This window comes from Lissotriton vulgaris, chromosome 12, assembly GCF_964263255.1.
Source record: "Lissotriton vulgaris chromosome 12, aLisVul1.2, whole genome shotgun sequence".
Taxonomy (NCBI): domain Eukaryota; kingdom Metazoa; phylum Chordata; class Amphibia; order Caudata; family Salamandridae; genus Lissotriton; species Lissotriton vulgaris.
In genome coordinates, this window is record NC_141700.1 from 800,345,927 (window position 1) to 800,490,105 (window position 144,179).

Consider the following 144,179-nt stretch of genomic DNA (forward strand, 5'->3'; position numbering starts at 1 on the left):
GGATGTCGATATTTTTGCCCTCGATATTGTTGACTCGATATTCTTGTAGGTCGATATTTTTGTAGTCGATATTCTGTCATAGATCCCTAAAAAACGTATGTATGTTTTAATTATGATGAATGATGTTCAGCTACCCCCAGTTACATGCAGCTGTAAATGCCAAGCCGTCAGCATCCCATGAAATATAATATGGTTTCCCTCTAATGCCGTGCAATAAAGGTGCAGTCCATGCATTACAGCTATTATACCAAGGGCCACTGGAATTATGTGATTGTGCGGCCGCAGCGATTCAGCCTAATTAAAGAGTTGCCGCATTTGCCACACAATCCATTCAGTGCCACATAATCTGCTGATTTTAACAAAAAAAATGATTTATTCAAAAGGTTGAAAAGTGACTAAAAAGCAGCGACAGGTGTTGCCACTCAGTCGAAGGCCCTTTGTAAAGCTGCACTGGTCGCCTTTTTGTTGCTTATCTTTATATTTAGGTGATAAACTGGTTCTAATGAGGTGCAGCCACTGATTGACTATTTCTCTGGACAACATTTATGGTTGTCAATGATAAGGAGTACTAGATTCTACAGACTTTTGTCAGGAGGGGGTCCTTATCCCTAAATTATTTTGATGGGGGTCTCGGCATCAAAAAGTTTGAAGACCACTGGGATAGAAGGATTGGCCCATCTGTCCCGTTTTGAAGTGGTTTGCCGCGTTCCTTCACACCAGAGCTCAAAGAATCACGGTCAATCAAGCCTTTTCGGGCATTACTCGTGTCTTGACTGGAGTACGCACGGATCCGCGATTGCACCCACGTTATTCAACTTGTTCATGGAACCCCTTACTGAAATTCGGAAGCACTCAAACATGCATTACCTCATGCACGCTGACGATACACACTTGTACCTGAAAATCTCCATACCGAAGATTTAAAAACTCTCAACTACACCCTACTGGAAACCCAAAAATGGCACACCCACAATCACCTTATGCTCAACGACTCAAAACAGAATTCCTCCTGATTGCCCAAAGATTCACTCTGTCCCCCTAGAAGAATGGCTCAAACAACTCCGATCGCCCCTGGCGCCGCGGTAGCCGCGGTAGCTAGATCTGGAGGAGACGCGAGGAGAGGACGGCCGCGGGCAAAATGGCGGCCGGAGCGCCGATGACCTCAACTATCTATGAGAGGTACGCTGACGGGCTGACGGGCGAAATCTGAGGAACGCAGGGGCTGCCTCTATCTGAAGATAGCCTCCGGGGGCCTCTGTAGCGGCAAAACACCGGGGGTGGCCACGGCTAGAATCTGCCTTCCCCCGCCTGCCTGACCCTAAAATGGCGGCCCGGTGTGACTCCCAGCTAACGATCGGCGCCTTTGCTTGCTTTGCCTGACTATCTGGCCCCAGCGTTTGCTGCCTCTCCCAGGGGCGACTCCGCAGGCTCTCTCTGTGGCTCTTGCCTGCGGGGGTGAGCCCTCTTCATGGATCCCTTGGCGGTGACCCTCGCCTGCATCTGCGATCCGCCGGACGTTTGATCTGCCACCCGACGACAACATCCCGGGAGGTAGGATCGCTGGCTGCTCGCTGTTTCCTAGCGGTGCCTCCCGCCAACATAGTGCTGCAGAGGCTCCCCCTCGCACCACCCTCCCTGCAACTCGCCTGGACCTTGGATGGCGGCCGCCAGTGACCGCAGAGCGAGGATGACCACCACTGCTCTTAACATGGTTAATGACCACCAATGCATGGTTAATGACCACCAATGCTCTTAACATCTTAACTCTTAAACTGGTTCCCTGTTATTTCCACGCATAAGAATTAAGATGGAAATATTGTGCTGTGGGAATTTATGACCTTGAGAAAAACTTTCAAAACAACGAGGTTTCCTGAAGTCTGTCATGTGACATGACCAGTGCGAGCCGCCTAAATCCAAAATACTAGACTATCACCAAGCGCGGAGAGAAACTTGGAGACAGAGAGCTCACTTGATTGCTGCTGGGTTGGAGATTTCCGTCATGACTTCAAACAAATTAGTTGTAAACGGGCAGCTGAAATTCCAGGAGCCTAGTCCCGACAGCTCGACGATTTCGGAGGGCTGGAAGAGGTCCCCCGCTACACGGCGGAGGAGGGCACTGGACATCGAATGCTGTCTTATGTAAAGCGCTTTGATAACCTAATTGGTTCAAGATCCTGAAATGTGCAACGTAACTGATTCTATGTAAACTGCTGTGATAACATGTAACGGTACTAGTGCTATGTAAAGCGCTCTGATAACCTAATCGGTTCAAGTTCGCGCTATAGAAAACTCTAAAAATAAATAAATAAATAAACTTACGGCGCTCAACTGCACTCCCCACGTCATTGACTCCACTGGATCACTAGGTTTAATGTCGGATAAACACCTGAATATGCAAGATCATATCAGCACAGCCACCAGGGAAGCCGATTACCAACTGAACACGCTAAGGAACATCCAACCCTTCCTGCCCCGCGATGACTTTCAGTTATCAGTCCAGTCCCTGCTCTTCACCTGCTCAGATTACGGGGGTGCTCGTCTTGCAGGCTTACCTGAAGTAATGCGGGCTCCAATAAGGGCCTCGTTGACCTCAGCTGCGAGGCTCATCATGGGATGCAGAAGATCCGACCACATTACACCTGACCTGATACATCTAAAATGGCGATGTGACAGCATCGCAAGTTGGCTAGCTGCTCCTAAGACCCCTAGCAGCAGGGCCTCTTACGTGTGAGTTAAATGCTCACTGCTGACATCTGAGTGTGGCGGTCAGATCTAGTATGTCACCAACAGATGTCAGCAGGGAGCGTTTAACTTCCAGTTAATGTCAGACAGCACATGTACTGCTCGCTGCTCCTAAGACCCGTAGCAGCAGGGCCTCTTACGTGTGAGTTAAATGCTCACTGCTGACATCTGAGTGTGGCGGTCAGATCTAGTATGTCACCAACAGATGTCAGCAGGGAGCGTTTAACTTCCAGTTAATGTCAGACAGCACATGTACTGTAATTCGATGAGTGCCCGCCTAATCTCACCCATCATAACAAATAATGCATTCTGTCTTCCTGCTTAGAGCACGGACATTGAAGAGCAGAGAGCAGAGCATTCCAAGCGGTGCGAGTGCTCAGCCAATCTCTGCATTCCGCAAAGGTGTAAATTAAATGGCGTATTTATGAATGTGTTGCATCGCCCTTGTGCCACGCAATGTGGCACAAGGGTGACGCAACTACTAAATAAGATTTATCCCGCCACGGAAGGCCACCTTGCGTGGTTGTGCATGGCTTCGTAAATCCAGAGTAATGCAACGCAGTGGAAATCGCTGCGTTTCTCTGCCCCGGGGAGGCGTTGCCTGGGTGGAGCGCGGGTGTTCCCACGCATCCACATGTGGATTTGGCAGACTCTCAGATTAACTATCACTGGTTGACCTGGGAATGTGTCCAAATGCGGCGTCCCCCCAGGTGAGGCGTAATGAAATATCTTTATTTCACCTCATCACTTCTTCTTTCCATTTGTGCTGCAGCAGCACGCACGGAAAGAGGAAAACGCCTCTCACAATTGTTTTTGTTTTTGTGCAGGAAGGAGGACCTTCCTGCAGAAAAACACTCCCGCCTGTAACGCAGGCAGCCTGGCACCAAGGCGCAAGGGTGCCTGTGTTGGCGTTAGGCAGCAGTTTGTGCACTGGATAAGGATAGGAATGCGCCATAGAATGTTAAATACGATGCAGTCCTGCCCTTTCGAAGCTTGTGCGATGGGTGAAAATTGGATAAATGTGGCTCTAAGTCTCCCCCGCCCGCCCCATTGCTAACGGCTGTAAGTGAGGTAAACACTCATCCCATTCCTGCTGGAGGACACCCTCGCCTTAGCGGCAATTCAGAGTGTGGCCTGCGGGGGGCAGTGCAGGCGTGTGGAACATCTAACCTCCACAGCACCCAGGACGAGACACCTGGGTCTCTTCAGAGCACTCAAAGAATGAACGATAAAAAGAGAAGGGGTCGGAGTCCAACCAGTTTTGACACGTGTCCAGGGACCAGCACCCCGCACTCTCTTCAAGGCATATTTACAATGGCTTTATCTCTGCTTTTTTGGCTTAAAAAGCCCAAAAAAAGTGGCGATAATACTATCACCCTATTTACAAGAGGGTGCTAACATGCATAATCGCATGTTAGCACCCATTTTCCCAACGCCTCCCTTTGCATCTCTAATGAGATGCTTAGTGGGCGTCACTGGGCGAACCCCGGATGGACTACCTTGCAAATATCGCTGAAGTTCACATCGCAATATTTACAAGGCTGCCCCAGCATTTTAGCACATGTTAGTTTTTGGAGAAAACTGCTGTTTTCTCCAAAAACTAATGTCTGCTAAAGTGCAGACTTACCCATCCCTGACATAGGGGGTGGATTATGCTGATACAACCCTGTGGGGCGTATCAGCAAGGTTATCACCGTTTTGCAGGGAACATCGCTGGAAAACCAGCAATGTTCCCTGCAAAAGGACGATAACCTCGCTATCTCTGGAATGATTATAGCCCTGGAGAAACGCGCTTTTAATAACGCGCTACCAGGGCGATAAATTCCAGAAATAGCCTGCGATAATAAAATGATCGCTATCGCTGGCCGTTGATAATATGCCCTTTCCTTCGGTGACTTGTTTGTTTAGAGGAGAGGATGTACCCTTATGGCTAGAGCGCAACATCCTGTGATCCTGGGCAAATCACTGAATCTCCCCGCGCCCAACAAGAAATGAGTGTGTCCTTGTGTAAGGTAACTGGTGCTCATCTAAAGCGCTCCAATACCTTCAGGTCGAGTTTGCGCTATATAAATCTGCAAGAAAATGTAAAGCAAAAGCTCTGCTGAATACTTAGTAAAAAAAAAAAAATACTTAGGGGTTTATTTACAAGTGCCTTGTGCGACCAGTAAGTCACTTTTTCCCATTTCAAAAGTGACGCACCGGTGGCGCAAGGACCTTGTAAATAAGCCCCTTAGTTTTCTGAATTGAAGGTGATTTGTAATGGCAGGATGCAGAGGGATTTAATGTATTTGGGATTCCACCGGAAGCCAGTGATGGCCCGCCTGTGCTCATGTGGTATTTTAGGGGCACGCGACATTATGGCGACCAGGTCCTGTAATCTCTGTAGCCCGGTGAGGAGGAGTCAGTCAGATGACATCACAGGAGCTGGTCTCATCTCTGGTCCATGATCTGTCCAGAGGAGGTGAGACCAGGAAACTTTCCCCGGGAGAGACCACAGCATCGACCAGAGCCTGAGGGGTGACAAGGAGACGAGTTCCAATGAATCCCCAAGTTTCTTCCTTGCTGTGGGGGTGCAGGGGCAAGGCATAGCTTCGCAGGTCGTTGGAAAGAGATAGATTGATTGGGGCCACCACCACCTCTAGGACAAAACCTTCTGTTTTCACTCTGTTTAGAGAAAATAAAATCTATCATCCAATTGTGAGTGTGACTGAGAGACTCTGTTAATTGAACCACCTTCGCCAGGCTGAATTTTTTACCGGAGTTTTATATAGCGCAAACTTGACCCGAAGGTATCCGGTATTAGAGCGCTTTACATGAGCACCAGTTGTGTTTCAGGACACATTCATTTTTGTTAGGCACGGGGAGATTAAGTGATTTGCCCAGAATCGCAGGATGTTCAGCGTCCTTGCCGAGACTCAAACCCGTTTCCCCAATTTCGAGGTCGACCGCTCTAGTCGTTGGGCCAACTCCTCTCCCCAATTTTTGAGATTTCCCAACAAGCAACGCAGTGTACCCAACTGGAGAAGAATGGGTGGGCTGGGGACCCCGGGCACGCTCATGGACTGACTTAGAGGTGCTAGCTTTTAGTAATTTAGAAAAATAAGGCCATCGGCGAAGGGCCTCAGTGACATGATCTGGACAGCGTTCTCCACCCTAAAGCAGTTCTCCTCACAGCAATGTCAGGCAGACAGAAGAAGAAGAGCTGACATAGTAGTAGCCGAGACCCACCAGCAGACCACGTTTGGAAGACGAGAGAAATCATGGAGAGCAGACGAGGTGAGCGCAGAGAAATAATACAAAAAGCTGCAGAATACCAAGCAGCGGAATGACACAAGGCACCTACAACTCCATGAAAGGAACGTTTGAAACTATATAAAGCAAAATAAATCTTGTACACTGTGAGAAATTGAGTTGTTGGTTGAGGGAGTTGGGAACCCTTCTCAAGCAACAACCATACGCTTTGTCAAGGTAAACCACAAAAGACAATAAGTTAACTTGTGTTTAACCCCCTGGTAGCTTGGCACAAAAGCAGTCAGGCTTAACTTAGTAAAATGGTCACAACAGGACCAGTGGATAGTGGTAATTTAACCTGACCACTTGCTCAGAAGGGTAGCTTTCCTTCACCCCTGGATCATCAGGAGGGAGGGTTAGTACCCTTGGGATCATATTATTGTGAGTCCTGATGAAAGCCGAGGTATTACATTTTGCCAGCTGAAACATGTCGACGGTTTTGCAGAGTGGAGGGGTTGGTGTCTCATTATAAGTTCCCCATACCACCATCCACTGGTCCCGTTGTGACCATTTTACTCTGGACAGGGTACCCAATATTAAAATTGTAATAGGGACTCCCTGGTACCAGTTTTAATCACTGTATCTGCACATATGATCACCTGTGTTGTTTTGTCTCCCCCCTCCCTATTGCTTCACCTCCTTCATTGGTCTGGGCTGAGGTGTATTGGTGTGTTACACAATTTCCGTATATATTTACTAATTAATTAATTAAAATTAATGAACAACTAATTATTCATCCATCAAAAATAAATTACTTTCCACCCTTTACACATACAAACACCACAACACACACCTAAAATTAATTACACAATTAGCACAATTAATTACCAATTAACCAATTAAGATGAATTAATAACCAATGATTAATTAATAATAAATTACTTTACCCATTTAACACTATAACATCTCAATTAATCAAATAACACATAAAAAATATTCAATACATTTTATATAAATAAATTATTTCCCACCCTATTCCCCTCTAAACCCACAACCCGCTATGGAACTAAAAACGCAAAATTATGATAAAAAAATATTAAAAACTACTAAAAAGAATTAATTAATTTAATATAATGAAATTACTTCCCACACTATTCCCCTACAAACCAATAACCCGCTACGGAACTAAAAACGCAAAAATCAATTAAAAATGAATTACTACAAAAAATGTAACACATATTACAAATACAAACAAATCTTATACAAAAAAACATACATCACATATATGTAAAATATATACTAAAATACATACCATTAATAAAAAATCGATATTTTTAACAACTATATTTTTGCTAACAATATTATACACTTTTTTAACATTGATATTACTTACCTACATTCGATATTCTTGATCACGAGAATTTCTATGTCTATATTTCTGACCCACAATATTTTTTACTCGATATTAGTGTAATTCGATATTTTTGATTCAATATTTTGTCTCTGCACCGTCTTGGAGAAAAGCGTCTGTGATCAATGGGTTCCGCCTCCAACTGAAGAACTGTTCTAGTTGAGAATACAGCTTGGAGGCGAAAATATTAACTTTGCAAGGGACGATAACCAATTTAGTCAGTGAAACACTTGTGGGTGCGGCTTCCAATTGCTGCTGTCTCTCAGGTATCTGGAATTCCAAAAGACTACCATATTTTGCTGGCGCAGACTGTATTTTGCCACCATTGAGCTATGATGCTGCGGGCAATATTGCCAAAATCCTTCTGCTCTCTTCGCTAGCAACCAAGATCTCATCCAGGGGCTTGTTGATATAACAGCTGCTGGGACTTTGTCCATTCTCAACAAAAGACAACAGCTCGCTTTCTCTGGAGATAAGGCCCGATGGGCAAACAGGTCCACCAGGAGTTCCAGGCAGTTCATATGTAGGATGAACTTCTGAGTCAACCATCTGCCCCCGGTCGATTTCTGACTGCAACTGGCTCCCCAGATGCTGGCATCTGATTCTATCACCAAGTACAGCTGTACAAATCCGTCAATTGACTGGCCAGTCTGGACGTAAAGAAAGCGATTGTGTAAGCTCTTAGTATGTGTTGAATATCACTCGCATCCATCACGAACCTGGCGTCCTATCCGCTATGACAGTGCTCTAGCCTGGGGAGTACTCTTCTATCAGTGAGTGCAAGAAATCCTTGGCGTATTCTGTATCTGGTTCCGCTCAACTTGTTGATGTCGGTGACTGGAGATATATTGTCTATTCACAATAGAATACAGCAGTTGTGCTTTTTGGTTGATAAGGTCTTTATTGCAAACGACCCAGCTGGCAGCTCTAGGCAATCGATGTAAAGATCCAACTTGCCTCGTGTCCAACGCCCTCCCGTGGAGACATTTCCGCATCTGGCACCCCAGCCCCCTCTGCTGACATCGGATTTGATTACAGCCTCAGGTTATGACCAGAATACGGCCTTTTCAGTCCGAGCATCCATATGCTTCAGCCACCAATTCAGCTCCACTCTGGTGTTCCCTGAAAGGGGAATCGAATCAGTGTAGGTCGATCACTTCATTAGGTGTCAGATCTTCAGGCATGGTAGGGCCCTGTAGTGTAGAGGGCCCAGAAAAATCACTTGAATCAAGAATGCCAGGAGGCCAGCAATCCTGGCAACTACTCTCGACGGCTCATCGATAAGGACTGTTTACTCAAAGCAGATTTCAATTCATTTCTCGATGTCCCTTATCTTCTGGCTGGGTAAATGCAGCTAGGCTTTGATTGACTCAATCTGGAACCCCAAGAACTCTTTTGATCGAGTCGGTGTCAATATCAATTTCTTATGGTTTATAATGAAACCTAGATCCTATAGTAACTGAACAGTCCAAGAAAGATGCTGTATCGTCAGAGTCTGAGTTTATAATTATCATATCATCCCAGCAGACAATCAAATGCACCCCTTTCGCTCTCAGGGGCTCGACCGTGGACTTCATTAGCTGACGATAGGCTGAACGGGTAGGACAGGAATTCGTACCAGTGGTCTCTCTACTGAGACTGCAGGAATCGTCTGCGAGAGGCAAAATTGGAGCTGTTCAATAAGCATCTTTGAGGTCCAAGAGGACCATTAAGGGCCTTCTTCTCAAGGAAGTGGCGGTGAGAGCTGTTAACCTCCTGTCCCTTCCTGCACATAAACAACCCTAAAATGCCAGTTTGTAGCTTACGTGTGTGCTGCTTCATGCAGCACACATGTAAGTTACAAAACGGCATTTTAAAAAAAGGTTTGTTTATGTACAGGAAGGGACACCTTCCTGTACATAAACAAACCATGGCTTTTTTTGCACAAGGCAGCACACATGGAAAAAGCAAAAATGAGGAGAAATAAAGCATTTCTCCTCGTTTCACCATCTTAAGACCAGATTTTTCCTGGTTTTAATTTTGGCGCTGCCTCCTATTTACGCTACGCTTGTGACTAGGAGGTGGCTTCAAACTCAATGGGTGCTGCGGTGGAACGCCCACCACAACGCCCACTGCACGCCCCTTTCACCCTAAACATATCCCGTAAAATATGGGTTTCCTCCATCTTGAAGTGGCGGTAAATTATCCTCTGTGTCTGACATTTGGACCAGTCTGTGACACCCACCCTTCCTCTGCACTAAGAGGATGATACTGCAAACCCCCCAGTGATGAAGGAAGGAGGGGGGGAAACAGTCGCTTGCTTTTATAGCATCTCTTGAGTCTCTGCAGCTATGAAATTCGATTCTTGTTCAGAAAAAAGCTGAAGAGGAGCAAACCTTGGATTGGGGGTACCGGTGACCTCCATCTGAAACCTTGCACAGTATCCAACACCGAGCATCGTGTGTTATAGACACCCATTTGTGAAAAAAGGACTGCATTCTGCCCCAAAAATGAAATCACTTATTATAGAGGAATAAACTTACCGGTAAATGTTGCGCTTGTGGCGGGCTTCAAGGAGCCTCGCTAGGCCATTGTGTGAAATCTGCCTCTGGAGAAGCGCAGCCTGGTGGTAAAGCCAACCTCCTTGTGTGGGGGTACCAATGCCTCGTTGGGGACCCTGATGGGGCAGACGGCCTGGCGAATGACCTCAACTTCTCTCTGTCCTGGCAAAAAGGTTAGACTGAAATATCTTGTAATTAGCAACGGTATCTCCAAACTTACGTCCCGCTTCGGCTGATATGCAGTCCACCCGATTGGGATCGATTCGCATCACAACGGACTGCTTCCTTCGTTCTGTTGAGATCACACAATTAGCGCTCCCCCACAAACACAGGGCTCGCTGGCACCAGCCCACGAGGACCCCGGGGTCGATCTCCATGGCGGTTCTTTCGCCTCCCAGGCCATTTCCAAGATTCACACGTACACAACAGTGTCAGGAGCGTCCGACCAAAGGTACCTGCGGCTGAGCGCTATATTATCCTGTACGCAGTGCCAGGATCGTCCAGCCTAAGGCACCTGGGTCTGGGCGCTACCTTATAATGCAAGCAACAGTGCTGGGAGCTTCCGACCTGAGGCCCCTGCAACTGGGCCCTATATTACAGCCTTATAGCCCGCCGTAGTGGGCTATCCCGGCTATTAAAGTCCTGTTCCCGCGTTAAAGGCCTGAGCCAAAGGCGAGGAATTTTAACAAGGGATTGGGACTTTAATAGACCGTATAGGGGGAACAGTGTTTACAACGCAACTTTTACCACGCAGTACCTTTACCATGCAACTTTTACAACGCAAGTAGTTACAATGACGTGCGCTGGGGGCGCTGTAGGATAGGGAATAGTTTAATTTACTATCCAAAACCTTCCCTACTATCCACAGGGACTGGATTTGGAATAGTAAATTAAACTATTCACTATCCAACGCCCCCCAACGCAAGTCGTTGTAACGACTTGCGTTGTAAAACCTGCGTGGTAAAGGTATGCATTGCAAAAGCATGCGTAGAAACGACATACATCCCCCTTTAGCCCTGCTACGAAGGGCTATAAGGCTATTAGAACATTCTGCCACTAGAGGGCAGAATGTTCTAACAAATAAAACAAAGGCCTCTCGAAGCTCGAGCTCCAAGAGGCCTTTGTAAAATATTGGAATGTTGCTCTGCGGGCCCTTGTCTACAATGGAGTTCCCAACATTCCAATGTTCTAATATAATGTAAACAACAGTCCTGGGAGCTTCTAACCTGAGGCACCTGCGTCTGAGCGCTATATTATAATGTAAACAGCAGTGCTGGTAGCTTCCGACCGGAGTCACCTGCGTCTGAGCGCTATATTATAATGTAAACAACAGTGCCAGGAACTTCCGACCTAGGGCACCTGCATCTAGGCGCTATATTATAATTAAGGCTCCCGGTTTTCCGTTTAAACGGATTTTTGCATATAAATAAATCTTTTTTTTCGTCTGTATTTATAAATAGAAACGGAAAAATGCCAATAAACCTTTGCTGCTGTGTGCCAGGAGAAGACAAGCCTGTCCCAGTGCAGGACGGGGAGAGGCCTTATCAAATTTCAGTTGAGCCCATAACAAAGGTGGACATTAAGGGGCCACCAGGTCCCCTTTTGTTTAAGTATCCTGGCTGGAAGCTATTGGGGTTGGGGACCAGTGAGGAGGAAGACGCAGCCCTAGAAGCAATTGAGGGAAAACAAATGCGCACAGCTTGTCACTCCAAAGGCACTTAAGAGAGCCCTGCATTTGACTTAGTTCAGTCACTGGAGCAAAGAGATATAAACGCATTGTATGAATGTTAGATGTGTTGGTTTATCCCAGTATTTAAACTAATAACAATTTAAAATCTGCTATTGGATTTATTTCTTTTACAGCGCTATAGCCCTACTCGCCATAATGCAAGGTCTCAGAGCTCTTGACAATTAATCATATGTGTGTAAATAAAATGCATATGATGTGTTGCATAAGACAGTAAGGGTTACATTAGGAGGGCTGCAATTAACAAAAGGATATTTGTTAAAAGCAGTAACCCATTTACCATCTACATAAATCTATCTAAACCTATAACAACCAAGCGCACATTGCCCAGTAAAATAAATGTGGAAAAACACTAGCTGCATCTTTTGTTTTTACTTGCGGCAAAATAAAATGTGGATAAATACAGAAAAAACGATCAAAAAATAAATATGGATAAATACAGACGAAAATGTTAAAAAAATAAATACCATAAAACCGGGAGCCCTAATTATAATGTAAACAAGAGTGCTGGCAGCTTCCGACCAGAGGCACCTGCGTCTGGGAGCTATATGATAATGTAAACAGCGCCAGGAGCTTCCGACCTGAGGCACCTGCGTCTGGGCGCTATATTATAATGTAAACAAAAGTGCTAGTAGCTTCTGACCTGAGGCACCTGTGTCTGAGCGCTCTATTATAAAGTAAACAACAGTGCCAGGAGCTTCCGACCTGAGGCACCTGCATCTAGGCGCTATATTATAAAGTAAACAACAGTGATAAGAACGTCCGACCTGAGGCACCTGTGTCTGGGCGCTATATTATAATATAAACAGTTCCAGGAGCTTCTGACCTAAGGCACCTGTGTCTGAGCTCTATATTATAATGTAAACAACACTACCAGGAGCTTCAGACCTGAGGCACCTGCGTCTGGGCGATATATTATAAAGTAAACAACAGTGCCTGGAATGTCCGACCTGATGCACCTGCGTCTGAGCTCTATATTATAGCCTTATAGCCCGCCGTAGCGGGCTGTACCGCCTATTAAAGGCCAGCTCCAGTGTTAAAGGCAGAAGCTGAATGCGAGGGACTTTAACAAGGGACCGGGACTTTAATAGCCTGTATAGCCCTGCTACGAAGGGCTAAAAGGCTATTAGAACATTCTGCCACTAGAGGGCAGAATGTTCTAACAAATAAAACAAAGGCCTCTCGAAGCTCGAGGGGATTAAATCCCCTCGAGCTCCGAGAGGCCTTTGTAAAATATTGGAATGTTGCTCTGCGGGCCTTTACAGCCCCGTAGAAGCACGTAGAACCCCATTGTCTGCAATGGAACTCCCAACATTCCAATGTTCTAATATAATGTAAACAACAGTCCTGGGAGCTTCTTACCTGAGGCACCTGCGTCTGGGCATTATATTCTTATGTAAACAGTGCCAGGAGCTTCCGGCCAGAGGCACCTGCGTCTGGACGCTATATTCTTATGTAAACAGTGCCAGGAGCTTCCGACCTGAGGCATCTGAGTCAGGGCATTATATTATAATGTAAACAGTGCCAGGGGCTTCAAACTGTGGGTCAGAAATATAGACATAGAAATTCTCGTGATCAAGATTATAAAATGTAGGTAAGTAATATCAATGTTAAAAATATCAAAGTGTAAATTATCGTTTGCAAAAATATAGTTGTTAAAAATATAGATTTTTTTTATTAATGGTATGTATTTTAGTATATATTTTACATGTATGTGACTTATGTTTTTTGTATAAGATTTGTTTGTATTTGTAATATATGTGTTACATTTTTAGTAGTTATTAATTTTTTTATTTGAGTTTTGCATTTTTAGTTCCGTAGCGGGTTGTGGGTTTATAGGGGAATAGTGTGGAAACTAATTTCATGATATTAAATTAATGCATTATTTTTAGTCGTGTTTAATATTTTTTTATTATAATTTTGCTATTTTAAATCTGTAGCGGGTTGTGGGTTTATAGGGGAATAGGGTGGGAAATAATTTAATTATATTACATTTTATTTATTACTTGTTTAATTGGGATGTTATAGTGTTAAATGAGTAAAGTAATTTATTTTTTATTAATTAATCATTGGTTGTTAATGAATTTTAATTGGTAATTAATTGTGGTAATTGTGAAATCAATGTTGGGTGTATGTTGTGGTGTTTATAGGTGTAAAGGGTGGGAAGGGAAGGAAGTAATTTATTTTTGATGGCTGAATTAATAATTCGAGAGGCCTTTGTTTTATTTGTTAGAGAATTCTGCCCTCTAGTGTCAGAAGGTTCTTATATCCTTATAGCCCTTCCTAGCAGGGCTACACCGGCTATTAAAGTCCCGGTCCCTTGTTAAAGTCCCTCGCCTTTGGCTCGAGCCTTTAAATCGGGAGCAGGCCTTTAATAGCCGGTATAGGCTGCTACGGCTGGCTATAAGGCTATAATAAAGCGCTCAGACGCAGGTGCCTCAGGTCGGAAGTTCCTGGCACTGTTGTTTACATTATAATATAGCGCCCAGATGCAGGAGCTTCCGACCAGAGGCACCTACGTCTGGGCGCTATATTATAATGTAAACAACAGTGCCAGGAGCGTCTGACCTGAGGCACCTGCGTCTGGGCGCTATATTATAATGTAAACAGCAGTGCCAGGAGCGTTTGACCTGAGGCACCTGCGTCTGGGCGCTATATTATAATGTAAACAACAGTGCCAGGAGCGTCTGACCTGAGGCACCTGCGTCTGGGTGCTATATAATAATGTAAACAGCAGTCCCAGGTGTGGCCGCCCAGAGGTCTCTGCGTCTCAGCGCTATTGAAGGATGTAAACACTTGTCCCGGGACGGCTGGACACTCATGGACTCCAAGGCCACGGAGTGTGTAAACAGCAGCCCAGGGGTGGGGGCAGAGCGTTACCACCCCCCCCCCCCCCCCTCCTTCCCGGAGGACGCCTCCCTATCGATCGCTGTCACTAGGGCTTATCTCTGTCTGACTCAGCGCCTCTTGTCCAAGGCCCGGAGTCCAGGCGCTCCCCCGGCGCTGATCCCAGGCTCCGGCTCAGTCCCGGGTGCGAGGCCGGCGGAGGCGATGCCCTGCGCCACCATGAGCTTCCAGCGCCTCTATAAGGTCTTCTTCCCGCTCACCCTGGTGCTCGTGGTGCTGTACATCACCAGCGTGCGGCTCCGTGAGTACCGGGGGCTGGGGGAGGGGAGGGGCAGGGTGGAGGGGCCTCAGGCAGGGTGGAGAAGCCTCAGCCAGGGTGGAGGGGCCTCAGCCAGGGTAGGGGGGCCTCAGCCAGGGTAGGGGGGCCTCAGCCAGGGTGAAGGGGCCTCAGCCAGGGTGGAGAGGCGGTGGAGAGGCCTCAGCCAGGGTGGAGGGGCCTCAGCCAGGGTGGAGGGGCCTCAGCCAGGGTGGAGAGGCCTCAGCCAGGGTGGAGGGGCCTCAGCCAGGGTGGAGGGGCCTCGGCCAGGGTGGAGAGGCGGTGGAGGGGCCTCAGCCAGGGTGGAGGGGCCTCAGCCTCAGCCAGGGTGGAGGGGCCTCAGCCAGGGGCAGGGTGGAGGGGCCTCAGCCAGGGTGGAGGGGCTTCAGCCAGGGTGGAGGGGCCTCAGCCAGGGGCAGGGTGGAGGGGCCTCAGCCAGGGTGGAGGGGCCTCAGCCTCAGCCAGGGTGGAGGGGCCTCAGCCAGGGTGGAGGGGCCTCAGCCAGGGTGGAGGGGCCTCAGCCCGGGGCAGGGTGGAGGGGCCTCAGCCAGGGTGGAGGGGCCTCAGCCAGGGTGGAGGGGCCTCAGCCAGGGTGGAGGGGCCTCAGCCAGGGTGGAGGGGCCTCAGCCCGGGGCAGGGTGGAGGGGCCTCAGCCAGGGTGGAGGGGCCTCAGCCAGGGTGGAGGGGCCTCAAGCAGGAGTCAGGGTGGAGGGGCCTCAGCCAGGGTGGAGGGGCCTCAAGCAGGAGTCAGGGTGGAGGAGCCTCAGCCAGGGTGGAGGGGCCTCAGCCAGGGTGGAGGGGCCTCAAGCAGGAGTCAGGGTGGACTGGCTTCAGCCAGGGGGCGGGTTCGACTGGCTTCAGTCAGGGTGCACAGGCCTATGGGAAAATTAGGGATGTATACACGGCAGGAGGGGCTGGGCAAGGCCAGTCGCCTGCTAGGCTTCTGTCCAAAGAGTGACTGTCTTTGCCCCAGCCCCACCAGCCTTCAAGAACCATTGGGGGCCTGTGCTTGACATGTGATTAACTCTGCCCCTGGCCTACCTGTGTACAGAGGCATATTTCCGGGGTTACTAAAAATTTCGGGGGGTGTGGGGGGGATTCTTCCAGCAGTAGACAGTGTGGATTTGAAGGGGTGAAAAAACAACAAAGCCCCGTTAACAAGTGCATGGTCTTTTTAAGACTTGTGAAGCACTCGGTGCGACTGAGAAAAGCTGACACACGGGTGGAGGGGGGGGGGCTGTCGCCCTTTGAGCCCGATGGGCGTTGCGCGCCTGGTGTTTATCGACAAGTTACTTCCTGCATCCGAGCTCAGGAGGGTTAAAGGTCTGTTTGTCTGGCATGTAATAACCTCTGCCTTACGTTTAGTGGCGCTGACGTGTGTTCTTCCGGTGAGTGACTCTTCCCCAGCCCTACCGACAGCTACAGCTCTCTGCTGTGCTCGGGTTTTCTAGGCGCTGACGTGTTCTCCTCTGATGCGTGACTCTGCCGACAGCTAAAGCTCTCTGCTATGCTCGGGGTTTCGAGGCGCTGACGTCTGATGCGTGACTCTGCCCCAGCCCTACCAGCAGCTAAGAGCTTCCGGCCAGTGCCTGGCTGGGTCACACGAGGCTACGCCGCCTCTGTGAGGCGCTTCTCGTTGAACGTGGTGGTGGAACAGGAGCTGTGAGCACATGTATGTACATGTTATTGCGTGCTACGTTATTGCAGGGGATTTCACCCTGCGTCATTGTGTGCTATCGTGTGTACTTTGCGTGAAGGCTCTTGTAAATGTGCGTGTTCTGCCGTTGTGTGTTCGTTGCGGGACACTTTTGTATGCTCCTGTCATTCTACGCTGTTGTATGTGATGGCGCTGTATGTTGTGAAAGGCATTGCATGTGATACCGAGAGATGTCACATGTGTATGGTATTTTGTTACACTATTGGTCACTATCTCACCATTGTGCACGCGATAATGTGCCCAAGATCAACCGCACTGGAGAGGAGCTGGGACGGCGGCGCTCGTCATCATGTCTGACACATGTATGCACGGCGGGACACGGCCCTGCCGCCCCCCAGCTTCACTCTGCCAAGCCAGGGGCTCTGCCCGCCTGTGAGGCCCTGTGTCAGGAGGGCACGTCCACCCACCTGCGGGGTGGCACCATGCCAGCATCTGTCCCGGGGGTGTCTCTCTCCAGGACCCGTTCACTGCTGCTCCCACGAGCCCTGGCTTCTAAGGTGTTAAAGTCCTGCCTGGGGGCGGGGTTTGCAGAGGCCAAAGTCCCTGCCTAAGCTCTGGGTCACCCCGCCCTCGAGACAGCTTAACTGACATCAGGTGACTGTCTCTGCTTCAAACCAGTCCCCTCAGAAAGTTGTGGCGAGCCCCAGGCCTACTGTGTTATTGGAACTGGCTGTATGTAGGCTGACTATGCCACAGGCCTTCTGGCCTATCAGTCGAAGGGGACTGAGATAGGACGACCCTGCCCCAGCCCTACCGTCTTTTCATGGACACCGTCCAGATATGTGATTCACATTTGCCCATCCCTTCCAGCCACAGACTTGACATGTGGCAGACTCAGCCCCAGCCCTTCCAGCCTCTGAGAGCCACAGACCTGACATGTGACAGCCTCAGCCCCAGCCCTTCCAGCCTTTGAGAGCCACAGACCTGACATGTGACAGCCTCAGCCCCAGCCCTTCCAGCCTCTGAGAGCCACAGACCTGACAAGTGACAGCCTCAGCTCCAGCCCTTCCAGCCTCTGAGAGCCACAGACCTGACATGTGACAGCCTCAGCCCCAGCCCTTCCAGCCTTTGAGAGCCACAGACCTGACATGTGACAGCCTCAGCCCCAGCCCTTCCAGCCTCTGAGAGCCACAGACCTGACATGTGACAGCCTCATCCCCAGCCCTTCCAGCCTTTGAGAGCCACAGACCTGGCATGTGACAGCCTCAGCCCCAGCCCTTCCAGCCTTTGAGAGCCACAGACCTGACCAGTGACAGCCTCAGCCCCAGCCCTTCCAGCCTTTGAGAGCCACAGACCTGGCATGTGACAGCCTCAGCCCCAGCCCTTCCAGCCTTTGAGAGCCACAGACCTGGCATGTGACAGCCTCAGCCCCAGCCCTTCCAGCCTCTGAGAGCCACAGACCTGAAATGTGACAGCCTCAGCCCCAGCCCTTCCAGCCTTTGAGAGCCACAGACCTAACACGTGACAACCTCAGCCCCAGCCCTTCCAGCCTTTGAGAGCCACAGACCTGGCATGTGACAGCCTCAGCCCCAGCCCTTCCAGCCTTTGAGAGCCACAGACCTAACATGTGACAACCTCAGCCCCAGCCCTTCCAGCCTTTGAGAGTCACAGACCTGACCAGTGACAGCCTCAGCCCCAGCCCTTCCAGCCCTTGAGAGTCACAGACCTGACACGTGACAGCCTCAGCCCCAGCCCTTCCAGCCTTTGAGAGCCATAGAACTGACCAGTGACAGCCTCAGCCCCAGCCCTTCCAGCCCTTGAGAGTCACAGACCTGACATGTGACAGCCTCAGCCCCAGCCCTTCCAGCCTTTGAGAGCCACAGACCTGGCATGTGACAGCCTCAGCCCCAGCCCTTCCAGCCTTTGAGAGCCACAGACCTGACCAGTGACAGCCTCAGCCCCAGCCCTTCCAGCCTTTGAGAGCCACAGACCTGGCATGTGACAGCCTCAGCCCCAGCCCTTCCAGCCTTTGAGAGCCACAGACCTGGCATGTGACAGCCTCAGCCCCAGCCCTTCCAGCCTTTGAGAGCCACAGACCTGGCATGTGACAGCCTCAGCCCCAGCCCTTCCAGCCTTTGAGAGCCATTGACCTGGCATGTGACAGCCTCAGCCCCAGCCCTTCCAGCATTTGAGAGCCACAGACCTGGCATGTGACAGCCTCAGCCCCAGCCCTTCCAGCCTTTGAGAGCCACAGACCTGACATGTGACAGCCTCAGCCCCAGCCCTTCCAGCCTTTGAGAGCCACAGACCTGGCATGTGATAGACACAGCCCCAGCCCTTCCAGCCTCTGAGAGCCACAGACCTGACAAGTGACAGCCTCAGCCCCAGCCCTTCCAGCCTTTGAGAGCCACAGACCTGGCATGTGACAGCCTCAGCCCCAGCCCTTCCAGCCTTTGAGAGCCACAGACCTGACATGTGACAGCCTCAGCCCCAGCCCTTCCAGCCTTTGAGAGCCACAGACCTGACATGTGACAGCCTCAGCCCCAGCCCTTCCAGCCTTTGAGAGCCACAGACCTGGCATGTGACAGCCTCAGCCCCAGCCCTTCCAGCCTTTGAGAGCCACAGACCTGACATGTGACAGCCTCAGCCCCAGCCCTTCCAGCCTTTGAGAGCCACAGACCTGGCATGTGACAGCCTCAGCCCCAGCCCTTCCAGCCTTTGAGAGCCACAGACCTGACATGTGACAGCCTCAGCCCCAGCCCTTCCAGCCTTTGAGAGTCACAGACCTGACATGTGACAGCCTCAGCCCCAGCCCTTCCAGCCTTTGAGAGCCACAGACCTGACATGTGACAGCCTCAGCCCCAGCCTTTGAGAGCCACAGACCTGACATGTGACAGCCTCAGCCCCAGCCCTTCCAGCCTTTGAGAGCCACAGACCTGACATGTGACAGCCTCAGCCCCAGCCTTTGAGAGCCACAGACCTGACATGTGACAGCCTCAGCCCCAGCCCTTCCAGCCTTTGAGAGCCACAGACCTGGCATGTGACAGCCTCAGCCCCAGCCCTTCCAGCCTTTGAGAGGCACAGACCTAACATGTGATAGACACAGCCCCAGCCCTTCCAGCCTTTGAGAGCCACAGACCTGGCATGTAACAGCCTAACCCCCAGCCCTTCCAGCCTTTGAGAGTCACAGACCTGACATGTGACAGCCTCAGCCCCAGCCCTTCCAGCCTTTGAGAGCCACAGACCTGACATGTGACAGCCTCAGCCCCAGCCCTTCCAGCCTTTGAGAGCCACAGACCTGGCATGTGACAGCCTCAGCCCCAGCCCTTCCAGCCTTTGAGAGTCACAGACCTGACATGTGACAGCCTCAGCCCCAGCACTTCCAGCCTTTGAGAGTCACAGACCTGACATGTGACAGCCTCAGCCCCAGCCCTTCCAGCCTTTGAGAGCCACAGACCTGACATGTGACAGCCTCAGCCCCAGCCCTTCCAGCCTTTGAGAGCCATAGACCTGACATGTGATAGACACAGCACCAGCCCTTCCAGCCTTTGAGAGCCACAGACCTGGCATGTGATAGACTCAGCCCTTCCAGCCTTTGAGAGCCACAGACCTGGCATGTGACAGCCTCAGCCCCAGCCCTTCCAGCCTTTGAGAGCCACAGACCTGGCATGTGACAGCCTCAGCCCCAGCCCTTCCAGCCTTTGAGAGCCACAGACCTGGCATGTGACAGCCTCAGCCCCAGCCCTTCCAGCCTCTGAGAGCCACAGACCTGACAAGTGACAGCCTCAGCCCCAGCCCTTCCAGCCTTTGAGAGCCACAGACCTGGCATGTGACAGCCTCAGCCCCAGCCCTTCCAGCCTTTGAGAGCCATAGACCTGACATGTGATAGACACAGCCCCAGCCCTTCCAGCCTTTGGGAGCCACAGACCTGGCATGTGACAGCCTCAGCCCCAGCCCTTCCAGCCTTTGAGAGGCACAGACCTAACATGTGATAGACACAGCCCCAGCCCTTCCAGCCTTTGAGAGCCACAGACCTGGCATGTGACAGCCTCAGCCCCAGCCCTTCCAGCCCTTGAGAGTCACAGACCTGACATGTGACAGCCTCAGCCCCAGCCCTTCCAGCCTTTGAGAGCCACAGACCTGACATGTGACAGCCTCAGCCCCAGCCCTTCCAGCCTTTGAGAGCCACAGACCTGGCATGTGACAGCCTCAGCCCCAGCCCTTCCAGCCTTTGAGAGTCACAGACCTGACATGTGACAGCCTCAGCCCCAGCCCTTCCAGCCTTTGAGAGTCACAGACCTGACATGTGACAGCCTCAGCCCCAGCCCTTCCAGCCTTTGAGAGCCACAGACCTGACATGTGACAGCCTCAGCCCCAGCCCTTCCAGCCTTTGAGAGCCACAGACCTGACATGTGATAGACACAGCCCCAGCCCTTCCAGCCTTTGAGAGCCACAGACCTGGCATGTGATAGACACAGCCCCAGCCCTTCCAGCCTTTGAGAGCCACAGACCTGGCATGTGATAGACACAGCCCCAGCCCTTCCAGCCTTTGAGAGCCACATCCCTGACATGTGACAGCCTCAGCCCCAGCCCTTCCAGCCTTTGAGAGCCACAGACCTGACATGTGATAGAAACAGCCCCAGCCCTTCCAGCCTTTGAGAGCCACAGACCTGACATGTGACAGCCTCAGCCCCAGCCCTTCCAGCCTTTGAGAGCCATAGACCTGACATGTGATAGACACAGCCCCAGCCCTTCCAGCCTTTGAGAGCCACAGACCTGACATGTGACAGCCTCAGCCCCAGCCCTTCCAGCATTTGAGAGCCACAGACCTGGCATGTGACAGCCTCAGCCCCAGCCCTTCCAGCCTTTGAGAGCCACAGACCTGACATGTGACAGCCTCAGCCCCAGCCCTTCCAGCCTCTGAGAGCCACAGACCTGACAAGTGACAGCCTCAGCCCCAGCCCTTCCAGCCTTTGAGAGCCACAGACCTGGCATGTGACAGCCTCAGCCCCAGCCCTTCCAGCCTTTGAGAGCCACAGACCTGACATGTGACAGCCTCAGCCCCAGCCCTTCCAGCCTTTGAGAGCCACAGACCTGGCATGTGACAGCCTCAGCCCCAGCCCTTCCAGCCTTTGAGAGCCACAGACCTGACATGTGACAGCCTCAGCCCCAGCCCTTCCAGCCTTTGAGAGCCACAGACCTGGCATGTGACAGCCTCAGCCCCAGCCCTTCCAGCCTTTGAGAGCCACAGACCTGACATGTGACAGCCTCAGCCCCAGCCCTTCCAGCCTTTGAGAGTCACAGACCTGACATGTGACAGCCTCAGCCCCAGCCCTTCCAGCCTTTGAGAGCCACAGACCTGACATGTGACAGCCTCAGCCCCAGCCTTTGAGAGCCACAGACCTGACATGTGACAGCCTCAGCCCCAGCCCTTCCAGCCTTTGAGAGCCACAGACCTGACATGTGACAGCCTCAGCCCCAACCTTTGAGAGCCACAGACCTGACATGTGACAGCCTCAGCCCCAGCCCTTCCAGCCTTTGAGAGCCACAGACCTGGCATGTGACAGCCTCAGCCCCAGCCCTTCCAGCCTTTGAGAGGCACAGACCTAACATGTGATAGACACAGCCCCAGCCCTTCCAGCCTTTGAGAGCCACAGACCTGGCATGTAACAGCCTCAGCCCCAGCCCTTCCAGCCTTTGAGAGTCACAGACCTGACATGTGACAGCCTCAGACCCAGCCCTTCCAGCCTTTGAGAGCCACAGACCTGACATGTGACAGCCTCAGCCCCAGCCCTTCCAGCCTTTGAGAGCCACAGACCTGGCATGTGACAGCCTCAGCCCCAGCCCTTCCAGCCTTTGAGAGTCACAGACCTGACATGTGACAGCCTCAGCCCCAGCACTTCCAGCCTTTGAGAGTCACAGACCTGACATGTGACAGCCTCAGCCCCAGCCCTTCCAGCCTTTGAGAGCCACAGACCTGACATGTGACAGCCTCAGCCCCAGCCCTTCCAGCCTTTGAGAGCCACAGACCTGGCATGTGATAGACTCAGCCCTTCCAGCCTTTGAGAGCCACAGACCTGGCATGTGACAGCCTCAGCCCCAGCCCTTCCAGCCTTTGAGAGCCACAGACCTGGCATGTGACAGCCTCAGCCCCAGCCCTTCCAGCCTTTGTGAGCCACAGACCTGGCATGTGACAGCCTCAGCCCCAACCCTTCCAGCCTCTGAGAGCCACAGACCTGACAAGTGACAGCCTCAGCCCCAGCCCTTCCAGCCTTTGAGAGCCACAGACCTGGCATGTGACAGCCTCAGCCCCAGCCCTTCCAGCCTTTGAGAGCCATAGACCTGACATGTGATAGACACAGCCCCAGCCCTTCCAGCCTTTGGGAGCCACAGACCTGGCATGTGACAGCCTCAGCCCCAGCCCTTCCAGCCTTTGAGAGGCACAGACCTAACATGTGATAGACACAGCCCCAGCCCTTCCAGCCTTTGAGAGCCACAGACCTGGCATGTGACAGCCTCAGCCCCAGCCCTTCCAGCCCTTGAGAGTCACAGACCTGACATGTGACAGCCTCAGCCCCAGCCCTTCCAGCCTTTGAGAGCCACAGACCTGACATGTGACAGCCTCAGCCCCAGCCCTTCCAGCCTTTGAGAGCCACAGACCTGGCATGTGACAGCCTCATCCCCAGCCCTTCCAGCCTTTGAGAGTCACAGACCTGACATGTGACAGCCTCAGCCCCAGCCCTTCCAGCCTTTGAGAGTCACAGACCTGACATGTGACAGCCTCAGCCCCAGCCCTTCCAGCCTTTGAGAGCCACAGACCTGACATGTGACAGCCTCAGCCCCAGCCCTTCCAGCCTTTGAGAGCCACAGACCTGACATGTGATAGACACAGCCCCAGCCCTTCCAGCCTTTGAGAGCCACAGACCTGGCATGTGATAGACACAGCCCCAGCCCTTCCAGCCTTTGAGAGCCACAGACCTGGCATGTGATAGACACAGCCCCAGCCCTTCCAGCCTTTGAGAGCCACAGCCCTGACATGTGACAGCCTCAGCCCCAGCCCTTACAGCCTTTGAGAGCCACAGACCTGACATGTGATAGACACAGCCCCAGCCCTTCCAGCCTTTGAGAGCCACAGACCTGACATGTGACAGCCTCAGCCCCAGCCCTTCCAGCCTTTGAGAGCCATAGACCTGACATGTGATAGACACAGCCCCAGCCCTTCCAGCCTTTGAGAGCCACATACCTGACATGTGACAGCCTCAGCCCCAGCCCTTCCAGCATTTGAGAGCCACAGACCTGGCATGTGACAGCCTCAGCCCCAGCCCTTCCAGCCTTTGAGAGCCACAGACCTGACATGTGACAGCCTCAGCCCCAGCCCTTCCAGCCTCTGAGAGCCACAGACCTGACAAGTGACAGCCTCAGCCCCAGCCCTTCCAGCCTTTGAGAGCCACAGACCTGGCATGTGACAGCCTCAGCCCCAGCCCTTCCAGCCTTTGAGAGCCACAGACCTGGCATGTGACAGCCTCAGCCCCAGCCCTTCCAGCCTTTGAGAGTCACAGACCTGACATGTGACAGCCTCAGCCCCAGCCCTTCCAGCCTTTGAGAGTCACAGACCTGACATGTGACAGCCTCAGCCCCAGCCCTTCCAGCCTTTGAGAGCCACAGACCTGACATGTGACAGCCTCAGCCCCAGCCCTTCCAGCCTTTGAGAGCCACAGACCTGACATGTGATAGACACAGCCCCAGCCCTTCCAGCCTTTGAGAGCCACAGACCTGGCATGTGATAGACACAGCCCCAGCCCTTCCAGCCTTTGAGAGCCACAGACCTGGCATGTGATAGACACAGCCCCAGCCCTTCCAGCCTTTGAGAGCCACAGCCCTGACATGTGACAGCCTCAGCCCCAGCCCTTCCAGCCTTTGAGAGCAACAGACCTGACATGTGATAGACACAGCCCCAGCCCTTCCAGCCTTTGAGAGCCACAGACCTGACATGTGACAGCCTCAGCCCCAGCCCTTCCAGCCTTTGAGAGCCATTGACCTGACATGTGATAGACACAGCCCCAGCCCTTCCAGCCTTTGAGAGCCACAGACCTGACATGTGACAGCCTCAGCCCCAGCCCTTCCAGCATTTGAGAGCCACAGACCTGGCATGTGACAGCCTCAGCCCCAGCCCTTCCAGCCTTTGAGAGCCACAGACCTGACATGTGACAGCCTCAGCCCCAGCCCTTCCAGCCTCTGAGAGCCACAGACCTGACAAGTGACAGCCTCAGCCCCAGCCCTTCCAGCCTTTGAGAGCCACAGACCTGGCATGTGACAGCCTCAGCCCCAGCCCTTCCAGCCTTTGAGAGCCACAGACCTGGCATGTGACAGCCTCAGCCCCAGCCCTTCCAGCCTTTGAGAGTCACAGACCTGACATGTGACAGCCTCAGCCCCAGCCCTTCCAGCCTTTGAGAGTCACAGACCTGACATGTGACAGCCTCAGCCCCAGCCCCAGCCCTTCCAGCCTTTGAGAGCCACAGACCTGACATGTGACAGCCTCAGCCCCAGCCCTTCCAGCCTTTGAGAGCCACAGACCTGACATGTGATAGACACAGCCCCAGCCCTTCCAGCCTTTGAGAGCCACAGACCTGGCATGTGATAGACACAGCCCCAGCCCTTCCAGCCTTTGAGAGCCACAGACCTGACATGTGACAGCCTCAGCCCCAGCCCTTCCAGCATTTGAGAGCCACAGACCTGGCATGTGACAGCCTCAGCCCCAGCCCTTCCAGCCTTTGAGAGCCACAGACCTGACATGTGACAGCCTCAGCCCCAGCCCTTCCAGCCTCTGAGAGCCACAGACCTGACAAGTGACAGCCTCAGCCCCAGCCCTTCCAGCCTTTGAGAGCCACAGACCTGGCATGTGACAGCCTCAGCCCCAGCCCTTCCAGCCTTTGAGAGCCACAGACCTGACATGTGACAGCCTCAGCCCCAGCCCTTCCAGCCTTTGAGAGCCACAGACCTGGCATGTGACAGCCTCAGCCCCAGCCCTTCCAGCCTTTGAGAGCCACAGACCTGGCATGTGACAGCCTCAGCCCCAGCCCTTCCAGCCTTTGAGAGCCACAGACCTGGCATGTGACAGCCTCAGCCCCAGCCCTTCCAGCCTCTGAGAGCCACAGACCTGACATGTGACAGCCTCAGCCCCAGCCCTTCCAGCCTTTGAGAGCCACAGACCTGGCATGTGACAGCCTCAGCCCCAGCCCTTCTAGCCTTTGAGAGCCACAGACCTGGCATGTGACAGCCTCAGCCCCAGCCCTTCCAGCCTCTGAGAGCCACAGACCTGACAAGTGACAGCCTCAGCCCCAGCCCTTCCAGCCTTTGAGAGCCACAGACCTGGCATGTGACAGCCTCAGCCCCAGCCCTTCCAGCCTTTGAGAGCCATAGACCTGACATGTGATAGACACAGCCCCAGCCCTTCCAGCCTTTGGGAGCTACAGACCTGGCATGTGACAGCCTCAGCCCCAGCCCTTCCAGCCTTTGAGAGGCACAGACCTAACATGTGATAGACACAGCCCCAGCCCTTCCAGCCTTTGAGAGCCACAGACCTGGCATGTGACAGCCTCAGCCCCAGCCCTTCCAGCCCTTGAGAGTCACAGACCTGACATGTGACAGCCTCAGCCCCAGCCCTTCCAGCCTTTGGGAGCCACAGACCTGACATGTGACAGCCTCAGCCCCAGCCCTTCCAGCCTTTGAGAGCCACAGACCTGGCATGTGACAGCCTCAGCCCCAGCCCTTCCAGCCTTTGAGAGTCACAGACCTGACATGTGACAGCCTCAGCCCCAGCCCTTCCAGCCTTTGAGAGTCACAGACCTGACATGTGACAGCCTCAGCCCCAGCCCTTCCAGCCTTTGAGAGCCACAGACCTGACATGTGACAGCCTCAGCCCCAGCCCTTCCAGCCTTTGAGAGCCACAGACCTGACATGTGATAGACACAGCCCCAGCCCTTCCAGCCTTTGAGAGCCACAGACCTGGCATGTGATAGACACAGCCCCAGCCCTTCCAGCCTTTGAGAGCCACAGACCTGGCATGTGATAGACACAGCCCCAGCCCTTCCAGCCTTTGAGAGCCACAGCCCTGACATGTGACAGCCTCAGCCCCAGCCCTTACAGCCTTTGAGAGCCACAGACCTGACATGTGATAGACACAGCCCCAGCCCTTCCAGCCTTTGAGAGCCACAGACCTGACATGTGACAGCCTCAGCCCCAGCCCTTCCAGCCTTTGAGAGCCATAGACCTGACATGTGATAGACACAGCCCCAGCCCTTCCAGCCTTTGAGAGCCACAGACCTGACATGTGACAGCCTCAGCCCCAGCCCTTCCAGCATTTGAGAGCCACAGACCTGGCATGTGACAGCCTCAGCCCCAGCCCTTCCAGCCTTTGAGAGCCACAGACCTGACATGTGACAGCCTCAGCCCCAGCCCTTCCAGCCTCTGAGAGCCACAGACCTGACAAGTGACAGCCTCAGCACCAGCCCTTCCAGCCTTTGAGAGCCACAGACCTGGCATGTGACAGCCTCAGCCCCAGCCCTTCCAGCCTTTGAGAGCCACAGACCTGACATGTGATAGCCTCAGCCCCAGCCCTTCCAGCCTTTGAGAGCCACAGACCTGGCATGTGACAGCCTCAGCCCCAGCCCTTCCAGCCTTTGAGAGCCACAGACCTGACATGTGACAGCCTCAGCCCCAGCCCTTCCAGCCTTTGAGAGCCACAGACCTGGCATGTGACAGCCTCAGCCCCAGCCCTTCCAGCCTTTGAGAGCCACAGACCTGACATGTGACAGCCTCAGACCCAGCCCTTCCAGCCTTTGAGAGTCACAGACCTGACATGTGACAGCCTCAGCCCCAGCCCTTCCAGCCTTTGAGAGCCACAGACCTGACATGTGACAGCCTCAGCCCCAGCCTTTGAGAGCCACAGACCTGACATGTGACAGCCTCAGCCCCAGCCCTTCCAGCCTTTGAGAGCCACAGACCTGACATGTGACAGCCTCAGCCCCAGCCTTTGAGAGCCACAGACCTGACATGTGACAGCCTCAGCCCCAGCCCTTCCAGCCTTTGAGAGCCACAGACCTGACATGTGACAGCCTCAGCCCCAGCCCTTCCAGCCTTTGAGAGCCACAGACCTCACATTTGACAGCCTCAGCCCCAGCCCTTCCAGCCTTTGAGAGCCATAGACCTGACATGTGATAGACACAGCACCAGCCCTTCCAGCCTTTGAGAGCCACAGACCTGGCATGTGATAGACTCAGCCCTTCCAGCCTTTGAGAGCCACAGACCTGGCATGTGACAGCCTCAGCCCCAGCCCTTCCAGCCTTTGAGAGCCACAGACCTGGCATGTGACAGCCTCAGCCCCAGCCCTTCCAGCCTTTGAGAGCCACAGACCTGGCATGTGACAGCCTCAGCCCCAGCCCTTCCAGCCTCTGAGAGCCACAGACCTGACAAGTGACAGCCTCAGCCCCAGCCCTTCCAGCCTTTGAGAGCCACAGACCTGGCATGTGACAGCCTCAGCCCCAGCCCTTCCAGCCTTTGAGAGCCATAGACCTGACATGTGATAGACACAGCCCCAGCCCTTCCAGCCTTTGGGAGCCACAGACCTGGCATGTGACAGCCTCAGCCCCAGCCCTTCCAGCCTTTGAGAGGCACAGACCTAACATGTAATAGACACAGCCCCAGCCCTTCCAGCCTTTGAGAGCCACAGACCTGGCATGTGACAGCCTCAGCCCCAGCCCTTCCAGCCCTTGAGAGTCACAGACCTGACATGTGACAGCCTCAGCCCCAGCCCTTCCAGCCTTTGAGAGCCACAGACCTGACATGTGACAGCCTCAGCCCCAGCCCTTCCAGCCTTTGAGAGCCACAGACCTGGCATGTGACAGCCTCAGCCCCAGCCCTTCCAGCCTTTGAGAGCCACAGACCTGACATGTGACAGCCTCAGCCCCAGCCTTTGAGAGCCACAGACCTGACATGTGACAGCCTCAGCCCCAGCCCTTCCAGCCTTTGAGAGCCACAGACCTGACATGTGACAGCCTCAGCCCCAGCCCTTCCAGCCTTTGAGAGCCACAGACCTGACATGTGATAGACACAGCCCCAGCCCTTCCAGCCTTTGAGAGCCACAGACCTGGCATGTGACAGCCTCAGCCCCAGCCCTTCCAGCCTCTGAGAGCCACAGACCTGACATGTGACAGCCTCATCCCCAGCCCTTCCAGCCTTTGAGAGCCACAGACCTGGCATGTGACAGCCTCAGCCCCAGCCCTTCCAGCCTCTGAGAGCCACAGACCTGACATGTGACAGCCTCATCCCCAGCCCTTCCAGCCTTTGAGAGCCACAGACCTGACATGTGACAGCCTAAGCCCCAGCCCTTCCAGCCTTTGAGAGTCACAGACCTGACATGTGACAGCCTCAGCCCCAGCCCTTCCAGCCTTTGAGAGTCACAGACCTGACATGTGACAGCCTCAGCCCCAGCCCTTCCAGCCTTTGAGAGCCACAGACCTGACATGTGACAGCCTCAGCCCCAGCCCTTCCAGCCTTTGAGAGCCACAGACCTGACATGTGATAGACACAGCCCCAGCCCTTCCAGCCTTTGAGAGCCACAGACCTGGCATGTGATAGACACAGCCCCAGCCCTTCCAGCCTTTGAGAGCCACAGACCTGGCATGTGATAGACACAGCCCCAGCCCTTCCAGCCTTTGAGAGCCACAGCCCTGACATGTGACAGCCTCAGCCCCAGCCCTTCCAGCCTTTGAGAGCCACAGACCTGACATGTGATAGACACAGCCCCAGCCCTTCCAGCCTTTGAGAGCCACAGACCTGACATGTGACAGCCTCAGCCCCAGCCCTTCCAGCCTTTGAGAGCCATAGACCTGACATGTGATAGACACAGCCCCAGCCCTTCCAGCCTTTGAGAGCCACAGACCTGACATGTGACAGCCTCAGCCCCAGCCCTTCCAGCCTTTGAGAGCCACAGACCTGGCATGTGACAGCCTCAGCCCCAGCCCTTCCAGCCTTTGAGAGCCACAGACCTGACATGTGACAGCCTCAGCCCCAGCCCTTCCAGCCTTTGAGAGCCACAGACCTGGCATGTGACAGCCTCAGCCCCAGCCCTTCCAGCCTTTGAGAGCCACAGACCTAACACGTGACAACCTCAGCCCCAGCCCTTCCAGCCTTTGAGAGCCACAGACCTGGCATGTGACAGCCTCAGCCCCAGCCCTTCCAGCCTTTGAGAGCCACAGACCTAACATGTGACAACCTCAGCCCCAGCCCTTCCAGCCTTTGAGAGCCACAGACCTGACATGTGACAGCCTCAGCCCCAGCCCTTCCAGCCTTTGAGAGCCACAGACCTGGCATGTGACAGCCTCAGCCCCAGCCCTTCCAGCCTTTGAGAGCCACAGACCTGACATGTGACAGCCTCACCCCCAGCCCTTCCAGCCTTTGAGAGCCACAGACCTGGCATGTGACAGCCTCAGCCCCAGCCCTTCCAGCCTTTGAGAGCCACAGACCTGGCATGTGACAACCTCAGCCCCAGCCCTTCCAGCCTTTGAGAGCCACAGACCTGGCATGTGATAGACTCAGCCCCAGCCCTTCCAGCCTTTGAGAGCCACAGACCTGACATGTGACAGACTCAGCCCCAGCCCTTCCAGCCTTTGATTGCCACCGACCTGGCATGTGACAGCCTCAGCCCCAGCCCTTCCAGCCTTTGAGAGCCATAGACCTGACATGTGACAGCCTCAGCCCCAGCCCTTCCAGCCTTTGAGAGCCACAGACCTGACATGTGACAGCCTCAGCCCCAGCCCTTCCAGCCTTTGAGAGCCACAGACCTGGCATGTGACAGCCTCAGCCCCAGCCCTTCCAGCCTTTGAGAGCCATAGACCTGACATATGATAGACACAGCCCCAGCCCTTCCAGCCTTTGGGAGCCACAGACCTGGCATGTGACAGCCTCAGCCCCAGCCCTTCCAGCCTTTGAGAGGCACAGACCTAACATGTGATAGACACAGCCCCAGCCCTTCCAGCCTTTGAGAGCCACAGACCTGGCATGTGACAGCCTCAGCCCCAGCCCTTCCAGCCCTTGAGAGTCACAGACCTGACATGTGACAGCCTCAGCCCCAGCCCTTCCAGCCTTTGAGAGCCACAGACCTGACATGTGACAGCCTCAGCCCCAGCCCTTCCAGCCTTTGAGAGCCACAGACCTGGCATGTGACAGCCTCAGCCCCAGCCCTTCCAGCCTCTGAGAGTCACAGACCTGACATGTGACAGCCTCAGCCCCAGCCCTTCCAGCCTTTGAGAGCCACAGACCTGGCATGTGACAGCCTCAGCCCCAGCCCTTCCAGCCTCTGAGAGCCACAGACCTGACATGTGACAGCCTCAGCCCCAGCCCTTCCAGCCTTTGAGAGCCACAGACCTGACATGTGACAGCCTCATCCCCAGCCCTTCCAGCCTTTGAGAGCCACAGACCTGACATGTGACAGCCTCAGCCCCAGCCCTTCCAGCCTTTGAGAGCCACAGACCTGGCATGTGACAGACGCAGCCCCAGCCCTTCCAGCCTTTGAGAGCCACAGACCTGGCATGTGACAGACGCAGCCCCAGCCCTTCCAGCCTTTGAGAGCCACAGACCTGGCATGTGACAGCCTCAGCCCCAGCCCTTCCAGCCTTTGAGAGCCACAGACCTGACATGTGACAGCCTCAGCCCCAGCCCTTCCAGCCTTTGAGAGCCACAGACCTGACATGTGACAGCCTCAGCCCCAGCCCTTCCAGCCTTTGAGAGCCACAGACCTGACATGTGATAGACACAGCCCCAGCCCTTCCAGCCTTTGAGAGCCACAGACCTGGCATGTGATAGACACAGCCCCAGCCCTTCCAGCCTTTGAGAGCCACAGACCTGGCATGTGATAGACACAGCCCCAGCCCTTCCAGCCTTTGAGAGCCACAGCCCTGACATGTGACAGCCTCAGCCCCAGCCCTTCCAGCCTTTGAGAGCCACAGACCTGACATGTGATAGACACAGCCCCAGCCCTTCCAGCCTTTGAGAGCCACAGCCCTGACATGTGACAGCCTCAGCCCCAGCCCTTCCAGCCTCTGAGAGCCACAGACCTGACATGTGACAGCCTCAGCCCCAGCCCTTCCAGCCTTTGAGAGCCACAGACCTGGCATGTGACAGCCTCAGCCCCAGCCCTTCCAGCCTTTGAGAGCCACAGACCTGGCATGTGACAGCCTCAGCCCCAGCCCTTCCAGCCTTTGAGAGTCACAGACCTGACCAGTGACAGCCTCAGCCCCAGCCCTTCCAGGCTTTGAGAGCCACAGACCTGGCATGTGACAGCCTCAGCCCCAGCCCTTCCAGCCTTTGATTGCCACAGACCTGACAAGTGACAGACTCAGCCCCAGCCCTTCCAGCCTTTGATTGCCACAGACCTGACAAGTGACAGACTCAGCCCCAGCCCTTCCAGCCTTTGAGAGCCACAGACCTGGCATGTGACAGCCTCAGCCCCAGCCCTTCCAGCCTCTGAGAGCCACAGACCTGACATGTGACAGCCTCAGCCCCAGCCCTTCCAGCCTTTGAGAGCCACAGACCTGACATGTGACAGCCTCGTCCCCAGCCCTTCCAGCCTTTGAGAGCCACAGACCTGACATGTGACAGCCTCAGCCCCAGCCCTTCCAGCCTTTGAGAGCCACAGACCTGGCATGTGACAGACGCAGCCCCAGCCCTTCCAGCCTTTGAGAGCCACAGACCTGGCATGTGACAGACGCAGCCCCAGCCCTTCCAGCCTTTGAGAGCCACAGACCTGGCATGTGACAGCCTCAGCCCCAGCCCTTCCAGCCTTTGAGAGCCACAGACCTGACATGTGACAGCCTCAGCCCCAGCCCTTCCAGCCTTTGAGAGCCACAGACCTGACATGTGACAGCCTCAGCCCCAGCCCTTCCAGCCTTTGAGAGCCACAGACCTGACATGTGATAGACACAGCCCCAGCCCTTCCAGCCTTTGAGAGCCACAGACCTGGCATGTGATAGACACAGCCCCAGCCCTTCCAGCCTTTGAGAGCCACAGACCTGGCATGTGATAGACACAGCCCCAGCCCTTCCAGCCTTTGAGAGCCACAGCCCTGACATGTGACAGCCTCAGCCCCAGCCCTTCCAGCCTTTCAGAGCCACAGACCTGACATGTGATAGACACAGCCCCAGCCCTTCCAGCCTTTGAGAGCCACAGCCCTGACATGTGACAGCCTCAGCCCCAGCCCTTCCAGCCTCTGAGAGCCACAGACCTGACATGTGACAGCCTCAGCCCCAGCCCTTCCAGCCTTTGAGAGCCACAGACCTGGCATGTGACAGCCTCAGCCCCAGCCCTTCCAGCCTTTGAGAGTCACAGACCTGACCAGTGACAGCCTCAGCCCCAGCCCTTCCAGGCTTTGAGAGCCACAGACCTGGCATGTGACAGCCTCAGCCCCAGCCCTTCCAGCCTTTGATTGCCACAGACCTGACAAGTGACAGACTCAGCCCCAGCCCTTCCAGCCTTTGATTGCCACAGACCTGACAAGTGACAGACTCAGCCCCAGCCCTTCCAGCCTTTGATTGCCACAGACCTGACAAGTGACAGACTCAGCCCCAGCCCTTCCAGCCTTTGATTGCCACAGACCTGACATGTGATAGACTCAGCCCCAGCCCTTTCAGCCTTTGAGAGCCACAGCCCTGACATGTGACAGCCTCAGCCCCAGCCCTTCCAGCCTCTGAGAGCCACAGACCTGACATGTGACAGCCTCAGCCCCAGCCCTTCCAGCCTTTGAGAGCCACAGACCTGGCATGTGACAGCCTCAGCCCCAGCCCTTCCAGCCTTTGAGAGTCACAGACCTGACCAGTGACAGCCTCAGCCCCAGCCCTTCCAGGCTTTGAGAGCCACAGACCTGGCATGTGACAGCCTCAGCCCCAGCCCTTCCAGCCTTTGATTGCCACAGACCTGACAAGTGACAGACTCAGCCCCAGCCCTTCCAGCCTTTGATTGCCACAGACCTGACAAGTGACAGACTCAGCCCCAGCCCTTCCAGCCTTTGATTGCCACAGACCTGACATGTGATAGACTCAGCCCCAGCCCTTTCAGCCTTTGAGAGCCACAGACTTGACATGTGGCAGACTCAGAAGTAAACACAGATATGGTGCTCTGCTATCCCTAGCAGGCCTCTTTCCCTGTGTTCTTGCCCATTCCCAATGGGTCGCATATTGTGACTTGCCTCATGATTATTGATGACTCAGGTCATTTGCGACCCTATTGGGAATCGCAAAATAGGTCTAAGACACATTAGTACATTCCGTTTTGCAAGTCGCAAATTACGATTCACAAAAAATCAAAATTTACAACCCGCAAAATGGAATGGTCGTATATCTGGCCTCACTTATAGTGGCCTATTTATGCAAAACCTCTCTCAACTCACTGAGCCGCTCCGGGTACTGACCAACACATCTACCTCCTGGTGGTGGGGAGTGGAAGAAAAGAAGGTGTTCCAGCCACCAAGGAAGCGCTTTCAGAAGGGATCACCCTTGCATAGTCCCACCCTGCCATGGACACGGAGCTGTCAGTGGACGCCTGTCCGACGGGACTTGTAGTGGTCCTGTCACAGAAACGGTCATGCAGAGAGTGGGCCCCGGTCCCCTATGCCAGCAGAGCACTGACCACAATAGAACAACGGTACTTCCACATCGAGAAAGAGGTCATTGCAATTCACTGGGGGTGTGACACTTCCACATTTACCTGTATGGCCACCCGTTCACTGTACCCACGGATCGCAAATCGCTTCTACTCTTTCAAGGGTCAGCAGCAAAGACACCACAGTGGATCGAGAAGTGTATCCTACAGCTTCAAGAGTACAACTTCTCGATCAAGTCCAGACCAGGGACGCACGACCAGTCCAACTACCTATCCCGTCACCCGCAACAGTTGACGCCACAAGAGGCTGCCAACACACTGGAGTACATCCAAGTGGTCTTTAAGAGGTCACACCCTCTTCCCATCTGCCCATCTGCCTCCAAGACATTATCAAAGCCACTGAAATGGACGACTGCCTCCAGTTGGAGATCACTGCTACCCAATCTGGAAGGTGGGACTTCGTCATAAACGACCTCAACAAAAAGACAACTGGGGCCAGTTATATTTTGACATCCTTACACAATGTTAAAAACAAAATGGCCATCACATCCGAAGGATGCTTGCTACAAGGGCCTGGCTAGTGATACCCACCTGCCTCACCCAACCGATGGTAGCCCACAGGTCCGATCAAGGGATTGTCAAGATCAAGACCCGACTACAAGGTCTGGTTCTTAGGGTTGGACAACTTGGTGGAGCAAACCATTCAGCGGTGCGACCTCTGGCAAGCAACTGGGGCTCGGCCTGACGCGCCCAGCTTCATGGAACTGATTCCAGAAGTGCCTTGGCATCGCGCAAGCATAGATTTTGGCTACTTCCCTGATGGGTGACATCTCCTGACGGTCATTGACGACTACTCTAAATACCCAGTGATGGAGATTGTAAGAACCATATTAGCAGAGGACACAATACCCAAATTAGAGAAAGCATGGCCACCCATGGCCTCATTAGAGGGTTACGCAAGGATAATTGGTCCCTGTTCAATGCCATGAGTTAGCCAGTTACCCAGCAACCAAGACAGTCAAGGACTGGAGACCACTCCCCACCCGCTCGAGCTAACAGGGAGGTGGAACGGTTCATATGAATTATCAACAAGACCATACGCAGGGCTCAGGCCGAACAAAGGTGCGTTGAGATAGCTCTAATTCTTTACCGCCTGGACTACGGGAATGCCCTCTATCTGGGACCTCCCTGTGCAACCATCGCAAAGCTACGGATTGTGCAAAACTGTGCAGCGCGCATGCTCCTCCAGATTCCCAACCGCCAATCCGTCAAACCAGCACTCAAAAGCCTTCACGGGCTTCCCATGATGGAGAGAATTAAATGTAAGTCTCTCTGTATTGCTCACAAGTCTTTAGAAGGGAAGGGCCGCCTATCATCGGCTCCATCATCTCGCCCCCTATCGTCCTAACAGGTGCCTGCGCTCGGATAACCTCCGCCTGGCCTTAGTTCACAGAATAAAAAAAGCGGGAAGCAGTCTCCGTTTGTTTTCCTATAACACTGTCAGGCTGTGGAATGCCCTTCCCCCTCACATTTGTCATGAGTTCAACCATTTAGCCTCCCGGAAACTTCTCAATAAATAGTTTTTCCTTAATCTCACTCAGTAATTTGCCATCGGCTGTGCACAGCTGCTATTAGCGCTGGGATGCCCTCGGGTAGCTACGAGTCCACTGCATCGTTCTCACGTACAAGCCTTTACTCCTGTTGGGGTGGGAAGCCTTCTGCATGTCTCTGAAGAGAGTGCTTTCTCTGCCTTATGCTGATCTCCAGGGAAGTCACTTGAAAGTTACTGTATGGTTCCTGGATCCCTACCTCAGTGAGCATGACAATCATACAGTGGCTACATGACTAGTGGGATGCCAGTAAACTGTGCCAAGACAGCAGGCACCTATGAACAGATCCCTGATGCCACTTTTAGCGGTGTCCACACTAAGGACTGGAGGGCACTACTGTCGCTGTGGGTGGCGGGTTATGAGGCTAGTCAAAAACCTTTGACTTCACATCATAAACTGAAACTATATATTCTCAATACAAGAATTGATATCAAAGCTCTAGTGAATGGAAGCACCCCTTTGCAACATGCTCTTTAATATACCATGCTAATTTTGTGTCTACATGTTAACTGTGTTTTTATAGTGCTTAGCATCTATGCGCTATAATACTGTTTATGGTCAGATCTCTGCCCTGGAGGGTTGTAGATTCATCTGGTTTTCACTGTTTACCCTACTTTTACATGTAATATCATTCTCTTGTGTTTATTAAAGCACTTTTCCTTTATAAAAAGTAAAGCACTGACTGGGCATTTATTTTATCAGCAGATTGTACGGTGGGCACTGTATTCTGAATGTCCAACCTCACCTCACCTCCTTGAGTAAGCCTTGGAATGCTCTGTCTTGCTATATTGAGAGAGTCGAGTGCTGGAGAGAAGTGCTTGGTTATCCAGTTTTGACTCCACCAGTACTGCAGCCCCAGGACACCAGTGGGGAACACTCCAGTTGATGCGATTGGAGCGCGGTAATGCCTGAGTGCCCTGGTGCCCAAGAAACCAGGTCTAACATTGGTGGCAGCGGTGGGATCACTAGACTTCAGGTGCAGTGCACACTGAGGTCTGTTAATAAATTCAGTACATACCAATCAGCTATATGTAAAATGGCAGATAACATTGAAGAGGAATTTGTATTGCAGAACTTCACCGTAGAGGAATTAAAGCGAATTTGTGCTGACGGGGTGGAAAGTCCCAAGGTCTAAGGACAGGGAACACTTGATTAGCCACATGACAAAATGCTTTGAGGGAGAGGTCACCATAGTGCAAGAGGTGGAGAGCACTGTTATCTCAAGCCTGCCAGGTCCATCACTATCGGCTTCCCCTACTCGAGCCCCTAGGCTTCCCCTAAGTTTGCCCCTGGACCTGCCCCTAGGCTTTCACCTCCCCTATCTCTAGAGCTAACTTTTCTACTGCCCCAGTATTTGCCTCCTTAGGAGATACTGACCTTGCCAAGACCCTAAAACTCCAGCTGAAACTCCCGAAAACTAAAGATTTAGTGGAGGAGAAAGCAAAGGATTTTCAGAGGGAGGCGTTAAGGGTCGTCTGCCAGGCAGAAGAGGAGCAGAGAAGGGTCAACCAGGAAGAGTGGGCTTGGAAGGAGAAGGAGAGGGAGAGGAAGGAGAAAAAGAAGGATAGGGAATTGGAGAAAGAGCGGATAGCCCTGGAGAAAGAGAAGCTCAAGTTAGCAGCTGATAGAGGGCCAGGCTCTGTGGATGGTGAGTCCACTTCAAAGGCCTAGGGCAAGGAAAACACCACCAAGGTACCAATGGAATTGATACACACGTATGTCCCCGGCACTGATATTATCTGTTGGATGCGTTTCTCTAATGTCGCATCTAAGACTCAAGGTCTTAGTGGTCAGTTCAGAGCAGTGACTCTGAGTCGCCTCCCTTGGGAAGGGACTGAAGTCATTTAAAGGATGCCTGAGAAAGACAGTTTGACATATGAGTGCATGAAGGACGCTTTCATTAGGCGATTTGGGTTGAAACCTGCCCAGTACTTGCAGAGGTTCTGTGAGAACGAGAAGGCAGAGGGAGTTTCTTTTGAGAATTGGGTCCATGACATAGTGAGAGACTGGAATGAGTGGGTGAGAGGGATGGAAGCAAAGGATTACCAGCCCTACATTAGGTGACATTAGCAGAGCATCTCCGTGAGGTGTGCTCGATTCCACTCAGACAGTATTTGTCTGACCTTCCTGAGAGGGATCCTTGGAACCCAGCAGTGCTGGCAGATAAGTGGCTTGCCAACAGAGTGAACAGGGGTCATGGCAACCCAGTTCCAAGACCAAGGGGGAGATGAACTCCCAGCAGGCGGGCCCTAAACCAGCGGGGAGGGGCAAGAACAGATCACAAGGCTCTCACTCAGGGCAGGAGTCTGAGGGCAACAGGGCTTCACCAGGACGAGGAAGAAGGGAAGGGTCTTTTCACTCCCAAGGTGACAAAATATGTGTCATCAAAAAGGACACGTAAGGCCAGACTGCCCAGTGAAGGGCATGGTGCCAGTGGCACCCGTGATAGCAAGTGTGCTTTCAGTGGGGGCAGAAATGAAGGGAGGCTCAACTGAGTTTCACTCAGTCACCAGGGACATCTGGGAGCTAAACCCAGAAGCCTTTAATCATGTTCACCCTAACTCAACGGGGTGTGGCAAGTATCAATGGAAGGAAGGTTCCTGCCATGAGGGAGACTGGTGCCCACAGGACTATGGTTGAATGCATATATCTCAAACCCGAAGAGATCATCCCTGGTTCCAAGGGGTATGGGCTTGTAACTAGCGGTGATGACATGGAGTACCCGCTTGCCAGAGTGGAGGTAGAAGTGAATGGCAAGAAGGCAATGATCAACGTGGGGGTGCGAGAGAAACAGGGTGCTGGGTGAGTTTTGGGGACCAATCTGGTTGATCTGGGTTAAACCAGGCCCTGAGGTGTATATGGCCTGGATTTCATCAGCTGTGCTCAGTATGGCAGAGTCTGTAAAACTACTTCCTAGTGAGGTGGGGCCCACTATAGCGAAAGAGAGACTAGACGGGAATAGGCTAGAACAAGCACCAAGGGCAGATTCTGAGAAGGCACCTGTCCTGGTGTCTACACCTCCTGGTCCCGCTGGAGAGGAGGAGGAGCATCCCGGGGTGGATATGGTGGTGGAGTCTGCGTCCCTGCCAGAGCTGCAGGAAATGCTATTGACAGAAGGACCCTACCGTGAGGAGTTTTGTGAGGCACTGTCTGAGTGTCCTACACTTATTGGCCTACGGAAGGCTGCTCAGGAACTCATCTCTACTGCAATTGTCGGAAAGCACAAGGCGGCTTGGGAAGACGGACTCCTTTACAGTGAGCCCACTGACCCAGAGCCAGGAGCCAGCAAAAGGTTGGTGGTTCCTCAGGTGCACCGGAATGTCCTGTTGCTGCTAGCCCACGAAGTACCCCTAGCTGGTCACATGGGCATCAAAAAGACAAAGGTCAGTTGAGCACCTCTGGTTTACTGGCCAGGAGTTGGTCAGGATGTGAAGAGGTTTCGCCATACCTGTCTGGTCTTGTAGGTCAGTGGAAAGTCTGGTGGGCAGACGAAGGCACCCTTGGTGCCCCTACCTGTTGGGGGTACCCTTGGAGAGGGTGGCATGTCTTCAAAGGGATGACACCGTTTCTATTTATAAGAGCTGAAGAAGTGGAAGAGGAGAGTGAGCCCCTCCCTGACTTATTGCAAGGTGTTGAGAAGGATGGCTCAGTTCAGGGAGTTAAACTTGCCTCTGAACTGACACCTGAACAGCAGGTGGAGTCTGATGCCCACCCTATTCCCCGAGCTGACGAGCTGGTGGATAGGTTGGGTGCCACAAAGTGCCTTAGTACTTTTGATCTAACCAGCGGTTACTGGCAGATTGCATTAACCCCTGGTGCCAAGGAGAAAACATAATTTCAACCCCAGGGGGCCTCTACCAATTTAAAGTTCTGCCTTTCGAGTTGAAGAATGCTCCTGCCACTTTCCAGCACCCAGTCAACCATGTGTTGTCAAGCCTGGAAGAGTTCTGCATGGCGTACCTGTCTTCAGCACCTCCTGGGAGGACCACATGGAACACCTGGAGCAGGTGTTGGTGAGGATGCAGAGGGACAAACTGACTATCAAGGCTAACAAGTGTCAAGTTGGGCAGTCCTCTTTTGTTTACCTTGGGCATCAGGTGAGTAAAGGGAAGGTTCGCCCCTGGAGGTTAAAGTCCAGGCCGTGCTGGACTGGGAGATTCCCACTGCCCAGTCCCAGGTAAGGGTATTTTAGGGCCTGACTGGTTACTATCGGAACTTTGTGGTGCACTATGGGTCCATAGTTGCTCCATTGACAGACCTAACCTCTAAGTAGCAGCCCAGGAAGGTGATCTAGACAGAAGAGTGTCAGAAGTCCTTTGTTGAATTGAAGGCCACACTATGCAATTCACCTGTGCTGAAGGCCCCTGATTACAGTCAGACCTTCATTGTGCAGACAGATGCCCCAGACAAGGGAGTTGGGGCAGTTCTTGTCCAGCTCAATGAGAAGGGAAGGGAGCGTGACTACTCTCCAGGGAGCAGAACGGGTCTGCCGTTGAAAAAAAATGCTTTGACATAGTGTGGGCCCTTCGAAGATTCGGGCCTTACTTGTTTGGTGCAAAGTTTGTGGTTCAGACAGATCACAAGCCCCTCAAGTGGCTCACGGCAATGAAGGGGAGAACCCAAAGTTGCTCCGGTGGTCAATAACTCTGCAGGACTAGATTTCACTGTGGTACATAGAGCAGGCTTACAGCACGGTAATGCAGATGGACTTTCCCGCCACAATTGGTCTTCTCCCACTGGGGAGTAAGTCCCGGCCATTGTGCTCTGGGGGGACTATGTTGGGACGGACGTCTTCTGCATGTCTCTGGAGAGAGTGCTTCCCCTGCCTTATGCTGATCTCCAGGCAGGTCACTCAAAAGTTACTGTATGGTTTATAGATCCCTACCTCAGTGAGCATGACAATCATACATGTGCACTGAGGGTCTCCCTGTTTACATAGATTGAGACCCGAGAGCTGGGCTCTGAGGTTGAGGGGGCATGCCTAGTGCACTCCTATGTCACAGAGTGTGGCTGCAGCCCTCTCCACACAGTCTGTATTCATGCATAGTCAGATATTCATGTATTCTTACAAGGGTGGATGAGTAGCCACCCTTCTGATCGAGTCTGTGCAGTCTTCCTTGCCTGGAGTCCTGCTGCCTTTGTCTACCTGACTTGTGTGTGGGAGCCCGTGGTTGTACTGCGGAAGGATGGTGAGTGGAGCCAGTGTGTGTAATGTGTGTAATGTGAGCTCTTCTAGTTTCCCTGTGCCCATCCCAATTTCTTCTACAGGCTTGGTGGACGGGGTGTAGACACTTGCTCTTATCTGTGTTTATCTGCACTGACCCTGGCTGGAGGGGTCCTTTCTGTTGGGAGATGGTCAGGCCCCCCTGGTCTGGGGTCAATTAAATTTCTCTCTGGGGAAAGATTAGATGCGCAAGATGGCGGCCGTGATTCACGGCTGAGATGCAGCGCTAAGCAGTGAGGGCTCAGATATGGTTTGCCACGGAACTACCCCTGTGTAATCGCTAATGCCTGAAGCTCACTATGTGGGGGGGGGGCTTCTCTCGGTTCCACACGTCAAGATAATCCAATAGTTTTCGAGTGAAACTGAGCTCAAGAGGGGCCGTGAGGGCCGCAAGAGGAGAAAGGAGAAAGAAAAAAACAAAAAGAGAGAATAAACTAGCTCCGTAAATGCTTGGTATTAACACTGCGGAGTTGGATGCCGCTGATTGCATCCTACCGAAAGGCGCTCTCACCTGGACTCTGAGGGCCGCCGCTGCACTGCTCCTGAGGATCGGGTTGGCCGGCAGAGACTCCTGCAGAGCCCGCGGAGTTCACGGAGTCAGGGGGCGGTCCGTCACTGGTCAGGCGGAGCCGAGCAGGATCAGAGGCAGCGGTAGCAGCAACACGATAGCCAAGAGGTCTGGAGGCAGCCGACAGAATAACCGGGAGAGCAGTGCAAAGCGGCAGTCACCCCCGCGGATGGCTCCGAAGATCAATATCGGAGGTAAGCCGACGTCTAAGAAGAGAAATGCTAATGTAGCCACGAACATCTGTGAACTAGACAAATCTATGAGCACCACAAGCGCTACAACCGCCGCCACAGATGCTGTCATAGACTGTGTTGAAAACGCTGCAGAATCAATTGAGTCCGAGACTCCGATAAGACAACTGGCACCAGTGCAGGGCACCCCTAAAGGGATGAGGCCCCCAACTGTTAGAACTAGGCAAGCCACTGCCACAGCCGCCGCCACTGCTACTGTAAGTGTAGTGGAATTAATGAACCGAAGAGAAAGGGCAAAAAAACTCAAAAACATTGAAATGGCCCCAGTCACGGGAGTAACACCCCCACCAACGGCTGTTGAGGAGGATGGGGGGCTTGAGCCAGAGTCTCGTCCGGACCTGGTAGCTGAGGATGCTGACAACAGGGCTCAAGAGGAGACGGATCTCTCGACGGATCTCTCGACGGATCTCTCGACGGATCTCTCGACACAATCTATCCCTATGGCAGGGGGAGCTGATAAAGTTGTAGGCAATGCGATCAAAACACCTGTGTTAGTCAGTGATATGACAGCTATGTCCTCAGCTGGTGTAATGGAGCAGCCAGTTGAAATCCTCTCCCAAGCTGCAAATATCAACTATGCGAGTGTTCAAGAGCTCCAAGTGGGGTCTAAAGATTCTGCTCCCTCGGTCGCAGGCGAGTCAGTGGAGGAGAATGCTGCGGGCTCTCCCCCGGGTGAGCAAAGACAAGGACAAATACCAGTGAATAACATGCAGAGAGGCACGACCGAAGGGGAGAAGGAGAAGGAGAAGACCCCCAGCGAGTGTTTTTTCTCTGTTACTGAGGAGGCCGACTGGTCAGTGGATGAGGATGAGGAGCTGCATAGCTCTGATATCGATGGCAGCAATCTGGAATCAGAAAGTGATCCCGAGGGGGGGTACCATCAACGGTCGTGAAAACAATGTTTTCTCAAAAAGGTCAAGCCGATCTAACATGGGATCACTCCCCTACTACTTCGCTACAAGGGAATTTAAATCAGGCGGCGGGCTCTGTACAGAATCAGGAAGCCTTACAGGTTACACAAGAGACTACACAATTCTCAATGTTGTCAATGATGACAATGATGGAATCAATTCATCAAGGAATTACAGCACATCGTGAAGAGACAAGATCAGACAGTCTTAAGGCCCAAGCCGCAATGAGAAAAATGAAAGGAGTGGTTAGAAAGCTCTCAAAAGCCTGTGAGAATGTAGGAGACAGGGTCTCAAATCTGGAAGAGAGGATAGTCGCTACTGAAGCGGAGGCGGCAACAGCAACAAGTAAAGTTGAATCTCTCGGTACACAAGCACAGGATGTCCAGTGGAAACTGGAGGACTTAGAAAATAGGCTAAGAAGGAACAACCTCAGAGTCCTTGGGATTCCGGAAGGATGTGAAGGGCAAGATGTCAAAGCCTTCATCGTCAAAATCTTCGAGAAAGCCTTTCCAGACGTCGCTGGGTGGAACTGGACTACCGAAATCCAGAGAGCACATCGAATACCATTCAAGCTGAGGCAGAATGCCAGAGCAGATGATAAGCCCAGAGCAATCTTGATCTACATAGGGAACTTCCCGTTGCGTCAATCTATTGCAGAAAAAGCGAGACCAGACTCTAAAAGGGCATTCGAGGGGGGGCTATTCTTTGTAAGACCGGACTTCTGCCACACCACTGTCGAACGGCGTTGGAGACTAAGACAGTTAATCAAACCTTTTCAGGACAAAAAAATACAGGTGTACCTTATCAATCCTGCCCAGCTTAAAGTGATCCATCAGGGCAAGACTATATATTTCTCCTCAGAAATCAAAGCTCGGGATTATTTAAATTCAGTATAGAATTGGTCTATGTTCAAAAAAGCAACCTTTAATTCGACAAGTTAAGGGGAGATGGAACAGGGGTTGTTAAGGGTTACTGAGGGTAATGTACAATTTCTAAAGGTTTGGGTTTCTGGTTTTTCCCATGGACTTCACAGCTCTTGACCAGATGGTTCTTGTTTGTTTCTTGTTTATCCCGGGGATGGGGATCCTTAACTAATTTTTTTTCATTTATATAACGAGCCCACTGCTACGCTGCATCCATCACACGCACAGACTTAGTCTGCGCGCTCCATCAGGGTGGGGGTCGAGGTTGGGGTTGGGGTTGGGTTCAGGGGGGGGTGTTGTAGGGTGGGAGTGGGGGGGAAAGCAAAAGAAAAGAAAGTTCATGCAGTTAAAGTGTATACTGGTACAATTGAAATACTGACAAAGGAGTTCTATTCGCATGATTTGTCCAGGAGAATAATTGATCGATTAGACCAATGGCTATGTTTTCTACAGGATTATGTCTAAGCTAAAGGTAGTAAGCCTTAACATAGGCGGTTTGAATAACTGGAAAAAGCGGGGCAGGTTGGAGGAGTACATCAAAATAATAGGGGCTGACATTCTATGCCTACAGGAAACTCACCTACCCTGGAAAAAGAGACATTGGCTAAATTTAAAGGGGTATGAAATTCTATCTTGCTCCTCACAGACATCAATGATAAAGGGGGTAGCAATTATCGGCAGGGTAGGGCTGGGAGGGGTCAAAAGATGTAAGGCTGATATATCTGGAAGATGGGCTATATGCGAAATGAACATAGGCATCACTATATGTTCAATATATGGTTCCAATCTGGATGACCCAGCAGTGATGGACCAAATAGAGCAGGAATTAACCAACTGGCCTGCACCAATAGTAATCTGTGGAGATTTAAATATCTCAGCAGATTTTACAAATGGGCTCGTATTTACAGGTCGCAAGCCACGTGTATTTAGAGCAGTGTCTTCTGTCATTCAATCTCATGGGCTGAGGGATGTCTGGGGTAGTTTAAAAAAGGACGACCCTGGGTTTACATATTTTTGACATCCATTCAATAAGCATACCAAACTGGACTATTTCATGATATCAGCTAATTATCTCTCTAATGTGGAAATAGCAAAGCTACCTAGGTTAATATCGGATCACAACCCCCTTGTCCTAACAATGGCTATTAACATACAAGGGAAAAAAGCTAGACCTTGGACTTTCGATAGGAAGCTCTTAGTGGATACTAACTACATAAAGCACCTAAAGGATTGGTCCCAGTCATTCTTTGACGCTAATAGATATAGCGCCTCCCGCTTTGCTGTGTGGGACAGTTTTAAAGCAGGCCTGCGAGGGGAGATAATTAGTTATACAGGCCGAATGTGTAAAAGAACCAAGGCAGAGAGAGAACGCTTGTTGGGTAAACTGGCTGAGGCAGAGGAACAACACAGAAGAGATAAACTTACTCTTAGTGAGAGAGAAACTTTGGAACAAAGCATCACTACAGACGAATTATACGAGGCATTACAAGATTTAGCAGCTGGTAAGGCAGCAGGCCCCGATGCCATACCCCTGGAGGTCTATAAATGCTTGAAGGAAGAAATATCACCTCTGCTATTGGATTTATTTAATGGGGTTATGAACACCGGGGTTATACCGGAATCTTGGACCGAAACAAATATTGTGGTCTTTCACAAGAAGGGGAAACCTAAAGCAAGCCCCGGCTCCTACAGGCCAATATCGCTAATAAATAGCGACAATAAACTATATGCTAAAATTATGGCGACGCGGCTGGGTAGGATCATCGGGACCCTGGTCTCTCCCTGGCAGCACGGTTTTGTTCCTGGTAGGGGTACGACTGACCATATAAGAAGAGCCATCACACTGTTTGACATACACGCTGCCGGGGGGGGGGGTCGCGATGACCCTCCTTGACGCGGAAAAAGCTTTCGACAGCGTTAGGTGGCGCTTTCTGTCGAGAGTGATGGGAGATAGAGGTTTCGGTCCCAGATTCCTGCAGGCAATTCAGGCTATGTACTCCAATCCAACTGCTAGTATCCATCTCATGGGCGAGCGTTCTGGGCAGATCCACATATCAAGAGGCACGAGTCAAGGGTGCCCGTGCTCGCCCATCCTTTTTGCACTATATATAGACCCCTTAATAACTCTTTTAATGAATAGTAAAATTAAGCCAGTTGTTACCAACGGATTCCATACTAAGGTTCTCGCCTACGCGGATGATTTAGCTATAACAACTACGGATCCCGATAGTGCCTTGAGGGAAATAGTTAGAATCACTTCTGAATTTGGGAGATTATCCGGATATCGCTTAAACGCAGCTAAGACGCAGGTATTATGCTCTAGTAATATAGCTAAAATGGACAATAGATATGTGGACTCAGTAGTATACTTAGGCATTACAATCACTGCTCAGCCAAGGGATATCATCAAAGATAACTTTGAGCCGTTATTGGTAAAGATCAAACAGGACCTAAGAAGAATAGACAAGCTCCACTTATCAATTATAGGAAGGGTCAATGTTATAAAAATGTCGATCTTCCCCAAGATCCTATACAAATTCAGGTCCATCCCCTTTAGATTAGAAGACACACTGATTAAGGAAATGGAGTCTATCTTCATGAACTTTGTCTGGCAATACAGCAAGGTCAGGAGATCTAATAAACTTATGTCTCTTCCCCAGGAAAAGGGCGGGCTGGGAATACCAAATCTCAGGTTCTACAACTGGGCTTGTCTCCTCACAGAAATGACTATACTCTTTTTCCCAGAGGACACTAGGCACAGTCAGGGAGACATCCCCTCTATCTATCAGCTGGCACTTGGGAGGGAAGTATATGGGATATTGCTGAGGAAATATGACAAGCGCTTCTTCAAGGCATCAGGATTCAAAATTTTGGAAGACATCTGGGGGGTATGGTCCTCTGTACAAAAAAATCAGAGTATCCCAAGATATAACCAACATACTCTACTATGGAACTCAGATTTATTTCCGCATCTAAGTGATGATGGTCCATGGAAACACTGGGAAAGACAGGGTATCACTACATTAGGCCAAGTAATGATAAAAGATGTATGTAGGCCCCTTGAACTGTTGAAGACACGGCATTCATTACTAGGCGGTCAAGAGTTTAAGTATATGCAGCTGGTTAATATAATTAAATCAAAAAGACAGCGCTTAAATATATCCAAAGGATGTGCATTATTAGATTATATGAAAGGTGGTGGTCGTAGAATCAGGGAAATTTATGGGTTATTTCTGGAAAGTCTCCCCGATGATCTGATCAAGACAGAGGAAGGATGGGCCACTAAATTGGATGATCCAGACATCGATCTGGATAGAGCAATAGTAATGGATAAAAGGTTTTTACGATCATCAAACCTAAGAGCACAGCATTTTAAGACCCTTTTTAACTTATATTATACACTGGCTAAATTGTTCAATTGGGGTAAGAGGACGGACTATAACTGTCCTAGGTGTGGTAGCGGGCCAGCAGATTTATTGCATATGTTTTGTGGTTGTGAAAAGTTGGGCCCCATTAAAAAGGAAATTGAAAAGTTTTTAGAGGGGTTGCTAGCTGTCAGAATAGACCTATCCCCTACTCTTTTAATACTTGGTTGTGATGCAAAGCTGGGTTTCAAATGTGGATCTGTAGGATAGGGATCCATAACATTGAGTCAGAATTGTATGCCCTAAAGGGAATTAAATCTAGGGAAATGGGGCTACGGATATGGGCACCCGTGGCTATGTGGAGGATGTCCAGGTGTGGGGTCTCTTAGATCATGTCGATGGCCGGATTTGTTTATGACCTCTATTTTCTCTTCTCTCTCGCCATAGTAATTTTCTTCCATTTTAAATATTCCCACATGCTATCAGCTGTCTCCATTTTTTTTGTATCATGAGTATTTATATATATATATATATATATTTATTTATTACTTACTGCTGTCTCTAATGTACTATATTGCTATGAACTTTCAATAAAAAATAAAAAAAAAAATTTTTAAATTTCTCTCTGGGGAAAGCCCAAGCTGGTACGAGGGAAGACAGTAAGTCATGCTTTGGACATGCAGTGGACGTGCTATTAAACTTGCCTTTTGATTGGAGCGGCACCCAGGACTCACAAGTAGCAGACCCTCAGATTGGATCAGCCTGTCAATAAGAGATGATAAACGTTGGACCTTAGCAGTCAGCTGTTGTTCAAGACTGGTCTATGATCCTGAAGAGGCAGCTCACACCAGGTCTGTCCAGGGAAGCCAGCTGCGATCCACGGTCAGATAAGAAGCTTTGTTACCGCATCTTGAACTTGAGGGAGATATCACTGATGACTTCTGCTGCAAAGGAACGTGCCAGTTCGACGAGGAGCAAGAGCATAGGTCAGCAGCATCAGTCGGAGAACCAGCTGTTCCTGTGAGGCTTGCAGAGCTGGTGCTTTGAACAAGGAGATTGCAGACACCTGCTCAAGATAAGGAAGCTTGCAGCACATCAACCGAGACCGAGGGAGATGGAGAAGCTTGATCTCTGTCCTTGAAGGTGCGATCGCTTTGCCCAGACCCCTCTCCTGTGCTGCCGGAGCCTGTGTCGTACTTCCAGTTACAAGCTGTAGGTGGGGAATAGAGGGGAACAGGCCCCCACCTTTCTTTTTGTGATATCTGGGAGTATCAGGGTATACTGGCACTCTAGCCGGCCACTACCCTCCTACAGCTAGCCAGTGACTATTGGGCTCCAGCAAACTGTGCCAATACTTCAGGCACCTGTGGTCAAATCCCAGACACCACTAGAGCAGTGTCCTCACTCTGGACAGGAGGGCACTTCTGTTGCTGTGGGCGGGGCTTTTGCAGCTGATCAAGAACCTTTGACTTCTCATCGTACGCTGACACTATATTCTTTCAACCCAAAGACTGGTATCAAGGCTCTAGCGAACGAGAGCCAACCTGTGAAACATGGTCTGTAAGATGCTATGCTAATTGTGTGCCTACATGTTTACTATGTTTTTATAGTGCCTAGATTCTAGGCTCCATAATACTGTGTTGGGCCAGAGCTCTGGCCCAGAGGGTTGTCGAGACATCTGGTTTTCACTGTTTATCCTAGGTTTATGTGTAGTATAGTTATCTTGTGTGTATTAAAGTACTTTTCTTTTATAAAAAGTAAAGCACTGACTGGACATTGAGTTTATCAGCTGGTGGTACGATGTGCACTGTATTCTGAACATCTAACCCCACCTCACCTCCTTGAGTAAGCCTTGGACTGCTCTGTCTTGCTATATTGAGAGAGTCAAGTGCTGGAGAGGAGTACTTGGTGATCCAGTTTTGGGTCCCTTAGTACTGAGGCCCACAGGCACCAGGGGGGAAAACACTCCGATTGATGTGATTGGGGCGCGGTAATGCCTGGGTGCCCTTGTGCCCAGGAAGACGGGTCTAGAAACACAAATGAGTAATCAAGAACCTGTGTCACTAAGGCCACAATGTCTGATGGTCTCAACCACGTGACGTGACTTAATACAAACATGCCAACAGGCCTGATTCCAATTTTTATTTACAAAAAGCTTTATTTTGTCGGTCTCTTGGCAGAAATTGCCTCTGCTTTAATGGAGGTTGATGGGGCAACTTCACTCTCATAATTTTTTTTTTAAATCCACCACATTCCTCTTCTTAAATGTTGGCATGCATGCTTAATGTAAAGAAAATGCTTAAGAAGGGGATTTGTGAAAAGTGAATGGATATTCACATGCGTGCCCCGTTATCTTATCAATTATCAGAATTAGTATTTCATGTTCCCAGTTAGGCAGGGGCGGCTCCTTCGTTGGAGTCGAGGAGCGTCGCCCCACCTAAAATCACCCCCAAAGCCCGGTGATGAAAAATAAAACACTAGTTCAGTACCATGTTATTTTTCGTCCCCCTTTCTAAGCCAAGCGGACAGGGGCGGGGCTGCTACTGACAGCAGCAGGGAGGAGGCTGGGCTGTCTAATGCACTGTTTAACCCCTTGTATGCTCATGACGGAGCCGCTCCGTCATGAGCATCGGCTGAGCTGTGCTCATGACGGAGCGGTTCCGTCATGGCCCTGCCGCCGCGCCTGCGCGGTGCTGATTTCGCACCTGCGGGGCGCGTTCTATTAAGCGGGCGGGCCAAGACAGAACCGCTCCGTCATGCGCACAGCGCAACCGCGGCTCGTGACGGAGCAGCTCCGTCACTAGCATGCAGGCGCCGCTCGGGCCCCCCCCCCTAGCGCTGCAGCGGAATTTCCGCCGCAGCGAAGGGGTTAAAGTGCGCCTGTCTTGCGGCGGCTGTCTTGCGGCGGCCAGCAACAAATACACACTTTAAACTTCTCAACATATCGGTCTTAAGACCGCTGGGTTGAGAGTAATGCCGGCCGCCAGTGCGCTCTCCAGCACGGAGTGAGGCCGCACTCTCCAATCAGGACGCTGCTCACATACTGTATGTGAGCAGTGCCAGGATTGGGCAAGGAAATTCCAGCATCAGGTTGCAGTTCCTGCAAAGAAGAGGAGGACGTCGCATTAGGTAAGTTTTATTTAATTTAAATCATTTATAATATTTAGCGCGCACGTGCCCCGCATCCCCCTCCCTATGGATGCCAGTCCCACTGCAGTGAGGCCACACCCACTCAAACGTGACTGCATGAAAGTGCTTTGAATGGCTGAGAATGAGAGCTCTGGGTTTATACATCAGGGAGCGTCAGGATTGGGGTACTTTATCGGAGCTCACTGTTGGGGCCCTAACTCTGCTTTGAGACAGTGCCGGATTTAGACCTGTGGCACTGACCTAGGGTGGTGGGGGTTTAAAAATAACACAGGTTTAAACACCCCTGCTCCAGAGCTCCTTGTGTGCCCATCACTTTTGAGGATACAATAACAAACAAAAAAGAGATAAAGCGGTGATTAATGTTTCTTCTGAAGAGAGATTTCAGTTTGTCTAGTAGCAGGTCTGACTCATCTTACAGTGATATGGTTGCTGCAAGGAACGCGAACCGTACAGATCACAGACTATTTTATGTGGATAGCTCAGTGGGTTACTTCTTTTGTCATAGAAATTCGTTTGATTTCATAAGTTACAAATCTAATATAGCACAGTGACCTATGAACGGTCATCAAAGAGCTGCCTGTCAGCTGCGGGGCATGGATTAGAATGACATTTTTTCCCGGTCTTTCATTATCCCAATGTTGCTAAAAAAGGATTTGTTTGGGTAGAAATACATTCGTATTAGTAAAGCCAGCCACTGTGGACGATTTAAATCCTAACTATGTGCCTCTCTAAACCAAACACTCTTAAAATATCTGCCTACTAGTATGAGTGACGTGTGATTCCTACACCTTCTAACCTCAATGTCTTCTGTAACATTCCCTATACACTGGTTTATACAGATATGAATCATATTCTCTATATAATGTGACTGTGTGTGGGGTGCAAAGTGCTCTGACACCCTACACTGGCAAGAGAGGAGCTATAAAAAAATATACTGTATGTGAGAGAAAGACTATGGAGAGACGAGAGGAACTGTTGGGGTGGCAGTGAGGATATCCATGGAGAAGGGGGCTTTTAAGGGGGTGCACCAAAAGAGCCTTTGCACCGGGCGGCACCAGCGCTAAAGCCAGCCCTGCCTTGAGAGGCAGGGAGGAGCTGGTTTAGGAAGAATTGGGTGAGGTGGGGGCGGCGGTGGGGGTCTGGCTTAATGCTCATGCAGAACTCTGGCCAAGGACAGAAGATGGGTCTGCAGCCAGTGCGGGAAACAACCTTTACAACACGGTCATTACACTGCGATATTATTACAACACAAGTCGTTACTGCGACTGCGTTGTTACAACGCAGTACCACTACAACGCAAGTCGTTACAGCGACTTGCTCTAGATGGCGCTCTAAACTAAGGAATAGTATAATTTACTATTCCAACACCTTCCCTACTGTTGCACACACTGGAGTTGGAATATTAAATTATACTATTCCTAAGTCCAGCGCGCTAGTTAGAGCAAGTTGTTGTAACGACTTGCGTTGTAATGGTACTGGGTTGTAACAACTTGGTCGTGTAACGACCGCGATGTAAATGCATGCGATGTAACGACTTGCGATGTAAAGAGACATATTTGCCAGTGCAGGTGCACCAGGGCTGCGGGGGGCAGGGTTCATCAGAGCTGAGGCGGGGCCTAGCACTGGGGGGCAGTGGGACGATACTGGGCAGGAGGGAGGAGGGGCCTGGGTGAGTCAGACGGAGCCCTAACTCAAAAAAGTCAGGTTTTAGAAATAGCGCATAACCCATGATTTCTGAGGAGTTTCTTTTTTGTTTCGAACAGCAGAGGTGCACCTCTCCGAGTGTGTGGATGATGGGAAGCCGTGTGCAGAGGACCTGGCGGAGAACGAGGTGTCGCTGGCAGAGGCGAAGGCTGCGGTAAGAACACTCAGTCACTGACCCTCCCCCTAAAGCCTTCATTGGACATTATTAACTCTGGCGTTAGCCACAACCTTTTGATTTTTACCAAGAGTGTGTATGTATAATATACTCACTTACAGGGGATTTGAGCCCCCTCTCCATCCATTGATCTGTTACTGTGTCATTCACATTTTGAGGTCTCGCCAACCTGACAGCCCAAGCTGTCTCTTTACAATAGACTACTGTCAGCTGGCAGTGGCGTTAGAACCTACCAAATGCTTAGCCCTCGCATTCTCCTACTTGCTTCTTATCCCGGCTTGCCTGCTCCTTCTCGTGACTGTCCGGCCTCTTGACTGTAGCCTTTTTACTTGTGCTCTTCCACTGCTCACTTTCATTAAACGTTTTAATCGTTTTTTTAGTTTAAGCTCTCCACAAGAGTGCATGTGTTTTCCAGCTGACTCCCATGTGTCCTTATCTCCCTCTCCATCCACACTCATGCTACCTTCTCTCTCTGGCCCATGTCCTTCTCTCCCCGACTTTGCTCTCTCTTGCCTGTGTGCTTCTCTTCCTTCCACTCACGCTCCACGTTTCTCTCTCTCATCTTTGTCCTCTGCTTCTTTCCCCAACCTCCATGTTGCTTCCCTCACTCTCCTCGTTGCCCCCCCAAGTCCTCCATGTTGTTTCTTTCCACCGAGCCCGCCATGTTCCTTTCCCAACACGCCCACCGTGCTGCTTTCCTCCCCCCATGCCGTTGTCGTTGCTACCCAGTACCCGGCTTAAAAACAAAACAAACATTTTTGCACAATTTTTTTAAATTGGTACCTTAGCCAACTCAAGTCGATAAAGAAAAAATCAGGGGCCATATTATCAAGCAAGGGCGATACATTATCTCATGAATTCCCGTAGCAGCCCAGGTTAACACCAGAACCTGGGCTTCTATGGTAATTCACAAGGGCATATTATCAAGCCCATTATCGACGCTTTAGCGGCGGTTTCTTGCCAATAAAAGCGGCGATAATGCATCGCCCTTGCTTGATAATATGGCCCAAAGTTCCTGTTTAGTTTTTTTGGCACACATATGCGTGGTGCGTGCACCCACAAAGTAATGCTGCAGCAGCAACATCATAGCACTACGTCATACCGCCTTTTTTCTCCATCCTTAACAATTAAAGCATTGGCAAAGTCAACGGGTCCCGAAGGCAAGAAGTATAGCTTTTTTGAGTGCTTGGTTTTCTGCCCATGTTACTTAGCCCAATGGGTCAGCCCACTTCAGCCATTGGCTACCTCTGCTGTGAGTGACAGCCTTCTGCTGTTTCACAAACAGGAACACCGACACTCAAGGTGGTTCTCTTCAGTGTCAGGGACTACTAGGGCCATGTGTGATTTCTGAAATAAAAAAAATAAGGTTGATGTGGGCTTGGCAGCTTCCCTGATAATAAAGTTTTGCAAAACCAATATCAAAGTAAACTTTGAGAAAGCAAAACGTTTGGCGATCAACACCAGACTTATTGGCTTTGCCAATCTGTCCATATAAATGTTTTCCTGTTGTTTCTCGGAGGGGCGTCTGTTAGCCATAATGGTGCTGGCCAGATAGTCCAACAGGTCAATGCAGCTGCTGTAGTGATTTGTATGTATTGTACAGGGAATGGGGTGTGGAAAGTTGTTTTTAAAACTTCCCATTCAAAATGTACCTCACAAAGTTTTGATAAAAATAGGAGTTGGGGAGATTTTTCACTAAAAGTACGTTTGCAAAAAAAATTGTGGAAAAATATTTGTATCTAGAGTGCTCTCACAATATCATTTTTGTGCACAAATCGTCTGCAGCAGACGACGATATGTGAAGTAAGCGAGCTTATCAAATCTCAGAAATTGTTCAAAGTCCAAAGTTTGCCAACTTTATTCAACTTTGAGGATGAGGTATAACATTTTTATCTAGCATGGCCTGCTCTGCATTTCATTCTTCCAAAGTCGATAAAAGGATCCTGAATGAAGTTAGTGTTTGTGTTTAAGTTGTTTCAGATTAATAATTTGAAGTGTATGTTATATAAATATACATTTTATGACAGGGCACAGGTTCGTGTTATGCTCTGTTTCTTGCCATTCATTTTAACAGCAGCGATTTCTTATGGTATGTATTAATGTTATGCCACCTAAGTCCGGTTTCAGAACAGTAATACTTTACCACCTCCTCAGAGGAGGTGGTAAACCATCTGCAAATGCGAAGGAGTTCCCACTATATACCCTTAACCCCTTTGACGCTGTTGACGAGCTGGGCTCGTCATGGCGTAGCCTCCTCGCACGCTGATGACGAGCCCAGCTCGTCACGCAAAGTGCGATTTAGAAAAACTCAGCGCAGGAGCGGAATTCCGCTAGCGCGCATGGAGTTAAACAATGAAAAAGAAAGTTACATTTGTCATTTCTTTTAAATGCATCCAGTTTACCTTTAAGAAAAATGGTTTACGTCATCACATACTGTTTCTCTTCTATATAAAAAATTATCCAACTCTATTGGAAACAATTTAAATATAATCTCAGTTTTTTGGAATAATGAACTCTCACTTTCTTTATCTTTTGATACTTGGAAGATTATTTGGCTTAATAGTGTTTCTGGCTGGCTACCTGTTTCGCTTTACCTAACCAATTCTTATATTTTATTCAATTGTTTGTGGACACCGATATGTCTATTTCGTGCTAAGCTGATACAATCTGAATCCTGTTGGCATTGTAAATTACATCCCGGATCGCTACAACCTATGCTTTTTGATTGTCCTTTAATTTTTAAATGTTGGTTTGATGTTTGGGATATTATACAAAAGATATTGAATATTCATGACATTATTTCCTACAAACTGTTAATATGTAAATCTGTTGGTCTTTCGCAAAATCTAACTGAATTGGAAGGTACATTTTTTAATTTTCTAATATCAGCTGCTTTAAAATCCATTACTTATTGCTGGAAAGATGTTTCGTCACTATCAGTTCATGCTTGGTGGTCATGGGTCATTTTTACAAGAAAAGGAGCTCAGTTATCTCTAAACAGGATTATTCATAACTCTAACTTTTTTCAATCTTTTTGGTTACCTATTGATATGTATATTTATCTTCATAATTGTATATTTATAACTGTTATATGGTTTTACTGTCATTATAATTCATTGCTTATATCATAATAGTAGCTCTTGTCATAATAGATGAACAGTAATTATACATGGTTCCCCTCCCTCCTTTCCCTTTTTGTGTTTATCTTCCCTTCTTTAATCAATATTTATATTTCCTTACCTATCATATTTCAACTATGGTTTTTGTAAATTCCATATTGTGCTTAGGTATTTTCGCTTATTAATAATGTTTCTGTATTGTCTGTGTTTGTTAATTATTTCGAAAATTCAATAAAAAATTTTGAACACAAAAAAAAAGATTGCTGCATTTAAAAGCAGTCACAGGCATAGTGGTGTGCTGACCCCAGCAGGCCACCATCCCTGTGATGGCTGTCATCCCTAATGGGTTGCAAATTGCCACCTACCTCATTATTATTCATGAAGTAGGTCCATTTGCAACCCAGTAGTAATTGCTATTAAAAAAACAATAAACGTTTCATACATTAAGAATAGTGATTATCAAACAGTGATTCTGAAAAAACGCTATTTGGAATTCGCTGTTCCTAAGGTTCGTACACTGGGCCCTTAGTCTGTCTTCACTTGCTCTTTCTTGCTGCTGAGGCAGTCAGTTAGGTGTTTTTCATCTGTTATCTCAGTCTTTTATGACCTTATTTAATGTCTCTAGCTTGTTCCCAAACATATTGTTTCTCTTTCTAGGTTTCTTTTTTGTTCCCGCTCTGGATTTGGTAAATCGCTGGGTCCTTCCTATTGAGGGTTATAATGCCCTGATTGTGTCCAGGGCCCTGGCTCTTGGGATCTTCAAAGCCTGTTATAGAATTTCTGCCACATATCATTGTACTTAAATTAGTGACCAGGACTCCTGACCAGTGACTCGAGTCCCTTGGGAGACGCTGTTGTTCAGCGCGCACGAGCCTTCACTCAATGTACCGGTGCGCGTCTCCGCTGATTAACAACCTGCGAGGGAGGCGTTTGACTGCGCTGTCATATCGTTTTTCATATCCGGGGAATTGGCTTGTGTTTACAAATTAACAGTGCTTAATTTGAGCCGGTGGGTTCCATGGCTCAGCACCAGCATTTAATTGTCAACACCAGCATCTTTGACAGTCTGCCATATGGTGGCACTGTTTATTTTATTTAGAGATGAGCACAACAACAATTAGTTATAAATTCAATATACATAAAAAATAACTAATACCCGCCGCCAAGCCATTCTTATAGCTTTGGGGGCCTGGAATAGCCTGAATTGTCGCACTTGTCGGAGAGTGATAGTTAGAAGCTGTGTTCCTATTGTCATCGGCAGCGCTGGTAGGCGCTACCAGTGGTGTGAGCTGAAGCGGTCTCCTTACGAGGTCCCTGACACTTACATTTTTTACAAATTAAGCACTACTTATTGAAAGGTATTCTGGTTGCATTTGTTAGATACGTTCACTGCGCGGGGCTTCTTTGTTTTATTTGGGCTGTTTTTTGGTTACACTTCCATCTACTAAGTATCTTTCAAGTAGTATTGGTACTTTCTTCGGTTTGGTTTTGTCTTGAATACTGTTCAGAGTGTCTGTCTGAACACAATATAAACGAGAAAGACAAGGATACGAGCGAGGAGCTATTTAAAGATAATTGGAAAAAATGTATCAACTCTTCTGTGACAAGTGAGGCAAATGTTTCCAGGCAAGGAATGGTCAAAGATATTGACAATAGTGTCAAGGACATTATTTTAGCCCAGACTCAGCCTGCTGGGACCACCAGGTCAATCTCACCCAAAGGGCAGTAGGAAAGAAGTCCAGATGTATATGTTGTTTTCCTTGAAACTGAATAAAAATAATTTGGAAAAAAAAAATTATCAATAAAAAGGCCATAAGCGCACGTCATTCAGGCAAGATAGGGCCGCTGAGGGCAGCGCAAACTCATGTCGTGACGGCGTCTGATAACGTCAGAGCTGGAAAGGAGGATGGTTTGAGGGATCTGGCGGTACGTCACATCCTGGCCCTCTTCTGTAGAGGTGGAATAAACATGTAGGAGAGAGACCAGCCTGACCAGTACAGATGAGGATTCGGATGCAGTATTGTATTCCTCTGATTCCGGCTCTAATAATCAGGATTGGTCAAACCGTAACTGGTTTGGGCCTCCTGTAAAATAAAAAGGTTGATCTGTTCTTTTATCCATCCATACTCTGTCCCCCTTTTCTTCTGACTTTTTTTCAAGATACAATATAGATCTGAAGAAGGACATCCACAGAGCATGTTCTGCCTCTTAAGATGAGTTATTGGACACAATAGACCCAACAACTTGGATTTTTGAAATGGCAGAGCTGGCCAGAGGGAACGAGAATGACTGACCCGAATGACCCCTCAAGGTGGATCCAGGCAGCGGTATGTTTTATTGGCCAAACCAAGTCGTTGCCTGCTCTAGCACGCCGCACAACTCTCCCCGTTGAATTGTACCCAACCTTACTGAGGTGGCTTCCACCGAGGAAGGCCCAGCAGCGACAGGGCTTCTGTTTGGTGAGAATTCCAATAAGGAAATCTCCATATCTGTCAATACCCTTGGCTCCATTGACCAAGCCTAGGGTTCCTCGGGAAAGGTGTTTGGCCAAAAAGTTTCCTCGATGACGAGTAAATGAGGGGGTCAGTCGGCCGATTGTGGCCAATTTAACGAAAGGCTCCAGAATTCAAATTTCAGAGGGCCGTCCGGTCGCTCCTATCAGAGACCGATGTGCAAGCCCCAAAGACGGAGAGGTGGCAGAGGACATTATCGAAGTCACTCCAGGGGTCAAATGAACAGTGGTAAGTGTACAGACTGTACCACTTGTTTTAGGGGGTTGAATAGCGTTGTTCCACCAGGCATGGTTTCAGATAACATCAGGCTCATGGGTACTTCAGTTACAGGGACATCATATAGATTTTTTCCAATAACTTTCTTGAACATTTTATCCCCACGTAATACATTTCTTCCGAGCAGACAGTCCCTTGAACAGTCAGGAAATAGACGATCTGTTCCGAAGAGAAGCAATATGACATTCAATTTTCAACTACTCAGGTCTTCAAAGCAATATCTTCTTGGTAGGGAAATGGAACAATAAGGTAAGATGGGTGATAAATCTCAGACATTTTAATCAATTTGTGCTTTACGGACTTTCAAGGTGGAGGCTATTCTCCATCTTCAGGATTGTCATCAAGCCCAAGATCGGATGGTGTGGTTGGACCTCAAGGATGCATATCTCTCAGTCCCCATTCCCCCTCATAAAACATACCTTCAATTTCAAATCAGGAAAAGTCTTTACGTTCTTCAGTTCAGTCAATAGAATTTCAGGGCTTTCTAGTAAATTCAACATCTTCTACCCTCCAGCTTATGGAGGCGAAACTCAAGGTTGTCAAGAAAGAGCTGTCACTTCGTTTTGTCTCTTCTTAGATATCTCTGCTTGGGTTTGTGCGTGTGGTCGGTCTTTTAGCATCATCAATTCAGGCAGAGTTACTGGACCAACCTCATTATCGAGCATTACAGTGGTTAAAAATTCAGCATTTTAGGAAAGGTTTAAGCTACTCAGACCTCATTCCAAGGAAACCAGGGAGGAGAGAACCTGGTGCTTAAAAAACATTTAGGCGCGGAACAACTGGTCAGTCTTCAATACCATCCCGGATCTTCTATTAGAATCTGACGCATGTTCGTCCCGGTGGGATGCTCTCTGCAACGAGTTCTTGACTGGCCACATATGGTCAGAGAGGACATCCTCCATGCTCATACACTATTTAGAGCATCTTGCAGGCTCCTTTTCGATCCAAAGCTTCACAAAGGGCCCTGCTCGTTGCTCCGTTCCAATAAAAATGAACAACTTCACAGCAGTAGTACACATCAATCATCTATGTGGGACTCACTCAAAGATCCTAGCCAATCCAGTGAAGCACTTATGGGAATACTGTCTACACCTCAGTTATCAGTACCAGTGGAATAAATGCCAGGGTGGTTGTACGCAAACTGGTGTACTTGCCACTTAAAGGATGTCACCGATTGGCAGCTATATATCCCAGCATTTCAATACCTCCAAGATATGTGAGGATCTTTCTTAATAGTGGAGTGGTGTGGCTCACTGGTTAGAGGCGGCAGACCCGGAAGCAGAGGAGGGCCCGGGACCAGGGTTCAATTCCCGACGCGGCAGGGTCGTGGACCAGGGTCAGCGGACTCGATAATTCTCGCCTCTGTGCCTACTCTAACCAGGAATCACACTCGGCAACTCTGGGCATTAGGTTGCTTCATCTCCACAACGGCCCCCCGCATACGCCGGGGATGCCAGGTTTCACCCTGGAGATAACCAGTAGGGTCCATCTTACAGGGAAAGCCAGGACGGGTTCCCCAGCGGTCTACAGTGCGGAGATACCCCATGTAGGGTGATTTATGCGCTTTACAAGACATCATTACATTACATTACATAGACTTTTCGTATCCAGGCTGAACACCCCGCTCCTCCAGTCCTACAGTTGGAGACCAGATTCCAATGCTCAAGTGACTAACACTTTTCTGCATCCATGGGATCAGGGGACTGCTCATGCTTTCCCCCAATGCTCACTGACCTCCTGTTGACTACTCCAAACTAGAGAGCAAATGCTCTCCCTTGTCAGGTCATAGTCACTCTGTTTTGCCCATCCCAGATTTGGTTTCCGAATCTCCTACAGATGTCCATAAAAGTCCCTATTCTCCAACTCTTCAGGGACCCGACAGGCCAATTTCACAATTTAATAATATCAAGCAATCTCCAACTGATCGCCTGGAAAGAATCAGGTTTATCTGATCCCTCCCAGGACTTTGTTAGACACGCTCACTTTCATCAACAGGGCACTGGCTCCTTGGACGGCTGCCAAGAGTAAAGAATCCAGTCGGGCTGGGCTCGGTGCTTAGAATCGAGTGCATATTCTATTTGTTCTGATGTCGCTCCCATTGCCAATTATCTAGACATCTTACGGATTCTGGGATATCGTATCAAACAATTCGCACACACAGATCAGCAATTTCTCTGCACCGTCAGTGTACAGCAGGGAAACCTGTAGGTGAGCAACCTCTGGTCTGAGGATTCCTGTGAGGAATAAGGAGGGCTGTACCTACAAAACCTGAATATATGCAATGTCAATGTTGTCTCAAACATGTTTGGACAGATAATTCTTCTTTAACACTGAAAGCTTCGCCAGCTAAGTTACCTATGTTATTTTGTTTATTTTCTTTTGAAAGAGTTTCTGATGTGAAAGCTCTGGATATTTCTACTTGGTGATTTACACCGTTGGGGAGCTTGGAGGTCTTTTCTATTTCCAGATGTACTAAGACCCTCCTTTCAACTGTGGAGTCCCCACTTCCCTGGATCACCCAAAGCTTTGCCTGGTAGGGTGCATGAAGGAATATGAGGTCAGATTGGCCCCTCTCAGAGCATCTCATGATCAGCTCCTCATTTGCATTATAAACCCCGCCTCTCCCATGTCTCGTCTTTGGCCAGATGGGGAAAGTGGGTCACGTCACAAGCTGGGGTGGGCCTTTCCTTTTTTGGAGCCCATTCTTCCAGACGCGCCATGGCTTCTAGGGACAGAGCAAGACTAGCAGATATTCTGGGAGCAGCCAATTGGTTTTCAGCTTCTACACTTAAGACATGTGTTACAATGCTAAATGTACTTTGTAATGTAAGTAGATCCAGTAGTCGTAGGTATTCTTAAATAGATGTTTATTAGTTAAAAGTTGGTAAATAGGAAGGCCCCACCGGGAGCAGCATCCAGCTGCTCAGCCCCACTCATTCAAACTGACCACACATTCAAACCATGCGCACACGAACATTCTAATTACATCACGCGCACAGGCTGAGCAGCAGGGAAAGAGATGATCAGGATATAACACATCTCCCTCTTTTAAAACAATGAAGACAAAAGAAAGCAAGAGAAAATAAATACAGTATGCCCTGACGATGACAAGGTCAGGATTTCAAATAAGCAGTCAACATAAGAAAATGAATGACTGTAAATAAAAATTATGAAATAGCAATATAGCATGACATAAGAATTGTTGCATAAAACACAAAAAGAGGAATAATATCCTCTCGCATAAAACCAATGCAAAATCACATAACCACCATCCCCATCACAAACCAAACCCAAAATATCACCAATCATGCCAGTTGGCCAGACTGTCACCAAAAGCAATACACAGGGAACCCAACTAAATAAAATGCACGGAGTATATGACTTCCCAACGGCACTCTGCATAAATGAACACCTCTAAAAGAATAGAGCACTTACGTGGTTCAACAAAATAAATCATGTATACAACTGAGCATTAACAGAACTGAGGACGCTGCAACCTCATATAATTCAATCTGAAACAGATGGAGCGCCTCAAACAATGAGCACTTACGTGGCTCCGCAAAATATGAATACCAAAAATCCAAACTGGAGAACTAATCTTCAGAAAAATACACACTAGAATTGAACACCTCAAAACATTTGAGCACTTAAAGTGGTTCAAAGCAATAAATGTAGTCCCTGCACGACTCTTCGCAGTAAAAATGTGAACACCCTCTATTAGAATAGAGCACTATGAAATAAGTGGTTCATCAAAACATACAGCATAATCCATCAAAATAACAGTAAAGAAGCACTTGTATAAAATATTTCAGCACATAACAGTTCCACACAGTAAAAGTAAATAAATCAGTCACTCTGAACACAAACATGTAAATAAATACACATGTGTTTAGCAAATAATTCAAAATAAGAAACTAAAACAATAAAAGTAGTCACCGTTGTCAACCGGAAAACATGCTAGACGTTGTAACTCATGAAGAAATAAACAGTACCTTCGCTGAAGAAACATAACGAAATGCACTCCTTGCATTTTTCCCACGTGTAAAAATTGTAATTAATTTCAGTCTATGAAGGTCAAATGTGGCGCTCTGTTTATTTTAATCACTTCGTGCAGAAAGAATTGCACCACCACAGACCTAAACAAAGGGACTGAACTAGAAAAAGACACGTCCAGAAGAGGTGCAGGTTATGACGTGCTGAAATGAAAATACACCTTTGAAGAATCTTGAAGATGGCAGCACGTTTTCCAACGTCGTGCCGGGTGGTTAAAGGCACAGAAATGTACTCATAGATACAGCGCAGTGTCATTGACGCAGGCACGTCATCACAACAGGAAAAGAGAGAACATTGAACTTTTGTGAGGCTGCAGGCAAGATGAACGCGCTGGATGCACGCGCTGGTGCCACATTTGAATGGATTGATGACGCTTGAACTGCCGAGTTAGACAGGCAAGATAAAAATAAATCTTTTACAGTTCGTAAACCAAATGCTTGACTTACAAATTAATTCATCAGACAAGCAGGGTCGGAAAGGGCACAGCAAAAACAGATGATGACAGATAAAACCCATGACTCGGCACGAAGCCTTTCTCCTTTACAAAATCAAGCCGGTGTCCAGGCAGTTAGCTCTTTAAGTTGCAGGAATCCACGGATATTCACACAGGGGCTTTATACCAAAAATAAAGTCAAGTGTAGCTTTCACTTAACAACTGTCTCCTTTAAAACACACTGCAGGCTTATGAATCAGCACAGTGCACACTGAATTAACGTTTTAAAAATAGGAACAGGTTTGTGAAGATGGTTTAAACTACGTGAAACCTCATCAATCCTTGTTTTTGAATTTGACACAGCATATTTATGAAGGTAAAAACGTCGAAAGAAAGTTGCTCATCCACAATGAAAGCATATTTAACGGATGACAGAAGCAAAGTTCAAAGCATCCCAAAATCGGTCGTAATAGCAGGTTTCAGGTCTCAGTTGCTTTCATGTGTTTGGGCGATTGAACACTACAGAATTTACATTTGGGGCAGTAAATTTATTCTGCGTACAGATCATAAACCCCTTTTGAGCATTCTTTCTGCGGGAGGTGGTTGGAATTCCACAGCAAGAATTGCACGTCTTGCATCTAGGCTACAGGAATACAATTTCACAGTGGAATACATTCCTGGGGGAAAAAAATGTAACTCGTGCCAACCTGCTGTTTAAAGGTCTCCTGTTTACAAAAGCGCTACTAACTGGGACCCTTACAACCTGCAATTAAAATTAATTCTGCCTGCATCAATCTGTGTGAACTCCATGTTTCGGTACCTTGGAGGTTGTGCACTAGCAGTTTGAGTGAAGAGTTCTACTTTGTTATTTGGCTTGCCGTTTGGCCTACGCTGAGACCTGATGCCTATTTCTGCCAACCACGTCCTGAGCATATGCAAACTGTGCTGGAATTCACATGCCAGCGCTTGGCTCTACACCATTTGGGAGTCTGTCTACATTCCTGACTTCGAGAATTGGAACTTCATCTGCACACCATTAACTTCTGACATTACACTACATTTGGATCTGTAACCCGGGTGAGAGATCGCTCACCGGTGTTTGCTGCTTCATGATTTATTTATTTATTTTCCTTAAAAAAAAGGGTGTTCTCCAACAAGTTACTGTATGATATTTTTTACATTTTCGCATGGAGATTTCTACAGAGCTGTTTGTGTCTCCCTTCATTCAAATGACAACGGTGACTACTTTTATTATTTTTATTTTTTTATGTTTAAGATGTAAACAATTTAGCATATTTCCTTAGTTATGCAATGTGTTGTTTGCGCTGTAATTTATCCTTGAGTGCATTATTCAAGTACTTTGCGTGAAGGATTTGCCTGCTTTATTATTATTGTTTTAATTTACAGTGCGTGTGTCAGTCATGATGTTTCTTTTAAGTACTGTGTTGTGCTAAATATCGATTATATGCAGGTCAGTTCAGTTTTTATAGTCTTTATTTCGAAGTTTTCCTTCATAAAAGACATAACATACATAAAAATTCACAGAAAAAAAGAAGAGAATGATATTAGTCAAAAGCAAAAATTTAAAAAGAGTGAATCTTAATATAAGCAAGTAACCACTTAACACATTTTTTCCTTTAGCAGTTATCAACAAAAAACCATACCAGCAATATCTGGAACAATTTCCATTATACACAATGTTAGAACCAACGAATGTAACAGGCAATATGTCCCAGATCATAATCAGTCAATTTCAGTTTCGAAATAATCTAGTTAAATTAATAATGGACACTATTTGCTAGCTTCTTTGATATACCTTGCTCGGATTACCCAAGCCCATCCCAGATATTTTGCCAAACCAATAGACACCCACTCAGCTGTATTAGTTCTTAGAATGTGTATTGCTTCTTTACACACCCGTATTTTTGTTCGTCGACAAACTGGTTTGAGCCACTTCAGGCGGGGTGCGCGATAGGCATTACATTCGAATAAGAAATGGCTCTCAGTTTCATTAACTTCTAAACAAAAGGGGCAATACATTTTCAAACTATTCTGCCATTTGTTAGTAAATTCCCTAATTGGTAAGGTGCCTACTCTGAATTGATGATAGAGTTTTCTATCTAGGCCTTTGGTGATGTTATCCCAATACGTCTCATGTTGGGGAATTACTTTATAAAGCAAGAAGGAACTGGTAAGTGAAGAACCAGCTGAAAGTGAAATCATATCTTTTTTAACAACTGACCAGAACAATTGTTTAAACTCATTCTTTGAAGGAAAGGTTTGATTACCTGGATCTGACCAATGTAATGGTAGACCCATCTTAAGGAGGGTTGCTTTAATACTTTTGAACCAGGGTATATATCCTGAGCCAAAAGATAGTTGAACCTCCCGAAGCTCATTAGCAAACATTATCAATTCTGGGGTAGACCAAATTCTTCTCCATAAAGCAACCATTCTAAATAAAGCTTGATTTTTAAGAGATTGGCAGCCCATATCGAGCAATAGTGGGATTGTTGGGGTTGAGGGCGGTAGACCTACCAAGCTTCGAAAAAATTTATTTTGTATTTTATCTAGTGGTGCAAGATCAGCATGATCCCATAGATCAGAGCCATAAAGAACGGCCGAACTAATTTTGGCCTTATAGATTTTCGTGGCAGGAAGTACTCTTTTCGTGAGGGAGCAACGCTGTTCCTTCACGAGACACCCTGATAACCTAGCTAGTTTGAGGCACATAGCCTCAATCTGTTCTCTCCACCGCAATCTATAATCAATAGATACGCCTAGGTAGGTCATTACCCATACTTGCTCTAAAGATACTTCGTTCATGGTAACATAACCCTTACGTGGTTTACATTTTGTAAATACCATAAACTTGGTTTTCGAGACATTGATCTCCAGTTCATTTAGTTTACAAAACTCCGTGAATTTATTAATGGCAGTTTGCAACCCCACCTGGGTTTTGGCCAGGATCAGGGTATCGTCGGCGAAGATTAGAAGTGGGAATTTAGTCCCTCCCAATACAGGGGCATCAGATGAAACAGACGAAAGGAACTCCACTACCTGATTAATGAAAAGGAGAAAGAGGGATGGTGCCAAGACGCACCCTTGTCTAACTCCCCGCGTAACAGGGAATGACTCCGTTACTTGGCTTTGGGATCCCCATCTCACTCTCGCAAAATTATGATTATGTAACCTAATCGTTAAGTCTAATAAGTCAGGAGGCATTCCCATTTTACTTAGTGCCAACCACATCTTATCTCTAGGGACCAGGTCGAACGCAGATTTTAAATCTACGAACGCAGCGTATAATGTACCTCCTCCTAGATGCACCGTCTTCCAGTAAATCATGGTGAATCTGACTACCTGGTCGATAGTGCTTGTGTTGGCTCTAAAGCCTGCCTGTAGTGGGGACAAGATATTTTCTTCCCTCGCCCATGACTGTATTCTGCCTAACAGCAATCTGGCCATTACTTTTTGTAGTGCGTCGATGAGGCTAATGGGGCGATAATTCGCCGCACTAGACTTATCTCCTTTCTTGTGTACTGGGAGGATCTCTGCCCCTCTCCAAGATACCGGGATATCTGCTCCCAAAGCAATGGCATTAGCCAGGGCAGTAATATACGGGACCCAATTTTCCATATCATGTTTAAAAAGGTCTACTGGGACACAGTCCATCCCGGGTGCTTTGCTATTTTTGCTTAATTGTATCGCTATCTCCGTCTCACGTTCACTAAAAACCACATGTCCGCCGTTCACCAACTGTGGAAGAATCAACATTCCCTCCTCGCTAGGATTATCATTTATTTGCTTACCACAAAACTGGGCTGAAAAGAACTCAACCCACGTATCCGCAGAGACATGGTTAGTTGGGGTTTGCTGATCACCACATCCTCCCCATTTAACTACCTGCCAGAATTTCAATTGATTACCTGATAGACTGGCCTCATAAAGGTCCTGCCACCGATTATCATCCCATATAGTTTTGGCAAGTTTTAGGGTTTTTCTGTACTCCACCCTCGCAGCTTTAATTGCCTGAGTATCCCTAGTTTTGATTACAGATATCAGGTGATTACGCACCTTCCTACAGCTCGCATCATACCATTTTGCCCCCAAATTACCTTTTTTTTAATGTTTATGACCACCTTTAAACGATTATATGCTTATAATTCTGGTTCTAGGTTACATATGATGTCCTCCATCCTTTAGCTGCTAGCGCCATGAGACCTTGCGGTGAACTGCGCGCTATATAAGAATGTATGACTATGACTATATGTATGCTGTTACATGTTCTTTTCTGTGTGGATTTGCAAGTGATACATTTTGAAATAATTTATTCTATTATTGCCTACTTTACTGGAGTCACATTTGTGCTTAACCTTTGTTGAGGTGCTCATTTGCTTTCATTTTGGTGATGATTTGTAGGCGTTTTGCTTATTGGGGTCATTTATGTGCTCAACTATGTTGAGGTGCTCCAGTTTGTTTTCATTCTGTGATGATGAGCTAGAGTGATGCTCAATTTTGATGTTTATTTCTGTTATGAACCACTTTATAGTGCTCTATTGTTAGAGTTGTTCATGCGCTTGCTATTAGATGCCATAGGGGCTCAATTTTATTGTCATTTCAGATGAACCACTTATAGTGCTCTACGGTTAGAGGAGTTCATCTATTTACTGTACGGAGCCGCAGGGCTCAGTTTTATTGCTGATTTTCTGTTACTTACTGTGAGGAGCTGCATGGGCTCAGTTTTATTCTATTGATAGAGAAGTTGTGCATTTTCTGTGAAGAGCCGTTTTGTCATGAACCACTTTTACTGTGCTCTATGTTTAGAGGAGTTCATGTATTTACTTTGAGTGCTCTATGTTTAGAGGAGTTCATGTATTTACTTTGAGTGCTCTATGTTTAGAGGAGTTCATGTATTTACTTTGAGGAGTTGGGCTCATTTTATTGTACTTTATTTTGGAGGAATCGAAAATATTCGAATTTGAGGAGTTGATATTTCATTTTCTATCTACGGTACTGAGCCATACTGTACCTTTGCTCATATGTATTGAGATGTTCAGTTTTCATTTCATTTAAGCTTACATTCTTTTGTTAGCTTACGGTGCTTGTACAACCTTTGTGCCCGCGCCCCTTTGATATTACCTCTTCTTTCCATCATGTTGAAGAGGGGGTTTATTTCTGGTGCATTTATGTTCTTTCTTTCTTCTGCCTTTCTGCTTCTGCCATCTTCTGTTTCATCTTATTCATTTTTTCAATTAAAGGAGGGAGGTGTGTTATATCCTGCTCTTCCTCTCTCTTTGTCCCTCCTTAGTGTTAGTGTCTGCTTGTCTATGTCATGTCTCTGTGATGTCATCCAGGATTCTACCTGTTGCTGTTCAAGGGATTTATCAGTTACCTGGAGGCTGAGCAGGAAGTTATCTGCTCCCGGTGGGGTTTCTTACCATATTACATTCCTACTTGAATGCTGTACCTGACTATCTAATTCCAAGAATAAATATACTACATGAACATTACAACAAGGACTCTTCATCTTATTTTACTGAATTTAACAACATGTTATTGTAAACCTGTGTCTCATGCTTTGTTTGATGTGGTCAATAAGCTTTAAAGTAGAATAACTGGAGCCTCTGGTCCAGTCATTAAATGTGGATTTCCCAAGGGCTCTGAAGGAAAGTCCTAATTTGGTTAAGGCCGTGAAGGCGACTATTATCCCACCGCTACGTCTGAAGGATATTTAATTCATTTGAGGCCCTCCCTTACCAGGTATAATGTAGGGGTGGGTGATAAATTCAGCTCCACCGTCAAAGTTGGCAGTTTTGGCCAGTTCCAGCGAAATTCCGCCAACCGCTACGTGGAAGAGTTTTTCTCACATGTGGCTCACCAACGGTAAGTTAACGAGCGAGATTTGGTGTCCCCTAGTGCAATTTTTAGCTGCTAGTAGGGCACTCGCCGACATTCCCCCAACGCGGCTTGTCGCAACCGTTTGAAGTCAGGAAGTAGAAAATCTACTTGAGCGGGGGAAAAAATCACCTTAAGAAGCAACACCCTCTGGCCTGCCGCATGATACCATTTGCGCTGTTTTTCAGCGTGTAACAAACTCTTCGTGCTAACAAACAGTGCAGTGTGCCTAATTCCGCCCTTCCAGGAAACTACATGGAATCTCGCTGAGTTTTCATGTAACTCAACGGAACTCCACGGAGTGAACTTCCACGCCTTCCGCCCACCCCTAGTATAATGTTTACTTCTTTACTAGTACTACCAACAACAACAGTGCCACAATAATCTTGTTGGTTTTTGTGAGGATTGTGATTGCATGGTGGTTTTCCTTGTGATTTGTGTCTGTGTTTTCTTCATTGTCTTCCTGTTTCTACATTAACACTGTCAAGCTGCATCAAGAAAGAGGAAGTGAAGAGACTAAAGGCCCATTTATGCTGGGCTAGTGGTGCACCCGGGGGGACATTGGTAGTCCAGCTCCCAAGGTTGATGGGAATTGAAGTTTGTTGTTAAAGTTTTCATTGCTGTTGTGTGTAACATGTGTCTAAACCAACATAATATTCGCCTCTGTGTCCTTAATAAAATTAAATATTTTCTTCATAACACTTGGAGAATCCACTTTTTCTGTCTCTTTAATTCCTACCTGCTCTGTGGACCAGAATCAAGCTCCTTATTTCTCCACTGAGTGCCCAGAGCTCATTCTAAGGCACCAATGTTACTGAGCCAGACTCTTCCTTAGGGGTGCCTCAGCCCAAGAAGGTAGACCTCTGTGGTCCGCCTCAACACCAGATCTTAGCTTCCAGCCATCTTCTTGTGTCCTCAGTCGCTCTCTGCTGAAGAAACACAGACCACGCGCTATAGAACGCCTCGATATGTAAGCAACATTCACGCCAGCAGGATCTACAGACCTTTCGATAACCCTCCCACAGATGTCACCATGCTATGATTATAATAAAGAAGGAAATGGTCTTTTGACCCAGCTTTGCTCTTTTGTTTTTCACATTTGGCCGACAGGTCCATGGCAGGGACCCTGACCACGCGGAGGATGAGCTGTACGTCAAGCCCTGCGAGGGGAAGGACTTCCAGGTCGGGAGGCTCCTGGCGGCCTTCAGGAAGAGCGTGACCCCCGACGGGCAGGTGCTGCTGAAGGAGTACCTGGAGGGGTGGAAGGAACTCATCAAGTAGGTCATTGGATAGGACAACTTAAGGGGGCTTGATGAGCCCAAAGACGTGTGGATCTGATCATTAGATAAAGAATTCCTTCCGCTTCAAAACCATAGAAGGACAGGGCGGCCATCACTGGGATAGAAAAGGGGTTTTACAGTACAGACCCTTAGATTACCTACACAGATCCCAGTAACAGCAGTACTTGCAGCCTCCCTCAATGCTTCTTTTCTTTGGCGCATTAAGTATAAAACTAGCATTAAAAATCAATGGAGCGCTGAGCCGTGCTGAGCAGGGAAGAGGCCTGGGGCAGGGCAGAGATCCAGAAGCAATGGAGCAAGTACAGTACTGGGTAGGGATAAAGCTCAGGGAAATACAGAGTTCCAGCAGCAACAGAGCTCTGTACTGTACAGGGCCGGGAGAAGGTCTGGGGCAGCACAGAGCTCCAGAAGAAGAATTTCTCAGGGCATGAACCAGAAGGGAAGAGGACATGTGCAAAGATATCTATGGGGTGCAAGATGGATGAGGGAGAGAGAAGGGCTGGGGCGGATGGATGAAGGTGTGGGGAACCCTCATTGGCAAGCACAAACTGCTTGAGGTGAGTTCTCAAGACCTCTTGAATTCAGACATGGCATTTGTGGCTACTGATTTTAGAAGGGTTTCCCCCTTGATTGTTGGATTATGACAGCGATTGACGCAGCCAATGCTGGCTTCCCTTCTTGTGGTTCATATGAATCCCCACAAGACAAAGCATCGAATTCTGTCCAGGGAACAATGTAGAACTCCCTGAACCTTGAGTTTTAGCTCAGTGACACTGCTGAAAGAGCCGAGCCGTTTCCCAGTCCCCACTGACATTCCTTTATTTGTCTCCCCAGGTTTATGGATGCACTTGGTACTGTCTTTGGCTTCATATCCCAAGAGACGATCACCAAAATCAACATCGTGCACGGCTACCGCACGGGCAAGCATTCCGAGGAGTACCAGACCCTGGAGTCCATGGTGAAGTACGAACTGCAGGACAACGTGGTCAACTTCAAGGAGCTGCCCAGCGACCGCACACCATCAGGCTGTCGCACCCTCTTGCGACTCCACCGGGCTCTCAAGTGGCTCGAGCTCTTCCTCTACAAACTAGCCACCAGCACGGACCAGGATAGTACCTCCGACATGTGCGCCGATGCGTATGAGGAGGCCCTGGCACGACACCACAGCTGGTTCATCCGACAAGCCGCGGCCATAGCCTTCCTGGCGCTACCACCACGCCGGACGCTCTTCGACATCGTCTGCGTGCAAGAGGAACAGGAGGCCCAGATGGTGCTAATGACGACGGTGAAGGCAATAGTCAGGGTGTACAATATAACACAGGAGGTATACACAGCACATGGCATGTTGAATTTGCCATGATATAACTTTTGGGGAAGAATAGATGCTTAAAGAAGAAATAAGACAAAGAGAAGAGCGCGGACATGCAAAAAAAAGAAATCACAGAAAGAGCATATATCCTTACTACATTGGGCTGATTGATTAGCACCGGCAAACATTGATTGGCCGGGGTACGTAACATAGTAGGTAGAGCCAGTACAACAATGTACTAGTGCACACCACCTATTAGAGGAGATATGAGAATCATGTGAGAGATAAGAATATTGAATGTAGTGTGTGAAATGATGCAATACAGAATAGAAAAAGAACATACAATCTACAGTTGAGGAACAGAATACACATAAGTTGGTATAAAGAATAGATTTAACTTGCTCTGCACAACACTTAATATTTACCTCAGCCACCACTGAACCTAAGTGGAAAAGCTGAGTAATAAATCAGTTCCACAGAATATCAGGAGGGCCACACAGGATAAATAGGCAACTAGGATGTGAGAAATATTGACAAAATACAGTGGTGGGTGGGACAGCAATGGGGTTGAACTTGGCACCTGGAGCTGCCATATTGGGTGAGGTTGAACGGTTGAAGCGATCCGAGTCTTAGCTGATGAAAGAATGTGGAGTTAGACTGAACCTACCAGAATCTCACTCCAACCCCTTGGACTGCTGGAAGAAAATCTGAACCCAACTGCAAATACCACCTCATTTAAGTTATGTTCACAAGCAATACAAACCTTAAAGGCATTCTGTATGTATGCTAATATTTACTTTCTTCTTCTTTCATATCTACCTCAATTCATTAAAAAAAATAACCTGTTCACTTGTTCTTTTCTTTTACTTCTTGGACAGTTTTGTCACTAAGTACTCCATGTCCTCCAAGCTGCGGCTTGAGCAGAGTTCACATTTGAAAAGCCACTGGTATCGTCAATAATTAGGTTTAAACAAGCGAATATTAAGACAGTGATCATTTCATGGGAGGATGTATGTGCAAGGGGCAGTTACACCTTGATCAATTAGAGGGCTTCCCGAGAAACTGTCTGCATTGCTACTTTGTTGACTAACACCCCCTGCTTACACCGCACCTCTTCAGGTTAACCAAGAAACTCAGCCTTTTGGTAGCAAAGGCCGAGCCAGTAAGGTAGGTTGTTCAGAAGGTGAGTGGTGCTAGAGAGTTTGGAGGACACACAACAATAGTAGTGAATACTATTGTACAAGACAAGCTTCTATCAAACTAGAGAGACAGGGCACTAAAGAGGAAAGCAGGGCCAAGACACAAAAAGAAAAGTCTCTTCCTCAAGCCTCATCAGTTCAGAAGAGCGTTACACGACATTGGCATCCTTATCAATGCAGACAGGTAGAACTGTTTTTGAGACATGTTCAACGAACACAGAGAAAAAAAATGAAAGAAATTGCACAGGAACATGGTGTAGATGGAAATGCATAGTACACTCATTAAACATACATCCGGAGTAAGGCTACGCTAATACTTCTCCTAGAATGCAAAGAGCATTGGCACTTGGGATTCAGGAGTGCCAGGCTGTTATTGGTTCGGACATTCTTCACCAGCAGCACAGCCAATCAAGTTGAAGAGAGGCAGTAACCTTCCAGTCACAAGCAAAGGAGGGCGCTTGGCAGAACTCAAACCTGCTGCTTGTTGATTGGTCAGAGTCCTTCCTTAAGAGTCTGATCTAGGAAAGGCTGGCTGTAGGGGCATCAGGCGTTTCCCCGGGAGGCTGGAAGGGTGAGGGCCGGTTTTGTTTCTGGGGTCCGGGTTTGCAGCAGTGCTGCCATATCAGTGCCCAGTAACAACATCAGCAGGCTAGTATAATCCATTTAGCACGCACGTTTGTTTCCAGTCTCTTGGGGCCAGCCAGGATTCCCCGGTACACCAAACTGCTTTTTTGTGTGTGAAAAGATACACATTTAACACAGTGTGACCACCCCTTGCTTACAGGGCCATCAATCTGTTGTAGCTCGCAAAAGTGATACCAATGATGGCCCTGTTATGTTTATTTTGTCCTGCCACTGCGTTCTGCGCTCTCTCTCACCCCATCAGACACCGACTCTCCTCAGACTTCAAAGCCAGGCCCAGGCCAGCAGCCAAGCCCAGGTCAGCCACCAGCAGCCACTAGAATCAGTGACCGACAGCGACAGGCACCTACCAGTGGTAAGTGGTGACTGGGTGCATGTGCGACCAGTTTCAGTTTTATATTTATGCTGGTGGTGCCGCGTACCCGTGATAAAAGTGTCAGGATAACTCTGGTGATTAATCTTCCTGCTGGAGAGAGATCTGAGTTTTGTCTAGGGATAGTTTTGACTCATCTAAGGTAGCACAGATGCTTACTATGCCTGCTGCATCACAGAACTGTATTTTATGTGGATAGCTCAGTGGGCTACTGCTTTAGTCGCAGAGATTCTTTTGTTACTGTGCAGTTCATAAGTTATAAGCGTAATGTAGCACAGTGAGCTATGAACCGCCAAAGATCTGCATGCAAACTGCATGGTACAGGCTAGAAAGTTATTTTTTACCCAGTCTTTCATTATCGTAATGCTGCTAAAAAGGGTTTGTTTGGGTAGAAATAAATTCTTATTAGTAAACAAACCCCAACCACTGTGTTACATTTTGCATCCTCAGTTTGTGCTTCTCCAGACCAAGCATTCTTGAAAATGCCTACAAGTATGGACGGAATGTGAACCCTACACCTTTTAGTCCCCTTTGTCTTACGTAACATTTAATATACACCAATGACACACGTATGATTCATTGTCTCTGTATGTGTGTGATGTAAAGTGCTCTGACTTCCTACACTGGTATCAGAGGCGCTATAAAACAAATTAAATACATTTGAGAGAGGGGCTATGGAGAGATGAGAGGCTTTGTTAGGGGATGATGGTGAAGGAATCATTGAAGGGCCCCAATAAAGATTGTTTTATCTTGGTGCACAATAAGGGCATCATTTACTGCGCTTTAAAAGCGAATATAGTTGAATATGCAATGAAAAAAAGAGTTGTAAAATGCACTTTTTTTGTGAATCTGCCCACAGCTTTCTTGGGGAGGAGCCCCCACCATACATTCCTTGTAGCGGTCAGGCTCGCTCGCTGCGCTTCGTAGGGGAGCTGGTCTGACATTTGCCAGGGCTGCTTTGGGATTCCCAGACCAGCCCGGAGTCTGACACCTTACAGAGAGAGTGGGAGTCTTGAAAGCGTGAAAAACACAAAGCAAAAATCAATTATGGAAATAAGAAATAGTTCTGGTTGTGTCTCATTCGACAGTATCTGTATTTGCAAACATGAGTGACAGCTCACCCTGTACGTTTTTAAAAATCAAACCAGGTTAAAAGTGAGCTTCTGCTGCTTAGGCCTTGTGGAGCCAACAGGGCTAGCAGCACGACTAGTAGCAATGCCGTGGGAAAGGAAAACACAACTGCAAAAGCCATGATGTTGTCTTTTGATTTTCATTTTATAAACGCGCAAATACTCAGAGGGGTCCTGGCGCGGCACCCGTACGGCGGTGGCTACTGTTGGAAAATCTAGATTTTCAGGAGGGTACAGAATCGGTGAGGTTCAATCCAGCACTGATGTCAGAGGGGAGGCTGTTCCAGGTGTGAGCAATAATGAGAGGAAAGGAGTGACCACTGTGCTCTGTGGGACAACGGGCTGGCAACAAGATGAGAAAAGGAGGAGCGAGGTGGTCTAGGAGGCGAGTATCTGTGACATATAGCTAGTGTGAGGGGAGGTGTAAAGAGCTTGTGGCAACATTTATGACAACATATATTCCCCAGGGGCAGCTCCTCCGCTACGGCAGAGAAGCGTCGCCCCCTGAAAAATAAAATGATAATAAACACTTTTTTACCTTATTGCCAGCCGAGCCGAGGTTGAGGCAGGGGTGGGTCATGTCAGCAGTACGGGGCAGTGCCTTGGCGGAGGCGGGACAACGCTGATGAACTCCATGTCAGCCGTAGGAAGGAGTGGTATACACTTAGAAGTGCGCATGTCTGTTTGGCTGGACGGCCGGCCAAACAGACATGCAAACTAAGGTTTCTCCTACCCTGCTGTATTGTTGTGCTGGGTTGGAGAAAAGCTGCAGGGTTCTTGTGCCTGAGCCAGCGTTAAACCAGCCCCCTCAGGCCAATTCAGGCGATGCTCTCATGCAAGATATAGCATGAGAGCAGCATCTGGATTGGGTGGGGAGTTTGTGCAGTGAAGTCTATTCACTACTGGGACATGAGGAGCAACGAGGCAGCCGCTGACGTCTTGTTGGTATTGTCGTTGATCTGCCTCGCTTCTGCTGAAATCACCTAGTTTGAGGTTATGGCAGTCGCAGATGAACGGATGCCTTTAAGCATGCAGCATCCGTTTGAGGCAAAGCTGCTGAAGGAGTGCTGCAGGCTGCAGTGAAACAAAAGCATCACGGAGACTTCTGTCTGCTTAGCTTGCAGAAGCAGCAGTCAAAAGCTTAAGGTTTCATGTGACACCTCAGCCCTGAAGACACTCAGGATGGAGTCCGACACAAAAGAGGGTCCAATTCAACAACCACCAGCACTGACACTAGTTGTCACCGGGAATTATTATTGAGGGATGTGTCATGGCACACAGGGAGCAGAGCTGTAGTGTTTCCCTGTGTGTATGGTATTACGGACATGGAAGCGCTGCTCGGCGCACTGCTGCGTGGCTGCAGTACATTTACAATTTTCTATCATGATGACCGTCACCCCACTGGGCATTGTGAGAGCTAAAAGTTGTTTAATTTATAGTGCTGGATGTGTACGCCACACTCGCCCCTCCCCTCAAAGCGCTCTTTTTGTTGTCTTGTGTACTTGAGCATGTGTCGCGTTTCGGGTCTATGGTGGGTATGCCGGCATGTCCCTAGCGCTTCAGTACATCACCACCATCAAGGCTCCTTTTAATGGCGCTGTGCGTCTTAATCTCCATGTCTGTCCAGCTGCAGGGTTCACTGTGGCGTTCCAACCAGAACTGCAAAATTTGGAATTTGAGAACAGTGATTAAATCTCGGCGTGCTGAAAATCCTGTGATTCTGGGCACATCACTTCTCCCCGTGCCTCAAGACATGAATGTGATCTTGTGTAATGTAACCGGTGCTCACGCACAGTGATCCAATATCTTTGTGTGGAGTTTGCGCTATATAAAACTGCAATAAACGCTACTCCATCATGGTTTTACATTTGTTTTCATCTTGTTGGTTGGCATGCTGGGGTTGCCTTCCGTCCTGGCTAATCTTGCTTGTTACTTGTGGAAATCGACACAAGAGGATTTCCTGGAGTGTTTCTTATTCCTGATTGAAGTATTTACATTATTATATTTTTTTAAATAGATTCCTTGCGTGTTTTGTAGCTGATCAATTAATTACATCTTGTTTATTTCTTTTTTTGTTACCCTTTTGACATTGGACCGTAAGAAATTGGCTCTTTTGATATGTCACCACTAGATCTTTCTTTATGGGATGTTTTCATGGTATTTCTTACCGGGCGCTCTTGATTAATCTAGTATAAAATTGAACACAAGTACTCACACTTAATTTTTTTTAGGCTTCTGTTTATATATGTAAAGTATAGTGGATATTTTGTTGTCGCCCTCACTCTATCTATCTATCGCCCTCACTCTGTCGCCCTCACTCTATCTATCGCCCTCACTCTATCTATACCCTCACTCAATCTATCTGTCTATCTATCTATCTCCCTCACTCTATCTATCGCCCTCACTCTATCTATCTCCCTCACTCACTCTATCTATCGCCCTCACTCTATCTATCGCCCTCACTCTATCTATCGCCCTCACTCTATCTATCTAAAGCCCTTACTCAATCTATCTATCGTCCTCACTCTATCTATTGCCCTCACTCTATATATCTATTGCCCTCACTATATCTATCTATCGCCCTCACTCTATCCATCACCCTCACTCTATCTATCGCCCTCACTCTATCGCCCTCACTCTATCTATCGCCCTCACTCTATCTATCGCCCTCACTCTATCTATCGCCCTCACTCTATCGCCCTCACTCTATTTATCTATCTATCCATCTATCTATCGCCCTCACTCTATCTATCGCCCTCACTCTATCTATCGCCCTCACTCTATCGCCCTTACTCTATCTATCTATCCATCTATCTATCGTCCTCACTCTATCTGTCTATCTATCGCACTCACTCTATCTATCGCAATCACTCCATCTATCTATCTATCTATCTATTTATCTATCTTTCGCCTTCACTCAATCTATCTATCTATCTATCGCCCTCCCTCTATCTATCGCCCTCCCTCTATCTATCGCCCGCCCTATATCTATCGCCCTCACTCTATCTATCTATCTATTGCACTCACTCTATCGCATCACCACAGCATCACTCAGCACAACCACAGCCACACACAGCCACACGCAACCCCACCCACACAACCACACCCAACCACACACCCAACTGCACACCCAACTGCACACCCAAACACACACCCAACCACACACCCAACCACACACACAACTACACACAACCACACACACACAACCACACACACACAATCACACATACAACCACACACACATCTATCTATCCCGCTCACTCTATCGATCTGTCTATCGCCCTCACTCTATCTGTCTATCTATCGCACTCACTCTATCTATTGCACTCACTCTATTTTTCTATCTATCGCCCTCACTGTATCTATCGCCCTCCCTCTATCTATCTATTGCTCTCACTCTATCCATCTATCGCACCACCACAGCATCACTCAGGGGCACCACAGCATCACTATGCGTTGGCACAGCATCACTCATTGCCACCACAACATCACTCAGCGCCACCACAGCATCAATCTGTGCAACCATTCAACAACAACTGGTTCAAATATGTTCTCTCAATGTTTCAAGCTTTATTACAAACTAGCAGCCCGCCCCAGCGTTGCCCGGGGCAGAAGGGGGCTTGGGGCAGCATTTCAGGCTTGCGTGCACCTTACCTCAGCGCTTGCTCCCAGTCGCACAAACCCAGGCCCACTCCAGTCCGCCTCACTTCACCGCCCCCCACTACACCAAGCCAGTCTACACGCCCCCGCTGCAGTCCTCTATCCCGCTCCATTCCTCCTCACTTACCGCTCCTCCCGCATACTTCACCGCTCCTCCCCGCGTTTCACATACCTCATGGCGCTGCAGTCTTGCTACGTTCTACGCTCCTCCATACGCTGTTGTCCTCCATTCCGCTCCAGTCCGCCTTACTTCACCGCTCTTCCCCGCGGTTCACGTACCTCATTCCCTCCAGTCTGGCTAAGTTTTCCGCTCCTCCCGGCGCTGTTGTCCGCTCCTCCTCGCGTTCCTGTCCTCCGATGATGTCAGCACACACGTTGTTAGCACACACGGCCGGCGCTACTTCTTAGGGACTACTTTTTTTTATTGTTTATTTTTTAAATAAAATTTATTTTTATTTTATTTATAGCTTATGTCCATCTACTGGACCCCCCCTTTCCAACGCTGTATTGGGTGTTGCGATTGGTGGTGTACTTTTCGAGTTTACCTGGCTCAAAGGACACAGTTCTCTCTTTATAATAGTAGTATAGATATATATATATATATATACTGAAAAAAATCAAAGATTACAGAGACATTATAGTTAGGTTCACATTTTACACACATAAAAACATAGATTTTCAGCAGTTATAGTTAGAGTTATCTCAAGTAACTATAACTTGTGGCCTAAGGTAGCTATAGTTCGTGCCCCCACAATGCAAAGTTTTCTCATCAAAAATGTTACAGCAAATGCTGCATTGATATTCTCAATGTTGGTATAGAAGATGTTATGAGTGATGTAATATATGGGGCAGTTAGCAGCGCATGCTGAGGGCGCGAGTAATAGTTATCTTATGGCACCAGAATGCCAGTCAACAGATGGTCATTTTCAACTACTCTAAAAATGAAGCAGGTAACTATATAGTTCCCAAGTTTTAGGTAGAGAGCAGCTCCTTTATATGGCACACCCTACAACACTACTGACACTCTGAATCTGCTGACCTCAAATGTCTGTTTTTCTAGTAGAGTTTTTAAGCATAGGATTTGCACAATGCCATCTACACAGAGCAAGTAAGTGACAAATTCTTTTGCCATTTATACAGCGAAGTCTTTAAGCATAAGATTAGCACAGTGTCATCCACACTGAGATGAAAAATGGCAAAATCATTTTTCCAAAGCAGGAATACTATGACAGCTTTGTATTGGTAAAATTCCAAACGCTTGGTTTAGTTGGAGTTGAACCGCAGTTGCCTGGACTACAAAATCTTGGCTAAAATGAAGCACTTTCCCCATGAAACCTATCATGTATGAGATATGTCTCACCATGGCCCATTCCTGCTCCAGCCAACAGCCTCAACTTTCTTCTCTAAGACAAACATATATATGTATGTTGAATGAAATTGCTGTCAACTGCAAGTGACATAGTTTTGTTCTAAGTTTGAAGGTTCACCAGAGGGCACTTCTGAGGTTTCCTTTGTGTGCGTTCCAGTTCCACAGGCTGTTTTCAATCTGCGAAACCCAGGCTTGGCTGAGCTTATCACAAAGCGAACATGAAGTATTTTTTTGCTGGTTTGGTGTCAGCAGAGCAGATAAGGAGCCGCCTCAGGGAACCAGGAATAGGGAACAGAGAACTGTTGCTCCAGCCAAGCAATGAAGTCCCTTTGTGCCGACATGTGTGTCCGCAAGTAACACAGAGATACACTGCTGCTGAAGCAGCTATCAGTCCATCGTGCTTCTGGAATAGAGACCTCTCTCGTGCGTGACCCTTTGTGCATAGACCACTCTTGTCCATTGTTGTTGCCTGCCGTTTCCTACTGTTGCTGCAGGTGTCTTTCACTTCTGCATGGTTGAGGCTTGAGTCTGCATTATTGTGTTTTTCTGTCACAGAGTTCTACTGCTGTTGTAGTTGGTGTGTGCATCAGTTTGTGTCACGTTGCACATTTCCGTCAAAGCATTTTGTCTGCTGCAGACGCAGGGATTTGTCACCTTGTGTATTCCTGTCACGCACCTTTCCTGCATATTAGGCCCCACTCGCTTTTCTGTTGCAGACACACAACATTGTTGCTGACACCAGCATCTGTCCGTCCTTGCTCGGCTGTCAGAGTCCTCCAGTGATCGGTATCTCTTCTGTACCCATTGTTCACAGCCCTCTCTGAGCGCATGGTTGGCTTTTGCCTCATTATGTATATTTCGCAGATCTGTTTCTGCTCTTGACACATCAAAAATTCCTGTCACACAGGCTGCGATTGGTCCATTCCCCGGCGTCCATGCTTGTCATTAGTGTCTCCTTCTCCATAAAGTTGCATTTCTGACAACGGCCTCATACTCTCGAGAAATGTATATCTCAAACCACGTTTATTTCTGAGGCACGTGTCTGGCACAGCGCGCATTTCTGTCACAGAACGTCTTAACTGAGGGCAAGGCTTGGACTTGCACGTTTCCGTCACTAGTGACACTTTGTGCTCAGAGCAGTGCCCCGTAGAGTGTACGTTTCTGTCACAAATCACCCTTGGTGTCGATGCGATTGCTCTGCACGGCGCTCATGTCTGTCAGAGTTCAATTTATGTATGTATGTGGCTCGTGCGTGGCGCAAACCTAGCCACAGGGCCGCAGGGAGCTGTACAGAGCCAAAGGCAGTGACGCGGTGAAAAGTGATTGACGGGGATCTGTCGCTGGCACCGAAGCGTACTTACACCACGAACAATTCCGGTTCTCGCAGCTCCTCCCCGCGCTGTTGTCCTCCGCTCTTCCTGGTTCTGGTGAACGCCGCTCCTCCCCTCACGCAGACGTCGCGGCCGGCGCTAGTTGCAAGGGACTACTTTTTTTCATTTATTAATATTTTAAACAACGTTTTTTTTTTATTTTTATGTAGCCTATGTCCTTCTGCTTGCCCTGAGGTTTTGTAAGATGTCTTGGGTGTGTAGATTGGCGCTGTGGTTCCCGAGATTACCTTGCCCAAAGGTGCAAGTTCTCTCTTTATAATAGTAGTATAGATGTCACAAAAAGATGTTAATATTTCACTTCTGTCCTTGGATTTTCGTCACAATAAAATACACTGAACATAATCTTCACAAAAGTTATTTCCAAAAATGTAAGCTATTGCCATTATAAATTAAAATAACTTTTATTTAAGTATTAATTATTTAAAAAATGTAAAAGCCATTGTTATTTGTAATATCAATACATCTAAGTCACGTAAATACAAAACATGTTGCATTACAAATGCTATAGGTGTCACATTTGCAAAAGTTAAAAGTATTGGCATTGTAAATGACAAAGCTATTAATTTCGCTATTTTCAAAACAAACACAAATAAAAAAATGTGTCATTTACAATACCAATAGCTCTAACTTTCCTAATGCGAGACCTATTGCATTGCAAATGCTTGTTCCTTATATTACTTATCATTATTAGTGCACAAATATCTCTGATCCATAATACTGTGCATATCATCCAGTGTTTAACAGCACAGGATTGTGCTTTCAATGCAGAGTTTCTTATTGTCCAAAACATTCGCTGCTTTGCGTTCACAGACAAGAAACATCCCTGTACATTTAGTTTAGAAAGGGATAATAAACTGTAAATACATTTTCATGTTCATATTTAAAGACGATGTCTCAGATTTGACTATTTATTAGGCCTGTTCCCATTTCAACGAGGTTTATGTTAGCGTTGTGACATCACTCCGTGTGACGTCATGCAATGTGATGTCATTTAAAATTGATTATGCTAACTCCCCACCCTTCCCGACTATTTCATTTAGAACTTGTACTGTGGGTAACTTGAAGGTTATAGGTCACTATGTCCATGGGGCTGACTCAGCCTTTCATCAGTATGAGGTCAACAAATAAATACCATGTCGATTTACCAACAGATGGGTTTGTAATGTGCCAGAATACTACATACACTAGCACTTACAGGAATGTTAGCTTCCTCTGCACCGCTCTCCCCAGCATGGAAGTGAGATTATCCGCAGAATAAATGTATTTTCTTAGCCAATGGCTCCAGGTGCAACCCTCGCCTTTAGATGTATCACGGTGCACTCTGGGGGTCAGATGGGCTGCATTACAGCGCACCCTCGCCAGGTGGCGCAGTGCCAGCGCCCCAGCAGCAGCTGCGGGGTAAACGCAGACTCGGCAGCTTCCCTTCCACCGCTCTCAGACTTGCTGATGCCAGGTAAGATGAGAGGCCAAGATTCGTGAGGGCAGCAGCGGTTGGGCAGAGGACACCTTCAGTGCTGGGGTCGCGGGACTCACAGCCTCTGCCAGAGACTGGCACAGCCCGCCACCCCCACCCCCCCCCCGGGCATGGATTGGGCCACATTCACAGATTATAACCTTTGCAGGACACTGCTGGAAAGGCCGGGCTCATGGAGTGAGCGTTGCCAACATTTGCAGAAATAAAAGTATGTTAAAGAGTATAGTGCCAGCCCTTAAATAGGAGATTAATATCCCAATGGAAAAAATATACTTTGGAAGCACAGACTCATCAAAAATACTAGGAAAGCCCTTTTAATTGCTTTTATCCATAAATTAATGTGCAGGTTTTGATTAATGCATACTGGGAAACAGGACATAACACAGACGCAGACTGCCTTTTATGCTCACCGTGGGCTTTTTACATATACATTTACTTGTTTACAGTACTTAAGAGAGGCTATCCAGTGCACAACAACTGGTGAAAGATCAATCTATTTTTTGTTTTAGTGCTGCCAGCATCACGTTTACATTCCGACTGAGGGAGTTATGGTGGGGTGTAAATGCAAAACTAAAAAATAGTCTCACTTTCCTCACATTCATGCAGTCTTAAATAGCATGAACTTTGCCCGGAGGCAGTGGAGCGCTTTACATGAGCACCGGTTACCATTAGAGAGGGTCATATTCATTTGTGAGGCTCATGTCGATTCCGTCATTTGCCCAGAGTCACAAGATGTTGAGCTGACGCTGGGACTTGAACCTGTTTCCCCAGTTTCAAATTCGGCAATGGCCTCAACCTGTCCCTGTTGACTGCAGTAAGTGATATCTGGCAGATAAAGGAGGAGAGCAGAGAGTGATATATCTGCCCCTGTGGCATGGGGGGGGGTGACAAAAATAAACGGAGGAGCTCCCTCAGTGGCCCTCACCACCCCACCCTCCCTCCAGCGCCCACCCCCGCCACAGTCCCCTGTAAAGCACGTGCTAATAATGCCTTCTCCTCAGTAGCTCCTTGAGGCCTCGGTCACACCTGGAGGGAGCCAGGGGGCGGCACACCCCCCCCTGTGACAGATGGAGCAGTCCACTGTCATTCTGACCCTGACAATCAGCTGGCCGGCCGGACTTACTCTTAATATGTGCTGGAACAACCTTTCCTCTTGTGCGGTGCAGTCCACGATGCCCATCCAGGTTGGACTCACCGGCCTGACCAATCCGAGGCAGCCCTCCTCCCGGGTGGGGTGCACACTTCTTACAGAGCTCCCAGAATCCCTCTGTCACTACCCATTGAAAATAATTCGAAACAAGCTGGAAGAAGCTGGCCCTTTCCACCACTGCAGAGTTTAACAAGCACAAGTGAGCAGGTACTGGGATCAGTCTCCCCTCCCTCACCGTCTCCCCTCGCTCATCGTCACCCCTCGCTCAGCGTCGCCCCTCGCTCAGCGTCGCCCCTCGCTCAGCGTCGCCCCTCGCTCAGTGTCGCCCCTCGCTCAGCATCGCTCAGCGTCGCCCCTCGTTCAGCGTCGCCCCTCGTTCAGCGTCGCCCCTCGTTCAGCGTCTCCCCTCGCTCACTGTCTCCCCTCGCTCACCGTCGCCCCTCGCTCACCGTCGCCTTCTTGGGGCACTTCTGCTGCCAAGGGTCTTAGCTCCGAAAGGAGCGCCGCTGACAGTGCTTAATGCACAAGTTACTACTTGTGTAACGATATATCTGTAAGAGACATCAGTTAGTGATAGATTCCTTACCTTAGAATATCCCCAGGCGTCAGACTGGATCCGGAAACTTTTGCGTAGCAATACCCCTGCGTGTCGGTAGGCGTCGTCCACAGCTCCGCGTCCGTCGTCGGCGTCGTTAGCGCCAGAATGACGTCACCGGAGAACTTAGACGCCACCATCGGGTGCTAACGTCAGTTCTTATACACAGCTTTTCTGCGCCAGATACGCAGAGCCATGATAGAACCAACACTGGTGCCATGAAACTAGGGCCCTGAAAGGGGATGACCTTAACCCTAGATATCGGTTCGCAGAACGGGGAGGATGGCTGGGTCGGTAAGGAATCTATCACTAACTAATGTCTCTTACAGATATATCGTTCCACAAGTAGTAACTTGTGCATCTGAAAGAGACACGTTAGTGATAGATTCCTTACCTTAGAAAAGATACCCCAGCAATACCAACCCCGGTGGTGGGTCTGAGAACCAATATTCACACCAGAAAGTCAAGGAGGACGGAACGGCCAAAGAAGCCATCCATCCGGACTTGACTGTCAGGCAGTAGTGCCTCGCAAAGGTGTGCAGCGAGGCCCACGTGGCTGCCTGGCAAATGTCCTGCAAGGGCACTCCTCGGCCCAGGGCAGTAGTAGTCGCCGTGGCCCGAGTGGAGTGGGCCCTCAGCCCAACAGGAGGTTCCTTCTTAGCCAAAGAGTAACACGCTTGGATGCACAACACGATCCACAGAGAGATGGTCCGCTTGTGCACCGCCCGTCCTTTCTTAGCGCCCACGTAACCAACAAAGAGTTGGTCATCCACCCGGAACTGGCGTGTGCGATCCAGATAGTAAGAGAGTTCACGTTTTGGGTCCAGACGGTGGAGCCTCTCTTCCTCTTTCGAGGGATGCGGAGGCGGAAAGAAGGTGGGCAAGGTGATGGACTGCCCGATGTGGAAGGCTGTGACTACCTTGGGCAAGAAAGAGGGTTTTGTCCGCAACACAACCTTGTCCGGATGGACAGAAAGGAAAGGAGGTTTAGAGGAAAGAGCCTGGAGCTCACTCACTCTCCTGGCAGAGGTGATGGCAACCAGGAAAGCAGTCTTAAGGGTAAGAAGATGGAGAGGACAGTTATGAAGCGGCTCAAAGGGAGCGCACATCAAGTAAGTTAGAACCAGGTTCAAGTCCCACTGGGGCATCACGAAGGGAACAGGAGGAAACATATGAGTGATGCCCTTTAAGAATCTGTTTACAATGGGGGACTTGAACAAAGAAGGCTGATCAGGTACCTTAGGAAGGCTGAAAGGGCAGAAAGGTAGCCCTTGATAGTGCCCAGAGCAGAGCCCTGCTGGGCAAGAGAAAGAAGGAAGAGGAGAACTTCAGAAAGAGGGGCATTGAGAGGATCCACAGCCTTTGCTGTGCACCGTGCCACAAATCTGTTCCACCTGCAGGCGTATACCGACTTTGTGGAGGGACGCCTGGCTGCCAGAATGACATTACAGACTTCAGGAGGCAAGTCAAATGGCCTCAACTGTCGCCGCCCAATCTCCAAGCAAGGAGGTGGAGACTGGACAGGTTCAGGTGGAGGACCGTCCCCTGCTGCTGCGACAGAAGGTCCTCCTGAAGAAGCAGACGAATCGGGGGATCGACTGATATAGTGAGTAGCTCGGGATACCAGTACCGTTGCGCCCAGTCCGGAGCCACAAAGATGACTTGGGCCCGGTCGCGCTTGATTTTCTTCAGCACTCTGGGCAGAAGTGGTATAGGCGAAAAGGCGTACAACAGACGGCAACTCCACTCGCGACAAAAAGCGTCCCCGAGCGAGTGCCGCCTTGGAAATTCCAACGCGGAGAACTGATGACATAGCGCGTTCTCTTCAGTGGCGAATAGATCTAACCAAGGCTCTCCCCACTGCAGAAAGAGACCTTGCGCCACGTCCGAGTTCAGACACCATTCGTGATCCATCATGCACCGACGGCTGAGCTCATCCGCCCTGGCGTTCAGGGAACCTGCCAGGTGTTGAACCACCAGGGTCACGCCCTGATGTTTCAGCCACTGCCAGAGGCGCAGAGCCTCCTGGCAGAGGGTCCACGACCCCACCCCGCCCTGTTTGTTGCAGTACCACATGGCGGTGGTGTTGTCGGTGAACACCTGCACTACACTCCCCCGGACAGAGGGGAGGAATGCCTTCAGTGCTAGACGAATCGCCCGCAGCTCCAGAAGGTTGATATGGAGTCGGGACTCCGCCGGAGACCTGAGGCATCTGATCTCCGCCTCTCCCATATGGCCTCCCCAGCCCTGGAGGGGCGCGTCCGTCACTACTACGTGCTCCGGTTGGGGAAGGGAGAGGGATCTGCCGCTGACCCAATCGCAGTCCGTGAGCCACCACTGCAGCTGTCTCGCTGTGCCCTCCGAGATCATGACATGGTCGGACAGGTTGCCCTGATGCTGGGCCCACTGAAACTTCAGGTCCCACTGCAGCGCCCGCATCCGCCACCTGGCGTGATGCACCAGAAGGATGCAGGAGGCCATCAGCCCCAGAACCCCCAGCGTCAACCTGACCGAGACCCAGGATAAAAGCTGAAAGATTGGAATCAGAGCCTGAATATCCCGGACCCGCTGTTCGGGAGGATAAACCCGAAACTGCCCCGAGTCGAGGACCGCTCCGATGAAGAGGAGCTTCTGAGAGGGGCACAGGTGTGACTTCGGCACATCGATGGAAAACCCCAGCTGGTGCAGGAGGTCTGCCGTTGTCTGGAGGTGGCTGACGACTGTCTGGGGCGAGCCCGCCTTCAACAACCAGTCTTCGAGGTAGGGGGAAGACTGAAACCCCTAACCTACGCAGATGAGCTGCGACCACTGCCATAACTTTCGTGAACACCCGTGGGGCGCTGGTAAGGCCGAAGGGGAGCACGGTAAACTGAAAGTGCTTGAGGCCTACCGTGAACCGCAGGTAGCACCGGTGGGCCGGCAGGACAGGATGTGGAAAAAAGCGTCCTGCAAGTCCAACGCTACCATCCAGTCTCCTGGGTCCAGGGCAGCTAAGACCTATGCCAGTGTCAGCATTTTGAACTTCTCCTTCCGGAGCAAGCCGTTGACGTTCCGTAGGTCCAAGATAGGGTGCAGGCCCCCTTTGCCCTTCTTGGGTACCAGAAAGTAGTGGGAGTAATAACCACACCCTACTTCTGGCCCAGGAACGCGCTTGATGGCCCCCTTGGCCAAGAGGGCCATAACTTCCTCTTGCAGAAGTTGCAAATGATCCACCGACACGCGGTGGTATTGCGGTGGCATGGCTGGAGGGGACGTCTCGAAGGGGAGGGAGTAGCCCTTTCGGACGATTTGCAGCACCCACATGTCTGACGTGACACTGCGCCAGTGGAAGTGGTGATGGCGAACCCTGCCCCCCACTGGCGTCACATGGGCCTGAAAGCATGGACTAGGAGGGTTTTGAGGCAGATGCTGCAGGGGAAGGTGTGGACTGGCTTCGCCGTTGTCCCCGACCGCCGCCACAGCGGTTTCCACGGCCGCCACCGCGCTGTGTATTAGTCTGCGGTGCGTGGCTGGCAGCACGTGTGGGAGCGGCCCTTCCTTGGCAACGAAAGGAGCGAAAGGCACCCGTTTGCTGGCGTGGGGCCGAGAGGCCCAAGGACTTAGCCGTAGCACTGGAGTCCTTAAAACGCTCAAGCGCATGGTCTGCCTTGTCGCCAAAGAGGCGACGGCCATCAAACGGCATGTCCAGAAAGGTGGCCTGGACATCAGCTGAAAAGTTGGCAGTCCTCAACCAGGCGTGGCGTCGAACTGAAACCGTCGTTGCCATCGCTCTGCCCAGTGAGTCCGTGATATCCAGCCCACAACGGATGGAATAGCGTGCCGCATCTCGACCCTCCGCAAGTGCTTGAGAGAGTTTAGTCCGGGCCTCCTCCGGACATTGTGGCAGCACGTCCGCGTCCCACAGAGTGTGGGTGAAGCGGCCCAAGAGGCATGCGGTATTGACTGACCGCAGTCCCAAACTCAGGGACGAGAACACCTTCTTACCGAATTGTTTGTACCTCTTGGATTCCCGATCGGGCGGAGCCGTCGGGAATGCGGTCTGGGAAGTAGAGGCCTGGATAACCAGGCTCTCGGGGGTGGGGTGGGTGGACAAGAAGCAAGGTTTGCCCGGAGCCGGGCGGTGGCGTCTGGCCACGTTCCTATCTTCAGGCTGACCTGTAGCGGGCTTGGACCAAGTGCCCAAAAGAACGTCACACAAGGCCTCATTAAACGGCAGTAGAGGCTCAGCCGAGCTTGCCTGCGGTTTAAGGACCTCAGTGAGGAGGTTAGTCCTCACAGCAGCGACGGGGAGCTCCAGGCCCAATGCCTTGGCCGCACGCGTCAACACTACACTGTAGGCAGCCCCCTCCTCCGTAGCCACGGTTGGAGGGGAGACAAAACCAGTGTCTGGCGAAGTGTCCAGTCCACTGGCATCCCCAAGCTCACATGTCCAGTCCTGCTGAGACTGGCACTCCTGTGCGAGAGGGTCCACAGACCCCTCCCAATCGCCCTCGACACCCATCACCTGAAATTCAGGTTTAAAGGATGGGGCCGGTTTGTGGAAATAAAAGTCTCCATACGACGTCGAGAGCGGCGCCGGAACCGATTCGAGGGCAGGATCGGGGACGGCGTAGCTGGGGGTGACACTCTAGGGGCCGGCGTCGGTGAGGTCGTGAGGTCGACCGGCAACGACCCGGATCTGGATCCAGTGGGGGCCTGCGGTGCCGGGACCGAAGTCGCCGACGGCGTCGGGGCCGAAGCACCCGGCGGTGTCGGGGCCGAAGCACCCGACCCGCTAGCCCCCCCAGCCGGGACCGCTGGGCCCAAAGGCACCACGGATCCCGGCGGAGGAGAGAGGGACCTCATGGCCATGTGGTACCGCTCAACCTCCTCAGGCGTCACATCGTGCCCAGATACCGGAAGGTGTGGAGCAGGCTGCGGCACCCGTGACTCTGTCCGAGCCGCGTGGGTGGTGTCACCCAAACCCCCGGCCGCGTCGTGCGAGCGTCGGGTGGGTCAGAAGAGCGATGACGCCTTTCCGACCTCTCATGCCTCTTACCTGAGGATCTTGATCCCGAAGACCGATGCCGACTCTCGGAGCTACGAGGGCTCTGACCCCGCGACCGGTCCCTCGACCTCCTGTGGGACCGGGACCTTGAACGGCGTGGGCCGACTGCCGGATCTCAAGTCGCTTGCGGGACCGCTCCCGCCTAGCCTTAGACGTCAGGGGACGGCAGTCGGAGCAGGTTCGGTCGTCGTGGTCGAGGACTAGACACTGAAGGCACCGGCGATGGGGGTCGGTAACCGACATCATTCGGTTGCACTTGGAGCAGGGTTTGAACCAGGGCTTGAACCAGGGCATCCCTACCGGCATCGTAGGAGTCCAACCACTCAAGAAAAACCAGATCAAAAGATCAAAAAAGTTTAGTCAAAAAGTGACTAGGGGGTAGAGCTTCTCCAGATCTGCGCTAGCTGGTGCGGAAAAAAGAAGAACTGACGTCAGCGCGCGAGGGCGGCGTCTAAGTACTCCGGTGACGTCATTCCGACGCCGACGACGACTGACACGGAGCCGCGGACGAAGCCTACCAACGCGCAGGGGTATTGCTACGCAAAAGTTTCCGGATCCAGTCTGATGCCTGGGGATATTCTAAGGTAAGGAATCTATCACCAACGTGTCTCTTTCAGATTTGTAAAATAATAAGTGCCGGTGCCCAAAGTGTTGCTCAGAAGACCACCCCCGGCATTTTTAAATCTCAGCTCACTGAATACCAAGGCTACTTAATCCTGAATCCACCTCGGGCCTCTTTAATCCACCACCAGACACCCCCCTGCCCCTTTATCGCACTCTGGCAGGTATCTGCTTTCTCCCTCTGTGACAGTTTTTGTGTCTTTCTCTTCCTCCTTCCTTCCCCTTCGTGTGTTTTTCCCCCTTTCTTGTTTTCTGGAAATGTCTGATGAGGAAAATTAAGCGTTGCTCCCCCAAAATAAACGCTGTGGCGCAGACAGGCAACCACAGGCTCAAATTAACCACTGGCTCCACACAAGTCAGCTCTGTGGCAATATGAGTAGTTCCCGGAGCGTTAAGTGGAATGAACAAGCATTTGCAATACAATAGGTCTCGCAGTTACACGAGTTTAAGCTATTGTCATTGTAAATTACCATGCCTTTTATTTTTGTTTTTAAAACGAAAACAAAAATAAAAGGCCTTGTTATTTGCAATGTCAATACCTCAAACTAGCATAAATGCGAGACTTATTGCATTGCAAATGATTGCTTCAAGTAACAGCAGCAGTTTAAGTGGAATGAAAGGTGTATCTGTGCCAGCGGGCTCTTCTACTGTGGATCTGGGGACAGTAAAGACAAAGCTGAATACAATAACTACCTGCCTGAGACCCAGGATATATATCTCCAGGTGAGAGGGAAGCCGTTCTGCCCACCTTCCACAGACTGCCTCTGTGGAACAAGCGCTCTCTGTGATCCGTTGTGCACTTGAGCGCGCCTGAAACGTCTAACAGACAAAACAGGTTTGCCGAACTCATTAAAATCTCCTTTGTTGTCTGGCTTGGCTCTATCTAACCAGATGTTAAGCAGTGCGTAGCTGACATCCGGAAAAATGGAGGATGTCACACAATCCTTGCCCAAAATATATTTAAAGGGCAAGAAAGAGAAATGAATTTCGGGGTATTGTTAAACTGCGACTCTGACTTTATCACATGGAGTTCCTCGACAGTCTCTCATGGGAACGGTCTTTCTCAGGCGCTGTATGACATGTGAAGCAGCTCTCTGCATAGAGTAGCATATGTGCTGCCTGGTTCCATACTGGAGACGCAGCCGGAAGAGGCTGGTGTGGCTCGTTGATGCGGGCTCCCATGAGGAAGGGAGAGCCCGTGGTAGCGGTCGAAGTCCTGGGTCCCAGGAGGGGGCCCGGGTGAAGTGGAGAGGCAGGGTCTGTTCTGCAGGGCTCCCGTATGCTGAGGCAGCCCCTGCAGGGCATCGCATGGGAACCCTGCGCAGGCCGCTGAGAAGAGAGGAAACAGAGTCTCTGCACAGCAGCCCGGTGAGTGGAGCTGCATGCTGGCACTAGCGAGTGCCTGTCCTGAGCAGTCCCGCCATTATGGGCCACTCCATCGGGGGCATATTTTTTTTTAAGCACCAGTGTGCTGCCACGTCTTGGGCATTTTGTGTATTTCACGCCGTGTAGCCGACTGGGGGAATGGAATGTGAAAGTGCATAAGGCTGCTGAGGATGGAATGGGGACAGGAGATGTGCACACTGCATGGCTGTACGTGCGTGTCCACGCCCGCATGCACATTTCCAGTCCGTCCTGCGCAAGCCCATCTCCTGTCTCCCTTCCGAGGCAACTCAGCAACAATAGATCTCGCTGGCGACAGCGCTTTTGCGATGCGTCACCAGGCGCGACCTAGGCTACTGGGGACGGAAGGGGGACAGGAGATGTGCACACCGCGTGGCTGTATGTGCGCGTGCACATTTCCAGTCCGTCCTGCACATGCCCATCTCCTGTCTCCCTTCGGAGGCAACGCAGCAACAATAGATCTCGCTGGCGTCAGCGCTTTCGCGCTGCGTCGCCAGGCGAGACCAAAAAGGTGGCCAAAGATTGGCGGAGCATGTGATCTGAACCCCTTGATGATCCACCCACAGGCACTATGAGAACCTCGCACTACTAGCACCATCAGCAATAGTTCAATGAATTATGACTAGGCCAGGGTGAAATTTAAATGACACCGGCGTAACTCGGGTCATCTGTGTTATATTTGTAATGCGAAATTCCCAAAAGTACGCCATGATGCCACGTCGCGTAATTACATGCCATGCGCAGTGAAAATTTACTACAAATGCAGTGAAATAACAGAACGAGATTGGCTGTTGTTCACAGTACTTGTTCTACATTTGTTTTTAGAATGAAATGCATTCTCATATCAAAATTCACACGAGGACTCATATCATGCTAACATATTGTGCAAAATAGCAGATTTGTATTTCACATAACTTTGCATATTTTAAATTTCGCTTAAATATGCAAATACAAATGACGCTAATTTCACGCACACCCTAATAGTGACCCATTATAATCGCCAACCCACAACCTCAGCTCGCACAGACACCTATGGGCGGCCCAGTTCACAGCACACACACAGCAAGATATATTAAAATGAAATAAAAAGCAAAGACTCTTTGGGAAGTAAAAAAATGTGGAAATAGGTGTAACCCCACTGGCATCGATTGTCTTATTTATTACAGTTACTTTTGAGATCTCGACATTTAAAAATCATTCAGTGTTTTCCCTGTGAAGGACATGAAGGTAAAGCCGGAGAGGGACCCATTTCAAAGTAAACTTTTGAACTACTGGAGGGCTGAGACCCAGAGGGACCCCTCTCGCCCTCTTAACGCCCTCCCTGTTCCACACCCCCGGCCCTTCCAGCGCGAGCAGGGTCAGCTGCACTTTTCATCCATGCAAACTCTGCTGATGGTCAAGAAGGGAGCCAGAGGAACATATGGGGGCCCGAAGGATATGAAGTCCCATGGGATGATCACCGAGACCCCGACGACGGACCCTAAACATACACTGATGCTCTGTCCCTCTCAGAAGCTCAGGTTTTATCTGCATTTATTTAGAGCAACGTCTACAAGACTTCTTGGCGCTGTAAAAGCGTCACATAACAAACAAGTAAAAGCGCAAGTGCTAGCTGGTAAAATAATGGATTTTCTGTAAATAAAAAACTGCAAGTCAAATTAGATCCTATTTGTTAAAAAATAAATCCCTGTCAGGCGTGGACGTGCATCGAATGCAAGAGGGTGCAGACTCCAGTCGAGTGTCCAGCGAGGGCCTCAAAATCAGCGGACGCGTGTAGTGCCTTGAAGCCTCTGCCTCACTTGCGCCTCGTTTCTGTGCAGGCTGTGATGTGTTTCCTCTACACGCGGGGATTTGCGCGTGGGCGGAGTATGGAACCGGGGCATTAAGAGGTGGAGCAGGAAACAGAGGTTCAGCAACGAAACATCTACTGCCAGGAGAAGAGCAGCAGGAGGTCGGTGAGTTCATGCCGCTGGGATCACTAGAGGAGACATGCTGAGGACATATCACTCCCCTGGATAGACCACATCCATGTCCACTTCAGCATCCCTGTCCGGGTCCAATGCACATTGACCACTGCTAGACCAGCCCGCCAACACTGGAACAGCATCACTGACAAGGACTGGAACACCGCCCTCATCACACACCGACCCAAACACAGCAAATGCCCCTCCAAAGACATCAAGAATTCCAACAACTGGATCACCTCCTGCGCTGACTCCATGGCCTACTTCACCCACAACAATACAAAAAGATCCAGACCCCAGGCCAGGTGGTACACGGAGGAAGTCACGTGGATGAAACCCCACTGCAAAAACAGAATGGAGCACAAATGGAGACTGAGCCAGGACAATGAAGGCAGGAGCACATTCAAGTTTGCCCTAAGGGGCTATATATCAAGTAGGGAGTTAGAGGGAAGGACCAGGTTCACCCTCCTAATATTAACAGTAGACAAAAAACTATTGTGTAAAACAAAAGTCAAGAACCCGGTTGTTAATACTCGCAATCCTGCGAACTACGTAGGAGCACTTTATTGTGATGGACTATGTGTGGTGCTGTAAATAATTTATTCTGGCTCCTGGGTGGTATATTAATAGTGGGGTAGCGAACTAGGGATCCTACTGTCAATGGGTAAGGTATGCCTATTCACTTATGCCAACATGTTTCGAGATACCTCTATCCTCAGGGCTACACAGGGACCAGCCCTGTGTACGCCACTCCTAAACCGTGCTATAAATAAGGAAAAACATGAAAATAATGAAATTAATGCTGCAGGAATAAAGCATGCATTAGTACATACGTCCTAATGGTCACGTTGGACCTGTAGAGAAAAAACAGATATCAATAAAACACAGGGGGGGGGTTCTATGCCCCATCATGTAATAGCGTTCATTATGTTTACCTGAATAGCGATTCATGCTTGGTGGCGCCATAGTCCATGCTTATAGAAAAAAAGCCAAGTGGCGTGAGGTAAAAAAAACGTAAGTTATCTACACACAGATCAATAAAATAACATAACACTAGGGATAAACGCATATCAACAAAACAGACATATCACATACATTAATAAGGGACCTAACTGTGCCCCATGGTCAGCAGAGGATCGTTCGTGTCCTGCCCAAATCTGAGGAATATAAGGAGAGAAATAGCCCTGTTTTTTAACTGGTTGTAATGCCGAAAAACGGATCGAGTGCGTTATCTGAAACTCAGTGCTTTTTTTCTGAGAATCTTCCCTAATTAGCCGTTCTGGTGGGCCCTTGAGCACAGACCCCGGATAATCATGTGATTAAGATAACCGAGCCGTATTTTGCCCCTTATCAATCAATCAGTACATTTGTGGAGAGCACTACTTAACCGTAAGGGTCTCAAGGCACGGGAGGGAGGGTCGGGGGGGTTGAGTGCGGTTACTGTTCGAACAGCCATGTCTTGAGGAGTCTACTGAAGACCAGCAGGTCCTGGGTCTGTCGTAGGTGGATGGGGAGGGTGTTCCATGTTTTTGCAGCGAGGTGGGAAAACGATCTGCAGCCGGTGGTCGTTCGACTGATGCGGGGGACGGTGGCGAGGTCAGCAGAGCAAAGCTAGCAGTTCGGGGTGTAAAAGGTGAGTCGTTCATTGAGGTACTCTGGTCCAGTGTTGTGGAGAGCCTTGTGAGCATGGGTGAGGAGCTTGAAGGTGACCCTCTTGTTGACGGAGAGCTAGTGCAGGTCTTTCAGGTGGGCCGTGATGTGGCTGTGGCGGGGGATGTCGAGGATGAGGCGTGCAGAGGCGTTCTGTATGTGGTGTAGTAGTTTCTGGAGTTTGGGGAAGGTTCCTGCGTAGGGGGCGTTGCTGTAGTCCAGTCTGCTGCTGACGAGGACCTGGGTGACCGTCCTTCTGGTACCGGTGGGGATCCAACGGTAGATCTTGCGGAGAATGCAGAGGGTGTTGAAGCACGAGGAGGAGACGGCGTTCACTTGCTGGGTCATTGACAATGCGGAGTCCAGGATGACTCCCAGGTTGTGTGCGTGGTTAGTTGGCGGTGCAGCTCCCAGTGCGGTTGGCCACCATGAGTCGTCCTAGGCGGAGGGGTTGGATCCGATGATGAGGACCTCCGTCTTGTCGGAGTTCAGTTTCAGGCGGCTGTTCATCATCCCTTCGGTGATGGCTTTCATTCCTTCTTGGAGGTTGGATTTGGTGGTGGTGGGGTCCTTGGTGAGGGAGAGGATCAGCTGGGTGTCGTCGGCGTATGAGACTATGTTGAGGTCGTACGATCTGGCGATGTTGGCGAGCAGTGCCATGTAGATGTTGAAGAGCGTTGGGCTGAGGGACGATCTCTGGGGAACGCCACAGATGATCTTGATGTCTTTAGAGCGGAACGGAGGGAGGCGGACGCTCTGGGTTCTGCTGGTGAGGAAGGAGGTGGTCCAGTGCTTTGTCGCGGGTCCCTGCGTTGTGGAGGTGTGAGAGGAGGGTGTGGTGGCAGACAGTGTCGAAGGCGGCCGAGAGGTCCAGGAGGATGAGGGCCGCCGTTTCTCCGTTGTCCATCATGGCCCTGATGTCGTCGGTGGCAGCAATGAGGGCTGTTTCGGTGCTGTGGTTGCTTCGGAATCCGGATTGGGACAGGTCCAGGATATTGTTCTGTTCGAGGAAGGAGGACAGTTGCCTGTTGACGATCTTCTCAATGACTTTCGCCAGGAACGGGAGGAGGGAGATGGGCCGGAAGTTCTTGAGGTCCTTAGGGTCTACCTTGGGTTTCTTGAGTAGGGCGTGGATCTCGGCGTGCTTCTAGCTCTCCGGGAAGGTGGCGGCCTCGAAGGAGCTGTTGATGTTGCGGAGATCGGGTGCGATGGTGGAGCTTGCTTAGTTGAAGATGTGGTGCGGGCAGGGGTAAGATGGTGAGCCAGAGTGGATGGTGTTCATGATTTTGATGGTGTCTTCGTCATTAACGTGGGTGCAGGAAAGCAGGGGGTCGATGTGGCTGGGGGGCGGTGAGTCAGAGGAGCCTGTGTCTGTCGGGGGCCTGTTTGCTGAAGCGGTCGTAGATGTCTGCGATCTTGCGGTGGAAGGAGGTGGCTAGGGAGTCGCAGAGGTCTTGTGGTGGCGGGATGTTGTTGGAGTTGGAGCTGGAGCTGGGTTGGAGAGTTCCTTCACGATGTTGAAGAGCTCTTTGCTGTTATGTGCGTTGTTGTCAATGCGTTCTTTGAAGGAGGTCCTTTTGGCGGTTTAGATGAGTTGGTGGTGTCTGCGGATGACGCTCTTGTAGGCTGTGTTGCTATCCGGTGTCTGTTCGGAGTGCCACTTCTTCTCGAGTCTACAGCAGACCTGCTTGCATGCCTGGAGGTCGGCGGTGAACCAGATGGCTTTTCTGTCTGTGCGTCTGTTCGAGGGTTTCTTGATCAGGGCGGAGTGTTGGCACAGTCTTCGATCCATTGCCTGAGGTTGAGGGCAGCGGAGTCTGTGTCAGTGGCGTCCGTCGGTGGGTTATGGGCGAGGGAGGTGACTAGCCGGTCTTCGGTGACTTTGTTCCAGCTGCGGTGAGGAGCTTGTATGTGCAGTGGTGCGTGGTAGGCTTTTTGAAGGTGAAGTGGACACAGCAGTGGTCAGTCCAGTGAAGTTTGGTGGTGTAGTTGAAGGGGACGTGGTTGCAGGCTGAGAAGATTGGGTCGAGTGTGTGTCTGTCAAGGTAGGCAGGAGTTGTGACGAGCAGTTTGAGTCAGAGGTCGGCGAGGTTCTCCAGCAGGGTGTCGGAGTTGCTGTTGTTCGAGGTGGAAATTCAGGTCTCCGAGGTGGATGAAGTCTGTGGACGCAAGGGCGTGCGTGTTGACGAAGTCGGCGATGGAGTCGCTGAACTGCGGCCAGGGGACGGGGGGTCTGTACATGAGGGTTCCTCTGAAGGTGGTGTTGGGGTCAGTGTGAATCTGGAAGTGCAGGTGTTCGGTGGTGATGAGCCTGTTGTCAGTGCTGGTCGTGACTCTGAGGGTGTTCCTGTGGACAATGGCGATTCCTCCTCCTGTTCCGTTGGTGCGGTCCCTACAGGTGATATTGTAGCCGTCAGGAATGGCTATGGCAATGTCGGGTGCCGAGGAGGGGTTCATCCAGGTCTCCGTCAGAAAGGCAACGTCTGGGGAGGTGGAGTAGAGTAAGTCTCCGAGTTCAATGGCATGCCTGCAAGCAGAGCGGGTGTTAAGAAGAATGCATCTAAGGTAGTTGCGTCCTTTCTAGGTGGGCAGTTTTGCGGTTCGGAGGCTGGTGAAGCTGCAGTTCCGGCAGGAGAAGGGTCCTTGGGTGCGATTCAGCGCGGCCAGGAAGCAGGTGTGCGATCGTCACCATAAGAAGGGTAGGTGGGAGGGAGGAGCAGCTGGGAGCCGGGATTTATTGAGTGAGCAAGGGGTGCAGGGCCATAGGAGACGCAGCAGCGGGAGAGGGGCTGAAGGGAGAACGGACAGAGAACGAAGTGCGGGGCAGTGTAAAACAGACTACAGAGCAAATATAAGCAAGTACAATAACTACAACAATACAGATACAGTTGGAAAGTATAATACAGAAGTAAGATATACAAGAGAACCAGTACAATTACAGAGCGAGCAGACAGATACTTACAGTGCCGCTAGGCCACCAGGGATGAGGCGCAAGCAGGGGCCTGCGGGTGGAGGAGGGCCTCGATCTCACAGCAGCAGCGAGAGCTAGGAGCAGGGACACGGACACAGACAGGTGGAGCTGTGCGGCATTGGGAGCGAACTGCCTGGAGCAGGGTCAAGGGTCGCTCATGTATACCCTTTCTATGTAGTTCTGTATCTATATATTTATCACTTTATTCCTACTGTTGAAGAAAAGACAAAAACAATCTCTAAAATGCAGTACTCCATGTCTCATGTTATGCCACTCAATAAATCCTCTACCTCCACTCGATCACTCATCCAGAACTCACTCTACTACTGCGATTGCGCAAATAAACCTTTCTAGAGTCTTTGTTCATGTATGCCTCACTTGAATCATCCCAAACCTCACTTGACAATTATGATCTCCCTAATCCCTTTCTAGCTTCTTCCCGCCTCTATCCCTCCTTCGACTCATCCCAAACCTCCTACTACTACTATTATCTCCCAAATACCCTGTTCTTAACTCTTTTCTCCATTATCCTATTCAATCAAACTAATAGACTCACGTGTCCCCTGCTCCAATTAACAACTTATATTCCCCTATACTAATCCACCACATGTCCGTTTTGGGTTCTGGAATAGAGTGCTACTCGCCATAACGCGCCTCATCAGGGGCAATAAGCACGATATAAATACAATTACAAATATTATCCCCTTTTTAAACTTAGTAACACTTTCAGGGCACTGGTTGCACCTCATTAGTACCAGTTGAACACCCAAATATAGCAATAAGCAACAGAAATGTGATCAGTCCAGCTATGCAAAGGGCCTTCCACTGCGCTGCAACACGTGTTGTTGTATTCTGAGTAACTTTTGAATCGTTTGAGCTAGGAACTATTTTTTTGTTAAAATCCGCAGTTTATGTGGCAAAGGGCAAACCTATAACTATGCGAATATCATTAAGTCTGCACAATTCCAGTGGACCTGAGATTACCTCAAATGTGATGACTTGGACAAGGGACGAAGAGGTAATGTACCATTTACCTACCGGTAATCTTCATTACTCTCGGTCTTACTCGTCAGTCATCACATACACACCCATCCATCCATCCATCAATCCATGGTTAAAGCCTTTGGCGTGGCTTAATATTTACAGACAGTGCTGAGGGAATGCAAACTTATTACAGCTCCCAGTTGAAGGTGGGTGGGGTTAAATATAACATTTCCTTACCTGTGGTGGGTCAAACCTCAGAAGTGACGACTGGGATGAGGAGGAGTAGGACTAAGAGTAAATCGGGGCATTCTAGACCTCGCTCTAGAAGAAACCAGAAACTTCGCAAAGACATCCCGTACTGCCCAACGCAGGTCCTTTATTTATTCGACCTCTCCCTGCAGCCAGACCAGTTCTATGATGACCCACTACTTTCTTGTTAAAAACAGAATAACAGTAGTTTGAAATATATACATCCTGATAAGTCTTACTATGTCTGCCAGGGTCTCTGCAATGAGACTGTCCGACGATTAAATCTGGAGTGCTTGCACTTACTAGACTGCCCTATGAAGGAAGCCGATCCTATGCCTCACAGGCAGTCGATGCAAGGATTAGGCAGCCATTATAATATGCCTGCTTGTAGACAGGCCGCAGAGAAGCCTGATGTCAGCAGTGTCCGCATTCTAGACAACAGGAAGATGTATGGATTCCCAAATAGAAGACTGCTGCTAACTGGCTGTACATATTCTATCTATTTTTTGAGCAGCTGACAGCCCTGTGGTCTTTCTCTCTTCCCAACCACCATAACCACATGTCAATAGTTATCTTGACATTATGATACCGTTTCTTTTTAAAAGAATTAGAGAAAGTGCTGCAGAAAACACAAGTAGCACGAAAAAGATCCTACAATGATGATCTGTGGATCTTGACATGACCTGATTTGCAGAGATAAAGAGAGACACATAAGCATTTATGAAGCACCCATGTCTCTTCCAACATGTTGGAAAGATAGCTCGGGGAGTTAAACATTGCTGTGGGTAACAGAGTGTATCTGAAAAGGACTAGTTCCACCATTTATCCATCGGAGGGTGATTTACCGTGTGAAAATAAATGAATTGGCCCCACCAGCTGGCATTTACAGCACTTTTGGAATTGTATTAAAATTGCATTTATATAGCGCTTACTACCCCTGACGAGGCGTCGAAGTGCTTTTTCGGCAAGTAGCACGCTACTCCGGGACCCATAAAGGATTAGTGTTGAATTAGTATAGTGAAACATGCAAGTACATTTTAAGTGGTGTATAGGTTAGTCAGCTATTTGGAATGATAGCAGAAGGATAGAGGAAGAAAAAAGGTTTGTATTTATACAGCGCTTGTTACCCCTGATGGGGTGTTGAAGCACGCTACTCTGGAAGCCCATAAAGGATTAGTGGTGAATTAATATGGTGAAATATGAAAGTAATTTCAGTGGTGGATATTAGTCTGTTACTCGGAGTGAGAAGGATAGCAGAGGGATAAAAGGTGAGGAAAGATTTGCATTCATATAGGACTTGTTACGCCTGATGGATGTTGATGCGCTTTTCTGTCGAGTAGCGCGCCACTCCGGAACCCATAAAGGATTTGTGTTGAAAATTAGTATAGTAAATATAAAGTAATTTGAGTAGAGGATATGTTATTCAGTTATATGGGTAGAGATGGGTAGGTGGCCAGATAGTGAAGGGAAGAGGTTTCCTTTATTATCTCATTTTTGACATGTAGCCCCTTTCTTTCAGTAGCAGGACTGACACGCCGCTCGGCCAATGGACATCAGTCATGCCCAGTATCCCTTGACGCTTTCAATACTTGGGAGAGGCACATAGCTGTGTCCTCCATGCCAACGAAACGCATGCATTCAGCAGGGGTCTGTTTTACATACAAATCAAATGGCAAACGTTGCAGCAGCAGAAACTGAAAAAAGCCCAAGAGGGTGCAGACCAGGGCTTCTCACACAGCTACAACAATGCATCTCAGCCCTTCCTGCCACAGATAGCCCAGCAGTGGCCCTTGAGTGCCAGGTCAACACACCTCCACTCTGACCTAAAGCTCCTCTGCTAATACTGAACTCACCCACAGCTCTCTGCCAGCTCACAGCAGAACTGAAGTGGTATAAATTATGGCATCTCTTAAATTACTCCTGATCATAATAAACACAAGTTTACCCGACTCAATTAAACTTTCATCTATACATGTGTGACTTAAGCGTGTGGAAAAAAGCAGGTGTCTGTGAATGTGACGCGCAAAAGATAACTCACAACTGTCTACCAAACAGTCCCTGTAAGCAGTGTTCAGAATGCGCAGAGTACTCACGCCTCTGCGGAAGACATTTTTTAAACTTTTGTTTTTTTTGTTACTTCATTTACTTTTCTTAACGTGCTTCAGCTTCCTAGACTTTCCTTGGTAAAACTAGAGAGTAGGCACCCTTTCTCACACATGAAGCACCTGGAATGTTCAGGTGTAACTATAGTCTTGAAAACGTCTTCATAATGGGCATTCGTCAGAGAACGGGCGAATGCCACGTCTGCACGAGACTCCTCCGACTACTCCTCCGACATAACATTGGGATTCCTCACTTCTGTGATTGTATACGGTAAAGACGCTGTGTGTCCTACTGATAAGTAAGCATACCACAGTGGCATCACGTATGGTGCACATGTCTGTCTGCACTTTGTGAATCCGGCACACATTACACAGGAGTGTGAAATAGGTCTATTTCCAGTTGAAAATCTGCCACACGCCTACCATGGTCCCATGTAGGGATCTGCTCTTACTTATGTCAGTACAACAATCTGACCAAAACACTCACAGACCAATAGATTACTTTTATGATAATTTTATCGAATAAAGTACATACAACAACAACCAATAGATTAATTGCTTGCTTTCTTCATTAAGCTGTTTTTTTCTGTTGGAAATTGTGTTTGATAATAATTAAGAAGGCTAAGCTTGTATGTTTTTAACTGAAAATGTTATTCAGTAAAAATGTAGGATTTATATAATTAATTAAATAGTGCATGAACTGTAACAAAATAAATGAATAACGAAGTGAGGGAGAACAGACTGATGTTCACTGTTCCATGGCAGCCCCATTCACCCAAAAGATACAGTATGTTCAATGTAAACACGCTTTAAACAGTGCAAAGACCACCAGCCCTAACACCCTTTAAAATTATCTTGTTTTCTGAATACTTACAACTGGTCCCAGTGCGCACAGAAGGCCTCCCACTGCACCAATCTTACTCTTCATGGTCCGCAAAACAGAATCTGCTTGTAATTTCGTTATATACTGGAGCCCAGTCCCTAGTAAGGGAAACTTTAACTTTCACAACGACCTCTAGTATTAAAACAAACATTGGCAAAGCCAATAGGTCTCGGCAATGCCTGAGCTATTGGCCTGGACAATGTAAATGTACTTTAGCCATGCGGTCTAGTAACGCATCTGCTGTTGAGCATGGCTAAAAGTTACAGAAAACCCGGAATCACAGGATGCTGAGCCGACACAGAGTCTTTTCACCCCCCATGTTGAGTGTACAGTCCTGCCCCTCCTAACAAAAAAAAAGTGCTATGCTATTGCCTGCGCTGGCCGCATCGGAGCACTTTTTTCAGTGACTTTAAGCCACGCAGAAGAGATGCTCTGTTAGACAACATGGCTAAAGAACATTCACATTGAAAAGGCCAATAGCTTGGCCATTGTCAAGATCTATTGACTTTGCCAATGCTGGTCCGTCGTCGACGGGGTATTGTTAAACAAATGTGGAAGTGATAGCGAGAAACAGTTGAGGAGCTTTGAAGTGAAGCAAGGATGTGGCATAACGGCCAAAGCCGCCGAGAGGGGAACTAGAGAACCAGCTTTGAATCTCGGGGTCTGTTGGACAATTTGTGATTCTGGGCAAATCACTAACGCTTCCTCTTGCTTACGACAATGAAGGTGTCATTGTGTGATATAACTGGTCAGCACTCAAAGCGCTCCAAAACCGTCAGCTGGTGTTAGCACTATGGCAAGATGGAGGACAGAACAAGCGCTCCAATACCATCAGATCGCGCAAAAAAAAAAAACACAAAGCAGTAGCAACAAGGAAGATAGTGGGCTGGGGTGAGTCAAGCAAGGAAGCAGGAAGTGATGGGTAGATGGGCAAGCAACAAAAGGCAAAAAAAAAAGCTTACTTAAAGAAGGATCGATGACAAAAATGCGTTGTGCAATATAACTGGTGAGCACTTAAAGTGCTCCAATATCATTGGCTTGTGTTTGCGCCATAGCTAGACAGAGGATGCAGTGAGTGCTCCAATACCATTGGTGTGTGTTTGCGCTATGGCTAGACAGAGGATGCAGTGAGGGCTTCAATACCATTGGCTTGTGTTTGCGCTATGGCTAGACAGAGGATGCAGCGAGTGCTCCAATACCATTGGATGGTGGAAAAAAAAATAAAAAAAACATTGATGTTCATGTTTGAACAACTTTTTAAGAAATGCATTAGTTTATGTAAATGCACATGCATTTTAGTTGTATATGTGTAAGGGAGACTGCCTGAAAACATATGTACTCCTATTGAGTGCTTGAAAACAAAGAAAAAAATATCCCTGCAAACCAGTAGTAGTGTAAGAAGACATGTACTTGATCCATGCGCTATGGGACAAATACAAGAAGAGGACATGAAGCCAGCATGCCCTAACGAATAGCACCAAATACAACTTAGAGCAACGCTGAAGTTTACCAATTGTAGGAGCTGTTCGGCCTATAAGCCGAAAGATAGAACCCAACACGTCTCCTTGAGGTAGCATGCACGGTCTAGCCGAGAACTAAAGAGTGTACGGTGAGGACATCCCCGAACAGAACTTAAGCCATGTCAGAACAGTGTAGAAAGCAGGTGGGGGCTTTGGGCTAGTGGAGCAATTTTTTTTTATTAATAACCAAAACATGCGAGCAACAAAGTGTTCAAAATAAGTTTGCTTGGGATTCTGCCATAGCAGAAAAAACATGAAGGTGGAAAACTATTCAAATGAAATCAGAAACCATATTGAGGACCGATCACACAGATATTGGTTCAGGTCAAACTAGCAAGGAGCATTATGGGAGAACGGAAACAGCATAAGGAGGACAAGATACTTTCACCACGTGCATCAACGGGGGCAAATTCAGGTGTCAAAGAAGAAGGCGGAACAGTGGCACATTGACAAATAACCATTTGACATTATTGAAATAAAGAAAAGGAAGCAGCAGACCACTGCACTGACCGCCAACTGATCTGCGATGCTGTACCATGGCCCCACATTCACCAAAGAGCTAAGGGAGGAGCTTGGACAACACTGCCAGTGAAGTACATTCAAGAGGGGGCGGGTGGGATGTGTGCAGTGCTTTCAGACCTCACTCCAGTATTTTACAGCTGAATATTACTGATGGCACTCCAAGTCTTTTGTCTGAAGTCTTGTGAGCAAAGGTTCAGAGAGCTGCAGGGTGCCTACTTACTCTAATACCCAGAGGGTGGTGACCCACACCTACAAGCCAATATGCAGTCCACCCTTACTTATTAGCATGGGTTTGTGGCCACAAATCTTTAGCCATTGTGGTATTTATCTATTAGTTACCATCAGCAGTATGGCACCACTGAATACCCATGGCAGGACTCACCCACCAAATACCTGGGGACAAGACACACGTATTACTTATGTTTACTTTCCTCCCACCAGGGCAGATTCAAGGGGCAGGAAATGAGCAGGGTGAGGCAACAGAGACAACACAGACCTTGGTGTCCACCATTCCATCTCTGGGTCCCAATATCTGTATTTATGTATTCCATGAAGTGTTGGTCAGTGCTTTGAAGCGGTCTGAAGACATGAGCTACAACAGTGTCGACTTCCTCTGCAAGGCCCCCCCAACTGATATTCACTGTACACGGAGCCGGGTCCGGTGGCTTAGTGGACTAATGCGTTCACTGTAGGGGCCTGTGTTTGACCTCATGGCCACAGGTTCAATTCCAGGCAGGTCCACTCAGCCTTTCATCCTTCTGAGGCCGAAAACACAAGCTCCACTCAGTTGGGCAACAATAAACATCTGTTATTCAGCACCAAGATATCCTTCTGCGTGAACGTGGGCTTTACAAAATACACGTTATGTCATGCATCCAGATCACTCAGAAAGACAACATTGCCTTTGATCAGGCTATATTTTATAGTTGCATTATGCACTTAATATGGAAGCTGTTTTAATGGACTTATGTGCTGTTGTTTTTGTCTCGCCGAGCGTTAGCTATTACACTTCATTGTCATTGGGTTATCGGTTTTTAATCTCAAATGTTGTGAATAATGGTCATTTTAAAATAGTTTTATGCTCTATTAACTGCTCTGTAATGCTTTAGTCTTTTACAACCACATATGGCTGAATAAAGATTAAATTGATTGACTGACAGCAGAAATAAGATTTAGGAGGAGGTGCGGGTTGACTTGGTGAATGCCAGGCTCAATACACAATCAAAGATTGGACTAACAACTGAGAAGGCAAGAAGGATTCTGATCAGCACCAAACGCTTAGAGGCCAATTTGCATCTTCACGGTCACTGGAGGCTACTCACACATCACTGCAGTTTAAGAACACGTGGAAACCCTCCTTCCAGCCCCCCCACTTCCCAGATCCATGCCTGTGAAGGCGGCCAGTCTCTTCCAACAGCCTGTGTCCATGTCATAGATGGTTGATGTGTCGAGGTCTGCATATCATTTAAGCAAAAACACAGGTTTCATTACTCAGCACTCTTTATGTGATACATCATTACAATAAATAGAATAAATTAATATAAATATGCAATGAGAAGAAAATAAAAACAGGAGGTGAACGACAAGCAGTACATGTTCAATCCAAGTGAAGCGGCCGCACTGCTTCACTAGAGGTCCTTAGTGTCCGCAGAGGCGGCCATGCAGCCCAACTCCTGAGACCGTTCACAAGACTCAACTGTTGCACATGGCTCTGGCCACAAAATGTTCAGTGTCTTTGAAGTCAGGCAAGAAATAGGCAGTGCTGTGTAAGGGGCAGAGGTGCATAAGAGCACTGCCCAAGTCTAGAACCAAACCAATGTATCAATCCATTGATCCAGCCAGAGTAAAGAGCAGGATCATCCCAAGGGGCTGCAGTCCCCACCAACAGTCCATCATGATTTCATGCACTGCGAAAGAGGTCAACACAACCAACATGGATTCTAGGTCTAGGTTTGTGGCGCAGCCCAGGACTGCTGATCTACACATCAACACACAAGGATGTACCAAGTGGATTTACACGGGTCAATGGACTGAGCACAGATCGATTTCTCCTGGTCTCACTTTGAGAGAAAGATTCATATCAGCAGTTCATTTTTTTCATAAAAGCGGAAGACAGAATCCAACACCTGTTTCACCTGGGGCTCCCCAACAATCTATGCCTAGGTACACAACTTGTTACACCTGGATGTACCAGCCTCAAATTCCCAGAGATCACCATCCCAAACCCTGCCAAACCCTCTATCCCCGAGAGGATCCTATCACTGGTGAGACTCCATATCATACAAAATACTGCCTTAGTTGAACCACAAACCTTCTTCCGCATACACCCAGGCCTACAAACACCCATTACACTAATTGTAGCATGTGCCCCAACAGACTGCAGGGCTCAGTCCTGACTTAACTATGCAGATGCTGTTACTGATTAGGGTGGGATAGAGGGTTAAAACTGATCATCTGCATAATGCACTCTTTTACATCTGAATTTTATATTGCTTTTAGGGCTCTCAATTCTTATTGAGTGGGTCAAGGGCATCAAGTGTTACGTTCTGTAAAGTACAGCGGTCACCAATTACTTGGCTTCTCGGCACTTTGGGCAGACGCAGCCGCCCTGCGGTTGTGTTTCATCTAGCAAAGCTGGTCCACTGGAGTAAACGAGTATCTCAAATCCACTAAATGATACACAACAAAGTGCTCAGGTCATTTCTCCACATTCCGCCTTAGAGACCCTCATTCTTGCAACAGCACTGAGCAGTCCCTGGTTATTTATCTATGTGAAGCAGAGCAGCGTGCACATGTCTCAACATGGCTTTTTTGTAAATTAGTTTGAAGGAAGCAGAGAGAATTAAACTTGTAAACAGTGTCATGGTGGGACTTGGGGCCATCTAAACTGATCACCTCTAATTAGGAGACAACACCATCACTGGAAAATATCATGAACATATTGAGGCTTAACATTTGCGACTCGTAACTGCAATAATAACTGTTGGTTGGTGCACTGAAGTACAAACTATCTGGTGTGAATGGCCCTTCCTAGGGAGAGCTGTCACTTATATGAGGACACAAAAGAGGAGTTTCAGGGGGTGTTTTGGTCAACAATGCTTTTTTTATGGGTTTTGGCAGAACTTTAAGAATGGCTAATAGCTGCGGCCAATTCATGACAACCCCCGCTGCACATCACCCATAGGCCCCTGTTATGGACACTGCAAGCTTCGGGAACCATCAAAGCACCCGCACTTACTCACTTGATCCCTCTTCACAGCCCATTCTGCCCAATGTTTGGAAAAGGTGGTCTTCTTGATCTCAGTGGTCCTCTTTTTAAATGCTTTAATTTCAGGAGACATTCTAATGTCCCCTGGCAAGATTTATCGCCACCCGCCATCCACCCTACAAGTGTTCGTTGACCGCTCTCCTCTAGAGTGAGCGAACCCTCATACAGTGACCTCAGCCCCCTTGCTGGAGGGTCATAATGTGGGCCAGCTTGTCACAGTGCTCTAGTTTTAGGGAATCCGCCTTCTGCTTCAGTCGCTCGTCCCGGTAGAGCCGGGCCAGGTTGCTTAGGTCAGCTTTTTGCTGTTTCTCCTTCCAGCAGCTGGTCTGCACATAATCTATGTAGTCCTTCTCAATAGCCTGTTCCAGCTCCTGTAGAGACTGCCCACGGTAGGCCTGTTTGAAGTTCCGGTCCACATAATAAGGCACCCCAAGGGCCTGGGTCTCACGAGCCACAGTATGTCCCATAGAAGCCTTTTGGAAGAGGCTGTATGGTGGGCTGTGAGCCACCAGCTGAGCCACTACCGACACCACCACCAGAACCAGGACAGGCAGCAGCTGGAGTAAGACTGAATAACCACTCTGGGAACGATTGTCTTCAGCCCGAGTGGGCGGGCGCTCATTGCGGAAACGCTGGCGGGGCCTTTGCTGACGAGGATGGCGAGCAGGAGGAGCCCCATTGGAGTACATGTATGTGCTCCCAGTTGGGAAACGACCCCCAAAAAACAAGTTAAAGAGTTCCTCTGGGGTCATGTCTGCAGGCTCCGTGTAGGTGCGAGCCTGGGCTGGCTTACAGGCCTCCTGCTCGTCATCGCCATGTTCGTCATACCGCCGCCTGCGCTCGGGGTTGCTAAGCACTGCAAAGGCGCGCCCAATGGCCTTGAAAGCCTCTGTGGCACCAGGAGCATGGTTCTTGTCTGGGTGGAAGCGCAGTGCTAGTTTACGGTAGGCCCGCTTAAGCTCTTCATCACTGGCATTCTGCTGCACTCCCAGGGTCTCATAGTGGGTCCGGCTGCTTCTAATAACCCTCTGCACCCCATTAAGTTGTTCTTCTGTATAACCCTGCCCACTGCTGTCTGCAGCCTCTGCACTGTGATTGGGAGGTACTCGCCCAGTCTCGCTGTGCGACTGCCACCTTCTAGCACTACCACCAGAATCTTCATCTGATTGTTCCCCACAACAGCCACATCCCCGGGAGGTAGTATGGAAGGTGCCCTCCGAGTACCCACAACCCCTGGGAGAGGCATTAGAGGCACCCTGTGTACACCTTCTTCTGTACCCAGGGCTGGGGTAGAAGGTATCCCCAGAGCAGCGAAAGCAATGTCCCAAACTTTCATGGAAAGCATCCTGGGGGCAATGGCAGTCTTCAGGGGCTGCATAGAAGTGGTTCTCTGCCCAGCCTGCGCCCGTTTCCCCAGTCCTCTGTCTGCTGTGAGCAGGAGGAACCCGGAAGCTATCACGGCCACTGCTCCGGATGGCCTCAATTAGGGCTCTGGCTTTCTGAGTGGGGCACAGGTTTTGAGCCTGGTACAGATAATTCAAGGCATCCTCACGTCTCCCTGACTGCAGATGCACTCTAGCTATTTTGATTAGCTTCTCTGCCCTTTCTCTTAACATTGTTTAAGATATAAACCCGGCCGACGGCAGGGGGAGGCTAGGTGAGAAGCGGGTTGGTGGGTGAACACGTTTGACTAAAGGAGTCTTTTGTGTTATATGAATGGTAGGGACCAGTAAACACTCCTGTCCTGCTCTCTTGAAGAAAAAAAAGTCTGTTTTTCATAGACAGAGAGATCAGGGAGGCCTACTTTACTAAATTGGTTAATTTTCCAGTATTGAATAGTGGTCCTGAAACCCATGTAAATGTTCACACGGTCCTCTCTCTAATTATGAATGCATATTCAGAATTTCTACAATTTCCATATCAAAAACATCCTCCTCAGCACATTGGCAAATCAGACAAAAGAGTCAAAGGTTAGTCTTTATAGCCCCTTGAACTGAAGGGGGCACAAGAAGGTTATCCAAGCAAAGATAGCAAATACGAGATGATTATCTGAGAGGACACTGCAAATTCCAATCGGTCTCTGTGTTTGTAGCCTACAGACCTTGCATTTCCATCACCGAACACAAGCATTGACTTTAGCCAACCTGTAGTCATCAATTCAAGGTTTTCAATACGTTCCATTGGCAGACCGATATCTTCAAGCTCCAAAGGTATCCACTTGGCACTGCCTTGGCAAAGAACATCTCCCCCTTACAAATTGTGACAGGGTCAACAAGCTTTAGTCATTTAAATAATGAAGAGATAAGACTTCTCAAGAACGAGTAGTTGGTTTCGATGCACTGAGCCACATCCTTTAAATAATCTTGAAAAATTCAAACGATAATGAGTCACCATGTCTTAATGAAGCACATGCAAGTAACGCATGGTTAAGCTACCTGGAAAACATCCTCAAAAGTGAAGCTTTTTGCATAAAGACATTCCTCACTGAGACGATTTCTGGTTGTTTTCTTGCTGCCTTGAACTCTCTCTGCAGAAAGGTTTAAGTGGACACCATCGCACAAGGTCTTGAAACAAGATTCTTCCATTGGAGTAGCAGTGAGAAGGAAGGAGTGGGGATCACCAAATGTGACTGGTATCCATCTTGTGCTCCCAAGATTGTAAAGCAATGTCATCCTTTTGTGTGGCAAACAAACAGCTCTCTGTGGCTCTGGAGCAGGTGGGTTCTATGCTGGACTGGCTTAATGCAGGTCTCAATCCACAGGGGTGATCACCTCTCTCAGTGACTTAAAGCCTCTCTCAGAGGTCAGTTCGCAGTGCCTAGAAGCCTACAGCAGGGCCTGCCAGGTTCCCACGCGACCTGGCAGTTTCTGCAGACTTTGTGGCATTCCTTGTGGCCTTCCCCAGGGGTCTGTTGGCATTCCTTTAAGTCTTGCAGATTTCCTATGGGCTTGGACACTTTTCTGAGGAGTCTGCTGGCTTTCTTATGGGACTTGCTGATTTCCTCTGAGCCTGGCAGTTTTTTCATGGGGTTTGTTTGCCCCTGCAGCTCTCCTCAAGGTCCTGCAGCTCTCCTCGGGGCCCTATATCTTTCCTCAGGGTCCTGCAGCTTTCCCCAGGGTCCTGCACCTCTCCTCTGGGTCCTGCACCTCTCCTCTGGGCCTTTGTATCTCTCCTCGGGCCCCTGCGACTCTCCTCGGGCTCCTGCGGCTCCCCTCGGGGTCCTGCGGCTCTCCTCAGGCCTCCTGCGGCTCTCCTGCAGGTTCCTTCCCCTCCGTCCTCGGCAGCTGCCCCTTTCAAGCCCCGCTCCTCTGCCCCGGCTGGGCTCCGGCTCCTCTCACGCCACGGTGCTCTCCAGAGGCCGCCCGGCTCCTGCGGGGCTCGCCGCACCGATGCCCCCCGCCGGCTCCGCGCTATTTACAGCTCACGTCGGGAATATGAGCCGCTGCAGGAGCCCGGCGGCCATCTTGGATCGGGACACAGCCGGAAACAAAATAAGGACTTCCGCTGTCACCGCGACCCAACATGCGCAGTAAGGGGACTAGACACAAAAGAGAGACTGAAGCCTTTATGACGCAGGCCTGCGGTCATCCGAGAGGGGAACTTGCCCCTGTCAGCACAGTCTGAAAGGAAACACTGGAACGCGACGTCAAAGACGCAGCGCAGCCGCCATCTTGGGGAGAGAAAGCTTGTGAATCCCTGTACAACGTTGGTGGTCCCTGCTGAGCATGTGTCTCATCAAAGCATCCTAAATGTCACTTTCAATTGAGCACATAGAACCCATTTGGTTCTACAAGACAGTCAGCGAATTCTTAAACCCAAAAGATTTATTTTCAGATTTTGTTGCTTCGAAATCTATTATTATAGTCAAAATCAATTAATCAATACATTAGAGTCAGCCCTGTCAAGTACCATGCTTCTACTGCTCGAAGAGCCAGGTCTTGAGGAGCCTTCTGAAGGTCAGTAGGTCTTGGGTCTGCCACAGGCAGATGGGGAGGGTGTTCCAGGTCTTGGCGTCGAGGTGGGTAAAGAATCTGCCGCCGAAGGTTGCTCTTCGGATGCGGGGGATGGTGGCGAGGGCGAAGACGGCGGAGCGGAGCTGGCGGATCGGGTGTAGAAGGTGAATCGGCAGTTGAGGTACGCTGGTCCGTTGTTCTGGAGTGCCTTGTGTGTGTGGGTGAGGAGCTTGAAGGTTATCCTCTTATTGACGGGGAGCCAGTGCAGGACTCTCAGGTGGGGTGTGATGTGGCTGTGGCGAGGGATGTCGAGGATGAGGCGTGCGGAGGCGTTCTGAATTTGTTGTAATCGTTTCAGGAGTTTGGTCGAGGCTCCTGCTTAAAGGGCGTTGCCATAGTCCAACCTGCTGCTGACGAGGGTCTGGGTGACTGTCCGTCTGGTTGCTGTAGGAATCCATCTGTAGATCTTGCGGAGCATGCAGAGGGTGTTGAAGCAGGAGGATGAGACTGCGTTGACTTGCTTGAACATGGAGAGTGCTGAGTCGAGGATGAACCCCAGGTTGCGTGCGTGGTCGTTGGGGGGCGGCGCTGCTCCCAGAGTGGTCAGCCACCAGGAGTCCTCCCAGGCGGCGGGGGTGGAGCCGAGGATGAGGGTCTCCGTCTTGTCTCTGTTTAGTTTCAGTCGGCTGCCCTTCATCCATTTGGCGACAGCCTTCATTCCTTTGTGGAGGTTGGTTTTGGCGGTGGAGGGGTCCTTGGTGAGGGAGAGAGTCAGCTGGGTGTTCTCGGCGTAGGAGATGATGTTGAGGTCGTGTGATCGGGCTATGTGGGCGAGCGGTGCCATGTAGATATTGAACAGTGTCGGGCTGGGGGATGATCCTTGGGGTATGCTTCAAATGATCTTGGAGGCTTTGAATCGGAATGGCAGGAGGCGGACACTTTGGGTTCTGCCGGAGCGGTAGGTGGTCCATTCCAGGGCCTTGTCTCGGATCCCTGCGTTGTGGAGGCGAGTGCATAGAGTGTTGTGGCAGACGGTGTCGAAGGCAGCTGAGAGGTCCAGGAGGATGAGGGCCGTGGCTTCTCCGTTGTCCAGCAGGGCCCTGATATCATCTATGGCGGCGATGAGGGCAATTTCGGTACTGTGGTTGCTGCTGAACCCGGACTGGGATGGGTCCAGGATGTTGTTCTCCTCGAGGTAGCGGGTTAGTTGTCTGTTGATGCTCTTTTCGATGAGGAAAGTAGGGAGATGGGCTGGAAGTTCTTGTGGTCCCTCCGGTCTGCCTTGGGTTTTTTGAGTAAGGCGTTGATTTTGGCATGCTTCCAGCTCTCACCAGGAAGGTCGCGGTATCAAAGGAGATGTTGATGATCTTGCGGAGATGGGGTGCGATGGTGGCGCTAACTTTGTTGAAGATGTGGTGTGGGCATGGGTCTGACAAAGAGCCGGAGTGGATGGTGTTCATGATTTTGGTGGTGTCATCGTTGTTTACGTGGGTCCAGGCGAGCGGTGGGTTGGTGCGGACAGTGGGCCTGAGGTGTAAGTGGCTGTCGGGCGGGTCTGGTAGTTGAAGCTGTCCTGGATGTCTGCAATCTTGCGATGGAAGAAGGTGGCTAGGGAGTCGCACAGGTCTTGCGATGGTGGGATGTTGTTGGTGTTGGCGAGTTCCTTCACGATGTCGAAGAGCTCTTTTCTGTTGTGTGCGTTGTTGTCGAGGTGGTTTTGAAGGATGTTCTTTTGGCGGTTCGGTTGAGGTGATGGTGCCTGCGGATGGCGTTCTTGTGGGCTGCGTAGCTGTCCGGTGTCTGTTCGTGGTGCCATTTCTTCTCGAGCTTTCGGCAGGTCTGCTTGGAGGCCTGGAGGTCGGCGGTGAACCAGCTGGCTTTCCTGTCGGTGCATCTGTTGGAGGTTTTTTTTATCGGGGCGAGAATTTTGGTGCAGTCGTCGATCCTTTGTCTGAAGTTACAGGCGGCATTGTCGGTGTCGATGGGGTCAGAAGGTGGGCTTTGAGCGAGGGCGGTGTTTAGCTGGTCTTCAGTAACTTTTTTACAGCTGCGGCGGGGGGTCCGTTGAGTGCAGTGGTGTGTGGTGGGTTTCTGGAAGGAGAAGTGGATGCAGAGATGGTCGGTCCAGTGGAGTTCGGTGGTGTGGCTGAAGGTGAAGTGGGTGCTTGTGGAGAAGATGGGGTCGAGCGTGTGCCCGGCGTAGTGAGTGGGTGTTGTGACGAGCTGTCTGAGTCCGAGGTTGTCGAGGTTGTCGATCAGGGTGGTGGAGTTGCTGTTGTTGTTCTCGAGGTGGAAGTTCAGGTCTCCGAGGAGGATGTAGTCTGAGGAGGCGAGGGTGTGCGGGCTGACGAAGTCGGCGATGGAGTCGCTGAACTGAGGCCAGGGTCCGGGGGGGTCTGTAGACGAGGGTTCCTCTAAGGATGGTGTTGGGGTCAGTGTGGATCTGGAAGTGCAGGTATTCGGATGTGCTGAGGGTGTCATCGGTGCTGGTCGAGAACCTGAGGGTGTTCCTGTGGATGGTGGCGATTCCTCATCCCATTCCGTTCCCATACGGGTGATCCTGTAGCCATCCATGGCAATGTCGGATGCTGAGGAGACTTTCAGCCAGGTCTCCGTCAGGAAGGCGACGTCTGGGGAGAATGTGTCGAGCAGGTCCCAGAGTTTGATGGCGTGCTTGCGGGCGGAGCGGGTGTTGAGAAGTATGCATCTGAGGTGGTTGCCTCCTGTCTCGGTGGGTGGTTTTGCGGCTCAGAGGCTGGTGAAGTTGCAGCTCAGGCAGGAGAAGAGACTTGTGTGCGCCCCGGGGCACCAGGAAGCAGGAGTGTTATCGTCCGGCGTTGAGCGCGTGGAGGGTGCTGGCGTCGTAGTAGCGGCGGTTGTTGTCGCATTCGCGGGGGCCAGGGGGTCTGTTGCTGGGTGCGGTCCAGGCACTGACAGACGCAGACGGGCTTGCCTTAGGCACGCCAGTGGCGCGGCTGCCATAAGAAGAGGAGGTGGAATGGAGGAGCAGCTGGGAGGCGGGAGCGAGACGAATGGGGGAACGGGGGAGCTGTGGCTGCAGGGGACACAGCGGCAGGAAGGGGAAAGAAGGGCACAGGGTACAGTACAGCAGGGGAGACACTGGCGGAGATACAGTAAAATATAGTAAAAGGGCGCAGAATCTGGCAGGAAAGGGGCGGAATACAGCTCAGGGCACAGAATAGTACAGTAAAAGGGCACAGAGTCTAGCAGGAAAACGGGCACAATACAACTTGGCACAGAGTACAGCGAGGAGAATGGTCGGGAAACAGAACAAGGGTACAAGATACAGAACAGAAAAACAGGCTGAAACGAACTAAGGGCAAGAATACAGTACAGAAAAATGAGAAAACAATTTAAACAGCTGAGCAGGGATAAACAACACAGAAGGCAAAAGGGGCAGGGCACAGAATAGTACAGTAAAAGGGCACAGAGTCTAGCAGGAAAACGGGCGGCCCTGCCTGCGCTCTTGTACTATTAAACCTCTCTGGTCTTTGATACCATGGACCAGGGCCACGTCTGCGCTCTTGTACTATCAAACCTCTCTGGTCTTGGATACCATGGACCAAGGCTCTGCCTGCTCTCTTGTAATATCAAACCTTTCCGTTGCCTTTGATACTATGCACCAGAGGCAAGCCTGCCCTCTTGTACTATCAAGCCTCTCTGGTCTTTGATACCGTGGACCAGGGCCACGCCTGCGCTCTAGTACTATTAAACCTCTCTGTGTTCTTTGATATCGTGGACCAGGGCCACGCCTGCGCTCTTGTACTATTAAACCTCTCTCTGGTCTTTGATACCGTGGACCAGGGCCACGCCTGCGCTCTAGTACTATTAAACCTCTCTGTGGTCTGCAGTCTTTCATGCCATGGACAAAGGCTGTGTTTTCTCTCTTCCACTATTAGACATCTCACTGACTAGGGCAATCCTTGCTCTGTTGTACTTTTAAAACATTTCTTTGTCTTTGATACCATTGACCGGGGTAATGTTGCTCTCTTGTACTATTAACATCTTTGATTCCATTGAACGAAGCCATGCTTGCTCTGTTGTTCGGTACCATGAACCACTGCCGCACATACTCTCTTGTTCCTTGTTCTATTAACCATCTCTGTGGCCCTCGATACCATGAACAATGTCAATGCTTGCTCAGTTGTATGATTAAACCTTTCTGTGGCATTTGATACCATGAACCTTGGCCACGTCTACAATGTTGTACTAATGAACATTGTTGTATTTGTAATTGCATTTATATAGTGCTTGCTACCCTTGACGAGTCATTTAAGTGCTTTTTGGCGAGTAGCACGCTACTCCAGAACCCATCAAAAGATTAGTGGTGAATTAGTATAGTGAAATATGAAAGTAATTTGAGTGGTGGATATGTTAGTTATTTGGATTCAGAAGGATACCGGATGGATAGAAGAGAGAAAAAGGTTTGCATTTATATAGCGCTTGCAACCCCTGATGAGGTGTTCAAGCATTTTTTTCGGCAAGTAGCAGGCTACTCTGGCACTCATAAAGAATTAGAGGTGAATTATTATTGTGAAAAATGAAAATAATTTGAGTGGTGGACAGGTTAGTCATTTATTTGTATTGAGAAAGATAGCAGAGGGACAGAAGAGAAAAAAAGGTTTGCATTTATATAACTCTTGCTATCCCTGATGGGGTGTTGAAGCTCTTTTTTGGTGAGTTGCACACTACTTCAGAACCCATAAAGGATTAGTGATGAATTAGTATAGTGAAATATGAAATTAATTTGAGAGGTGGAAATGTTAGTTGGTTATTTGGATTGAAAAGCGTAGCAGAGGGATAGAAGGGGGAAAAAGGTTTGCATTTATATAGAGCATGCTAGGTGTTGAGGTGTTGAAGCGCTTTTTTGGCAAGTAGCACGCTACTCCGGAACACATAAATGATTAGTGGTGAATTAGTATACTGAAATATGAAATTAGTTTGAGAGGTCGACATGTTAGTCTGCTGTTTGGATTGAAAAGGATAGTGGACGGATAGAAGAGGGAAATATTCAGACATTTTCTTTTTTGTTGGTTTAGGAGGTCATAGCAATAGGAGGAGGCTTGGGATGAGTAAAAGTATTGTGGAGGGGAAGAGTCAGAGGGAAGGTTTTAGAAAGGCTTGTTTTGGGGAATCGGAATAGTAAAGTAAGTATGAGATGATGCAAGGAGGGTTAGAGTGGAGAAGAGTTTAGAAAGGGTTTTTTGGGGTATCATAGTAGTGGTATGGAGTTTGGGATGAAGGAGAGAGCGGAGGTAGAAGATATATTGATAGAGGTATAGGACTGACTGACTGAAGTACTTGTAAAGCGCTCGAATGCCGCGGCGTCTTGGCGCTGAGTGACTAGAGAGCAGTGTGAGCCAGTCTTAATACGAGGAAAAGAGCCAGGTTTTCAGTGCTTTTCTGAAACAAAGTTTAGATTTTTGTGAGCGCAGTGCAGGGGGTAGAGAGTTCCACAGTCTGGAAGCCTGGTAAGAGAAAGATCTGCCACCCCAGCGTTGTCTTCTTATTTTAGGTTGGCAGATAAGATCAAGACCGGCTGATCTCAGCGCACGTGATGGCACATATCGAGGAAGTAGTTTGGCAAGATCGTCAGATCCCGTACCGTGCACAGATCTGTGGGCCAGACAGAGGGCGTTAAATTTAATTCTACACCTGACTGGTAGCCAGTGAAGTTTCCTAATGACTTTAGATGTTGGGTGACGATAGGGTAGATTCATCAGAACCCTGGCTGCGGCGTTTTGAATTGCCTGCAGCTTATTCAGTTGTTTTTCTCCTGTGCCCAAGTAGAGAGAGTTGCAATAGTCCACTCGGGACATTACCAGGGCACCCATAACAGTTTTTTGCAATGAGGGGGGGATATAAGGTAGAACTTTCCTAAGGACCTTGATGGTATGGAACTAGGTAGACGTTACCTGGTTAATCTGAGCCTTACAAGATAGTTCTTTATCAACCAGAAAGCCAAGGTTCCTGACCTTTTCTGCTGGACTTGGGCAGGAGCCCGCCTCTGGGGGCCACCAGAGGTTGTTCCAGATCGATGGTTTCTGACCGAACTCGATTATCTCGGTCTTGTCTGCATTTAGTTTTAAAAAGTTAAGGCTCATCCAGTTTTTTACACTGAGAAGACAGTTCTGAAAGCGCTCCGCAGTGGCTTGGATGGACTGGGACACTGAGACTACTATTTGAGTGTCGTCAGCGTAGGACACTAATTGTAGACCATGAGATTGAACTAAGGCAGCTAAGGGGGTGACATATAAATTAAACAGGGTGGGAGATAGTGCCGATCCCTGAGGGACCCTACCTGGAAGGGAGAATTCGTCAGATGTAAGACCTTCCCAGTGCACTTGTTGGATTCGAGAGTCCAAAAAGGATGTTAAGAGGGCTAGGGCAGCGTCCGTGAAGCCAAGTGTTTTTAGTCTGTTTAACAGGATTGAATGGTTCACGGTATCGAAAGCCGCTGTGAGGTCAAGTAAAATCAGGGCAGTTCTGCCGCCCTCATCCATAGTTCTTCGAATATTTTCAGTCGCCATAATCAGGGCCGACTCTGTTGAATGAGAAGGGCGGAATCCATGTTGGGAGGGGTCTAGAAGTTTGTTATGATCAACATAGCGCATCATTTCTAGGTTGATGGCTTTTTCGAGAATCTTGGCAGGTAGCGGCAGGCAGGATATTGGTCGATAATTCTTTGGTTCGGCTGGGTTCAATGAATCCTTTTTCAGGATTGGTCGAATACATGCTTTTTTCCAGCTGATAGGGAAAACACCTGAGATGATAATGTTGTTAATCAAGGGGGTCAGAACAGCTGCCACAGTCAGCGGAACCATATGTAATATACGCGGTGGACAGGGATCTAATGGAGACCCTGACTTCATCTGTGTGATGAGGTCTGCCACCTGTGACTCCTCTAATAAGGGAAAGAAAAGGTTAACTAGGACCAGACAGGGGGACAGTGTCATTATTCTCCTTAGATGTGATTGATGCCGATGAGTTAAGGTCGTCATAAACTGTCTGGACCTTATGTTGGAAAAAGGTAGCAATATTAGTCACAAAGTTTTAGTCAGGGCTAAAGACAGTGTCGCGGGGGGTCCTAGTGAGATGAGTGACAGTTTTAAATAGTTCTTTTGGAGTATTGGAGGCTGCCTGAATTTTATTTGTAAAATAGGCCGATTTAGCCTGCACTATTGCTGTTTTGTATTCCTATAATCCGAGCGCCACGACCGCTCAAGTCGTCGGCATTTTTGTTTTATGTGTTTCACCTCCAAGGAATACCAAGGTGCAGTGGCACAGCGTCTTCTGGCTTTTTTTATTTCTACAGGGGCTAGCTCGTCGACTGTCTGCTGAATCCAATCTTGGAATTTGGCCGCTCCTAAGTTGGTGTTGCCGGTTTCGAGAGCAGGGGGATCTTTTGCAAGTGACTGTGCCAGAAGGGCGGGTTCAAGCTTGTTCCAAGGACGTGTCTTTTCGGGAAGCATAAGGCCTCTTCGATGATGTGTAGGTTTAGTCAGAGACATATTAAAAAAGATAGCATAGTGGTCAGACCAAGGGACTGCTTTGGTAGAGATAGCTTTGATATGGTTATTGCTAGTGAAAATGCCGTCAAGGGTGTGTCCTGCGATATGAGTGGGGTTTGAGACTAGTTGAGTCATGTCAAAACTTAAAAAATTGTCAATTAAAGTCGTTGAGTCAGAGTCATTATTTGCTTCTAAGTGAAAATTAAAATCACCCAGAACGGTATATGTGACGGAGTTAGATGTAGATTCAAGAAAGGTGTGCAGTGCTCTGATAAAAGGTGTTCTCAGACCAGGGGGGCGATACACGAGTAGGCCAGAAAATATAATGCAATTATTTTCTTTAATTTTAAAGCTCATGGCTTCTGCTTCTAGACCAAGCTCGGGTAATGAGAAAACTTTTAAATGGGATTCATAAATATTCCCAATACCACCTCCCACTGCTCCTTGTCTATTAACAAATTCTACATGATAGCCTACAGGAACTGCGTCATTCCAGTCCGGTCCAGAGGTATCAGATGCCCAGGTTTCTGTTAGAAACATAAGATCAGCGTCATGGTCTGTGATCAGGGCAGAAATTTCGTGTTTGTGTTTAACCATAGATCTTGTGTTCAACAGTATAGATTTCAGAATTCTATTTCCAGCTACCAGGGGGTCTGTTACACCCTTAGGGTTGTTGTTGGTAGGCAAATGGGAAATCTTAGTCGGACGTTTACAAATAGCCGTAGGCAGATTGTAAAGATTCTGGGATTGCGGAGGGGGATTGTGGGGTATGTACAGGCCGCAGGAAGCGCAGCAAAAGGGTGAGGAGAGATCTCCAAGGTTTACTTCATGCATGAAGTTACACGGGTATTGGTTTAGCTCAAGAAGCTGTGAGCTAGAGTAGTGCAGACTCTGGTGATTAGGAGAAGTGGCATAATGTCCGGCGCTGGGCGTGGGACAGGCGCAGACGGGCGCAGACGGGTGCAGACGGGTTTGCCTTTGGCGCGCCGCCGGCGCGCCGCCGGCGCGCCCGCTGCGCTCCCTGTGAGTGGGGGTCATTTTGTAGTTGTGCTTGAGGGAGGGGCCGAGCACTGGACCGCTCGCAATTTTCCCCAGTAAGATGGCGGGCGCTAGAGCCAGTCACAGCCCTGTCAGCGTTAGTTCTGCTGCGAAGGGGGTGCGCAATCAATTTAGATAAGGGAGCGCTCGGGGATGTCAGCTACTTCCTATTATTCAGGAGGATTTAAAAGCACTAGTGACAAACAATTCAGTGCAAGTAACGATATTAATTAAAAAGCGGCGATTCTCACATATATTCAGGCAGATAAACACAAGCCCCGGCTTCCGCCTCAGGACTGTCAACAACACACAGCGCTCGTGATCAGCAATGCGGGTTGGAGTGAGGGCTTTTGTAGTTGTGCTTGAGGGAGGGGCCGAGCACTGGACCGCTTGCAATTTTCCCCAGTAAGATGGCGGGCGCTAGAGCCAGTCACAGCCCTGTCAGCGTTAGTTCTGCTGCGAAGGGGGTGCGCAATCAATTTAGATAAGGGAGCGCTCGGGGATGTCAGCTACTTCCTATTATTCAGGAGGATTTAAAAGCACTAGTGACAAACAATTCAGTGCAAGTAACGATATTAATTAAAAAGCGGCGATTCTCACATATATTCAGGCAGATAAACACAGGCCCCGGCTTCCGCCTCAGGACTGTCAACAACACACAGCGCTCGTGATTGAGAGAGAAATAGTGTAGAGTATTGGCAAGAGTAGTAGAAAGAGGTTTGAGATGAGTCCGAGAGTTGAGGTAGAGGGTATATTGAGAAAGGAATAGGGTGAGAAATAAGGTAGTGCATTGAATATGCTGAATTGAAGGAAAGTAATAAATATATAGATCCGTAAGTACATGGAAGGTATATAGATGCATAAAGGAAGTAAGTATAAGTAGATTAAAGATGCATCAAATAAACTCTGGATTTCAAATTTTGTACTTAAAATTTATTTTATTTATGTGTTTTATATATCATTTTCTTTTTTTTTGTTATTCAATAGTGAAGTGATTGTAGATAAATAGATAAGATAAAAGATGTACTTATTTATGCAGTCACATATACATGTTATAAACATAGAATAATGTAACTATCAGTAATATGTACATTTGTTTCGCAGAACTACTTTTTTTTTTTAAACATTAATATTCTACATGTTTATACAAAGCAATACACATATATAGGTGCATACCTATAGTACAAATAAATGCTTATATACAGGGATATACTGTATATTTATGTATGCGTATGGTGCTTATGTGGGGAAGAGACAATTCTTGAGTAGTTGTCTGATGATAAGGTGGTTATCTGTGGATTTTATGTTAATTGGGAAAGAGTTCCATAGTTTAGCTGCTTGAACAGAGAAGGATGTGCCACCCACGGTTTTGAGGCGAGGTGTAACTCTAGAACGAAGGTTCCTTTGTTGAATGTGTTAGGTGATTTTATTCCTGATGAAGAGCGGTCCCATTCCATGTATTGCTTTGTGGGTGATACAAAGCAGCTTGAACGTGGATCTTCCGGCAACTGGTAACCAATACAGGGGTTACAAGGCAGGGTAGATGTGGTCTTGCAGTTTTATATGTAAGAATAGTCTGGCAGCCAAGTTCTGAATCTGTTGTAGTCTTCTCATGGTCATTAAAGGTGATCTATGGTAGAGGCTATTGGTGTAATCGAGTTTTGACAGACAAGGGAGATGGTAGCTTGGACCTTGCGTGGAAATCCCAAGTGGGGGAAGATTTGTAGCGGGGTTTTTATAGTAACACATCTTGATCTTGCTAGTTGTCCACTTAAGCATTCATCGATAGCTTGGAGTCCATTGTCATTCTGAGGTTTCTTACTTTGTTTGATACTTTAGTCAGTGTTCCCAGATCATCAGGCCAGGCGATGAGCGGTTCATAATGTTTTCAATTGCCACACGTGAGTATTTTGGTTTTAGAACCATTCAATTTGAGATGGCTTCACATCATCGATTGATCCACGGCTCTGAAACAACTGAACATTGGCACGTTTCCAATGCCTTTAGGGCATTCCAGCCGAAGGAGTATTTGCATGTCATCTACATAGTTATAGCACGTGAGGTAAATTGATTGATCAGTGCCGGTAATTACTTCATGTAGACGTTGAAAAGCATGGGAGAGATGATAGAGCTTTGAGGCACCCCTGGTTTCGTGGAGTACAGTTTGGACAAGCAAGGTGAGGCATGGATAACATTAGATCGGTTGCGAAGGGAGGATGTGATCCAGTCTAGAGCAGTCCCCTTCATGCCAGTTTCGTAAAGTCTTTGTATCAGAGTATCATGGTCAACCGTGTCAAAGGCAGCTGAGAGGCCCAAGATAAGTGGCGCAGCAACCCCGTTGCTCTCAACTGTGTTCTTCAAGTAATGCCAGAAGGCAAGGAGGATGGAGTCCCGTTTAGAAGTCTGAAAGTATGGCATTCTCTTCAACGATTTGTGACATCTGGGCGAATGCTGCTCTTTCTACCAGTTTGCCCAGGAAAGGTCCATTTGTAATTGGTCTGTAGTTGTCATGGTTCAGCGGGTCCAAGTTTGTTTTCTTCAGTAATGGGCATATGTATGACTTTTTGAGCTTCTCTGGAAATATTTTGGTAGTAAAGAAGTGGTTGATGATTCTTCTTACTTGAGTGGCAGCACATGTTGTTAGAAGAATTGTCTTGAAGGTTTGTGGTGGTGAAATGTGTTGGAAGGAACGGAGAGGCTGGGTTAGAGTATTCTGGGATTGTTGTTTTGGAAAAGGGTCAGCGCTGATGCTTTGTTTTTGTTTTAAGTATGAGTCCAACGAGTCTGCTTTGTCCGTGTAATGATTTGCAAGTTTGTCTGTGAAATCTTGAGTAACGGGATGAGCTAATTCTAGACAGTTTGGTTTACGAAATTTATTGAGTATTTTATAAAATTCTATATTTACACATTTAGCATTTTGAATTCTGTCTGAATATTATCTTGTCTTAGCTTTTTTGATAGCAGACTTGTATAATCTGTTAATTTTCTGTAGGCGAAGTTTGTCTTGATTGGATTTGTTTTGAGTCAGATATGTTGCAGCTTTCTAATTTGTTGTTTAATGTCTTTTATCTAGTTCTGGCCGGTGAACTCCACTCCCTTCGTGGAGTTTGCGGAGTTTTCTGCACTCCGCGCTCCGTGGAGCTTGTGGAGTGCAGAAAAATCTGCTTTGCGTAGTGCAGCAGAGTTTTTCCCCGCTCCTGCTCGCTAACGGTAAGTTCTCAAGCGTGAGCTGCCGCTCAGGTAGAATTTCTACCCGAGCGGCAAGAAGACCACACTCAGCCACCTGCGGAACTTCGCTGATTTTTTTGTAACTTTGCAGAGTTCCGCGTAGCAAAACTGTGCGAACTACACCCAGGCTTACTTTTATCTCTGTATTTCTCTGAGGTGCTTGTTTTGTTTGGTTCTGTTGTGTTTTTTTAGGGGTATCAGGATATCAAAAGCTTCCTGTAGCCACTGTTATAGTTTTTAACAGAACTTATTGTTTCTAGATCTATACTGGATGTTAGTTGTGTTTCTCAGTGTTCCAAATTGAGTTTGTTCCATGGTCGATAGGTGGATGCATTTATGGTGGTTATAGGTGCATCGCTTAGTGTTGTTTTATGTTGGAAAGCAAGCAAATGGTGGTCTGACCTTATAACCAGAGGTATAGTTTGAAAGGTCGCCAGTTTGGTACATCCAGGAATGTGTGTGGATTTGTGGATAACCTGATGCAGGTTCAGTGCGTCTAGGCCAGCGATGATTGTTTTCTAATGGGTCATATTGGGTTTGTGAAACCAAATGTTGAGGTCACCCAAAACGCATCGGTTGGAGTGTAGTGTTATCAAGTTTTAAATTGTGTCTAGAAGCGTGTCTGGGAATGTCACATTGCTAGGTCTAGGTCTGTAAAGGAGCAGGAAGTTGCAGGATGAAGACGGTGTTGGATTGCATCTGGTGAAAAGAATTTCACAATTTTTTATGGAGAAGTTGTCAACTTTAGTGATATGTAATGTTTTCCTAACACAACTGCTAGGCCAACTACATTTTTGCACCATGATTTTCGGTGATCGTTTGATAGCCTAGAGAAATGGCTTCATGCAGGACTGGAGCCATATCCTCCTCCAACCATGAATCAGCTATGAATAGTATGTCTAGTTTTGCATCTGTGAGAAGGTCGTAGATGTGAAGTTTGTTTTTAGAGAGTGATCAATCATTTATTGTTAGACAGTTTAGAGAATGTGCTTTGGTGAAGAGTGAGCAGTATTTTGTTGGCTTGCAGCAGATGTGTAATTAGTGCTGGTATCAGCTGTATGAGGATAGCTGTTGTGTATCGTATTACTCGTCCAGCAAGCTAAGAAGGCATTTTGATGGGTCTGCGTGTGTAGGTGGTGGAGAGGGTGTTTGAGAGTCATTTGGTGTGCTGTGTTGTTTTTGTGGTGTAACCTTGCTGTGCAGTAGACTTGGGGAAGCAAAGTTGTGAGGTGTGGCACTTTGCTTATATTGTTTGTGTGTGTTTAGGGCAGAAGGTGTATGAGGTAAGGGTGGTGGTGCAGCATATGAGTCATGCATTAAGGTTCTAAATTGTCCAATGGATGAGAGGCAGTTAGAAGATAATTACTGTGTTGCTGTATGTGTGTTAGGTGTGGTGGAAGAGAGAAAGCTTAGCATTGGAGTGTGTTCATTTGTGTAGCTTGAAAGGTGGGTGTATGTTTGTATTTTGGATGATAAGTATTATGAGGTGTTGCGCTTTAGAGACTTTGTTGTGCTGGTGTGAGTGATATGTTTTGTTTTTGAGGAGTAGTGAAAAGAGCTGCTGACTGTTTGTTTTATGAGATGGATTTGTTTGTATAGTATTGTTTGTGAGTGGAAGTTTTGAGGTTAAAGGGGTGGTGATATGTTTGTGAGTAGAGTGTATGTGTTGTAATCTTATATATGTCATCTTTGGATTGTAGAACACTGTGCCTAGTGCATTCTACATTCCCTGATAGCTGACAGTTCTATTCTCTGGCAGTTGATTGCTGACCAGCCAGAGGGAGAGCCACATCTTTCCACCCGGATGATCTTACTACAATAAACAAGATTACTTTTATTTAAGAAGCCTCTTAATTACTTACTACAGTATGTTGTAAGAAGGGATAAAGTAGTGTTAAGAGTGTTTGCCTTAGACTTATTTACTGCAAGAGGTAATATGTGTGGTAAAGTGCAGTGTAAGTGTTGTGTGGTTGTGTTATTGTAGTAGAAAGAAGAGGAGGGTGTTTGTTGGAGAAATGATGGAAGGCTGAGTATAGGGTTGTTAGTGACAAAAATGGGTCTGTTAAGAGTAAGTAGAGCGGGGTGTGTGTTTTGATGGGATATAGCAAGTATGGTGTGGAATTGGGTTGTGTTAGTGATGAGTGGATTGGCTAGCCTTTGCAACCAATCACAGCCCTAGTCCAAGCACCCAATCAGACATGAAACCCTAAACCTTACGTCCGATCATAAGCCTAACCCCAACCCTAGTTCCAGCAGCCAATCACACAGGAAACCCTAAACCTTACATCCAATCGAAAGCCCAGCCCCAGGAACCAATCCAAAACCCTTAACCTATCCACCAATCAGATCACTAGCCCTAAGAACTACATTCATAGAATCACTGACCCAGGAACCAAACACCACTCTCAAAAACCCAACCAATGAGAACACCAACCCTAATCCAATAGAAACACCAGAGGCAAACAACAAATCAGTGCACCCATGTAGCATTCAAAAGCAGACAATATAAGGACCTGCAACGTCATGCAATGTTTTCTGGCCAGGGAGTCGGAAGCTGCTGCTCAATTCAGAATCTCATAGGAGACAGACAGGCTCAATCCACACTTTGGAGTCCTGCAGGTAAGGGCGTAACAAACTTTGCCCTCTAACAATATTGTTTGTGAAAAACTTTACTCACTCTCCTAGTCAAATAATGAGTGTACAATCCCTTAAAGAAGGCAGCTTAACCAGCTAACAGCAGATTGCTTCTGTCTCGGAGCACTCTCTGCTCACTTTCTGATGTATTTTATCTGTGTTGCTAGGGGGAAAGGGGGAATCTAGTTTCACTCACTTGCTAACACAAAATGGGGGTTGAGGTGGATTGCTTAACACACAACTTTGAGCACAGACAAGGGAGAAATTAGGAGGGAAAAACAGGTAGCCATGGGCAATGTGAAAAAACACCACCTCACCTACTCTCTTGTACTATTAAACAGCTCGGTGGCCTGTGACACCATGGACAAGGGGTATGTTTGTTCTGTTGTATGAGTAAACATTCCTGTGACCTTTGACACCATAAATCATGGCCACACCTACTCTCCTGTATCATGAAACATCTCTATGTGCTTCATTGCCATGGACAAAGACAATGCTTGATCTGTTGTGTGATTAAACGTGTCTGTGGCCTGTCATACCAAGACCCAACCTACTCTCTTCTACCATTAAACATCTGTATGGCTTTCAGTACCATGGCCCTGTGCTCCGCCTCCTCTCTTTAACTATTGAATCACTTTGATACCTGCCGTCCTGTACTATTAAACCTCTCTCTGGCTGCACTACCATGGACCCAGCACAAGCTCGCGCTCTTACTGGATCAGATTTCTCTTTGGTCTTTGAAACAGTGGAGATTGGCACCTCCTGCCCTCCAGTACTTTTGAACCTCTTGTGGCTTTCAATATAAAGGACCACTACCATGCCTGCTCTCTTGTACAAATAAACCCCTTTGTAGCCTTCAATACCATAGACAACAGACGCGCCTCTTTTGTACCATTACTCCTATCATGGGGGCGTTACACCATGTTCCATGCCACATCTGATCTTTTTATTTATTACATTTCTCTGTGGCCTTTCATGCCATGAACCGTGGCCATGGCTGTTCGTTTGTACTATTAAACCTCTCTGTGACCTTCAATACTGTGGGATAAAGACACGCCTGCTGTTTGATAGGACCATACATCTGTGTGGTCTTCAATACAGTGGAACAGGGCCGTGCCTACTCTCTTGGACCTCATCTGTCCTTCAGAACCAGGGACCACCCCCATTCCTGCAGGACATGAGATACTATAATACCTTTTAAATACGGTCAATATTTTGCCCTTCTCAAAAACAGAAGGAAGGATGTGGAGACCAGGCGTCTACCAGGACATTACAGGTGACCCAGGGACCCCAGAGAACAATGCGACTTGAACAGCAACAACAGCAACAAGTAGACAAACGATAATCAACAAACACCGGAGTCAAAGGCACAAGCAAAGGAGCAAAGACTGCACAGCCAGGGAAAAGGGAGGGAAGACAAGAGCTGGGAGGTGAGGCTGTGTGGAGAGCCAAGACAGCTATGAGGCGCTGTCAAGCACTGAGCCATGTTTGCGCCCATGGAGTTGGATGCATGTGGAAGAGGTTGTGGATGCAAGGGGAGAGGTCGTGACAATGTATTTGGATGCATGGGGAGAAGGAATGACCGTTTAGTTGTATGCATGTGGGAGAGGGTGTGACCATGTCGTAGGGTGTATGGGGAAAAGAGGGCGAGACCATAGAGTGGCATGCACCGAGAGAAGAGTTGACCATGAAGTTGGATGCACAGGGAGAGGGCGTGACCATAGAGTAGGATGCACAGGGAGAGGGCGTGACCATGGAGTTGGATGCACAGGGAGAGGGCGTGACCATAGAGTAGGATGCACAGGGAGAGGGCGTGACCATGGAGTAGGATGTTTCGGAAAAAGAGGGCGTGACCATAGAGTTAAATATTGGCTGGGTTGACATTCAACCCTTAGCTAAATCTGAGTGATTGGAATCATCAGCATCATCACAGATCCGCTGACATTTTCTCAACTGGTGTCCAGACCCTGGAGTGTTGCGTGGCCACGCACATCAAAAATACCCTTGCTACCTTGAGATGAGAGCGACTGCTAGATTTATTGTACCCACACTCCTAACTGAAGCACCACCACAACTGGTCTACCCAGGACTCCGTCAGTTCTGATGTGCACCGCCACCGAATCCCACCTTGGACACCAGATGTGTCAGGTGCTGCAGCGCTGACCCAGGTTGTTCCCTGAGAGGCTCTTGGGGATTCGAGGGCTTACATCCTTCCAATGCAGCCAGAGCTGCACGCGCCTTTGCCTTCTTTCTGGTGAAGGCCATCCCCTGGTATGTCTGCCCATGAACTTCAACCTCAGCCACATAGATTTGTCTGTGGCCACCACCACCTACCGAGAAGGCCCTATACTTCGGAACACGCATCATTTTGATGAGTTCGCTCACCGGGTTCTTGCCGCTTTTTGTTAGGACCGGTTCATCCTGTTTCGGACTTGCTGTGTTATCGGGAGGAGTTGAGGCAGCTTGGTTGGTAGATGAGCATATCCAGGATTCCTCCTGGCCTGACACCAGTCCCTCAGCTTGTATCACTTTTATAGCGAGATGGTTTTTGGCAGCATATTTAGAATGCCCTGAAGCCTTAAATGTATTTCCATCAACATTAGTACCCATTGTGAACAGGGGCGCCTGCAATGTCCCAGTCTGGGAGACCTCAATGTAGCGGAGGTCAGGCCTCAAGAGGCTGAGCCTCATAAGTGCAGTCATTCCCTGGAATGGGTCAGATCTGGTTAACCTGTCCTGTTTCGCCTTTTTAATGGAACGATTCATTGAGCCAAAGTCGTTGGCAGCGCTGGGAGTGATCTGTATTCTGTATGAAATGTTTGCATATTTTCTTTTGGATTTCATGCGTCGCTTGAAGGAGAACCCAGCAGTTCCCAGAACCTTGTGAACCAGACCAAATGCCATAAGCCTCAGGGCATGCTGGGCGCTGCGAGTGATGGCTTCCCTCTGTCCCGTCTCAAGATGGCCGACAGCATCCGTCGCTTCATCCTCACAGGGATCATGCAGGCCTGGCCCATCTGGCATAAGAAACCCCGAAGCCAGACATTCCAGCACCCTTCTGAAAGCCTCGGCAGACCCCATAGGCCTGCTGACTGTTGCGATTACCCGCTGGCACAGAATCTCCAGAGGCCAGCTACTGAGGGGCGCCCAAGAAGGAAGCGGACAACACAGGCTCCTGAGAACACGAATGACTACAACACATGACTTCAGTCCAAGAGCTTGAGCGTGGAACCACTGGGTGCGCCTGATGGACCTCAAGGCAGCCAGGCATGTCTGTCTGTCCAGGACATCAAGGTTGGTGCTGGCAACTGTTTCACTATTAGTCATCTGGTCCTTTTCATCTGGTGCTGAGACTGATGCCAGTCTGACCGTCAGTTTCAGGAGAGGTTCCAGGCCCCGCTGTACCACAACAGCACCTTCCGGTATACTCTCACTTACGTTATACCTCTCCTCGATTGCAGAAAACTCTAGAGACAGATGTTCTACCACCCTCTTGAGAAGAGTGACTGTAGGTGCGTCCCGGCACAAAAGAACCATCTCTAGGTCCACATCTCCTTTCAGCAGAAGGCCCTTACCTATCAATCCCACACCGACCACTCCTTGGAGAGCTCGGAACTCATTCCCTAGCTCCTCGGCTGCTGCTGCTCCTTCCTTGTTTTTCTGTCTGTCTTCTGTGATGCCTGATTGGTCCGGTGCCTCGTCTTCCTCTCCGTCAGCATCATAACTCTCATCCTCCAGCTCCGCCTCACTCTCTGTACTGCTAAACCCTTCATTGGCCTCTTCCGTGTTGTCCTCTTGACCTGTCATCTGCTTTAATGAAGCTCTCTGGGATTTCTCCTGCTCTTCTATGCTGTCAGACAAGGATTTCAGAGCCTGCTCTGTGTGGGCAATGATAGTCCTAACTGCTTCCATCTCTTCCTGGGTGGGGTAGAAGGCTGAATGCCTGGCCATAACATGGCGGCTGTCTTTCAAGAATAGGAACTGTGGACGCATGACTGTTGCCAATGCCTACGGACTCTTGCCCACCTTCTTAGGGATGCTTTTGCACTACAGAGTCATCTTGACTCCCCTTCATGCTCTGGTGATGCCTGAGATAGGAGCATAGCCCTCGCAGGGGTGTGAACCACTAAGCTCCTCAACGTACAATATGCACTGAGTGGCCATGTTACCCAGCAACAGAGGTCAACTCTGAGATATGAAGTTAGAACCTCCAACCCAATGGCCTTGTCTCTGTGATGTCATCATTTCTCATGGAATGAGTCTCTGTTAACTGTGAGAGGACAACATCTCTGTGCTATGGAACAGAAATCTGAGAAACGGAGCCTATTCGCCCACAATGTCAAACTAAGATGGGGGGTTCACGGCTTCAGAGGTCACAGTTTAGCCCAGGGCACCACGAGAATCCAAATCATCAATCTGTTCTTCTTTACTGGATGAAGGGGAGCTCCAACCCTTCTTGTGACACCTCAAAGACACTCAAAGTAAGTAACTGGCCTCAGAGCCAGGTCTAGGGCAATGCAAGATGTTACAAAAGATGAGAATTTGGATATGACCAGATATAAATTCTACACCCAACACCAGAAGGTAGAAGAGAGTATAGATGAATGTGTGCCTAGGTTCCCTGAGTTGTCCACCAAGTGTTCCTTTGGGATTATGACTGATGAACGTATTAGACATCAACTTATTGTTCAATGCTACAATAAAAAGATCCAGGAGAGGTTGTGGGCAGAAATGAATCCTGTTGCATATATATTGTTATGCATCTATCTTCCACGTGCACACTGTGCTCGTGGAAGATAGTGTTCTCTTTAGGAATTGTTATGTTTTGCTTGTGGGAGTTGGATCACGGGGAGAATTCTTTCATAAACTGTTTGCCTCGGACTTGAGAAGTTGAATTAAACCTTCTCTCCTACAAACACATTCCTTGTTATTGTGTTTATTTACGGATCCCGACTTCCCTACACTGGCGACGAGAATGGGATGACTTTCCTCAAGATTACAATCTTTTTGATTCAGTATTGAGTATGTCCAGGGTAGGCCAATATCCACGCTGATTGCATGTCCAGGTTGCCCATTGTGAATGAAGGTGTGTTCCAAGAAGATGATTGCGATGTAGCGTTAACTGCTAGGGATGTGAACTTGATTGGTAGTGATAAGCATGTCTTGTGGGAAGAAATATGGATTTCTGAAATGGAAAAAGATGTTGTGATTAGTGAAGTAAAGAAGTTTATTGTTCAGGGTTGGCCTGAGACGAGGAAATTGTCGGGGGAGTTAATGAGCTTCGCTAAAGTTAATGGTGAGTTGGCTATTGAAAATGTCATTGTTCTAAGGGAAGATAACATAATTCCTCCTTTTAATCTGAGGCGCACTATCATGGAGATTGGCCACAAGGGACATTTGGTTATTTCTTTAACGCGAAGGCGTATTAAGGAAATGTTTTGGTGGCCAGGGATTGATTCTTCTATTGAACAATTTGTTCGACTTTGTAGTAGTTGTGCAAACAGTGACAAGTCTGCTTTTCCTTTGCGTGCTGAATCTATTCCTGTGGAATTTCCAGATGGGCCATGGAGGAAGTTGGGCATTGATATTGTTGAGCCTTTTCATGTGTTGCCTAAGGAAGAGAGTTTTGGTATTGTTTTGATCGATTACTTTTCTAAATGGCCTGAAATAAAAATGGTAAAAGAAGTTACATCTCAGAGAATTATTGAGTTTTTAGATAGCATCTTTTGCAGAGAGGGCATTCCGCAAGTAATCGTCACGGACAATGGTCCGCAATTTATTAGTAAGGACATAGAACTTTTTTTTAATAAGTGTGGAAAAACTCATAAGAGGATTGCTGTTTTCCATCCTGAAGCTAATGGACAGGTGGAACGCTTTAATCGGGTGGTGAAAGAGGCCATTCAGCTTTCTGTTAAGAGTCGTCTGAATTGGAAGAATGCTTTAGGTTCCATGCTTCTGTCTTACAGGACCTCTCCTAATTCGGTTACTTTAGTCAGCCCGTTTGAACTTTTGAGGGGGAGGAAGCCTAGTACTACTTTGGTTCCATGGTGGTTAAAGGGGGAAGTTTCAAGTAGTAAATGGAACAATATTGATTATGGTGTGGTAAAGGATAGAGTTGAGAGGTACAAAGGCAAAATGAAAGTGAACATGGATAAGAAAAGAGGTCATCTGAGCAAGCAAAAGGTGGTCATTGGTGATTTTGTTCGAGTCAAAAGGAACATCAATGTATCTAAAGGATCTCAATGTTGGTCAGATCCTAAGGAAGTTATTGAGGTCTTTAAGAATGCAGTCAGAATAGAAGGTGGAAGTGTGTGGAATTTCAATAGGATTTCATTGTATAAAGGATTTGATTGTTCTGTCAAAACTGCAAGAGTCTGAATTGAGGGAAAATGTACGATCTGGTGCTTCTCCTAAATCTATTCCAAGTTGTTCTAGAGAAAGTATGGGAAACCAAAGGGAGAAAAGGGAACATCATGTGCCGGGTAGGTTCAAAGATTTAGTTATGACTATAGAGAAGTAAAAAAAAAAAAAAGGAAAGGGGGGAAGATGTGTTACATATATATTGTTATGCATCTATCTTCCACGTGCACACTGTGCTCGTGGAAGATAGTGTTCTCTTTAGGAATTGTTATGTTTTGCTTGTGGGAGTTGGATCACGGGGAGAATTCTTTCATAAACTGTTTGGCTGAGTCGAGGATGAACCCCAGGTTGCGTGCGTGGTCGTTGGGGGGCGGCGCTGCTCCCAGAGTGGTCAGCCACCAGGAGTCCTCCCAGGCGGCGGGGGTGGAGCCGAGGATGAGGGTCTCCATCTTGTCTCTGTTTAGTTTCAGTCGGCTGCCCTTCATCCATTTGGCGACAGCCTTCATTCCTTTGTGGAGGTTGGTTTTGGCGGTGGAGGGGTCCTTGGTGAGGGAGAGAGTCAGCTGGGTGTTCTCGGCGTAGGAGATGATGTTGAGGTCGTGTGATCGGGCTATGTGGGCGAGCGGTGCCATGTAGATATTGAACAGTGTCGGGCTGGGGGATGATCCTTGGGGTATGCTTCAAATGATCTTGGAGGCTTTGAATCGGAATGGCAGGAGGCGGACACTTTGGGTTCTGCCGGAGCGGTAGGTGGTCCATTCCAGGGCCTTGTCTCGGATCCCTGCGTTGTGGAGGCGAGTGCATAGAGTGTTGTGGCAGACGGTGTCGAAGGCAGCTGAGAGGTCCAGGAGGATGAGGGCCGTGGCTTCTCCGTTGTCCAGCAGGGCCCTGATATCATCTATGGCGGCGATGAGGGCAATTTCGGTACTGTGGTTGCTGCTGAACCCGGACTGGGATGGGTCCAGGATGTTGTTCTCCTCGAGGTAGCGGGTTAGTTGTCTGTTGATGCTCTTTTCGATGAGGAAAGTAGGGAGATGGGCTGGAAGTTCTTGTGGTCCCTCCGGTCTGCCTTGGGTTTTTTGAGTAAGGCGTTGATTTTGGCATGCTTCCAGCTCTCACCAGGAAGGTCGCGGTATCAAAGGAGATGTTGATGATCTTGCGGAGATGGGGTGCGATGGTGGCGCTAACTTTGTTGAAGATGTGGTGTGGGCATGGGTCTGACAAAGAGCCGGAGTGGATGGTGTTCATGATTTTGGTGGTGTCATCGTTGTTTACGTGGGTCCAGGCGAGCGGTGGGTTGGTGCGGACAGTGGGCCTGAGGTGTAAGTGGCTGTCGGGCGGGTCTGGTAGTTGAAGCTGTCCTGGATGTCTGCAATCTTGCGATGGAAGAAGGTGGCTAGGGAGTCGCACAGGTCTTGCGATGGTGGGATGTTGTTGGTGTTGGCGAGTTCCTTCACGATGTCGAAGAGCTCTTTTCTGTTGTGTGCGTTGTTGTCGAGGTGGTTTTGAAGGATGTTCTTTTGGCGGTTCGGTTGAGGTGATGGTGCCTGCGGATGGCGTTCTTGTGGGCTGCGTAGCTGTCCGGTGTCTGTTCGTGGTGCCATTTCTTCTCGAGCTTTCGGCAGGTCTGCTTGGAGGCCTGGAGGTCGGCGGTGAACCAGCTGGCTTTCCTGTCGGTGCATCTGTTGGAGGTTTTTTTTATCGGGGCGAGAATTTTGGTGCAGTCGTCGATCCTTTGTCTGAAGTTACAGGCGGCATTGTCGGTGTCGATGGGGTCAGAAGGTGGGCTTTGAGCGAGGGCGGTGTTTAGCTGGTCTTCAGTAACTTTTTTACAGCTGCGGCGGGGGGTCCGTTGAGTGCAGTGGTGTGTGGTGGGTTTCTGGAAGGAGAAGTGGATGCAGAGATGGTCGGTCCAGTGGAGTTCGGTGGTGTGGCTGAAGGTGAAGTGGGTGCTTGTGGAGAAGATGGGGTCGAGCGTGTGCCCGGCGTAGTGAGTGGGTGTTGTGACGAGCTGTCTGAGTCCGAGGTTGTCGAGGTTGTCGATCAGGGTGGTGGAGTTGCTGTTGTTGTTCTCGAGGTGGAAGTTCAGGTCTCCGAGGAGGATGTAGTCTGCGGAGGCGAGGGTGTGCGGGCTGACGAAGTCGGCGATGGAGTCGCTGAACTGAGGCCAGGGTCCGGGGGGGTCTGTAGACGAGGGTTCCTCTAAGGATGGTGTTGGGGTCAGTGTGGATCTGGAAGTGCAGGTATTCGGATGTGCTGAGGGTGTCATCGGTGCTGGTCGAGAACCTGAGGGTGTTCCTGTGGATGGTGGCGATTCCTCATCCCATTCCGTTCCCATACGGGTGATCCTGTAGCCATCCATGGCAATGTCGGATGCTGAGGAGACTTTCAGCCAGGTCTCCGTCAGGAAGGCGACGTCTGGGGAGAATGTGTCGAGCAGGTCCCAGAGTTTGATGGCGTGCTTGCGGGCGGAGCGGGTGTTGAGAAGTATGCATCTGAGGTGGTTGCCTCCTGTCTCGGTGGGTGGTTTGGCGGCTCAGAGGCTGGTGAAGTTGCAGCTCAGGCAGGAGAAGAGACTTGTGTGCGCCCCGGGGCACCAGGAAGCAGGAGTGTTATCGTCCGGCGTTGAGCGCGTGGAGGGTGCTGGCGTCGTAGTAGCGGCGGTTGTTGTCGCATTCGCGGGGGCCAGGGGGTCTGTTGCTGGGCGCGGTCCAGGCACTGACAGACGCAGACGGGCTTGCCTTAGGCACGCCAGTGGCGCGGCTGCCATAAGAAGAGGAGGTGGAATGGAGGAGCAGCTGGGAGGCGGGAGCGAGACGAATGGGGGAACGGGGGAGCTGTGGCTGCAGGGGACACAGCGGCAGGAAGGGGAAAGAAGGGCACAGGGTACAGTACAGCAGGGGAGACACTGGCGGAGATACAGTAAAATATAGTAAAAGGGCGCAGAATCTGGCAGGAAAGGGGCGGAATACAGCTCAGGGCACAGAATAGTACAGTAAAAGGGCACAGAGTCTAGCAGGAAAACGGGCACAATACAACTTGGCACAGAGTACAGCGAGGAGAATGGTCGGGAAACAGAACAAGGGTACAAGATACAGAACAGAAAAACAGGCTGAAACGAACTAAGGGCAAGAATACAGTACAGAAAAATGAGAAAACAATTTAAACAGCTGAGCAGGGATAAACAACACAGAAGGCAAAAGGGGCAGGGCACAGAATAGTACAGTAAAAGGGCACAGAGTCTAGCAGGAAAACGGGCGGCCCTGCCTGCGCTCTTGTACTATTAAACCTCTCTGGTCTTTGATACCATGGACCAGGGCCACGTCTGCGCTCTTGTACTATCAAACCTCTCTGGTCTTGGATACCATGGACCAAGGCTCTGCCTGCTCTCTTGTAATATCAAACCTTTCCGTTGCCTTTGATACTATGCACCAGAGGCAAGCCTGCCCTCTTGTACTATCAAGCCTCTCTGGTCTTTGATACCGTGGACCAGGGCCACGCCTGCGCTCTAGTACTATTAAACCTCTCTGTGTTCTTTGATATCGTGGACCAGGGCCACGCCTGCGCTCTTGTACTATTAAACCTCTCTCTGGTCTTTGATACCGTGGACCAGGGCCACGCCTGCGCTCTAGTACTATTAAACCTCTCTGTGGTCTGCAGTCTTTCATGCCATGGACAAAGGCTGTGTTTTCTCTCTTCCACTATTAGACATCTCACTGACTAGGGCAATCCTTGCTCTGTTGTACTTTTAAAACATTTCTTTGTCTTTGATACCATTGACCGGGGTAATGTTGCTCTCTTGTACTATTAACATCTTTGATTCCATTGAACGAAGCCATGCTTGCTCTGTTGTTCGGTACCATGAACCACTGCCGCACATACTCTCTTGTTCCTTGTTCTATTAACCATCTCTGTGGCCCTCGATACCATGAACAATGTCAATGCTTGCTCAGTTGTATGATTAAACCTTTCTGTGGCATTTGATACCATGAACCTTGGCCACGTCTACAATGTTGTACTAATGAACATTGTTGTATTTGTAATTGCATTTATATAGTGCTTGCTACCCTTGACGAGTCATTTAAGTGCTTTTTGGCGAGTAGCACGCTACTCCAGAACCCATCAAAAGATTAGTGGTGAATTAGTATAGTGAAATATGAAAGTAATTTGAGTGGTGGATATGTTAGTTATTTGGATTCAGAAGGATACCGGATGGATAGAAGAGAGAAAAAGGTTTGCATTTATATAGCGCTTGCAACCCCTGATGAGGTGTTCAAGCATTTTTTTCGGCAAGTAGCAGGCTACTCTGGCACTCATAAAGAATTAGAGGTGAATTATTATTGTGAAAAATGAAAATAATTTGAGTGGTGGACAGGTTAGTCATTTATTTGTATTGAGAAAGATAGCAGAGGGACAGAAGAGAAAAAAAGGTTTGCATTTATATAACTCTTGCTATCCCTGATGGGGTGTTGAAGCTCTTTTTTGGTGAGTTGCACACTACTTCAGAACCCATAAAGGATTAGTGATGAATTAGTATAGTGAAATATGAAATTAATTTGAGAGGTGGAAATGTTAGTTGGTTATTTGGATTGAAAAGCGTAGCAGAGGGATAGAAGGGGGAAAAAGGTTTGCATTTATATAGAGCATGCTAGGTGTTGAGGTGTTGAAGCGCTTTTTTGGCAAGTAGCACGCTACTCCGGAACACATAAATGATTAGTGGTGAATTAGTATACTGAAATATGAAATTAGTTTGAGAGGTCGACATGTTAGTCTGCTGTTTGGATTGAAAAGGATAGTGGACGGATAGAAGAGGGAAATATTCAGACATTTTCTTTTTTGTTGGTTTAGGAGGTCATAGCAATAGGAGGAGGCTTGGGATGAGTAAAAGTATTGTGGAGGGGAAGAGTCAGAGGGAAGGTTTTAGAAAGGCTTGTTCTGGGGAATCGGAATAGTAAAGTAAGTATGAGATGATGCAAGGAGGGTTAGAGTGGAGAAGAGTTTAGAAAGGGTTTTTTGGGGTATCATAGTAGTGGTATGGAGTTTGGGATGAAGGAGAGAGCGGAGGTAGAAGATATATTGATAGAGGTATAGGACTGACTGACTGAAGTACTTGTAAAGCGCTCGAATGCCGCGGCGTCTTGGCGCTGAGTGACTAGAGAGCAGTGTGAGCCAGTCTTAATACGAGGAAAAGAGCCAGGTTTTCAGTGCTTTTCTGAAACAAAGTTTAGATTTTTGTGAGCGCAGTGCAGGGGGTAGAGAGTTCCACAGTCTGGAAGCCTGGTAAGAGAAAGATCTGCCACCCCAGCGTTGTCTTCTTATTTTAGGTTGGCAGATAAGATCAAGACCGGCTGATCTCAGCGCACGTGATGGCACATATCGAGGAAGTAGTTTGGCAAGATCGTCAGATCCCGTACCGTGCACAGATCTGTGGGCCAGACAGAGGGCGTTAAATTTAATTCTACACCTGACTGGTAGCCAGTGAAGTTTCCTAATGACTTTAGATGTTGGGTGACGATAGGGTAGATTCATCAGAACCCTGGCTGCGGCGTTTTGAATTGCCTGCAGCTTATTCAGTTGTTTTTCTCCTGTGCCCAAGTAGAGAGAGTTGCAATAGTCCACTCGGGACATTACCAGGGCACCCATAACAGTTTTTTGCAATGAGGGGGGGATATAAGGTAGAACTTTCCTAAGGACCTTGATGGTATGGAACTAGGTAGACGTTACCTGGTTAATCTGAGCCTTACAAGATAGTTCTTTATCAACCAGAAAGCCAAGGTTCCTGACCTTTTCTGCTGGACTTGGGCAGGAGCCCGCCTCTGGGGGCCACCAGAGGTTGTTCCAGATCGATGGTTTCTGACCGAACTCGATTATCTCGGTCTTGTCTGCATTTAGTTTTAAAAAGTTAAGGCTCATCCAGTTTTTTACACTGAGAAGACAGTTCTGAAAGCGCTCCGCAGTGGCTTGGATGGACTGGGACACTGAGACTACTATTTGAGTGTCGTCAGCGTAGGACACTAATTGTAGACCATGAGATTGAACTAAGGCAGCTAAGGGGGTGACATATAAATTAAACAGGGTGGGAGATAGTGCCGATCCCTGAGGGACCCTACCTGGAAGGGAGAATTCGTCAGATGTAAGACCTTCCCAGTGCACTTGTTGGATTCGAGAGTCCAAAAAGGATGTTAAGAGGGCTAGGGCAGCGTCCGTGAAGCCAAGTGTTTTTAGTCTGTTTAACAGGATTGAATGGTTCACGGTATCGAAAGCCGCTGTGAGGTCAAGTAAAATCAGGGCAGTTCTGCCGCCCTCATCCATAGTTCTTCGAATATTTTCAGTCGCCATAATCAGGGCCGACTCTGTTGAATGAGAAGGGCGGAATCCATGTTGGGAGGGGTCTAGAAGTTTGTTATGATCAACATAGCGCATCATTTCTAGGTTGATGGCTTTTTCGAGAATCTTGGCAGGTAGCGGCAGGCAGGATATTGGTCGATAATTCTTTGGTTCGGCTGGGTTCAATGAATCCTTTTTCAGGATTGGTCGAATACATGCTTTTTTCCAGCTGATAGGGAAAACACCTGAGATGATAATGTTGTTAATCAAGGGGGTCAGAACAGCTGCCACAGTCAGCGGAACCATATGTAATATACGCGGTGGACAGGGATCTAATGGAGACCCTGACTTCATCTGTGTGATGAGGTCTGCCACCTGTGACTCCTCTAATAAGGGAAAGAAAAGGTTAACTAGGACCAGACAGGGGGACAGTGTCATTATTCTCCTTAGATGTGATTGATGCCGATGAGTTAAGGTCGTCATAAACTGTCTGGACCTTATGTTGGAAAAAGGTAGCAATATTAGTCACAAAGTTTTAGTCAGGGCTAAAGACAGTGTCGCGGGGGGTCCTAGTGAGATGAGTGACAGTTTTAAATAGTTCTTTTGGAGTATTGGAGGCTGCCTGAATTTTATTTGTAAAATAGGCCGATTTAGCCTGCACTATTGCTGTTTTGTATTCCTATAATCCGAGCGCCACGACCGCTCAAGTCGTCGGCATTTTTGTTTTATGTGTTTCACCTCCAAGGAATACCAAGGTGCAGTGGCACAGCGTCTTCTGGCTTTTTTTATTTCTACAGGGGCTAGCTCGTCGACTGTCTGCTGAATCCAATCTTGGAATTTGGCCGCTCCTAAGTTGGTGTTGCCGGTTTCGAGAGCAGGGGGATCTTTTGCAAGTGACTGTGCCAGAAGGGCGGGTTCAAGCTTGTTCCAAGGACGTGTCTTTTCGGGAAGCATAAGGCCTCTTCGATGATGTGTAGGTTTAGTCAGAGACATATTAAAAAAGATAGCATAGTGGTCAGACCAAGGGACTGCTTTGGTAGAGATAGCTTTGATATGGTTATTGCTAGTGAAAATGCCGTCAAGGGTGTGTCCTGCGATATGAGTGGGGTTTGAGACTAGTTGAGTCATGTCAAAACTTAAAAAATTGTCAATTAAAGTCGTTGAGTCAGAGTCATTATTTGCTTCTAAGTGAAAATTAAAATCACCCAGAACGGTATATGTGACGGAGTTAGATGTAGATTCAAGAAAGGTGTGCAGTGCTCTGATAAAAGGTGTTCTCAGACCAGGGGGGCGATACACGAGTAGGCCAGAAAATATAATGCAATTATTTTCTTTAATTTTAAAGCTCATGGCTTCTGCTTCTAGACCAAGCTCGGGTAATGAGAAAACTTTTAAATGGGATTCATAAATATTCCCAATACCACCTCCCACTGCTCCTTGTCTATTAACAAATTCTACATGATAGCCTACAGGAACTGCGTCATTCCAGTCCGGTCCAGAGGTATCAGATGCCCAGGTTTCTGTTAGAAACATAAGATCAGCGTCATGGTCTGTGATCAGGGCAGAAATTTCGTGTTTGTGTTTAACCATAGATCTTGTGTTCAACAGTATAGATTTCAGAATTCTATTTCCAGCTACCAGGGGGTCTGTTACACCCTTAGGGTTGTTGTTGGTAGGCAAATGGGAAATCTTAGTCGGACGTTTACAAATAGCCGTAGGCAGATTGTAAAGATTCTGGGATTGCGGAGGGGGATTGTGGGGTATGTACAGGCCGCAGGAAGCGCAGCAAAAGGGTGAGGAGAGATCTCCAAGGTTTACTTCATGCATGAAGTTACACGGGTATTGGTTTAGCTCAAGAAGCTGTGAGCTAGAGTAGTGCAGACTCTGGTGATTAGGAGAAGTGGCATAATGTCCGGCGCTGGGCGCGGGACAGGCGCAGACGGGCGCAGACGGGCGCAGACGGGCTTGCCTTTGGCGCGCCGCCGGCGCGCCGCCGGCGCGCCCGCTGCGCCCGTCCGCTGCGCTCCCTGTGAGTGGGGGTCATTTTGTAGTTGTGCTTGAGGGAGGGGCCGAGCACTGGACCGCTCGCAATTTTCCCCAGTAAGATGGCGGGCGCTAGAGCCAGTCACAGCCCTGTCAGCGTTAGTTCTGCTGCGAAGGGGGTGCGCAATCAATTTAGATAAGGGAGCGCTCGGGGATGTCAGCTACTTCCTATTATTCAGGAGGATTTAAAAGCACTAGTGACAAACAATTCAGTGCAAGTAACGATATTAATTAAAAAGCGGCGATTCTCACATATATTCAGGCAGATAAACACAAGCCCCGGCTTCCGCCTCAGGACTGTCAACAACACACAGCGCTCGTGATCAGCAATGCGGGTTGGAGTGAGGGCTTTTGTAGTTGTGCTTGAGGGAGGGGCCGAGCACTGGACCGCTTGCAATTTTCCCCAGTAAGATGGCGGGCGCTAGAGCCAGTCACAGCCCTGTCAGCGTTAGTTCTGCTGCGAAGGGGGTGCGCAATCAATTTAGATAAGGGAGCGCTCGGGGATGTCAGCTACTTCCTATTATTCAGGAGGATTTAAAAGCACTAGTGACAAACAATTCAGTGCAAGTAACGATATTAATTAAAAAGCGGCGATTCTCACATATATTCAGGCAGATAAACACAGGCCCCGGCTTCCGCCTCAGGACTGTCAACAACACACAGCGCTCGTGATTGAGAGAGAAATAGTGTAGAGTATTGGCAAGAGTAGTAGAAAGAGGTTTGAGATGAGTCCGAGAGTTGAGGTAGAGGGTATATTGAGAAAGGAATAGGGTGAGAAATAAGGTAGTGCATTGAATATGCTGAATTGAAGGAAAGTAATAAATATATAGATCCGTAAGTACATGGAAGGTATATAGATGCATAAAGGAAGTAAGTATAAGTAGATTAAAGATGCATCAAATAAACTCTGGATTTCAAATTTTGTACTTAAAATTTATTTTATTTATGTGTTTTATATATCATTTTCTTTTTTTTTGTTATTCAATAGTGAAGTGATTGTAGATAAATAGATAAGATAAAAGATGTACTTATTTATGCAGTCACATATACATGTTATAAACATAGAATAATGTAACTATCAGTAATATGTACATTTGTTTCGCAGAACTACTTTTTTTTTTTAAACATTAATATTCTACATGTTTATACAAAGCAATACACATATATAGGTGCATACCTATAGTACAAATAAATGCTTATATACAGGGATATACTGTATATTTATGTATGCGTATGGTGCTTATGTGGGGAAGAGACAATTCTTGAGTAGTTGTCTGATGATAAGGTGGTTATCTGTGGATTTTATGTTAATTGGGAAAGAGTTCCATAGTTTAGCTGCTTGAACAGAGAAGGATGTGCCACCCACGGTTTTGAGGCGAGGTGTAACTCTAGAACGAAGGTTCCTTTGTTGAATGTGTTAGGTGATTTTATTCCTGATGAAGAGCGGTCCCATTCCATGTATTGCTTTGTGGGTGATACAAAGCAGCTTGAACGTGGATCTTCCGGCAACTGGTAACCAATACAGGGGTTACAAGGCAGGGTAGATGTGGTCTTGCAGTTTTATATGTAAGAATAGTCTGGCAGCCAAGTTCTGAATCTGTTGTAGTCTTCTCATGGTCATTAAAGGTGATCTATGGTAGAGGCTATTGGGGTAATCGAGTTTTGACAGACAAGGGAGATGGTAGCTTGGACCTTGCGTGGAAATCCCAAGTGGGGGAAGATTTGTAGCGGGGTTTTTATAGTAACACATCTTGATCTTGCTAGTTGTCCACTTAAGCATTCATCGATAGCTTGGAGTCCATTGTCATTCTGAGGTTTCTTACTTTGTTTGATACTTTAGTCAGTGTTCCCAGATCATCAGGCCAGGCGATGAGCGGTTCATAATGTTTTCAATTGCCACACGTGAGTATTTTGGTTTTAGAACCATTCAATTTGAGATGGCTTCACATCATCGATTGATCCACGGCTCTGAAACAACTGAACATTGGCACGTTTCCAATGCCTTTAGGGCATTCCAGCCGAAGGAGTATTTGCATGTCATCTACATAGTTATAGCACGTGAGGTAAATTGATTGATCAGTGCCGGTAATTACTTCATGTAGACGTTGAAAAGCATGGGAGAGATGATAGAGCTTTGAGGCACCCCTGGTTTCGTGGAGTACAGTTTGGACAAGCAAGGTGAGGCATGGATAACATTAGATCGGTTGCGAAGGGAGGATGTGATCCAGTCTAGAGCAGTCCCCTTCATGCCAGTTTCGTAAAGTCTTTGTATCAGAGTATCATGGTCAACCGTGTCAAAGGCAGCTGAGAGGCCCAAGATAAGTGGCGCAGCAACCCCGTTGCTCTCAACTGTGTTCTTCAAGTAATGCCAGAAGGCAAGGAGGATGGAGTCCCGTTTAGAAGTCTGAAAGTATGGCATTCTCTTCAACGATTTGTGACATCTGGGCGAATGCTGCTCTTTCTACCAGTTTGCCCAGGAAAGGTCCATTTGTAATTGGTCTGTAGTTGTCATGGTTCAGCGGGTCCAAGTTTGTTTTCTTCAGTAATGGGCATATGTATGACTTTTTGAGCTTCTCTGGAAATATTTTGGTAGTAAAGAAGTGGTTGATGATTCTTCTTACTTGAGTGGCAGCACATGTTGTTAGAAGAATTGTCTTGAAGGTTTGTGGTGGTGAAATGTGTTGGAAGGAACGGAGAGGCTGGGTAAGAGTATTCTGGGATTGTTGTTTTGGAAAAGGGTCAGCGCTGATGCTTTGTTTTTGTTTTAAGTATGAGTCCAACGAGTCTGCTTTGTCCGTGTAATGATTTGCAAGTTTGTCTGTGAAATCTTGAGTAACGGGATGAGCTAATTCTAGACAGTTTGGTTTACGAAATTTATTGAGTATTTTATAAAATTCTATATTTACACATTTAGCATTTTGAATTCTGTCTGAATATTATCTTGTCTTAGCTTTTTTGATAGCAGACTTGTATAATCTGTTAATTTTCTGTAGGCGAAGTTTGTCTTGATTGGATTTGTTTTGAGTCAGATATGTTGCAGCTTTCTAATTTGTTGTTTAATGTCTTTTATCTAGTTCTGGCCGGTGAACTCCACTCCCTTCGTGGAGTTTGCGGAGTTTTCTGCACTCCGCGCTCCGTGGAGCTTGTGGAGTGCAGAAAAATCTGCTTTGCGTAGTGCAGCAGAGTTTTTCCCCGCTCCTGCTCGCTAACGGTAAGTTCTCAAGCGTGAGCTGCCGCTCAGGTAGAATTTCTACCCGAGCGGCAAGAAGACCACACTCAGCCACCTGCGGAACTTCGCTGATTTTTTTGTAACTTTGCAGAGTTCCGCGTAGCAAAACTGTGCGAACTACACCCAGGCTTACTTTTATCTCTGTATTTCTCTGAGGTGCTTGTTTTGTTTGGTTCTGTTGTGTTTTTTTAGGGGTATCAGGATATCAAAAGCTTCCTGTAGCCACTGTTATAGTTTTTAACAGAACTTATTGTTTCTAGATCTATACTGGATGTTAGTTGTGTTTCTCAGTGTTCCAAATTGAGTTTGTTCCATGGTCGATAGGTGGATGCATTTATGGTGGTTATAGGTGCATCGCTTAGTGTTGTTTTATGTTGGAAAGCAAGCAAATGGTGGTCTGACCTTATAACCAGAGGTATAGTTTGAAAGGTCGCCAGTTTGGTACATCCAGGAATGTGTGTGGATTTGTGGATAACCTGATGCAGGTTCAGTGCGTCTAGGCCAGCGATGATTGTTTTCTAATGGGTCATATTGGGTTTGTGAAACCAAATGTTGAGGTCACCCAAAACGCATCGGTTGGAGTGTAGTGTTATCAAGTTTTAAATTGTGTCTAGAAGCGTGTCTGGGAATGTCACATTGCTAGGTCTAGGTCTGTAAAGGAGCAGGAAGTTGCAGGATGAAGACGGTGTTGGATTGCATCTGGTGAAAAGAATTTCACAATTTTTTATGGAGATGTTGTCA

The 144,179-nt window shown here is 48.6% G+C and overlaps 2 protein-coding genes and 1 pseudogene across 3 annotated transcripts; 1 reads left to right on the top strand and 2 right to left on the bottom strand.

Moving 5' to 3' along the window:
• The first annotated feature begins 14,506 nt into the window (after positions 1-14,506).
• On the top strand, positions 14,507-71,775 carry GLTPD2 (glycolipid transfer protein domain containing 2). Of its 2 annotated transcripts, none has more exons than XM_086946226.1 (4): positions 14,507-14,819; positions 51,912-52,003; positions 69,427-69,593; positions 70,452-71,775. In XM_086946226.1, exons 1-4 carry the CDS (start codon positions 14,723-14,725, stop codon positions 70,975-70,977), a joined length of 882 nt encoding a protein of 293 aa, XP_086802352.1. In that variant the 5' UTR covers positions 14,507-14,722; the 3' UTR covers positions 70,978-71,775. The 2 variants fall into 2 exon arrangements, with proteins under 2 accessions (XP_086802352.1, XP_086802351.1); XM_086946225.1 differs by having other exon boundaries at positions 14,614-14,819; positions 51,909-52,003.
• Positions 71,776-105,308: 33,533 nt separating this feature from the next.
• LOC147678769 (dnaJ homolog subfamily C member 18-like) lies at positions 105,309-110,564 on the bottom strand. The gene has a single exon (XM_086946224.1). It carries the CDS (start codon positions 108,708-108,710, stop codon positions 107,268-107,270), a length of 1,443 nt encoding a protein of 480 aa, XP_086802350.1. The 5' UTR covers positions 108,711-110,564; the 3' UTR covers positions 105,309-107,267.
• Positions 110,565-127,573: 17,009 nt separating this feature from the next.
• LOC147678770 (interleukin enhancer-binding factor 3-B pseudogene) lies at positions 127,574-129,472 on the bottom strand (annotated as a pseudogene).
• Positions 129,473-144,179: the final 14,707 nt, after the last annotated feature.

Excerpts from the sequence above, each read along its gene's own strand:
- GLTPD2 (XM_086946225.1), top strand. The coding sequence starts at position 14,723 with ATGCCCTGCGCCACCATGAGCTTCCAGCGCCTCTATAAGGTCTTCTTC. Across the intron at positions 14,820-51,908 it reads CATCACCAGCGTGCGGCTCC|CAGAGGTGCACCTCTCCGAG; the intron begins GTGAGTACCGGG and ends TGTTTCGAACAG. Across the intron at positions 52,004-69,426 it reads TGGCAGAGGCGAAGGCTGCG|GTCCATGGCAGGGACCCTGA; the intron begins GTAAGAACACTC and ends TTTGGCCGACAG.
- LOC147678769 (XM_086946224.1), bottom strand. The coding sequence starts at position 108,710 with ATGTTAAGAGAAAGGGCAGAGAAGCTAATCAAAATAGCTAGAGTGCAT.